The sequence below is a fragment of the Ambystoma mexicanum genome, chromosome 1q (assembly GCF_040938575.1).
Source record: "Ambystoma mexicanum isolate Mex_15411 chromosome 1q, UKY_AmexF1_1, whole genome shotgun sequence".
NCBI lineage: Eukaryota > Metazoa > Chordata > Amphibia > Caudata > Ambystomatidae > Ambystoma > Ambystoma mexicanum.
Genome location: NC_090922.1, coordinates 1166439764 through 1166583942, shown reverse-complemented (window position 1 = coordinate 1166583942; position 144179 = coordinate 1166439764).

Sequence of the window (144179 nt, the reverse complement as noted above, 5' to 3'; positions counted from 1 at the left end):
CACGTGTTTGGATGCCTACCTTCACCATACTGGGCCACTTCTCAAATAAAATGGTGGGTTCCTACACACATTATCATTTGGTTACATACAATTTCCAGAGGCAGTGAAAGTAAAAACAAGCATTGGCAGTGCCAGAAGGTTTGGCTTTTGTATAGATATGAGAAAGGTATTTGCCAGACATTGCCATACGGGTAGCGGTTTGTAAATGGTGCACGTACCTGCGCATGTGATAGCTGTGCCTGGCAAATGCCTAATACCTTTCAGCAATAGACCGAGGCTGCAGGTCCTCATGGCTGGAGCGAGAAAAACTATTTTTTCACCTCGGGGGTCGGGGGGGATGATCTACGTGCAGAGAGCTGTCAGAAGATGCCAATGCTGTGAGTGAAACCTGGAGGGAGACACAGTTAGAGGTTGAGGAATGTGCACAGGGCATCGTTAAATATCACCCTGGTTGTTCCATGTGTAAAAAAATTTAAATGAAGAGCATTTTTTTTTTTTTAAATTGAAATTAAACTAAAATGGATTTGTTCCAGTAGTGGCCCCATTGAAAGGCCCCAAGTTCTATTCTTCGGAAAATGGGATGTTGTTTTAAAATAAGAAACACAGCTTTTGAAGAACATTGGAGGGGTTAATTGGATTTTTGGGAGTCCTGATGATGGCCTGACGAGAATGAATGATGCTCCCTTTCACTATGCGGGAGAGACTGTAGGTAAGTGGGCCGAAACACAGATGTGTTGACAAGTTTAAAATGCACATTGTATATGGTGGCAATTAAGCAACCACTGTTTTGAAGTGGCGCGCATGAGCACCACACTAGGGTCAATGGAGCTAAAGCGTGGTCGCAGAAGGAAAACTGTACATTACCATTTGCTGCGAGACAGCATGTGTACAGTTTTTTTTTAGGTCTATTAACTGTGTGCTAAAGACCGCATTAGATACAATGGGTTAATTTAAAGAGCCCAGCAAAAGTGTGTAAACTGGGCGTGAGTACAGCATTGCCTCACCAACTAGCCCCACTCAATGAGTATCTGTTTTTATGAATGTGCTTTATTCATGTATTGTTAATTGTACTGAATCAAATCAAGTGAATTTATTTTGTATGAAGGTTGTAACAAAATACCAAACACATTTGAGTGTGTCGAGCTATGGAAGAAAAGGTGAGGTTGTATGAACATGTATGAATAAGGCAGGAGAGTTATTTCGTTTTCTGAGTGCTCCCACATAGGTGTTGTGTTTGTGTACTGTCAGTTTGTTGGCTTTGCTAATGGTTGTTTTTAAGAGGACATCAGTCAAGGACACTGCTTATAAATCAAGTGGCTAAAGGCAGACGTGGTTAAGACATTTTTATTACCAGGAGCGTGTTTACAGCACAAATTAAACCAATCACTTTCAGAAGACTTTTTAAAAAAAGAAAACAGCAGCTGCTTCAAGGGCAACGTTGGATTTCAAGGCTTGATAAAGTTAGCTTAAAGAGATGCCAGGACTGTGTGTTTTGGGCGAGAGGGGCAAAAAAGTGGGTAGAAATGGCCATAGGGATTAGCATGGCAATGGGCAGTCAATGGGTGGGTAAATAATCAAACAAAACCTATAAGCATTGTGCAGCTCCTCATATGTGATGTCTCCCTAGCTGGACTCATGCTGTACTGCAATGCTGTATAGGTGGCTCTAAAGCACCACCTTATAGCCAAAACGTACTAGATGAGGGCAGTCTGTCAGGATTCTCTTGAGCTATAAGCGTGCATGTTTGCCACGGGAAAAAGTTAATAATATTTGAATGCGTGGCCTGACATTAATTGGATGTACAATAGAGTGTTTAAAGTTATGAAAATCTTTGGAGTTTTTGAATGTTACACACACACGTGTCCCTTTTTGCATAAATATACAAAGGTGGCTCGAGCTATTCCGAATCATATTCAAAATATCCCTTATTTGAAGATGAACTAGGAAAAATGTCTGTTCAGCCTGAAATACTCTCCTTGAAGTCCAGGCAGCAAAGCTTTTTGCAGTAACTTAGGGAACCGCACTTCCGTTTCTCAGTGTGAGATAAGGAAGTGTTCTCATGTCTCTGTATCAGTGGGACCATCCAGGATGAAAGCCATAACTATCCTGCTCTCTAATAGTGGGTGGTCCAAATCAGATCAGTGGCTGGCCATGCCAGTGAGGTATCAGACCAATGAGAAAAGAGATGACAAATAGTTGACATAGCTATAGGCCTTCACCTGTAAAGCTAAACAAGTTTGCTAATCTTGAGCAACCTCAATCTTGCCCACAACCCCCCAGCCAGCCCCCTTACCTGCTGTCCATCTTTGGGACCAGACTGTGCCTCATCCTATATCACCATAGCTGGAGCTGTGTCTGCTCCAGATCAGAAGGCCTTGTTCACTGCCCAGGCTTAATAAGCAGTCCTTCATGGATTTCATCTTTGTATTTCTGACATTAAATCACCAATTCGGTAGCAAGGCCTGATGCCACAGGACACCCCTGCTCTTTCAGATAACACTGTGATGGTCCCCGGCTCTAGCAGAACTGAGTGCTTGGCTGCCATAGTTAAGATGGGCAAGGCAATCTTTGATAGCTAACACTTAAATCAATGAGACACAAATGAAAGGACTGCCTCATGCAAAACCCAGCCCCTACCACTCGAACGCTCCAGGTCCTGATTGCAGTTTTTACGGATTTATGGCAGAACGTGCGCTTACAGTCAATACAGCAAAATCTGCTGTTCTGCAATGCCATCTTGCATCAAGGAAAATTAAGTTCCTATCTATGTTTAGTAAAACTAAAGTTACTCCCCGTGTCCATGATGAGGATTATCTTGACATACGATTTGCCACTAAATTGAATGGTGCCTCTCATATTTCTAAGCAGGTAAATCGCTTCAATCATGCTCTTGGAGGATTCGATGAATTTAGGAGATCCTTTAAAAAGCAACCCCTTAATACAATTGTACAAATGTGTAATTGTAAAGCTGTTACAGTTGCCAAGTATGGCTCCTCCCTATGGGGGAATGGGAATATCAAACCCCTCCAAGTAGTGGAAAATTCCTGTATAATGAGACCGCTTGGGCTACCTCGATCGGCATCTAACTTTGGGGCACGCTTTGAAGTGGGCATGGACTTTTTATGATATACCTTGATTGTTCAGCCAGTCTTCCACCGGCTCCGGTTGTGGTGTAATCCGAAAGCGTACTTATCACAAGCAATTCTATGTGCAGTAATGGCCAAAGACGGATCTAAGGTGATTCCCTGGTCAAAATCTACTTGGGGAAAAATAAACACTGCCCATGTATATTGAACACCTGTTAACTTGAGAATGGCCGTATTAACCAAACTAAAAACAGAATTACAGTAATATTCTCGAGACCAGCGCAAATCATATGAAGCAAATAAAATCTTCAATCAAAACCGAATAATAACTTCTTCAGGGTCGATTGAAGAATACTTGCACTGGGTCAATAAGCTGGCAGGTAGTATGCCTATAACAAGAGCTCACTCTAGTCGCCTCCCTCTGAGAGCAATTATGACAATGCGGTCCTGTAGACCCACTGTTTCCCTTTTTGTCTGACCACTGAGGAGGAGTTACTCCACTTTATGTTCTTTTGCTCTGTTCATACTGATATACAGGACAGAACATTGAAGCCCATTGAAGCCCATTCTTAAATTGTCTAGGTTTACACAATGCCGCCCAACCGTGACTTATTTACTATGGGCAAACCCCATTAGTTGGATTGTTCACATTGTCTTATTTAAGACAAGCGCTGTATAGGAGGAAACGCCCAGATGCGTCCTAGTTCTGCTTTTTGCAACCTTGGTTACTGGTTAAATAGGTATTCCTAACTTATGAATCTTACTGTAATATCAACATTGCATTGTTCCTTGATATTCTTAGTTTCATCTGCACCTTCAGCAATGTAATTCTAATGGTATGGAAGACACATGTTATCTAGGAGTGTACGCTTAGGTGTGTTTTTAGTCTATGAAACATAGTCCATAGGCGCCCCTCTGTGAGGACGAACACGGCCAATTGACCTGTTCTTTGGGAAGGTACCCACTCGAGAGTCTGCAGCCACACTTTAGCTCACTGTACCTTTGACAGATGGGAAATAGCCATTTGTATATCAGTCTTTGCCCTGCTCACATGGGCAGTCCAGCACCGAAATGCTATTACAATTCCCTTCTGAACAAGAGTACCAACAGCAACCCCACACATGTGTTTCAGCATTGTTGGGCCTCATCAGTGAGGTGAAGCTGTGCCTCTCTGAGCACAGTGAGCAGGGAGTCCACGTCTGGATGACCCTAGGAAACTTAGGGTGACTAAACCTAAGTACCTTAAACAATCCAAAAGAGTCCGTAGGCGCCCCTCTGCAAGAATGAACACGGCCCATTGACCTGTTCGAATGAGAAGGCACCCATTTGACAGTCTGCAGCCACACTTTAGCTCACTGTATCTTTCACAGATGGGAAATATCCATTTGAATTTAAGTCCTCGTCCCACCCACATGGGCAGTCCAGCACCGAAATGCAATGGCAATTCCCTTCTGAACAGGAGTACCAACAGCAACCCCATACACGTGTTTCAGCCTTGTTGGGCCTCATCAGTGAGGTGGAGCTGTGCCTCTCTGAGCACAGTGAGCAAATGCAGCTGCATGTTGGGGCATGGAGGCAAAACTTGACTTCAACTAAGGAGCCAATAAGTCAGGTTACACTTGCATATAGTTACAAGTCAGATGACAGGGAGTAGGGATACGAGATACAATACTGAAATAGGAAAAGTGGTTAGGGGAAGAGGGATTGGTAGAATGAGAAAATAATTAAGTGAGAGAGAAAGACTAGGTAAAGAGAGTTTCTTCAGATGCGAGTTGCTTCCTTGTGAATGAACAGTGGTAATAAAATGTGGTGACCAGGAGTGAAATTACAGCGAAAAATCAAAAAGTGCACATGAATTTCAATAATAATCTGCTAGCGAACTTGCATTTACGCTAAAGCAAATGTAATTTGCACTAGTGCTAATACAGTTGCACATGAGCAAATACTGTCTGCACATGTGCAAAGTGCATTTGTGCGTTACCATATTTCAGTTAGTATATGGAAACAAGTGTACATGGTGAGCGTTGGGCAAAGTTGGGAGCTTTATACCTTAAACACAACCCCATTGAAAAAAGCTCTGTAAATTAGGCCCATGTGTTTTCAAATTAAACTTCAACAAGGAGTAGTATCGTAAAATATACCAGAAATACAAATTGGGATTTAACAGGGATTTAAATATATTGTTGGATGCAAACATTTGTATCATTTAAATATATATCCATTAGGTATATGTAAAAGGATCAAACAATTGTTTGAGCCTTCATAGTTGTATTTACTATAAAGTACGAAGAAGGCCAGCTGTATGCCGCGAAATATCTGGGAAAAACCTGAAATGTACTGTTATCGCCCATCCAGACACGTTGTAGAAAATACCCCCATGAGTGTTTGCAAAATGCACAGCCTCCCAAAATATTAGGAGTTTTCTGCTTGAAGAAAGCAAACCTCGATCCTATGGGGCTGGGATTAAGAGGCACAGTGTGTTTTCAGAAATTACGATTGCATACTGAAAGCTGCTTTTTTAAAGAAATGTGCCTTTTGTTTGGATTTGAATTAAGTCTTTAAATTATTGTAATTGATACTGCATGTTTGCATTTAGAGCTTTACTTGTACTTATTAATGTGTCTTTATGCATAGTGTTACATTTCTGATTAATTTTAAAAGCTACTGTGGAACTCCATGTCTAGTTATGTATAGTACTAGCTGTTTTACTATGCTTAGAAATCACAACGTCGTGCTCACTGCGCTGCATGCTTTGTGAATTTATCTTGAAATCCTTCTATTACCTTGTCAAAACATGAATTTCTTTTCTTAAATTTTGTTACAGTGGAGCAACATTTCTATCTGCAAAAAATGCCTTTATTCTGTAAAAACTGCTTGTCACTTTATGAAATGTGTGTTATCTTTACATTAGTGAACATATTAATTACTGGTTGATAACATTGCTAATATTTAACAAAAAGTGGTTGCAATAAAATCCCTCGTGTCCATCCAGAAAGAAATGACCAGAATACATTTTTAATGACATTTATGTAAAATAGTTGGTATACTCTTTGACTTAAACATTTTCACATCATACAATCATATTGCACATTTTGAACGTCTATAAACTCCCAAGATGCAGCACAAGATATGCATGTTGCATATATTTTTTAAATTGAAGCTCAACCATGAATAACATTCATTCAGCTAACGTTGTTGCAACTAATTTGTAAAGGTGTTTTTGTAATTGAAGTGGTTTCATAGTGTTACTGCACCAAATGCAACTTATTAAAATATGGTCAAAAAATTGCACATTCCACACCAATGGGTGCGAACATGACTCAGAGGGCTGGCATAAACCCTTATTTTTTTCAGTGTATCTTGCTGTTCCAGGATCTCCGGATCCTGACAGGATCCATGCCTCTGGTAACAGAAAGTAGGCATTTTTGGCTAGAAGGCCATATTCTAATCTACTTGGGCATTTCGTCACCACCCTGGGATGAAAACATGCCAATGAGGGCTGCTTTCTAGTCTTTTTACACTCGTTGTGGTGCATTTTCCATGCCAGATCTACTGGTCCAACATGGCCGATAATTCAAAATCAAAAGCTATCCTATACTGTGTGTAGAGTATCTGAAAATATCTGCAGATCCACAGCCAATCAAATGCAATTATTTTTTCTTTAGCCAATTCAATTGAAGGTTTTCCATTGAAAACGCAGAATGAACTTCCAAAATATACTTATGTCAAAATGTTTCACATTTTTTTTTTTTTTTTAACAAATCGCTGAATGGAATTTCCAAGCCAAAGCACTTGAGTTTGCCACAACGCAGCTCTTCCAGCAAGTTTATTTCTGCAGATGACAGCAAAGATTACTTATGGAAATTTGAATTGAAAATGCATCTATCAGGACCCGCAGTACAGTCGGTCTCCCCTTCCAGAACTTCACCACACTGTCAAAAACGTAGCTCTGTTGAATGGGGCCAAATCATCACAAAAATTGCATCTTTCTATGGTGGCACCGACTTTACACAAACTAGAGTTGCGATTTTGACTCTGAAATATATGCAATTGAATATTACTCAAAGTATGTCCTGGAAATATCCAGAAGGCTCAGTTTATGTTAAATATTTTCTTGATAACATGGCACAATTCACTTTCTAGGTGGTACAAAGCAAGAGGGGAAGGAAGGTCTTTACTATCCGATACCTACAGTAAACAGGGTCTTATGATGGTTATTATTTTTCTCTTTTTTTCCCCATGCTCTCACCTTATTCATCCACTTCTGAAACTACAACTGAATGGTATGTTCCTAACTTTGTTACAATAATGTATGACACTGATATGCTGCTTTATACACATTTGAACTGTTTTCTCTATTTTGTGAACTTGTATGTATTACATTTAGACTGGCCCTGACGAAGGAAATCTATTTCCGAAATGCAATGGCAATTTTGGTCTGATTGATAAATCAATTGTGGCAAATTCTTCCTCACTAAGAGAATATTAGTGACTTCTCATTCTTGAGACTATTATTTTTGATAAAATTGTTTTGAAAAAACAACCAAACCTCAATGTTTTTGTCGTTTTTCAACCAAAGACATCTCTTTTTTACTTCAAAATTGAACTCTTAGCAATCTTAACTAACCATATACCCAGACTGGGTTCTATAGAGAGCGGCTGTGTGACCTAGTATTCCACTTGGTCTCCTGCTTCACATGTATTTTGAGTTTGGGTGTCTCCAAATTCGTCGCAGCCAGCTCCTTTTTGAATATTTGGATATAAATTGTTTGAATAAGTTTTCTTTGTGTTTAGAATTTCGAACACTTGAGACACGTGGATTTACTATCAAGTGGTGCCCACTCACTTCCCTTCTTACTCTCTTGCCTGATGCCTACAGCCTCTCTGCCCAAGATACACCCGGCCTGGGGTGGGGGGGTGTAGCCCTGATCTTCCCTGAGTGGATTCCTGCCTCTATCATCCCCACTCAGAATACCTCCTCCTTTGAATGCCTTGTCTGCAGGCTCTCTCTCCTAGCCACTCTCTGACTTTTGCTACTCTGTACCGGACCCCTGATTAAATCACCTCTTTTCTCTCTGAGTGGACAGACCTCTCCTCCTCCCTCCTGGCCTCAACCACTCAACTCCTCCTCCTTGGTGACCTCAACATCCACCTTGATTCTCCCTGTTTTGTATCTGCGCTCTTTAGTGACCTCTGTGATTCTTTCTCCCTCTCTATCCTCCCCTCTGGCCTGACTCACTCTGCTGGTCACACACTTGATGTCTTGATCTCCTCTGGCCTCCCCCTCTCTACTCCTCTCACCACTCCCCTCTCCTGGAGTGATCACCGCTCCTCTCCTCTCATCTTTCCATCTCCTCCCCTCAAGCCAAGCCTACCCCAAGACTTCCACCCACCTTTTCGGACATCCAACCCATGACGCGTGTTTCAGTTGAGGCTTTCGCCAGCACCTACCCCCCCTGACCCCGGGCTGACTCACATTCTGACACAGCGCTGTGCCTGCTCGACTCCTCTATTTCTGCCACTCTTGATGCTGTTGCCCCTGTCATGAGGATCCGCTTGAAGTCCAAAGCCAAGTGTAATTCTTGGTAGGACTCTGAGCTAGCTCCACTTAATGTTTGTGTAGGGTGGCTGAGAGGAAATGGAGGGCTTCATGTTCATCCTCTGACACACTGCCCTGCCGCCTGCTCCAAAGGCATTACTGACTCTCTGTCCGGAGCAAGAAGAGAGTCCACAATCAGGCCTGTGTCTCTGCGGCATCTAACAACTCAGCTGAACTCTTCAAAATCTGTAAGGAGCTGGCCAATCCTGCTGCAATATACACCCCTCCTCTTGCCTCCCAGGCTCTTTGCAATGCCCTTGCCTCTCACTTTATCTCTAAAACCCAGGTCATCTTTTCCACCATCTCCCCTGCTTCCCCTCCTCACCCCCCTCGTTCTCTGCCTGCTAACCCTCCTTCAGCAACCTCCTACCCTCTTTCTCCTCCTTTCCTCTTTTTCTCCCCTGATGAGGACACTAGACAAGTGTGATCTATGAAAGCCTCATCAAAACAGGTCCACCCCTCTCCTCTAAAACCATTAAGGACCACATTGATACCCTCACTCTGGCCCTTGCCGATTTCTGGAACCTCTCCTTTTCCTCTGGATCTTTCCCCTCCCCTCTGAAGCATTTCCTTGTGCATCATCTCCTTAAGAAACCCACAGCTGGTCCCTCTTGTCCGGCTAACTATCACTCAATTTCCATTACTCCCTTTTTGGGTAAACTCCTGGAAAAGCTGTACATCTCTCAGCTTAACCTACATTCCAATTCTGTTGGTCCTCTCCATGATCACCAATCTGGCTTCAGAATAGCCAGAAGCACAGAACCTGCTCTCCTGAACATCCTTGAGGGTCTGCTCTCCAACCTTGACTCTAACACTCCCTCTGTCCTCATCCTACTTGATCTCTCCTCTGCTTTCGACACAGTCAATCATACCACCCTGCTCAACCATCTTCGTGACAACCTGGGCATCACTGATTAGGCTCTTGCCTGTCTGACGTCTTTCCTCTCTGGCCGAACCTCCCAGGTACAACTTGGGTCCTTCCTATCTTCTATCTCCCTTTCTGCTTGTGATGTTCCCCAGGGGTCTAACCTCTTGCCCTGGATTTTCAACCAATACCTGGCAACTCTCGCATACACCATTTCCATGTTCTACTCTAATTTCCAGTGCTATTCTGATGACACCCAGCGCATTTTCAGGCTTCCTTCAGCCACCTCATCTCCTTCCCTCATTTCTGATTGCCTAATTGCCATTCAAAGTGGGTGTGCCGACAATGATGTCTGTCCAAATGCCAACAAGACTGAGATCCTCCTCATTGGTACCCCTTCACCAGCCTTTCCCCCCACCCTCTGGCAGGCCTCCCTTGGGGTAATCTTTGACTCCACACTGTCCTTCTCCGCACACATCTCTGACATCTCTAAAAAATCAAACTTCTTGCTGCAACTCCTCAGAGGTACTCTGCCTTTCCGCTCCTTCCCTCAGAAGCTTATTGTCTCCCAAGCTCTGGTTCTCTCCAGGTTGAACTATTGTAACATCCTCTTTCTAAATCTACCTGCCTCCACTCTCCGCCCTTTACAACTAATCCAGAACAGGACTGCAAGACTTGTCCTTGGCATCAAGCCCTGGGATCGTATCTCTCCAGCTCTGAAATCCCTTTGTTGGCTCCCATGGGGATGTAAGGATTACATTTAAAACCCTCTGCTTTGCCCACAAGGCTTTCTGGGGCTTGGGTCCAAAATACCTTCAACTATCCCTCCGTAAATACCTCCCTTCTTGAGCCCTTCGCTCCTCTTCTTCCTACTCCCTCAGGTTCTGTTCTTTTTCAAAGAAACAAGCTGGGGGTAGAGCTCTGTTTTCGGCTGGGGCATTCCTCTGGAACAGCCTCCCTGCCACCCTGAAACTTGAGGAGAACCACCTCCGGTTCTGGAAGCACCTCAAGACCTTCCTCTTCGCTTCTGCCTTTGCCCTTCTTCTCCCTGATGATTTGTTTTCTCTCTCTGCACCGTGCACCTGGCCACCCTCTGTCCTTCGGGCCCAGGTACCTGCTCACCCTGCCACCCACCTGGACTGCCTCCTGGCCACCTCTTGCACTGGGTTCTGTACCCATACAGTCCCACACCCATGTCTCTTCTGCACTTATCAGTTACACCCTATCTGCTTAAGCTAGCACTTACCACTGACTAGCCGCACTACCACCTTTATTTATTTATGTATCTATTTTATGTACTTATTTATTCTGTACTCTCCTCTGTTCCGCACTTTCCACCTCTCCCCCCTTCCATGCACTTTCCCCCTATTCCCTTTCCCATGCACTTGAACGTTCTCAATGTCACCGGGCCCAGTAAGATCGTTGTTTTTGTTCTCCCTTGTTCCCCTCCCTTTGCCTGGTCGCGCTCCGAAACACTTGTGTTCGAGCGCGATATAAATAAAATATCATATCATATCATATCATTGGTCTCCCACTCCATCCTGGAATGTTCATGAAATCTGGGCGAGTGTGGGTGAGACAACCTTTGGGCTAGACAACCTTGGAGGGTTGAACACCTATTAGATCATGTCTCATAGGGGTGCACTTCCAATTACATGATGCTTGTGGGGTCACAAGGACATTTAGTGCTGCCTGGGGCTACTGGTGATTATTTTCACAGGCTCCATTGTGTGATTCACAAGTGCTTTGCTCCCCAGTTAATACAATTGCTGGTGATGGGCTCCAGTCACGTGAACCTTGAAGCAAAGGACAGTGGGATAAAAGGGGCTACAGGTACAGAAGGAGTAGAAGATATTTGTCATAAATGACTAGGCCCATAGGAAAGGTCCTAAGTAGAAAAATACAAAATTATAAAGAGACAACAGTACTGAAGGGGTATAACATAGGGATAAGGGGACATTTTCCATGCAGTGTTTACCATGTTGTTCCAATGAACTATGCACTTTACAATTCAGCCATATTTTTTATAAAATTCTGCACTTTGCACTTTACGATTCGGCTGGAATTTTTATACAGTTCTGCACTTTGCACTTTTTTTGTGACATAAACGGGTAGTTTGTTAGACACAACATGAGCCTACTCAAATCCTGCCATTGTACAGACATAGCAACAGCATTCTTCTTTTCACTTTTTAAGTCATCTGCCATTGTTACATTATTGTATTTTGCATGATATTATGTGGCTGACTTGACACAAGATACGATTTACGTACTTAATTGTCAATTAAGTGAGTCACTGAGTATTATATTGTCTGTGCTGAGCTGTGTTTTGCACTATATTATTAGTGTTATTTCATTATAGTAAGAGGTGGTCATCTAAACAAGTCTGTATGGGAATGGATTTGCACCGGCTGATATATTTTTTCGGTGGTGTTCATGATGTTTTATTGATGTACTATGCACTTTATCTAATGGCTGTTGTTGCACAAAAAAATGTGCACTATGCACTTTATTGGTGCAAATACATGTTCCGTATATCAGACTCCACATGAGCCAATTCGTATCCTTCTGACTAACGCATTTTGCAATTGCACTTTATTGTTCATTTCATGTGCTACAGGTCATTGTTATGTTTGAGCATTTTGCAATGTACAGTGTGGTTATTATGGCACAGAAAATGCACTTTGCACTTTATTATGTAACATATACATTGCCTGCTACATTTCCTCTGTGTCTTATTGTGCTTAACACTGTATTAACAGTGTATCGTTATAGTTTTGTTTACATGCCTGGCTATTCAGGCATGTCATACTAATCGGATGCACATACACATTTCAAGATGTCCGACATACTGCCGCCAAAACTTGTGAACCAACTCAAAGTGGCACCTAGCATGCAAGGACCATAAAGATGTTACACAATATTGAAGTCCTATCTCTGCGTTGTTTTCCTCGTAGGTGATCAAGCGGTTTGTTAACTGTGAAACGTGTCCTTGCGTGACCTGTCCACATTATACCTTAATAAACAATTTTGTTGTGGAAAGCTATGGTCGTGGCAGACTGTTCCTTGCAGATCGAGGGATTTCGCTGCGTTCCGCTGCTCTGGGGAGTGCAATCCTAAGTGTACACCGGTACACGGTTTTTCTACATTCAAGCACGCCGAGGTGAAAGGCGTTGAAGTCTGCACCCGCAGATGTTGTGAGGCACTGGGAGTCTTTCCTTTTCATCATAGGGAGTTCTGCTCGGAACTCCTGATGACCTGTCATATTTTCAGTTGAAGAGCGTCAGGGACTGTGCTGGTTGCCGGACGAACCGCGAGCAGGCATTTCCTAACCTCGGAGGGTGAAGGGACATGCCGGCACCATGGTAAGCTTGGCTCACGCAGCCTGTGTATTTACTGTTACTCCTCACGGTCACCCGTTACAACATAAACGCACACACAGGTACTGGGAGAAGAGTGTTTTTTCAGAGCGGACATTGGTCCAAGTTGAACATTTACCACGATTCATCTTGAACATTATTATTATGACACAAGTGGACAGGGAAAATGCATGCAGAGAACAAGCTTGAACACGTTTTAGTGAAACTCACTGGGCAAGTAAGAATACCAGTAAGAATGCAACTCATGAGGATGCTACACCCAACAATGAAGTTAAGTAAAGAGAGATAAGTAAATGGTGGGAGGAACACTCGCTGCAACATTATATAGAAGTGGGCAGAATTCCGAGGGGCCTGGGCATTTTTATTTTCCTTTGAAGATCAAGACCCAGCCATGCTACAGATTGGGGTGATTCCAAAAATACCTGCTCAGTCACATTTTTGAATATTCTAATAAGGTATGCCAGTACGGACAGGCATAAAATCTTACAAATGATCCAGGAATTAAAGGATCAATTGTCCTCTATCACCCCCAGTGAAGGAGGCAAACAAATTCGACCAAGCATGGAGAAGGGTTTGAAATCATTTGAAGATGATATAAAACTTATTTTATTTATTTACATTTGTAAAGCGCACAACTGGCCTCGGGCATAGTGGCGCTGTTGACATGGCTTACTTGGTTACACAAGTGCTTGCGAGAAAAATTGTGTTACAGAAGTGCTAGCAGAGATATACAGTTTGCCTGACCCCTTATGGAGGGGTGGCTAAGCACACAATGCAGAAGTCTAAATATGTGGCACAGGCATGATGCGCAGCCCCATGTAAAGGGTGGCATCAACAAACAATGCAGAGCGTCAAAGTATGTGACATAGACATGATGCGCAGTCCCATCTTGAAAGGGCGGCATCAGCATACAATGCAAACAGTCAAGCTATGTGGCATAGGCATGATGCGATGCACAGCCCCGTCTTGAAGGGCGGCATCAGCATCCAATGCATGAGGTCAAGATGTGTGGCACAGACATGATGCGCAGCCCAGTCTTGAAAGACGGCATTAGCATGCAAATCAGAAAGTCAAAATATGTTGCACAGACATGATGCACAGCCCCATCTTGAATGGAGGCATCAACGTACAATGCAGAAAGTGAAAATATGTGGCACAGACATGATGTGCAGCCCCATCTTAATGGGTGACATCAGTATATAATGCACAGTCAAAATATGTGGCACAGACATGATGCGCATCCCCATCTTAAAGGGTGGCATCAGCATACAATGCAGAGTCAAAATATGTGGCACAGACATGATACGCAGCCGCATCTTACAGGGTGGCATCAGCATTCAATGCAGAGTCAATATATATGTCATAGACATGATGCGCAGCCCCATCTTAAAGGGTGGCATCAGCATACAATGCAGGAGTTCAAAATATGTGGCACAGACATGATGCGCAGCCTCATCTAGAAGGGCGGCATCAACATCAGGTATCTAAGGTTCAGTTTTAATTATATTATAGCGGGTGAGGGGGTCGATGGGGGGAAGGGGATTCATTCATTCACAGGCGACCAGCGGGGTGGGGGGATCACTGACACACAGGTGACTGCGGGATGGGGGATTCACTCACACACAGGCGACCAGCGGGATGGGGTGGGTGGGTTCACTACACACCGGCGACCAGCGGGATAGGGGGGTTCGCATACACACCGGCTTCACTCACACAAAGGCGACCAGCGGGATGCGGAAGGGGTTAACTCACCCACAGGCGACAAGCGGGATGGGGGATCACTCACACACAGATGACCAGCGGGAAGGGGGTTTTACTCACACACGGGCACTAGTTTCCAGGGCGTGTGGTGTTGAGTGGTGGATAGGGGTAGACAGGGCCTTAGGTTTGGGCCTTTGGTGGGAGGGCGGCCAAGCCTGCCGGCTTTCCCCCAGGCTGCTATCACTAGATGCACAGCCAATCAGGGCAAGCAGCAGGAGCTGAGGCCAAAGCTCAGAGGAGCACATTCTGCGGGCGGCCATGATGGAATGGCCATGTAACATAAGCAATTACATTTCAAAGACAGCTGATTCTGGTGATGCACAGAAAAATACATTATTGTGATTGGCAGCAAAGCGATGTGGCACAAAGTAAAGTGGAAGTCCAAGATGCAGATATTTTCAGACTCATGCACGAGCGCAAAAAAGTTAGTGATAAGCCTCCGGGTTTACCTTGCTTCATGATGTTACTGAAGCAGTGTCACATCTCCCGATGGAAGTGGGAGAGGGGCAGGGTCTCCTACATCCTGCAGCTTCATGGTAACTTAGAAAACAAACAATGCAAGTTTATACGAGATAAGGAAATTATGAGAAGTGACTTGTATATACCGTTGCACGTTGTTTTGACATTCTGCGACAGAAACTCCTGTGCAATCTTGCAATTCTTGTTAATACAGCTCAGACTGCTGCATCTTGTTCTGAAATTGAAACAACCAGTTGCAAACATAACAGCAATCATGTATATTGAATTTTTCGGAGGAAATTAGACTTTTGGCCATCGATGGAAGGAACAACAACAAAAAACAAAAGGAAGACGTCGACAGAGAGGTAAAGGAAAACAAGGTGGGAACAATGGTTCAAGTACCTCAGACACAGAGTCGGAGAGGTCAACACGCTCTGGAAAGAAAACAGTGATAAATTAAATAAGGAAATACAAGAAATGTCAGTAGTTAATCTTTCCTCCCATACTTTTACCCCCAAACAAATTAAAGTATTGAAATTAGATCTTAATTTCTGTCCAACAGCCCGGTACCAGAATTGACTTTGACAACTTCATGAGCAATGTACGGCTCAAAACGTTTTTTTCTATAAATCTGCCAACACCACAGTGCAGAGTGTCCCTGACTGGTCACACAGAAGTGGTGATTGAAGATATGAATATTCTATCAGATCTGGTGCATTTGGAGTCTGGCCGATTGACTCAAGAAGACACTTCTGAAATTGAGTGGAACACTTTCAATATACATACTGATTGGCCTAAGAAAAGTGAGCTCAAATTAAAATCAGGATTCAATCCCACTTTCCAACTTGGCAGCCATATGGAATCATTCCAGGACCTTCTAATATATGAATTGAAAAAAGCAAGGAAGAAGAAGTATTGGACTAAGCAGAATTTGTCCACACATGAAAGAGAAACGTTAATGGAACTCAAAATTCTCTCTGATTGTAAAATCAAACCTTCCGCCAAGGGCACTAACATTGTTATACAAAATCGACATGACTACATCTTAGAGGACAAGAGACAGCTTACAGATACAGAGTGCTAACGTAAACTTGAGGGAGATCCTTCAGACAATATGAACTGCAAACCTACAGATTTTCTCAAGGAATGGAAGAGTCAGGGTATCCTGGATGAAGAAGAATGTAGATTTTTACAACCCAAATTTCCCATCATGCCAACCATCTACGTCTTGCCGAAGTTACACAAGAGTATGAAGAAACCTCCGGCAGACCTATTGTTACCCTTAGTGGAGCCCTTCTTGAAAATATCTCTAAATATGCAGATGAAACGTTATTTTCTTTTGTAACCTGGTTGCCTTCATATTTAAGAGATGCCAAGGATTTCCTTAATAAAATCAATGGCATATCCAGGGACGTCATTTTACCAAAATGCCAGGGGTAGCGGAAGTGACATCACAGTACGTTATGTCATTTGACCCCACCCCATAGTGACATCATGGGATGTGAAGGCACACACACCTTTAATGAGTCTAGCAATTATTGTATAGAATTCCAGAAAGACAAATTATTTACTATTCCTATTCTTTCTTATTTAGGGTCAATGTTACATTTGAGGAACCCCCTGATTTTTTAAGAGGCCTGGAGAAGAAAGCCTGTCACTCCAGAAACAGAGAGCCACAGCCCAGGAACTTCCGTTTGTAAAAAAAAAAAGAAAAAAAACAACCTCTTTTCTTTCTTTTTTGGGGTAGCAAAGAAGACCACAGTGGTAGCAAGGGAGACCACAGGAGTCGCAATTGTGACCCCTTGGCACCCCCAAATGACATCCCTGGACTTTCCATGGAACTCCTCATTTTTGTTGGCCACGTTAGATGTTGTATCTTTATTCACCTCCATAAAACATTCAGATAGTTTGCGAACGTGGGAATTATTCCTCAATATTAGATCAGTGAATTTCCTGAAACATGGCAAAATAAAATATTTCTAAGCAGTCAGAAGCAATCAAGATGCGCATTTGTTGAGGCCTGAAACTCCCACTTGGACAATACCATAAGCCATAAAGACTGGAAGATTCTATGGGTGGGATATACACAAATCCTTGGGCTGAATATCTAATAGAGAACGCCACTATAAGACAATGCATAATTGGTATAGAACACCTGCAAACCTACACCACATTGATGGGAATCAATCTAAGATGTGCGGGTGAGGGTGGCCAAAAGGGGGACGATATTCACACATGGTATTCATGCACCATGACAAAAGTGTTTTGGAAAGAAATCCTTGCTTCCTCTACAAATATTCTTGACTACCCAAATGAAAGTGCCACACAATATGCCATTTGTGGTCTAAGAGACTCATTCCTGATGTGTATATCTAAGTATAATAGGTTCTTATTACAACAATTACTATTAACTGCTAAGCTTTTGATCGCCTATGGAGAAGAGGGCGCCAACCAACAATTTGCTAACTGTCTTTCCAGGCTTTTATGTGTAAGTGACTTCAATTCAGCACTCCAACTAAGTCAATGCCTAGTCTGGAATGCCCAATGGAAGCCCTAATTTATATATTTTTATGACAAGTTCATAAATCTGGATGCTGCGCCCTTATATAACGCCCCTCTCTTTGAATCCTCCCCTGACCTCACTGAGCCAAGAAGTAGGTTTGTTTTGCAAATTAAAAGATTTATTTGAAAAATTAAACAATATATACATATATATATCACACTTTGATGAATAAATGAATATTTGATAGCACTCTTATGAATATGACAGTGATCAACAATGGGTAATATTACACTAGCACACTTCTTTAATTACTTAGGAGTTGGTATAGAAAGGATAAGGTAGCAGAGAATACTTTATATGATTTCAAGGAAAAGAAATGATGGGAAAGAATGCAGCACAGAAATAAACTGATATGGTTTCAACAATAGATAAGATGATCACTTTTTACTTTATGACAACTCACTGCCCCCCTATGCAATATGAAGAGATGAAATGAGGGCACACAGGTTTTCAGGAATACAATCAAAAGCAGTTCAGTTCCCCCCTAGAAAGCTTAGAGCAACCAGTATGCTTTTAATTTCCTATAGGAGAATCAGGGTAGGTGACAGATAATTTGAATCAGCTCAGGTCAACACTAGCAATGATTCAGGAATGATTATCAGGGTGAAGACGACTTTCAGCAGTACAAAGAAAGAAGCAGCTATTTTTACAAGTGGTGAAATTGAGCCAGTTTGCAATTCGTGGCACTTTTTCTGAGTGCATCGATTGCGATTACGGAAAAACTATCAGTTAGGTTCCTTGGAAAGCTTAGGTTCTTAGCTTTAATATGAAAGTTAAATCTCGCTTCTAGGACATACGGTTCAAAGGATACAGACATTTTTGTGGAGGTAGATTTTCAGAATGAAGTCAAGATTCAGAATGACAAATTACACTTTCACAGCTTTGGAATCACAGAATGGACACACGATTTCTTATGCAGTTCTGGCTATTTGGAAATGGTTTGAATTAGATTATTTTAAACTAAGAGATTGGTTCTGCACAGTTCTGGCTGGATACTCACACTATAAATTTGAAATAGGCCGTCAAGATCTGGTCAACAGGTTTTAGACTGCACTTCTGGCGGGTGGTTCTGAAGTCCCAGCTATCTGGTCAGCTCTGCTCTGCTGGTCTGGATCTCTGGTTCTGGCAAAAGTTCTTGGCACTGCACAGCGGTCTGGTCTGGTCTTCTATCGGCGCTACACAGCGGTCTGGTCTGGGTCTGATGGGTTCTGGATACAGCTCTGCTTTCTGGGTCTGGTTCTGGCACAGAGTTCTAGCCAGAAGCAAAACAGCTCGCCCGGCTGTTGAGAATCAGGTTGCAAATGAATTTTGAGGCCAGCTGAAAAGGATTCAGTTTGTGGTTCAGGCCCCTCTACTTTAAGTTCTGGAGTCTGGATTCTAAGTTCTGGTCTCTGGATATTGCCTGGATTTGAAGTCGTCCATCAAAGTGCTTTGCAAGAAATCAGTTTGAAGTGGAAAGTGAATGTCCCTATCCGGGTCTCAGTGGCTCATTTTATGTCTTTTGCAAAATGGGTGGGAAGGCTAACTTTCTATGCCCAACCCTCTGAGGATCCTGATAGGTTAGATGATTTTCTGTCGCCTGACTGGAGAACTGAGCTGTGAGTCAGAGTGATGCTACCATTTTACAATCTATTGAAGAAACGCCCCTTTGCTTTTACTTAGAAAATGAATTTTTCATAACCAACAGGTTTCCCAGATACACACGTGGTTCATAATACATGTACACATCACAGATGAATTTAAGACAGTTCTCTTTTCAAGCCCCATGTTCCTGCAAGCTTGGGTTCAGAAACGACAACAGTTTGCGCTTTTAGTGGGTTTTGCCAAGGTAGGTTCGGCATCAAATTTTACACAGACCTGCACCCCCTCCCTGAGCATATTACTATAAGTTATCATGTTTCTAGCATAAACCCAGTGTCTACAATATGAATAAATCGCGGGGTTTGGTCTCAGAACATCACACAGAGTTGAGCTTAGTCTCAAATTGTGGGCACATTTTTCATATTAAGAATCTCCAAATTGTACATTTTTGTCAGCATGATACAATATTTTATAAGCAATTTAATAAAACATACATTTTCCTTCCCTGCAGCACACCCATTTGGTTGTCCCCGCCCCCGGGAACTTGGTGAGTCAGAGAGATCAGACGTCTTCCTGCCAGAGCAACTGTTTACAATTACACCTCAAATCAGCATACCCTATTCAGTTGAAAGAAGCTATTGTCTCTTTTCTTCCAGGCTGCAGGGAAATTCTCCTCCCCTCCTAATTTACATGTCAAGGCGATATCCTGTGCTTTTGGTGGTAAGAGCAGGTGTGAAGGCTTCCCATGGACAGAGGCCTCTTGAACATTTAATTAAATCAGACTGCCTTCTGGTATGGGGCCAGAGAAGAGTAGGTGTTAAGAATTCTCATTGACCAGCAAGCCTTTGAAGTCTCAGCTAACTTAAGATGCTGTTTAGCTTCTGAAATACAGGTCTCTGTCAGAGTTTAGCTCACCAGCGCCGGTCAGTGGCAAACACCGGTACTGCACCCATTTTTGGCAGCTGTCTTGAATTAATACATTTCAAAAAGCGGATTTTACTTGATAGCATATGATCCTTGCTAACATTGTATTGATGTGGATTCTGCAGTAGAGTAATGTAGGACACCCAACCAGAAGTTGGATTTTTTGTTTGGTGGTTTCGTGCCCATGATTTTAGCAATTTTTGACATCAATTAAGACAGATTTTGAACAGCACCATATTCCTTTGCACTGGTTTTGCTCTGTGTGCAGCCAAAGGATAGGGTCTGGCAATGGTCTCTTGTATTAACTATCTTGCAAAGTTTGAAATAGGCATTTTGAGCTTGCATTCAGAGAAACAATGGTGATTTCAAAGCACTTTTTGAGCTAACAGGCACTGCTGTTTTTCCTTTGGCACCACGTTTCACTCATGGCGCTTCGGGCCCATCACGCTTGCACTGGTGGGTGGCAGGTCAGGCGACCATTTTCGTGTGCGCAAAACTGCACGGTTTTCCTGGATTCTGGCGCAAATGTGGGCTTTTCGGCCATCTTGGATTTTCTAAGCCCACAGCACCAAATGTTGCAGCATAATAACTCGAACATGGGTCAATACACCTGACATATGCACGCTGGCCTTAGGCTTACTTTCACTGTGTACTCATATATATACCTAGATACACACCAGCCGTTGCCAGCTGGTAGCCCTATGCTGCACTCTTGATGGGACAGTATATATACCTTCCACAACATCTGTAGACCACTGCTGGTATATCTCATGGATATTGATAAGGAAAAGATGTGTTGTAAAAGGCTGAGTGCGTTGAAGCTTTTTCATTGAGACTATGCTGCAAATTCATACCTAAGGATGCACTACATCATTTTTTTACCCAATAAACAGATACATTTGACACTTAGGGCCCATTTCATGGAAAAGAGCGTATGAATCCCACAAGTGCCACGCACTGAGATCGACAAGGTGTGAGCCTATATGCAGAAAAATGTGTGTCCTGCGTATTCATGGAATTGTCTGTGCAAAGATACTGTATACGGAAGTCGCAGCTGGAACACCCCCAACACACCCCCACGCAAAGCAAAAACAGCCATAACAGCTACCTTTGCATGCACCCCTGTGTGCGAGTACACACACCCTTCAAACAGTGCGTTGGGTCCCCTGCAAGCAGGTCTGCATCTCTGAAACCCTCCAATGGGTCCCCTGTAACTGTAACCGGCACCCTGAAGACATGCATACAGTTTCATGCAAAGAATGTATTTTCCCAGGTCAAACTGTGTGCAAACCCCCGTAAACAGTCCCTGCACCATGCTGCACTGAGTACGTGCACCCCCAAGTACGATCAGAACCCCGTCTGTGTGCACGCACCCCTAAATCTGACATGCAAACTCACCTCCACAGTTGCGATTCCTACATGCAAGTCTGTATGCCTGCTTTCGGGTGGCAGAGATTTTGAGGGAACTGTGTAAGCATTTCACAGGCTAGAGGTTGCACAGTCACATCCGTGAAAATGCTTTGTCATACACGTTTGTGGGCGCGCTATGGACTGCCTGTGGTCCGTCCCTCGTAACGCTCACTTTCTCACTTGTTCATTCCCATTTTGTATGTCCCACCCCCTATTCTGGCCCTATGGAGGCCAGGCCCACCCTCTGCGTGGTGTCTCACGCAAGGCGCTCAGCCACTCAGAGAGCCATGCCGAGCCTGCGAGAACTCCATGCAAGTACCGGAAAAGTCCCATGCAGTCGGCTCCATGGTTTATTTTTCACTTGTTTTGTTAATTTTACGATTGACGAAGATGGCAGGAAACTCTACTTTTAGCTATATGTGGTAAATGGATCCAAAATGGTGCAGAAACCTGATATTCAATGATGGAGCATGCAACGTTTCGAAAGACCACAGAGATGTTCTATCACTAACTCAAAGTTTAATACTGGTATTCTTACATTAAAGCTGGAATTAAGTAAGGGCTTCACTCTCTGTCAAAGTTAAATATATAACTAAATTATTGAACCATGTTGGAAATTCTACTTTGTTTTACTGATCTTCATATTGCATGATTTCTATTGTTAGTTGATATTACAGGTCAATAAAAATATATACAATAAAAAAGGCAAGAGAGGTTACCTACATGGTTAAAATATTGTAACTCATTGGGGTTCTAATAGGATGACCCAAATCAGTAGGTTCAATCCATTCCCCTGGCATGATGAATTGTCTTCTTTGTTATTTTTTAGTTTCATATCAGGAAGAGGGAAACAAGTCACAATAACCCTTACCTACTCCAAGTAGAAAAGGTGAACAAAATTAACTTCAAATCAATAAGGGGATTGTTCCATCTTTTATTACTAGCTTAATGTCATACTCCATTTTGTAACAATGACAAAGATATAGGAATCAGTGTGCGTGTGCGAAGTGAATTTTAAAGGATATCAGATGAAGTTTAGGATCACAACATGGTTGAGGCTTTTTCCACACCTGTAGGCTTGTATCAGTTCAGGAGCATGCCCTTTAGGTTAGATAAAATGCACCTGCCACCTTTCAGAGTCTTGTGGACTAAGCCCTAACTGGTTTGGAGGACGTGCATGCGGTCATATTGATATGAAAGCATCAACAGGAGATGGGAGCATATCAGCCAACCCCATCAACTGTTGCAGGCCCTTCAGAGAGCACATTTTACAGTTAAAGTGGTTAAATGCCAATTGAGGTAAATCTCTGTGATTTGCATTGGGCATGCACTTAGTAGGATGACATGCAGCCTCCCCAGAGCCAACCATTACCCAGATCCAAATGTAAGCTTTTAAAGGGCTCACTAGACATTACTGGAACTTTCTGGCTGACAATAGAATCAGTGCAGACCCTTTCAATGCATACTTTGAATAAACGTCCTAATAGGGTTGTATCAGGCTTATCAATAGCAAAATGATTCTATTATGTCTTACCCCAGTGCTAGAAGCACTGGAACACAGACAGCCTTTAATTGTTCAAAATTATGCTTTTGATCTAAGAGTGGCACATTTCTGGAAAAACATGGGCCACTGTCATAAAAGAATGCTTCTAATTTTGTACCACTCTTAGATGACAACAAAAACTATAGCTGTGCAGGCATTGGTTATAGTGGACATCAAGGTATTCGCAGTAAAGCAGATTAGGCAATTTAGAGCCTAACTAATATGGACCTACCTTTAAGATTCAGACTGGAGGGCTTCATGTTCATCCTCTGACACACTGCCCTGCCGCCTGCTCCAAAGGCATTACTGACTCTCTGTCCGGAGCAAGAAGAGAGTCCACAATCAGGCCTGTGTCTCTGCGGCATCTAACAACTCAGCTGAACTCTTCAAAATCTGTAAGGAGCTGGCCAATCCTGCTGCAATATACACCCCTCCTCTTGCCTCCCAGGCTCTTTGCAATGCCCTTGCCTCTCACTTTATCTCTAAAACCCAGGTCATCTTTTCCACCATCTCCCCTGCTTCCCCTACTCACCCCCCTCGTTCTCTGCCTGCTAACCCTCCTTCAGCAACCTCCTACCCTCTTTCTCCTCCTTTCCTCTTTTTCTCCCCTGATGAGGACACTAGACAAGTGTGATCTATGAAAGCCTCATCAAAACAGGTCCACCCCTCTCCTCTAAAACCATTAAGGACCACATTGATACCCTCACTCTGGCCCTTGCCGATTTCTGGAACCTCTCCTTTTCCTCTGGATCTTTCCCCTCCCCTCTGAAGCATTTCCTTGTGCATCATCTCCTTAAGAAACCCACAGCTGGTCCCTCTTGTCCGGCTAACTATCACTCAATTTCCATTACTCCCTTTTTGGGTAAACTCCTGGAAAAGCTGTACATCTCTCAGCTTAACCTACATTCCAATTCTGTTGGTCCTCTCCATGATCACCAATCTGGCTTCAGAATAGCCAGAAGCACAGAACCTGCTCTCCTGAACATCCTTGAGGGTCTGCTCTCCAACCTTGACTCTAACACTCCCTCTGTCCTCATCCTACTTGATCTCTCCTCTGCTTTCGACACAGTCAATCATACCACCCTGCCAACCATCTTCGTGACAACCTGGGCATCACTGATTAGGCTCTTGCCTGTCTGACGTCTTTCCTCTCTGGCCGAACCTCCCAGGTACAACTTGGGTCCTTCCTATCTTCTATCTCCCTTTCTGCTTGTGATGTTCCCCAGGGGTCTAACCTCTTGCCCTGGATTTTCAACCAATACCTGGCAACTCTCGCATACACCATTTCCATGTTCTACTCTAATTTCCAGTGCTATTCTGATGACACCCAGCGCATTTTCAGGCTTCCTTCAGCCACCTCATCTCCTTCCCTCATTTCTGATTGCCTAATTGCCATTCAAAGTGGGTGTGCCGACAATGATGTCTGTCCAAATGCCAACAAGACTGAGATCCTCCTCATTGGTACCCCTTCACCAGCCTTTCCCCCCACCCTCTGGCAGGCCTCCCTTGGGGTAATCTTTGACTCCACACTGTCCTTCTCCGCACACATCTCTGACATCTCTAAAAAATCAAACTTCTTGCTGCAACTCCTCAGAGGTACTCTGCCTTTCCTCTCCTTCCCTCAGAAGCTTATTGTCTCCCAAGCTCTGGTTCTCTCCAGGTTGAACTATTGTAACATCCTCTTTCTAAATCTACCTGCCTCCACTCTCCGCCCTTTACAACTAATCCAGAACAGGACTGCAAGACTTGTCCTTGGCATCAAGCCCTGGGATCGTATCTCTCCAGCTCTGAAATCCCTTTGTTGGCTCCCATGGGGATGTAAGGATTACATTTAAAACCCTCTGCTTTGCCCACAAGGCTTTCTGGGGCTTGGGTCCAAAATACCTTCAACTATCCCTCCGTAAATACCTCCCTTCTTGAGCCCTTCGCTCCTCTTCTTCCTACTCCCTCAGGTTCTGTTCTTTTTCAAAGAAACAAGCTGGGGGTAGAGCTCTGTTTTCGGCTGGGGCATCCCTCTGGAACAGCCTCCCTGCCACCCTGAAACTTGAGGAGAACCACCTCCGGTTCTGGAAGCACCTCAAGACCTTCCTCTTCGCTTCTGCCTTTGCCCTTCTTCTCCCTGATGATTTGTTTTCTCTCTCGGCACCGTGCACCTGGCCACCCTCTGTCCTTCGGGCCCAGGTACCTGCTCACCCTGCCACCCACCTGGACTGCCTCCTGGCCACCTCTTGCACTGGGTTCTGTACCCATACAGTCCCACACCCATGTCTCTTCTGCACTTATCAGTTACACCCTATCTGCTTAAGCTAGCACTTACCACTGACTAGCCGCACTACCACCTTTATTTATTTATGTATCTATTTTATGTACTTATTTATTCTGTACTCTCCTCTGTTCCGCACTTTCCACCTCTCCCCCCTTCCATGCACTTTCCCCCTATTCCCTTTCCCATGCACTTGAACGTTCTCAATGTCACCGGGCCCAGTAAGATCGTTGTTTTTGTTCTCCCTTGTTCCCCTCCCTTTGCCTGGTCGCGCTCCGAAACACTTGTGTTCGAGCGCGATATAAATAAAATATCATATCATATCATATCATTGGTCTCCCACTCCATCCTGGAATGTTCATGAAATCTGGGCGAGTGTGGGTGAGACAACCTTTGGGCTAGACAACCTTGGAGGGTTGAACACCTATTAGATCATGTCTCATAGGGGTGCACTTCCAATTACATGATGCTTGTGGGGTCACAAGGACATTTAGTGCTGCCTGGGGCTACTGGTGATTATTTTCACAGGCTCCATTGTGTGATTCACAAGTGCTTTGCTCCCCAGTTAATACAATTGCTGGTGATGGGCTCCAGTCACGTGAACCTTGAAGCAAAGGACAGTGGGATAAAAGGGGCTACAGGTACAGAAGGAGTAGAAGATATTTGTCATAAATGACTAGGCCCATAGGAAAGGTCCTAAGTAGAAAAATACAAAATTATAAAGAGACAACAGTACTGAAGGGGTATAACATAGGGATAAGGGGACATTTTCCATGCAGTGTTTACCATGTTGTTCCAATGAACTATGCACTTTACAATTCAGCCATATTTTTTATAAAATTCTGCACTTTGCACTTTACGATTCGGCTGGAATTTTTATACAGTTCTGCACTTTGCACTTTTTTTGTGACATAAACGGGTAGTTTGTTAGACACAACATGAGCCTACTCAAATCCTGCCATTGTACAGACATAGCAACAGCATTCTTCTTTTCACTTTTTAAGTCATCTGCCATTGTTACATTATTGTATTTTGCATGATATTATGTGGCTGACTTGACACAAGATACGATTTACGTACTTAATTGTCAATTAAGTGAGTCACTGAGTATTATATTGTCTGTGCTGAGCTGTGTTTTGCACTATATTATTAGTGTTATTTCATTATAGTAAGAGGTGGTCATCTAAACAAGTCTGTATGGGAATGGATTTGCACCGGCTGATATATTTTTTCGATGGTGTTCATGATGTTTTATTGATGTACTATGCACTTTATCTAATGGCTGTTGTTGCACAAAAAAATGTGCACTATGCACTTTATTGGTGCAAATACATGTTCCGTATATCAGACTCCACATGAGCCAATTCGTATCCTTCTGACTAACGCATTTTGCAATTGCACTTTATTGTTCATTTCATGTGCTACAGGTCATTGTTATGTTTGAGCATTTTGCAATGTACAGTGTGGTTATTATGGCACAGAAAATGCACTTTGCACTTTATTATGTAACATATACATTGCCTGCTACATTTCCTCTGTGTCTTATTGTGCTTAACACTGTATTAACAGTGTATCGTTATAGTTTTGTTTACATGCCTGGCTATTCAGGCATGTCATACTAATCGGATGCACATACACATTTCAAGATGTCCGACATACTGCCGCCAAAACTTGTGAACCAACTCAAAGTGGCACCTAGCATGCAAGGACCATAAAGATGTTACACAATATTGAAGTCCTATCTCTGCGTTGTTTTCCTCGTAGGTGATCAAGCGGTTTGTTAACTGTGAAACGTGTCCTTGCGTGACCTGTCCACATTATACCTTAATAAACAATTTTGTTGTGGAAAGCTATGGTCGTGGCAGACTGTTCCTTGCAGATCGAGGGATTTCGCTGCGTTCCGCTGCTCTGGGGAGTGCAATCCTAAGTGTACACCGGTACACGGTTTTTCTACATTCAAGCACGCCGAGGTGAAAGGCGTTGAAGTCTGCACCCGCAGATGTTGTGAGGCACTGGGAGTCTTTCCTTTTCATCATAGGGAGTTCTGCTCGGAACTCCTGATGACCTGTCATATTTTCAGTTGAAGAGCGTCAGGGACTGTGCTGGTTGCCGGACGAACCGCGAGCAGGCATTTCCTAACCTCGGAGGGTGAAGGGACATGCCGGCACCATGGTAAGCTTGGCTCACGCAGCCTGTGTATTTACTGTTACTCCTCACGGTCACCCGTTACAACATAAACGCACACACAGGTACTGGGAGAAGAGTGTTTTTTCAGAGCGGACATTGGTCCAAGTTGAACATTTACCACGATTCATCTTGAACATTATTATTATGACACAAGTGGACAGGGAAAATGCATGCAGAGAACAAGCTTGAACACGTTTTAGTGAAACTCACTGGGCAAGTAAGAATACCAGTAAGAATGCAACTCATGAGGATGCTACACCCAACAATGAAGTTAAGTAAAGAGAGATAAGTAAATGGTGGGAGGAACACTCGCTGCAACATTATATAGAAGTGGGCAGAATTCCGAGGGGCCTGGGCATTTTTATTTTCCTTTGAAGATCAAGACCCAGCCATGCTACAGATTGGGGTGATTCCAAAAATACCTGCTCAGTCACATTTTTGAATATTCTAATAAGGTATGCCAGTACGGACAGGCATAAAATCTTACAAATGATCCAGGAATTAAAGGATCAATTGTCCTCTATCACCCCCATTGAAGGAGGCAAACAAATTCGACCAAGCATGGAGAAGGGTTTGAAATCATTTGAAGATGATATAAAACTTATTTTATTTATTTACATTTGTAAAGCGCACAACTGGCCTCGGGCATAGTGGCGCTGTTGACATGGCTTACTTGGTTACACAAGTGCTTGCGAGAAAAATTTTGTTACAGAAGTGCTAGCAGAGATATACAGTTTGCCTGACCCCTTATGGAGGGGTGGCTAAGCACACAATGCAGAAGTCTAAATATGTGGCACAGGCATGATGCGCAGCCCCATGTAAAGGGTGGCATCAACAAACAATGCAGAGCGTCAAAGTATGTGACATAGACATGATGCGCAGTCCCATCTTGAAAGGGCGGCATCAGCATACAATGCAAACAGTCAAGCTATGTGGCATAGGCATGATGCGATGCACAGCCCCGTCTTGAAGGGCGGCATCAGCATCCAATGCATGAGGTCAAGATGTGTGGCACAGACATGATGCGCAGCCCAGTCTTGAAAGACGGCATTAGCATGCAAATCAGAAAGTCAAAATATGTTGCACAGACATGATGCACAGCCCCATCTTGAATGGAGGCATCAACGTACAATGCAGAAAGTGAAAATATGTGGCACAGACATGATGTGCAGCCCCATCTTAATGGGTGACATCAGTATATAATGCACAGTCAAAATATGTGGCACAGACATGATGCGCATCCCCATCTTAAAGGGTGGCATCAGCATACAATGCAGAGTCAAAATATGTGGCACAGACATGATACGCAGCCGCATCTTACAGGGTGGCATCAGCATTCAATGCAGAGTCAATATATATGTCATAGACATGATGCGCAGCCCCATCTTAAAGGGTGGCATCAGCATACAATGCAGGAGTTCAAAATATGTGGCACAGACATGATGCGCAGCCTCATCTAGAAGGGCGGCATCAACATCAGGTATCTAAGGTTCAGTTTTAATTATATTATAGCGGGTGAGGGGGTCGATGGGGGGAAGGGGATTCATTCATTCACAGGCGACCAGCGGGGTGGGGGGATCACTGACACACAGGTGACTGCGGGATGGGGGATTCACTCACACACAGGCGACCAGCGGGATGGGGTGGGTGGGTTCACTACACACCGGCGACCAGCGGGATAGGGGGGTTCGCATACACACCGGCTTCACTCACACACAGGCGACCAGCGGGATGCGGAAGGGGTTAACTCACCCACAGGCGACAAGCGGGATGGGGGATCACTCACACACAGATGACCAGCGGGAAGGGGGTTTTACTCACACACGGGCACTAGTTTCCAGGGCGTGTGGTGTTGAGTGGTGGATAGGGGTAGACAGGGCCTTAGGTTTGGGCCTTTGGTGGGAGGGCGGCCAAGCCTGCCGGCTTTCCCCCAGGCTGCTATCACTAGATGCACAGCCAATCAGGGCAAGCAGCAGGAGCTGAGGCCAAAGCTCAGAGGAGCACATTCTGCGGGCGGCCATGATGGAATGGCCATGTAACACAAGCAATTACATTTCAAAGACAGCTGATTCTGGTGATGCACAGAAAAATACATTATTGTGATTGGCAGCAAAGCGATGTGGCACAAAGTAAAGTGGAAGTCCAAGATGCAGATATTTTCAGACTCATGCACGAGCGCAAAAAAGTTAGTGATAAGCCTCCGGGTTTACCTTGCTTCATGATGTTACTGAAGCAGTGTCACATCTCCCGATGGAAGTGGGAGAGGGGCAGGGTCTCCTACATCCTGCAGCTTCATGGTAACTTAGAAAACAAACAATGCAAGTTTATACGAGATAAGGAAATTATGAGAAGTGACTTGTATATACCGTTGCACGTTGTTTTGACATTCTGCGACAGAAACTCCTGTGCAATCTTGCAATTCTTGTTAATACAGCTCAGACTGCTGCATCTTGTTCTGAAATTGAAACAACCAGTTGCAAACATAACAGCAATCATGTATATTGAATTTTTCGGAGGAAATTAGACTTTTGGCCATCGATGGAAGGAACAACAACAAAAAACAAAAGGAAGACGTCGACAGAGAGGTAAAGGAAAACAAGGTGGGAACAATGGTTCAAGTACCTCAGACACAGAGTCGGAGAGGTCAACACGCTCTGGAAAGAAAACAGTGATAAATTAAATAAGGAAATACAAGAAATGTCAGTAGTTAATCTTTCCTCCCATACTTTTACCCCCAAACAAATTAAAGTATTGAAATTAGATCTTAATTTCTGTCCAACAGCCCGGTACCAGAATTGACTTTGACAACTTCATGAGCAATGTACGGCTCAAAACGTTTTTTTCTATAAATCTGCCAACACCACAGTGCAGAGTGTCCCTGACTGGTCACACAGAAGTGGTGATTGAAGATATGAATATTCTATCAGATCTGGTGCATTTGGAGTCTGGCCGATTGACTCAAGAAGACACTTCTGAAATTGAGTGGAACACTTTCAATATACATACTGATTGGCCTAAGAAAAGTGAGCTCAAATTAAAATCAGGATTCAATCCCACTTTCCAACTTGGCAGCCATATGGAATCATTCCAGGACCTTCTAATATATGAATTGAAAAAAGCAAGGAAGAAGAAGTATTGGACTAAGCAGAATTTGTCCACACATGAAAGAGAAACGTTAATGGAACTCAAAATTCTCTCTGATTGTAAAATCAAACCTTCCGACAAGGGCACTAACATTGTTATACAAAATCGACATGACTACATCTTAGAGGACAAGAGACAGCTTACAGATACAGAGTGCTAACGTAAACTTGAGGGAGATCCTTCAGACAATATGAACTGCAAACCTACAGATTTTCTCAAGGAATGGAAGAGTCAGGGTATCCTGGATGAAGAAGAATGTAGATTTTTACAACCCAAATTTCCCATCATGCCAACCATCTACGTCTTGCCGAAGTTACACAAGAGTATGAAGAAACCTCCGGCAGACCTATTGTTACCCTTAGTGGAGCCCTTCTTGAAAATATCTCTAAATATGCAGATGAAACGTTATTTTCTTTTGTAACCTGGTTGCCTTCATATTTAAGAGATGCCAAGGATTTCCATAATAAAATCAATGGCATATCCAGGGACGTCATTTTACCAAAATGCCAGGGGTAGCGGAAGTGACATCACAGTACGTTATGTCATTTGACCCCACCCCATAGTGACATCATGGGATGTGAAGGCACACACACCTTTAATGAGTCTAGCAATTATTGTATAGAATTCCAGAAAGACAAATTATTTACTATTCCTATTCTTTCTTATTTAGGGTCAATGTTACATTTGAGGAACCCCCTGATTTTTTAAGAGGCCTGGAGAAGAAAGCCTGTCACTCCAGAAACAGAGAGCCACAGCCCAGGAACTTCCGTTTGTAAAAAAAAAAAGAAAAAAAACAACCTCTTTTCTTTCTTTTTTGGGGTAGCAAAGAAGACCACAGTGGTAGCAAGGGAGACCACAGGAGTCGCAATTGTGACCCCTTGGCACCCCCAAATGACATCCCTGGACTTTCCATGGAACTCCTCATTTTTGTTGGCCACGTTAGATGTTGTATCTTTATTCACCTCCATAAAACATTCAGATAGTTTGCGAACGTGGGAATTATTCCTCAATATTAGATCAGTGAATTTCCTGAAACATGGCAAAATAAAATATTTCTAAGCAGTCAGAAGCAATCAAGATGCGCATTTGTTGAGGCCTGAAACTCCCACTTGGACAATACCATAAGCCATAAAGACTGGAAGATTCTATGGGTGGGATATACACAAATCCTTGGGCTGAATATCTAATAGAGAACGCCACTATAAGACAATGCATAATTGGTATAGAACACCTGCAAACCTACACCACATTGATGGGAATCAATCTAAGATGTGCGGGTGAGGGTGGCCAAAAGGGGGACGATATTCACACATGGTATTCATGCACCATGACAAAAGTGTTTTGGAAAGAAATCCTTGCTTCCTCTACAAATATTCTTGACTACCCAAATGAAAGTGCCACACAATATGCCATTTGTGGTCTAAGAGACTCATTCCTGATGTGTATATCTAAGTATAATAGGTTCTTATTACAACAATTACTATTAACTGCTAAGCTTTTGATCGCCTATGGAGAAGAGGGCGCCAACCAACAATTTGCTAACTGTCTTTCCAGGCTTTTATGTGTAAGTGACTTCAATTCAGCACTCCAACTAAGTCAATGCCTAGTCTGGGATGCCCAATGGAAGCCCTAATTTATATATTTTTATGACAAGTTCATAAATCTGGATGCTGCGCCCTTATATAACGCCCCTCTCTTTGAATCCTCCCCTGACCTCACTGAGCCAAGAAGTAGGTTTGTTTTGCAAATTAAAAGATTTATTTGAAAAATTAAACAATATATACATATATATATCACACTTTGATGAATAAATGAATATTTGATAGCACTCTTATGAATATGACAGTGATCAACAATGGGTAATATTACACTAGCACACTTCTTTAATTACTTAGGAGTTGGTATAGAAAGGATAAGGTAGCAGAGAATACTTTATATGATTTCAAGGAAAAGAAATGATGGGAAAGAATGCAGCACAGAAATAAACTGATATGGTTTCAACAATAGATAAGATGATCACTTTTTACTTTATGACAACTCACTGCCCCCCTATGCAATATGAAGAGATGAAATGAGGGCACACAGGTTTTCAGGAATACAATCAAAAGCAGTTCAGTTCCCCCCTAGAAAGCTTAGAGCAACCAGTATGCTTTTAATTTCCTATAGGAGAATCAGGGTAGGTGACAGATAATTTGAATCAGCTCAGGTCAACACTAGCAATGATTCAGGAATGATTATCAGGGTGAAGACGACTTTCAGCAGTACAAAGAAAGAAGCAGCTATTTTTACAAGTGGTGAAATTGAGCCAGTTTGCAATTCGTGGCACTTTTTCTGAGTGCATCGATTGCGATTACGGAAAAACTATCAGTTAGGTTCCTTGGAAAGCTTAGGTTCTTAGCTTTAATATGAAAGTTAAATCTCACTTCTAGGACATACGGTTCAAAGGATACAGACATTTTTGTGGAGGTAGATTTTCAGAATGAAGTCAAGATTCAGAATGACAAATTACACTTTCACAGCTTTGGAATCACAGAATGGACACACGATTTCTTATGCAGTTCTGGCTATTTGGAAATGGTTTGAATTAGATTATTTTAAACTAAGAGATTGGTTCTGCACAGTTCTGGCTGGATACTCACACTATAAATTTGAAATAGGCCGTCAAGATCTGGTCAACAGGTTTTAGACTGCACTTCTGGCGGGTGGTTCTGAAGTCCCAGCTATCTGGTCAGCTCTGCTCTGCTGGTCTGGATCTCTGGTTCTGGCAAAAGTTCTTGGCACTGCACAGCGGTCTGGTCTGGTCTTCTATCGGCGCTACACAGCGGTCTGGTCTGGGTCTGATGGGTTCTGGATACAGCTCTGCTTTCTGGGTCTGGTTCTGGCACAGAGTTCTAGCCAGAAGCAAAACAGCTCGCCCGGCTGTTGAGAATCAGGTTGCAAATGAATTTTGAGGCCAGCTGAAAAGGATTCAGTTTGTGGTTCAGGCCCCTCTACTTTAAGTTCTGGAGTCTGGATTCTAAGTTCTGGTCTCTGGATATTGCCTGGATTTGAAGTCGTCCATCAAAGTGCTTCGCAAGAAATCAGTTTGAAGTGGAAAGTGAATGTCCCTATCCGGGTCTCAGTGGCTCATTTTATGTCTTTTGCAAAATGGGTGGGAAGGCTAACTTTCTATGCCCAACCCTCTGAGGATCCTGATAGGTTAGATGATTTTCTGTCGCCTGACTGGAGAACTGAGCTGTGAGTCAGAGTGATGCTACCATTTTACAATCTATTGAAGAAACGCCCCTTTGCTTTTACTTAGAAAATGATTTTTTCATAACCAACAGGTTTCCCAGATACACACGTGGTTCATAATACATGTACACATCACAGATGAATTTAAGACAGTTCTCTTTTCAAGCCCCATGTTCCTGCAAGCTTGGGTTCAGAAACGACAACAGTTTGCGCTTTTAGTGGGTTTTGCCAAGGTAGGTTCGGCATCAAATTTTACACAGACCTGCACCCCCTCCCTGAGCATATTACTATAAGTTATCATGTTTCTAGCATAAACCCAGTGTCTACAATATGAATAAATCGCGGGGTTTGGTCTCAGAACATCACACAGAGTTGAGCTTAGTCTCAAATTGTGGGCACATTTTTCATATTAAGAATCTCCAAATTGTACATTTTTGTCAGCATGATACAATATTTTATAAGCAATTTAATAAAACATACATTTTCCTTCCCTGCAGCACACCCATTTGGTTGTCCCCGCCCCCGGGAACTTGGTGAGTCAGAGAGATCAGACGTCTTCCTGCCAGAGCAACTGTTTACAATTACACCTCAAATCAGCATACCCTATTCAGTTGAAAGAAGCTATTGTCTCTTTTCTTCCAGGCTGCAGGGAAATTCTCCTCCCCTCCTAATTTACATGTCAAGGCGATATCCTGTGCTTTTGGTGGTAAGAGCAGGTGTGAAGGCTTCCCATGGACAGAGGCCTCTTGAACATTTAATTAAATCAGACTGCCTTCTGGTATGGGGCCAGAGAAGAGTAGGTGTTAAGAATTCTCATTGACCAGCAAGCCTTTGAAGTCTCAGCTAACTTAAGATGCTGTTTAGCTTCTGAAATACAGGTCTCTGTCAGAGTTTAGCTCACCAGCGCCGGTCAGTGGCAAACACCGGTACTGCACCCATTTTTGGCAGCTGTCTTGAATTAATACATTTCAAAAAGCGGATTTTACTTGATAGCATATGATCCTTGCTAACATTGTATTGATGTGGATTCTGCAGTAGAGTAATGTAGGACACCCAACCAGAAGTTGGATTTTTTGTTTGGTGGTTTCGTGCCCATGATTTTAGCAATTTTTGACATCAATTAAAACAGATTTTGAACAGCACCATATTCCTTTGCACTGGTTTTGCTCTGTGTGCAGCCAAAGGATAGGGTCTGGCAATGGTCTCTTGTATTAACTATCTTGCAAAGTTTGAAATAGGCATTTTGAGCTTGCATTCAGAGAAACAATGGTGATTTCAAAGCACTTTTTGAGCTAACAGGCACTGCTGTTTTTCCTTTGGCACCACGTTTCACTCATGGCGCTTCGGGCCCATCACGCTTGCACTGGTGGGTGGCAGGTCAGGCGACCATTTTCGTGTGCGCAAAACTGCACGGTTTTCCTGGATTCTGGCGCAAATGTGGGCTTTTCGGCCATCTTGGATTTTCTAAGCCCACAGCACCAAATGTTGCAGCATAATAACTCGAACATGGGTCAATACACCTGACATATGCACGCTGGCCTTAGGCTTACTTTCACTGTGTACTCATATATATACCTAGATACACACCAGCCGTTGCCAGCTGGTAGCCCTATGCTGCACTCTTGATGGGACAGTATATATACCTTCCACAACATCTGTAGACCACTGCTGGTATATCTCATGGATATTGATAAGGAAAAGATGTGTTGTAAAAGGCTGAGTGCGTTGAAGCTTCATTGAGACTATGCTGCAAATTCATACCTAAGGATGCACTACATCATTTTTTTACCCAATAAACAGATACATTTGACACTTAGGGCCCATTTCATGGAAAAGAGCGTATGAATCCCACAAGTGCCACGCACTGAGATCGACAAGGTGTGAGCCTATATGCAGAAAAATGTGTGTCCTGCGTATTCATGGAATTGTCTGTGCAAAGATACTGTATACGGAAGTCGCAGCTGGAACACCCCCAACACACCCCCATGCAAAGCAAAAACAGCCATAACAGCTACCTTTGCATGCACCCCTGTGTGCGAGTACACACACCCTTCAAACAGTGCGTTGGGTCCCCTGCAAGCAGGTCTGCATCTCTGAAACCCTCCAATGGGTCCCCTGTAACTGTAACCGGCACCCTGAAGACATGCATACAGTTTCATGCAAAGAATGTATTTTCCCAGGTCAAACTGTGTGCAAACCCCCGTAAACAGTCCCTGCACCATGCTGCACTGAGTACGTGCACCCCCAAGTACGATCAGAACCCCGTCTGTGTGCATGCACCCCTAAATCTGACATGCAAACTCACCTCCACAGTTGCGATTCCTACATGCAAGTCTGTATGCCTGCTTTCGGGTGGCAGAGATTTTGAGGGAACTGTGTAAGCATTTCACAGGCTAGAGGTTGCACAGTCACATCCGTGAAAATGCTTTGTCATGCACGTTTGTGGGCGCGCTATGGACTGCCTGTGGTCCGTCCCTCGTAACGCTCACTTTCTCACTTGTTCATTCCCATTTTGTATGTCCCACCCCCTATTCTGGCCCTATGGAGGCCAGGCCCACCCTCTGCGTGGTGTCTCACGCAAGGCGCTCAGCCACTCAGAGAGCCATGCCGAGCCTGCGAGAACTCCATGCAAGTACCGGAAAAGTCCCATGCAGTCGGCTCCATGGTTTATTTTTCACTTGTTTTGTTAATTTTACGATTGACGAAGATGGCAGGAAACTCTACTTTTAGCTATATGTGGTAAATGGATCCAAAATGGTGCAGAAACCTGATATTCAATGATGGAGCATGCAACGTTTCGAAAGACCACAGAGATGTTCTATCACTAACTCAAAGTTTAATACTGGTATTCTTACATTAAAGCTGGAATTAAGTAAGGGCTTCACTCTCTGTCAAAGTTAAATATATAACTAAATTATTGAACCATGTTGGAAATTCTACTTTGTTTTACTGATCTTCATATTGCATGATTTCTATTGTTAGTTGATATTACAGGTCAATAAAAATATATACAATAAAAAAGGCAAGAGAGGTTACCTACATGGTTAAAATATTGTAACTCATTGGGGTTCTAATAGGATGACCCAAATCAGTAGGTTCAATCCATTCCCCTGGCATGATGAATTGTCTTCTTTGTTATTTTTTAGTTTCATATCAGGAAGAGGGAAACAAGTCACAATAACCCTTACCTACTCCAAGTAGAAAAGGTGAACAAAATTAACTTCAAATCAATAAGGGGATTGTTCCATCTTTTATTACTAGCTTAATGTCATACTCCATTTTGTAACAATGACAAAGATATAGGAATCAGTGTGCGTGTGCGAAGTGAATTTTAAAGGATATCAGATGAAGTTTAGGATCACAACATGGTTGAGGCTTTTTCCACACCTGTAGGCTTGTATCAGTTCAGGAGCATGCCCTTTAGGTTAGATAAAATGCACCTGCCACCTTTCAGAGTCTTGTGGACTAAGCCCTAACTGGTTTGGAGGACGTGCATGCCGTCATATTGATATGAAAGCATCAACAGGAGATGGGAGCATATCAGCCAACCCCATCAACTGTTGCAGGCCCTTCAGAGAGCACATTTTACAGTTAAAGTGGTTAAATGCCAATTGAGGTAAATCTCTGTGATTTGCATTGGGCATGCACTTAGTAGGATGACATGCAGCCTCCCCAGAGCCAACCATTACCCAGATCCAAATGTAAGCTTTTAAAGGGCTCACTAGACATTACTGGAACTTTCTGGCTGACAATAGAATCAGTGCAGACCCTTTCAATGCATACTTTGAATAAACGTCCTAATAGGGTTGTATCAGGCTTATCAATAGCAAAATGATTCTATTATGTCTTACCCCAGTGCTAGAAGCACTGGAACACAGACAGCCTTTAATTGTTCAAAATTATGCTTTTGATCTAAGAGTGGCACATTTCTGGAAAAACATGGGCCACTGTCATAAAAGAATGCTTTTAATTTTGTACCACTCTTAGATGACAACAAAAACTATAGCTGTGCAGGCATTGGTTATAGTGGACATCAAGGTATTCGCAGTAAAGCAGATTAGGCAATTTAGAGCCTAACTAATATGGACCTACCTTTAAGATTCAGACTGATCTTGAGCCTTCAACTTGCTTTATGTCCACATGGAGGGAGCATCCTGAGTTGTTCAGTTGCTCCATCAACTGGAAGGGTTGATTTCACAAAAGAAGGCAATGCAGAAACTAGTGACTAGACTGTGAATTGGCTTTCTAAAGTAATTGGCTAGTTAGAACCTAGAGGTCGTTTTGCTGTGGATTACTCGTGATGATTCCGTTCTGAGAAAGGCATATTTTAAGATGGAATGTTCCACCCTGCACTGTACATGAGACCCTTAGTAATTGTAATTGTCCATTAACTTCATTCACCTGTCTTGTTTCTGATGAAGCGCATCTTCAGGGATGCAAATACAGAGTGTGGCCCATTGACACCAAAAGGCTTTCAATGTTAGGGAATCCCAACGTGCCCCGTGCCTTGTGTGAGTCTCTTCATAAAGCTGGCTGTGTTGGCTCCACTTTTTGGTGGCAGAATTTGGTTGATTCTGCAGTACACCAACTCTGATTGATTTAAGTTGGGTCCAGCATGCTGAACCTCAGGTTTATCCCTAACAGAAACCCCAGTGTGAATTAAATATATAGTGCAATAGCTGGGCATTGTTCATATTGAAGAATTAATGAGATAATGATGATTGCATATTTGGTCACGACTGCCTGCCTTGTAGAGCGAGGGCTACAACTGACAAAGCAAGATGTTACCTGTTTGTGAATAACGTCTGGTTTTCAGCTGGAAGAAAGAAATACTAGGAGGAAGCCTGAGCATGATATGTGTGGCAACCTACCAGTGTGTGTGTGTGATAGCCAGAAATGTGAATGAATGCAACCATATGATTGGGAGCTGAGATACCCACTGAGCCCCAATTTCCTATTTAACCAACGTGTCTTCATCTTTACATAGTTAAACATAAGAATGAGTCCTGAAGAGTCTGAAAAACATCAAACTGAAGATGAAACATGAGAAGGCTCTACCAGCACCTCCACTCTTTCAAGAACTATTCGGATGGTGACGCTCTGCAGACACCAGACTTTACATTGTTACATTGTCACACCTTTACCCTGCAGTTAAGCTATCAACATTATCCTGCGTCTGGGAAAATGATGCTACCCAGAACGTGCAGGAACAGGTAGAATGACCAGACTCTGAGAATACAGAAATCAAGGCCTGCATTTTCTAACCAAGACAGAGAACTAAGATTGCAGACAATTACAGCCTGAAACCACGTGTCCCAGGATGCCTTGTGTAACGGTGTAAGTCTACGTTCCCCATTGATGCATTTGGGAGATGCACTGACAAAGCCTTGGGTATGCAGTTACAAAGTGTAGCCTATGGCAAAGACAGAACTTGCAACAGGACTGGTTTCCTAACCCCCCCTGCAACACAAAGTATGTGGTGTGTTCTAACATTGCTGTGATGTCTGCTTGCACTGTATCTGTCAGTCAAGCTGAAGGAAGCATGCAGGAAATAGTTCTAAGGAATATTGTTCATGTTTTAGAATGTGGCTTCAAGGAATATATGGGAGGATTAACTGGTATGTAGCTCACATTGTGACTTCATTACAAAAAGAATCACTTTAACATGCATGGTTATGTTAGTGTCAATGTGTACACCTTTTCTCTATTGATTTGGTTGGCTAATAAAAGCACTCTTTTTGAGGCCACACCACATGTACATCTGGAGCCTCTCCAATGCTGGGCAGATTAGCCTGACAATGATTGACTGCTGACAATGAGAGTCTATCCTTGGATGAGAAACCCTATCCTTCTGACAGTGGTGACATGTTTTTTTTTAATCCCTGTTTAGGGTTTGTTCTTTCAGGAATTTCTTTATAAGAAACATTGGCGTTCCTGTTCTGAATGTGGGATACATTTCCTGTTGTATTTTATAGACAGTGCCTTAATTGTAAAGCACTCAAACGTTCCTGTTAGATTGGTTTGACTTTCACTTCTGACATATATGTGGATACATTGATTCTCTGTGTTATGGTCGAAGGCGAGCAGGTTGATTTTGTTTACTGCATTGTTTCATGTTTTTACAACATATAGGTAGATGAGGGGTTGGTATCACTCTTATATAAGGTGGGGAGTAAGAGGAGGTGTGGAACTACCAGCAGAATACCAGGGAACTCATAATGAGCCCCATATGCCACTGTCCTTTGTATGTGGATGACAGGCATGTTATCTGAAGTCTCCTTAGCCATTGGTGCAGTCGCAGCTGGGGAATGTTTTAATTAGAGGGGCGTACATATTCCCCAAAATCTGTAAGAGTCACCAATATAATGGAGAGAAGCTGTACGGGTTGGTGACTGCGTTTGTCAATGTGTAAATTAATGTGTGCATCTGCATGAGTTAGTGTTCTGGTGGGTGCTGGGTGAATCAGTAATTCACCTGGCACCCATCCGAACACCAAACTCATGCAGATACACGCATTCATATACACATTCACACAAACAGTCACAAGAAGCTATATAGGATCATGACTGCTTGTGTGAATATGTATATGGATGCATGCATCTCTGTGGGTAAGTGTTCCGGTGAGTCCCCTGTGAATGGAACATTCACACAGCACCCGCCAGAATACTTACTTGCGCATACATTCACATTCATATTCACACAAGCAGTCACAAACCCATAATGCTTCTTTCAGTCATTCACACAGCAACCACCAGAACACTTCACTCAAGCAGATAAACTGTCACTCACACATCAAACTATTGAGATAGGACTGAAGGCATCCCCTCGCCTGGCACAGTGTCTATTGGTAGTTGCACCAGGCCATGCAGAAGCATTAAGTTAAAAAGCCCTCTCTCCTGTAAAGCGTTGCAGGAATGCAGCTGGCTGTTGGAGTGAGAGCTCTGTGGGCTTTTGGTGACAGCCCAATCCAGCCAGCCAGTGCACTATGTGACAATGGTCCACAGTTTGTGACTAAGGAGGTAGAAAGGTATATTGGACAATGTTGTATGAAACACAGGAGGACAGCGCAGTAACTCCCCAAAGTAATGGAATGGTGGAAAGTGTTAATCGCTGCCTGATGGATGTGGTGCAAATGGCGAGTCCAAGTGATGTGGACAAGAAGGAGGCGATCCATGAAAGAGTGAGTTGATTGCACCAATCTCCACACAAGGTCATGGGAATCTGGGATTGTTGGTTGCTGGGAGATGAGGCTGAGGCTTGCCATGCAAGAGCTTTTTTTGACGTATACAGTGTGGAACCTTCAGAGATGGTCAAGGTGCATGTGAGCCATCACTCAAATATGTGTACGAAGACGAGGTGTGTGTTTTTGTCATTGCTTGAGCTCATATAGCTCCCTCATTCCAAGTCCTTCCTAGAACGGTGTCAAAGGCAGAGTCCCAACCTTATAGGGTATTCTATGTCCACAAAATAACAAAAGGCTCTGCTCCCATATACAAATAAAAGTTTCCTTCCTCTTTGAGGTGCCTGATCACCACCAAACCACGGTGGTTGAACCACTGCAGCTGGTTTCAATCTCAGCTCCTGTGCTAGTGGGCTCAATCCAACCAAAACACATCCTCCAGTATAATGCAATTTCCTACACTCCAGACCTCTTGTTGCCCACACCCCTGAGCAGAATGCATTAGCCCACCCATTAGACAAAACCTGCATTAGTGTCACGTAAAGTAGGGCTGCAAGGGCTCCCCATATACAGGAACTGCCCCGTTCAGCCTCAGGTTCCTCTGTACCTGCACCCCCTATCCCACAATACATAAAGCTTCTTTTATCATAAGGATTTTTTACTGTCAATAACTTATTTTGGAAGTCCCACGTCTCAGTGCTTGTATCTTACTTTCACCAATAGAGCACACGTGCACACACAATATCTTCTTCTATGGATTTTATCCTAATTGATTTGAAAAAGAACCCGCATTGACAATGCCAACAGTTTGTGCTTTTGAGTCGGCAAAGTCATTTGTGGTTTGAGTACCTGGGCATCTAACAGCAGTGCTTGGCAAATGCCAAAGGCCTACGTACTGAGCACGAACCTGGTTACATTACAACTTTTTGATTACACCTATAGAGCATTGGCAACCGTGACATCTATTTCTCAGATGTGTACCTACAATCTGTGGGAGCTGGTGTAGGCTGGTGTAGGCCTGTTTTGGCAGCATTCTGGGATGTGCAGTGGCAGAATGGGACAGAACTTCAACTGAGCAAGCAGTGATTAAAGGACCTAATGACCCTGGGTGCCAGACTGGTGAGGCTCCATCAGGCTGAGTGGAATTTATAATTAAGGTTGCTTTTTGTATACATGTAGAATCTCTGGCCGTGAATTATTTAATTCCATGATCTGCAGCGGTTCGTTTAATGGGCTCTTCAAAGGCCATTTCACTGGGCGCGCTGCGGCGTGCAGCCTTCCCTCAGGGTAACCTATAGCTACAGATTCATCTGCAGAGACTGCGACAGTCCGCCTGTGCGAGGATTCAGGGCCCAACCTTGCACGCTCACTAGACAATTGCTGTTATTATCACACAAGGATAAGCGGCCTTAAAGTATTGACCTCAGAAGGATGAAAGACGGCGTCTGTCTGGCTGCCTGGATTCCGAATATGCGACCAAAGGTTTATCAATCTTACCCATTGGGTTTCGCACAGCACCTACCATGCACTCGGGGCACCAAAGCACTGCACAATTTTAACAATTCAAGTGGGCAGCATTTTGTGCCATCGTTTTTTGTTCTTCTGTGCCATTCCAAAATGGTTGCAGACTGCAGCCATATGCAAATCCAGCTTGGACCTATCCCAGAGCAGTGCATGCCACGTCAAATCAGCATGCAAATACATGTTACCCTACGCTTGCTGTCCTCTACCATTGTCTTTGCTGCTGTGTAACACTGACATGTTCTGCAGTTAATGGGATGGTGTGTTGGTGTGGAACTCAGGAGGCTCATTTTCAATGTGCCTACCTGGAAACCCAGACTCAGAGCCCCGTAGTTACCAGAAGCACCAGAAGGCAAAGTGATGCAGAATGGAAAGTTAAGGCTTCCTTTAACATCCCCAATATGTTGGTCCTCACAACTGTTCATTGCATTGCATTTCTGTTTAAAAAGGGCCTTGCAAAGCCAGCAGTGTTGGCAGTTTTATAGGCAATTTTGCTATGCACTGACATCATATGGACAGACATTCACACCATTTTCCAGCTGTTGCAGTCTTATGACCTTGTAGCACCGTTATGGCAATCCCTTGCAAATGCCCATCCCATGCTTACACACACGTCAAAACTGTTGGCCTTGCTGCCAATGCTTGTCCACAAGCTGGGAGGGGGAGTCGGGATCTCAAGGGTTGGGGAGGGCTCCTAAGACTTGAAGTGAAGGTGCGGCAGTAAAGGGATTTGACTAAAAAACCAGGTTTGGCCAAACATCTGGTGCCTGATTTGGGCCAAATCTAAAAGCTCTGCAAATAGTTTTTACACATAGGCGGCCAGGTAGCTCGGCAAGTCAAGTGTGTGCTGTTGTTAGATGAACCCCCACGGATCTTTCTACTTCAGAAACCGATGCCTGTGAAAAAAGAAGGAACTCTTTAATGTTCCCATTCCCTGGGTCACGGCTTGACCCCATCCAAACTACCACCTCAAAGACAGTGGGTGTCGGCTGCCCACTCCAGACTAAATCCATTACTTTTACTTTTGGACTCTTCGGTCACCAGCAAGTCACAGCACATTATCTAGATGTGTGCTTTTGTCCCTGGGAGGCACCAGGCATTACCTATATTTTTGTTTGTGTCACAGGGATGTACACCATAACAACAGAGACAAAATCAATAATTGCTCCCATCGCCAAGCAGAGCTGCATGAGATAGAAGACCAGTGTGGTGTGTGGTCTATTAGCTCAGAAACCACTATGTAACATTTGTCAATGCAGTGTTTTAATACTGCCATGGGCACCGAGTTACGATGAACTGTTACTTTCACCCAGGATGCGTATTTGCACTCTCACACCCTCTACCCCCACACTGCTGATCAGTTTGACTTGCGGGCAGGACATGAGAGAGTGCGTAAAGTTTGGACCTTGCCTTAAAACGTTACCTTGCAGGAAAGCCTACAAACCCAGCCCTCCCATGGCAACCGATTTATCTGTCACCTCATGCAGTGGGTAATAAAATATCAGTGGCAATAAACTCACCTGGTATCTAGACCTCCTCGCCTGCCCCGCTACTCATCCGGAAGCTTGCACCACTTCATCCAGCTGCTGGACGCCAAGGACTTCTTCATCAGGAAGGCCTGGGGCATCATAGTTACACAGCACCGAGCTCTGTACTCCTTTGAGAAAGAGGGGGCACTGCACGCACCACCACTGGGAACGTCGAGTTGAACACAGGTCCTTGATTTAATTATAGCCGTGATGTATATTAGCCTGCCTTAGCCAGGTGAGTAACTTATTTGGGGTAGGGGCAATGACGAGAAAAAGCTCTGATTGAGAACAGTGCCAGCCAGGGCCAGCGACACCCATGCCTTTCTGCACTCTCTTCCCTGGTGGTATACCCACGCCCGTTACCTGATGTCCCCCACTCATGACATCACACTACATCAGACACACACACTACTACTCACTTACCTTAGATTGAGTCAAGTCTCTCTCTAGTCTCCCTCAAAAATCAAACGTGGTTGCGGAGGCTGACCCAGCCTACTCAGTCTCAATCAGCATGCATTGCTGCCTGGCTGCTCCACTTCACGCTGGACAAACGCAGGCTGGCTGCGCAGCAGCACACTGCACAGGAACACGTGTAGTTTGTTCCTCGGCCTGGGCATGTTCCAAATGCGCAGGCACACAGAAGTACTTTTAGCCTGCAGTCTGCAGAACTTGTACTTTTGCACGCAGACAGCTGCAGCCTGCAGAAGTTTTTTTTACATGCTTTTTGCAACTGCAGACAGTGGCAGAGATGCAGTGCACTGTGCACAACACTTACATATTCTGGGTGGGGATAAATCCATTATAGCACCCCCACTTAAAATTGTGGGGGGATGTGTTACCCCTGTCCTCCCATGTCCTACACTCACGGTTGCCCTTCACCCTCCTCCTGCATGTTCTTGCATGAGCAGGCTCAACATTCTGAACCAACCCCCTGCCAGAGACAGACTTGTAGAGGGAGAATGAAGAAGCCTTTCCAGCTCCCCCAATCAATCCTGAATGCATGACATCACCTATGGTCTCCCTTATGCCTTTCACAGAGCTTTACATGAGTGATGGCATGGGTGTTTTCTAATCCGCCCTTCACCCATGTAAAATGCTCTGTGGGTCACAACGGACACCACCAAAATTTGATTTGCAAATTTCTTTTTTTTTTAGATAATTTGCAAATGCTAATACTAAATTTGCATCATGATGGAGCAAGTTAAAATCACTCTCTCCATAATGCTAACACATTTTTATTTTTTGTCTTCGTGTCTTTAGGGGACGCATAGGGTCCCAAAAATGAAAGTGCATACAGAATATACGGCATACATTACCAGATGGGTTTGTAACATATATCATAGCATATGTGGGTGTTGCTGAATTCAAAAGAAAACACAATCTAAGTAAGTCTATCATCACCAAAAGGCATGAAATGGTTACTACCTCCAATGTATTTGTAGGGTCAGCCACTACAAGTAATCAAGCACACGTGTGCTGTATACACTGACCCCCGCCTCATTCCACAAAATATGCCTTGAACTTCAACTCCACAGGGGCATAGCTTGGTGTACGAGTGGGGCACAAGTGACAGTCACAGTTGCGATGTGAAAACATATTTTAATTAATTGTAGACATATGAAGAGCAAAACCTCCTAAAGGTGGAGTTTTTCATCTTTAAAGTTTGTTTGGAAGTCAGCTCTGGCGTTTTCAGGTTGAAGCTTCTGGAATGTGCTCTGCAGCATTTCAGTGGCGCGTGTCTCGCTTTAGTAGACAGTAAATAAGCCGTATTGATTGGAGGGAAGTCATCTCCAGGGACTTCCTTTCAGATACACTTCTAAAGATCCCCTGGAAGAATCATGCAATCTTCAAAGAGCCTGCCAAATTATGAACTCTTTTTATTGGACTTTCTTGCATTGTGATAAAAAAAATGCAGCTAAATCTCAAAAAAGTTAAACAGCAAAAACGTTTACTTGGCACTGGGGTCATTATTAGTTTTAATTGCTATGTCAACTAATTCAGCAACATTTGGCATAAAGTAATTATTACATTATATGATTACATCAGCACGCGAATTTAAAATAGGCAATGGGAAATTAGAAACTAACAGTACACCTGTAACAATACAATGTTTAGCCACACTTCCGTAACTCATTATTATGGACGAAATCACACGATCCTTGCAATTAGCACATAGCAAAAAAAAGGGCATGTTTGAATGCAGCGTGGCTTGATCACTGTGCATTTTCTGTGCCTACGAGTTTGCTCAGCAACGTGAACTCTGCGGCAATAGGCGCACACACACAGTGGGCCTCATTATAAGTATGGCGGTACAGTAACTACGCCACCGGTAGTGCTACCAGCGCCGTTGCTACCGTACCGCCATACTACGAGTTGTACTTGCGGGTCTTGCTCTGCCGCAAGATGGGACCTGGCTGGCAATGCGGCACCCGCGAGCACAACTCGTGGATGCACCGGCACCATCATGAACGGTGCCGGTGCATCCGAGCTTCCCATTCCCATTCAGCCCTTTGGGGCCAAATATTGACGGGGAGTCTCTTATTACTGGTAATTGCGAATGGACAATTACCGGGTCTGCCAAACTCGGCATGACCCGGTAATTGCCCATTCGCGGGTGCTGGACCTGGGTACGAGTTTGGGGGTAGCCTTGCCGGTTTTACCGGCAAGGCTACGAAACCAGCAAAGCTACCTCCAACCTCGTAATGAGGCCCAGTGTGCATGACACCACTGAAAACAGCTGGGGCAGTCATGCAGAATCTTTACACCAGTGCAAGTGCAGTTAGCGCTAAGGCGAATATAGTCCCACTTCAGAAATTGCTTCATTATATCAGCTACTGACAAATGGGGGTTTGTTTGTTTATTTGGTATGGTGCGCAAAACCCAGAGGTAACGTGGCGCAACAGAGGGCATGGAGATAAGGTTACATAAAAACTTAGTTGCAGGATAGGCACAACAATGTACATATTTACATACAGTAATTACAATTCCGAGAGGTCAGTTGAATGGATAAAGATATATACAATTCAGACAGAACACTTAGAACGCTTCGGTCTGTGGGTATGATCAGTCGTGGGGATCATTGGAGCGTAACCAGGTTAGGAGATTGCGCCTGAAGCTGCGGTAGGATTGGTCAGCTCTAGTGTTGAGTGGGTGGGCGTTCCAATGTAGGGCTGCCATGACAGGGAAGCTACTGCCGCCTGTTTTCTTTTGTCTGAATGTGGGGACCTGGAGTTGGAAGGAGTTAATCGTTCTGATGGGGTGGGTGGAGGTCTTTTTTATGATTCTGGCAGTGAGGTAGGAGGGGGCTGCATTGTTTAAGCATTTGAAGGTAAGTGATGCTGTTTTGAGAGTAATACGGTCGCAGATTTTGAGCCATTTGTGTTCTCTTCTTATGTTGGATATGTGTTCTTTGGAAGGTAGGTTGAGGGCTGTTCTGAGAGCATTATTTTGAAGTGTTTGGAGTTTGTTGATTATGTATTTGTTGGCTCCTAAGAACATGACGTTACAATAATCAAGTTTGGAGAGTATTAGGGCGTTGGCTATGATGATGCAACTGGCTTGGGAGAGGAATGCTCTACAAGCTCTGATTAGCTTGCAGGTGTAAGCGGTGGAGGAAGCTAGTGAATTGACTTGTTTATTTAGTGATAAGGCTGAGTCTAGGTGAAAGCCTAGGGTTTTCACTGTTTTGGCGGTTGGAATGATGTTCCCGTCGATGTTGAACGCTTTGTAGCTAGGGCATAGTTTTTTAGGTTAGCGTTGGAGCCGAGGAGCAGGATTTCGGTTTTCTCATCGTTCAGGCAGAGGCCGTGTGTGGCCATCCATGCCTGAATGATGAGATATATTTTGTTTACCAAGGCCACGTCCGAGTCATAGTTGCCCGAAAGGGGTATGAGGATCTGGGTGTCGTCAGCATAGTTAGTGTATGAGACACCCAGTCTGTCCAACTTGTCGAATAGGGCTTGGTAAAGATGTTGTAGAGAGTGGGGGAGACACAGGATCCCTAGGGCACACCGCAAGTTATGCTGATGGGGTCTGCTGAGGCTATTGAGGAGAAGACTCTCATAGTGCGGTTGTCTAGGAATGATTGTATCCAGTTTATGGCCTCATTCGAGAAATGGGCTGCTGAGGCCAGGTGTTTGCACAAGACTGTGTGATCCACCAGGTCGAAGACTGCCGACAGGTCGAGGAGGAGTAACATGGTGGTTTTTCCTTTGTCATTGATTTTGTTGATCTGGGTTTTTAGGTCGATGAGAGCTGTCTCCGTGCCGTGTTGTGGTCTGAAGCCTGATTGGTGTGTGCCTAGGAGTTTGTGGGTTTCTAGGTATTGCTGGAATTGTAGGTAAGCTACTCTGTTTATTATCTTTAATAGGAACGGCACTGTGGTGATGGACCTGTAGTTGGTGGGAATAGCAGGGTCTAGAGTTTGCTTCTTGAGCAGAGGCAGGACCCAAGATTCTTTGAGATTGTTAGGAATGGTGTTAGAGGAGAAGGATGCGTTGATCAGTTTGGTTATAAAGGGGGCTAGGTCCCTGGCAGCGTACTTAATTATTTGGGGTGGGCAGTTGTCGCCTTTGCAATTTGATGGTTTAAGTGAGGCTGTGACCCTTTCAGTTTCTAGGATAGATATTTTGGTGAACCTGAACGGATTTTGGTTAGATGGATTGGATGTTTTAGCGTGGTGACTGGGTGAGGATGTGGTTGGGCTTAAGGAATCTTTTTTTGTTTGATTTTGGATTGGAGCGTTTTGATTTTGTTAGAGAGAGTGTTTTGTACACTGGTGCACCATTGCTTGTCCTTGGTTATATTGTCAGGCGGGGGTATGGGGGATTCTAGTTCCCTTAGTATAGAAAATAGCTCTCTTGTGTTGGAGTTGGAATTTCCTATTCTTTCGTTGAATATGTTCTTTTTGGTGAGAAGGATTTCTTTCTTGTACTTATTGGCGAAGAGTTTAAGTTGTAGTTTGTTCTCTTCTGTGGGAGTATTGCGCCATTGGGATTCTAATTTTCTTTTGCGCATTCTTAGTTCTTTCAGGTGGGGGGTGAACCAGTTGTTGAGGTGGGCTTGTTGTTTGCTTTTTTGTATTTTTAGTGGGGCAATGATGTCAAGTCCGTTTTTCATAGCATGGTTGTAGCTTTGTACAAGGCATTCTGGATTTAGATTGTCAGGGAGGGCATTATGTGTTTTTTTGCTCTGGTAGGTAGGGGTGGTGCCATGGCCTTTTCTTTATTGACTTCTTTATTAAGTGATAATGTGAAGTCAATGAGGTAGTGGTCTGTCCAGTGTTGAGGGGTGGTTTTGACAATGGTGGTATCGCAGTTCAAAGTGGCGATCCAGTCCAGGGTCCTACCTTTATTGTGGGTGGGGGTGAGTACCTTTTGGAGTAGGCCATGTTCGGCTAACATGGTGGCTATGGCTTGTGCTGACTTGTCGGCAGGGTCGTTCAGGCCAATATTTAGGTCGCCAAGTAAGAGTAGTTGAGAGGTGTCTTTTGTGTTGTTGGCTATGATGCTAGATAGGTCTGCTTCGAATGAGCCAATAGGGCCAGGGGGCCTATATATGAAGTGGATGGTTAAGGTGCGGCAATTGGAGATGGGTAGTTTTGCTGTGAGGAGTTTGCAGGATTTGAGGGGGGCTTGGTTGAGGAGTCTTAGCTCTAGGTTAGTCTTTGCTATGATGGCCAGACCACCCCCTCTGTTGTTGGGTCTATCCAGTCTGATTATTTGGTAATTTTCGGGGATGGCTATTGAGAGGGCTGGGCCTGCGGCTTCATGCAGCCATGTTTCTGTGATTGCTAGTAGGTCGAGGTTGTTAGTGGATAGGGTGTCTGATGTTTCGGTGGCGTGGGCTACTAAGGATCTGGCGTTGATCAGAGCTCCGGTGAGGGTGGTTGTGTTGGGTGAGTCCTGGTTGGTTATAGGGATGAGTTTGAGTTGGATGGAGTTGTTGCACGGCGTAGTTGAGTGAGGACATGCTTTGGGGTGCTGTAAGGTGGATTTGAAGGGTGGATTAAGATGTTTATTATGGTAGATAGGCTCATAAAGATGGGGTAGTCTTGCTCGGAGTCTGAGATTTCTTTCTGTGGGAGAGCAAGGTGCATTTTCTACTGTGGGCATGTTTTGTTGTTGGTTGGTTGTTGAGACCAGTACGCTGCCCTTATGTGTGCAAAAAGTTATTTACGAACATGCAGCCTCATTACGATTTAGGTGGTAAGTGGTAAAATTGGTGTTAAATGAGTTACCGCCAATTTTACCAATATGCCAAATTATGAGTTTTGGTTTTGAGTGGAGGATTTACCAGCAAACAATCTTCCCACTCAACACAAAAAAATGACTGCAGCGGTATCCACTGTGGTAAAAAGTGGTAAAAAGACCCATTGGACCCACGATAAATGGAATTACACCGCCACCACCACTTGTAATCAGGTGTAAATTCTGCCTGACCAAGTGGTGCTAACGGTAATTCCGCAGGCTATTTTATGGAGGATTTACCTCCAAAATTCTGCCTAACTCGTAATGAAGCACATGGAGTTGCAACTGCCAGCAAAATAGCATACAACCATAAAATGCTATAGACAAGTGAAAACAATGAAAGTAAATCCGTGTGCAGGCACTCCAAGCAGAAATAAATTATACATACGTTCAGGGTTGTTGCTAGGTCTGGAAAAGATCAGGGGCTAAGCTAATGTCGGGTCTGGCGGGATTCGGGGCTAGCTATAGCCTTTTGGCTGTAGTCCCTGAGCTTCTATCCGGGGCTGCAACCAAAAGACTTGGGGCTATTGCCCACAGCCCCCCCCTAGCAATGCCTCTGCATACGTAATTTTGGAGTTTGTTTATTACATTCATAAACTACTATCACATACTCCTTTTTACTCAATTACTCATGCGGTTGTTAGCTGGTGACATCCTATGTACCAATTATTACAATGGAGCATTTTGTACTTATAGTGTGTTGTTTGTAAGTTATGCTGCAGGTCTTTGCCATTTGTATTTCCAACAATTTAACCCTTTCCTGAGCTTTTTCAAGGCAGGTGGCATCCTAGTGTATTGGTCAAATATTCAAAGCTTAGATCAGCAAATATTTATATCAGCCAGTTATATTAAGTAACCCTTTGTACTAATACTAGTAGTACATATAAGGCAGTAAATCCACAGAGAGAGAAATGTAGATACATGAAGGTGGTCAAGAAGCAAAAATGATGATGACTAGGTCATGCAGATGACAATACATGCAAAAATAATAACAACAAATTGAGAACGATAAAAAGAGAGAAGAACAGATTTAGTTAATGTTCTTCTTAAATTCTTGGGTAGAGTTAACTTAATATTATGATAAATGTCATTCATCCCATTTGTTATTAATTAGCAATATACAATAAGGTTGACTGTACATGCGTCATCCTAGTTCAGTAACTAGTTTACATGAGTGGCCATGCAGATATGGTCAATTTGCCATTATAGATTAATACATAGTTCCCACATGTGTCCATGTCTGAAGTGTCATCATAAATTGTTACATATATCTCATTAGGCATGCTATGGTGATAATATATATGTGGATCTAGTTTCATTGTGTGAAAAGTAAATCATCAGTAAAGGTATCCACTTACTAGTTGCTCTGTTTGCCTTGTGCGCTATAATATCTGGAAATAGGCAAAGAGGGGGAAAAAAACTATAAGCGTAAATAGTAAAACATTACGGAATCAATTTCTAACATCATAGGCAAGTATCAAATAGCATTATGATAAATGTGGTAACACTTACTATAGGAGTGGGCTGGTCCCCATGCATTGCATGAAGTGACATATTGAGTGTTATGCTTAATGGGCTTGTAGCATTCCGTTAGTTAAAGGTGTGGTTGCACCTAATAGCTAATTCTCCTCACAAGTTAAATTAGAAATCAAGAAGTAGTTTGGGCTGGTGACCTTACTAGCGTCTATATGCCAGATCACAGTTAATGCATTCTCTATGAAAAATATATAAAAATAAAAATTAAATTGCTGTGTCTCAAGTCTAATCACCCTCATAGTAGCAGGTTGGTACTTTTATAATGTCTAATGTCATCTTACTTACTATTTCTGGAATTAATCAACAACAGTCCGGCAGGTGTGTCAAAAGCCATTTTAATTTTGCCGCGCTAATTATATGTGCCATGATGTCATCACGTTAGTCTGTATGACTTCATTGCGTTACTGATAATGTAAATAAACCGACATGGTTGACGCAATTCGCCTCAGTAATGGTTAGCCTCCTATTTACTGTACAAATTAAATGTTGCCTTAATCAAAATGTAAATACACTTATGTGTGCACCTTAAACATCCCCTTAAGTACTGCACATTGCAAACAAACATACTGTGACACTTAACGTCAAATAAATGTAGTAATGTTTTTTAATCCTGTATGGATTTTTTTTCCCAATGACCCAATGATTATGTAAACAGAAATATCAACTGTGCCCAACACACAGTAATGTTGTTTCAAATATAGTACTTAGAATGTACTTATTATGAGGGTCTAAAAAGTATATGAATATGTGAGATTGTATGCAATGAGACATTGTAAACTACCCTACCTAACATATTGTACTCTGTTTTATTCACAGAAAAAGAAGGAAAGATGTCTCCTTCATTACCATGTACAGCAAACTCAACCTGTACCCCCAATGGTACAGCAATCATAAGTGCACTTCAATTATATTGTGTCACCATGATACAAATACTGTCCACACACAATGTATAATTACTATACACATATTATTATAATGGTTGTATCCAATGGTGGGATTCCATTTCTGTAGACATATTATTATAATGGTTCAGTCATCAAAAATTCCACGCTGTCTGCCCAAGCCCTCTTTCAGTCACCAAATGATCCCAAATGTGTGTCTCAAGCTGCCCAGCCAAGACTCTGCCAATGGACTACTGCACGTACGCTCTTCTTCCACCTAAATAAAGAGCCCCATATCACCCTTACCAGCCCCTCTTTCCAACACTGATTGACCCAAATAAATGTTCCATACTTTTTCCTGCTGCGCCATCTGCAGTCAGTGTGGCTGTCTGCGGATCCAACATGTCGGGCATTTCGGAAAATATGATGCACCTCTTGCTTTTCACCATCCGATCAGTGGACGCGTCTGATATCCGCGGACATCACGTCACGCCCTAGACCAATCAAGGCCCTGTCTGCGGAGCAAACAGGGTAGTGAGTCTGCGGACCAAATGCAGATATCACATTACCTGCTTTTGGCACGTTTTAAAGAAAACTACTGGACAAATGTACACCAAATTTACAAAAGCTTGCATTCAGGACCCAGCCAGCGCTCCTGCTGCAAATTTGGTGAAAATCCATCCAGCGGTTTGGGCTGTAGATGCTGTAGATGTGAGCAACATTTTATTTCTGTTGCGTCTATGAAAAAAACAGAAATTTTGGGAGCTCCTACAACTTTGCCCCCCTTGACAAAACCTTACCAAACTTGCCAGACCATGGCCCTCAGGACTCCGGTGGAAAACCATGGTGCTATTAGCACCATGGTCGATGCCGGAGTCCACCATGGCAGAATGTGGAATTACCACCCCATTCCAAGGTTGGCGGGGCTGTAATTCCCCATGCCACCATGGCCCTTCCCCATTCCCATTCTTGCCCCATAGGGCATAATGGGAATGGGGAAGGCGGTAAGTATGGTACCGCAAATTGCGGTACCGTACTTACCGCAAGAGTCCCTTTGCGGGCCCCTACTCTAACGGCTGGTCTAGACCAGCCGTTAAGGTCGGGTCCCACAAAGGGACCTCGTAAACAGGCTTTAAGGGTTTAACGGCGCCGACACCGTTTACGGCGCCGTTAACCCCTTTACGCCAGGGTCCTAATGAGGGCCCATGTCTTAGTTGATCAAGCAAGTTTTTATAACTTTTTGAACCCCATCTGTGGATCTAAGTGTCCGCAGATGTTTGCGCCATCCGGACAGCCCCTCTAAAGGGACCCACACCGTACTGCTCTTCATTGTGTTTCTGACTGTCCAGGAGTGAGCACGTGCTGCTGATTGAAATATTTCCTATTTCTGTTTTGTGCGGCTTGAGAATGGCTACCATGGCTGCTGCAGCTGCCCCATCACCACCACCAACACTATCTGGAGGACCTGGAGAGGGGGACAGGCATGGTGATACAGAGGGGGATCAAGAGGAGTAAGAGGATGAGGAAGTGGAAATCCCTCTCAACGGCTCCCAACGTGAATCATGGGTCTGGAAGCTGGTTACCACAGGTGGGTGGGGTACCTAAGGCTCATGGGGACAAGATTAGATGCACTGAGTGCAAGGTTGTAGTCAGTCACAGAAAACCAGGTATGTACAGTTATGGGATGACCTCCATGTGGCGCCACCTCAGTTTGAATCACAAGGGAGCAGAGCGAAAGGTCATACCTTTTCAAAGGGGCGAGTAGTTTGACATCCACTATCACACCCTCAACATCCACTCCTGCCACCACAAGAGACACACCTTTTGGGCAGAGGATCCCTGTGGAAGTCTCGCAAGCCATACATGGCTCAGTCAACCCTTACCTTTCGAGGGTGACAGTGCTCTCTATGTACTGTGACACACCACTCTGTAGGGGGGATCAGTTTCGAAGTGCTTTCGAGGCTGCGGTCAGTGAGCATGAGAAACACTGTCAACTACCTAAATAAGGCCCACCCAACATCTTCCTCTGTCCTCCTGCCCCTTTGTCCCTGTGGTTGGAGCCCCTTCCCTATCCTCCCTTCCTTTCACTCCACTCCCTTGTGTCTCCTGTGAAAAAAGACAAAAGAAATATAAAACAAAAAAAGGTTTTTCAGAGCCACCTTTCAAAGTTAAAATAAAAAACTAAAAAGGCGCAGGCCTCTATGCAGCCTTCAAAGTCCATGAACAGAGCGGTAGTCTGCAGACATCTAAAAATATGTAGGTGTTTGAAGCATTTAAACCATTGCACTCTTTTGCATGAGAAAGTGGTGGCTCTGAAATGAGCCTTTTTTATATTTTTGTTTTTAAAAGTTTTTTTCAAGTTTGAAAGTAAACTAAGCAACATTCTACTAACTAAACCTTTTCTTTCAAACTCAGAACAGTAGGTATTATGTTTTTTCCGTGCTTCCAGGCATTTTATTTTCACCTACTGCAAAAATGCTTCCTATATTTACAAAAAGTGCTTCAAAGCATTTAGAATATTTTCCAAAAAAAGCTGATTACCAGCATCAGTCAGATGTACTCCATCTCTGTGGAAAATATTGGCAGTGTCAAATTAAATTTTTTCATTATGGAAAGATGTCCTCTTCACACCTACATAATGAAATACAAGATGTTCAGCCACTCCACACTGCTCTCCATACACCTGCAACCAATGGATCCACGAGTCCCCCAAAATCCACACACACTGCCTGCTGAAAGACACAGCCATAGCCATGGCCATCTGCACTCCTCTCAGCAAATAGACCTTCTACCACACTCTCTCTTTGCCTACCACACTCGGGAAACCTGATTGGCTAATCCTCTGGACTACACAGTCCCATTTCCATGCCTGGCATCCTCGAAAGACTCGAATGTGGCATTTTTCTTTTTCTTTTTTTTGGGTGGGGGGGATTTTCAGATTTTCTTTTCTACACCTACTAACATGCACTGTACATCAGTTTACAATAACTTTCTAAGTGCATTCTGAATATTAGCAAGAAGGCCTACAAAGTTGCAGATGGTGTTAGTGTTTGCTCAAAAGAGTCAGACTTTGATCTTAACACCAGGACAAATGAGTCAAAACGAAGTACTGTGACAGAACTGGACCGGGCTATAAAAATAATCTGTTGCCCGGTAACCTGTATTTTCTCGGAGACTCGGATCACGGTCAAGCAAATATTTTGGAAAGAGACACCACTCTGAAGGATGAATTGATAAGACAACAAATCAAAATAACATTTGGATGTGACACTCATGTGACTGCTAACCGACGGGTCGTGGAACAACCATACAATGCCCTTGGGCCCATAGATGATTGGTCATGGGTACATGAGGCCTTGGCAATCCAAACCTCAAACACGAAACACCAATAATGCCCTGCACTTCCTGAAATGAATGGCATTGTGGTTGGCTCATGGAACACCAGAGGGCATGTAAATCTATTTCAGAATAATTGGCTGTGTGATATTGACCTAATGTGTGTGCAGGAATACTGGCTCCTGGAATGTCCGGTATCAGATGAATTTGAAATTGCTTTTAACCCTGCCTATAGTAATGGAAAAAGAAGACCCATATCTGGCCTTGTAACATTAGTCAAGAAAAGCTCAGGCCTTAGAATCATTAATTCATGGAATCCATCACATCACCTCCAGATATCTCTGATTGGCTTGCCGAACCATGATACCAGGCATATCATAAATCTTTACTGGAACCACAAAATAACTGGAACGCTTTCATTCATTGACCAAATTTCAACATTGATAGACGAAAAATATGCAGAATCTAGCATGCCAAGGATTATCATTTGTGGAGACTTAAATACAAATTGTATCAATCCAACTCAAGTTAAGCCTAACGATACAGCCACTAAGTGGTGCCTTGAAATGGACATGAGAGACATGCATATGATGAATGGGAACATCAAAGGCGATACACCAGCTCAGCATACATGGAGTCGCTTGGAACTAAAATCGATGCTTGACTACTTCTTTGTGTCAGGAAAACTGCACAAATTAGCTGTTGACATGTGTTAGGCAGAATTATATGCAGTACCCTTTGGGAACACCCCACACAATTAAGACAAGTGACAGTACACATTCACCTTTGGTACAAGCCTGTACTACACAGTAAAAGTGGTAGCAATGGCTGAGCAGCCAGACTTATCTCAAGAGCAAGTGAGCAGTATCAATAGTTACACAAAGGACAGCAATTACTATGATTCCAACAAACACTGACGCAAGGTTTCTGAGTAAAAGAATATAGATTTATTTACACATCAGTTGTATAACATTTCACTAAAGTAAAGCAGTTTAAAAATCACACTCTTAATACACCACACCACTCCCAATAGGTTACAGACAAGTTAAGCTCACAAATGAAGTGGGAGCAAAATGTCACTCCAGAAATTTAAAAGGGAGGGAAAGACAAAGTTAGGCAGAAATTCAACAGCACCAACAGGTAAGTAAGCAGGGCAATCTAGAAAGAGGAACTACAGTGATGGAATCAAATCAAAAAGGCTTAGGGCCAAAGTCAATAGGGCAAAAGTCGTTTGCTCAAGATCACACAGCTCAGGGTAGTTTGCAGTTAAGTCTTTGCCAAGAGTTCCGGACGAAGTTGGTCTCCAGAAAAGTTAGTTTAAAGAGTAGAGGATGACAAGCCCTTGGATTGGAGAATGATTTCGACACTTTAAATGGAGAAGAAGCTGTAGCTGAGGCGGACATTCCTGGCAGTTCCTGCAGGCTCACGGTTCCTGAAGTGACTGTTGGACTGACATGAAGTAGGAAGACTGGAGGGTCCTGCACTGCCCAGGGAAGAAACCAGCAGCAGAGCAAAGCAACACATAAAAGGTGCGCTCCTTAAAACCCAAGCAGGGTCCGACCTTCCTGGCTATCCGGCCCACTGCAGCTTAGAGTGCTGCCATTACCTTGGATCAACTAACCACAAGGCAATATTAATCATGTCTGATATGGAAAGCTACAGTCAGGAGACCCCCCTTTGTTACACTGTGGATTATTTAAAAAATCTGTGTAGAGAAAGGAACCTCTTTGCCGAAGGCAAAAAGTCTGAATTGATTGAAAAGTTGTTGAAGAACCAAAGTCTGGGGAGTGGGTCTGAAATGCCTGACTCTCCAGCAAATGTGGTAAATAATGAAGATGATAATGTGTCTATTATTGATGAGTTAGAGGAAGTAAATGTGTCTCCTAATGTAGGCCTCACTGCTCCCTTGTCTGCTCAGTAACCTCAACCTTTGTCCACTGGGACCGCATCAGTTCCAACACTCAGTCCTGAATTCATTGCTCTAGAAAAGATGAGGATTAAATTGGAATTCAAATGTTTAAATGCTCAAACTGAACACACCAAGAACATAAGCTCAGAGAAATGGAGTTGAATCATGAACTAGAAATGACAAGGTTATCTCTTGAAAATGCTTCTCTCCAAGAGTCTTCTAGGTCTTCCAGCCCTAAGACACCCCATATGCCTAAAGAAATTGTGGGTATGTATGAGCTTAAACTTGATATTTTGGATTGGTTGGCAATGTTTGAATATAACCAATGGATTCAAGGTTTTACAGGGAATCAGTTGCTTCCCTGGCTTTTCTCTAGGCTACCCACTGTTGCATCTGATGTTGTGATGGAGTTGGCAGAGGTGGATAGGATGGATTATGAGTGTGTGAAGCTAGCTTTAATTGCTAGATTTGGAAAGACTCCTTCCCAGTACCTTAAGAGGTTTAGGACCCTCAAAAAGCATGATGGTACCCCTTGGGCTATCTGGGCATGTGAATGTTTGAAAAACTTAGATGGTTGGGTTGAGGGTTACAGAGTTAACACTTATGAAGCTATGAGAAATCTTGTTATGTTGGAGTCAATTTATGATGCCTGCTCTCCTGAGCTCAGACAGTGCTTGGCTGATTCTAAGGAGATAGATCCCAAGGAATTAACTAAGGCTGCTGACTTGTGGGTTGCCAACAGGGCTACTCACAGGGATTCTGGAGCAACTCAGAAGAAGGATGAGAGAAAACAGCCAAAGATAACAAGGAGAATTCTAATACCTCCAATCCAAAAGAGGGCCACAAACAGCAACATAAGGGTAAACCACAAGGGAAACTAAATCAGGCTAGCGTACCATCTGAAACCAAACCAGATGGAGGTCGGAACAAACCCCATTCATCAAGACATTTGGGAAATGTTATGTTTGTGGGTCAACTGACCATCTGAAAGGGGATCCCAGATGTAAGGGTAAACCTTCAGGGATCTACACTATCTCCTTAGCCTTCTCCCCAGAGGAAGAAGTACCTATGGGAAGTGGAAAATTTCACCTACTGGCTGATGAACCCATGAGAGTCTCAGCTAGTGTTCCTTTAGTGTCCCTGGACTTGTGGGAACAACAGAATTTAGATGTCTATAATTCCATCCCAGATAATACTAAAGAGTATTATAAAGATAGTGTTCTTGTGAATGGCAGGAGACTCCTGCCATCAGAGACACTGGAGCCAGCATAACTGTGGTGGATGAATCATTTTTCAAGTTGGAGGATGTTGCTAACACACCCAAACGTCTCACCAAGTTAGCTGGAGGCTCTGTGCAAATGCTTCCCCAGTTACCAACTCTCATTCAGTGTAATGATATGACTGTCAAACTACCTGTTAGTGTGCAGAGTGAAGTGCCTGGGAGAGTCCTGTTGGGTAATGACCTGAAAACTCTTGGATTTATATCAAGCACCCTCAGGCCTCCCAGTAAAAGGAGACATGAGCTTACTAGGCCTGCAAGAGAGAGGACGTTGAGAGGCTCTCCAGAGGAGTTGATAGAGGAAACTATCACTCCCACTCCGCAGGAGTTGCTCACTGCTATTCCTAGAAAGAAAGAGGCAAAGGGGAAACCCAAAACCTCAAAGAAAAAGTAAGACAGCACCCCTTTGCTACCAACTAGGATATCCCCAGGCGTGTCCAAGGTCACACCTGTGACTCCTCCACTTCCTGAGGCCTAGTGTGAGGTGCAACCTTGTGTTGTTGAGCCAGTTTCTGAAAAATCAGATCTGGAAGAAGACACTGTCTTTGTGGGAGATCTTGACCCTGTTGACCATTCTGAGCTGCAGTCTTTACTGGCAGAAGGTGGACCCAACAGGGCAGTCTTCAGCAGAGGACAAAGAGAGTGTCCCACTCTCGAGGGTCTTCGACAACATGTTAAATGACTCCAATCAAGCAATCCCACTAAGTCAGTGCCTGGTCTGGGATGCCCAAGGGAAGCCCTTATTTATATATTTTTATGTCCAGTTCATGTACTCTGGATGACAACCCTTATATAACACCCCTCTCTTAGAATCCCCCTGACCCCACTGAGCCAAGAAGTAAGTTTGTTTTGCAAATTTAAAAGGTTTATTTGAGAATTAAACAATATATATATATCGCACTTTTATAATAAATTAATATTGATATCACACTTGTGAATATGAGCAGTAATCAGCAATAGGTAATCCTGCAATAGCACAGTTCTGGTGACTTATGACTAGGAACAGGGGAATAAGGTATCAGAGAATGCTTTATGGTTTCAAGGAGATGCAAAGATGAATAAAAGGCAGTACAGAAATAAACTTGATATGATTTCAGCAAAAGATAATGTGATCACATTTTCTTTGACAATTCACTCCTCCCTATGCAATGTAAGGAGATGGAAGTAACACACACAATTCTCAGGAATACACACAAATGCAATACAAAGTTCCAGTTCCCCCCAGCGAGTTTAGAGGAAAACAGGTATGATTTTAAACACAGGAAAAATCCTTTTAAATGTGGTGGCAATGAAGTAAAAAATATACTCAAATTGCTTATAATTCCCTATAGGAGGTTCAGGGTGAGTGAGAGATACTTTAAATTAGTTCAGGATCACTTTAGGAATGCTCTATGAATGATTGTCAGGTTGCAAACGAATTTCAGCAAAGAAAAGCAAGGGCAAATATTTTTACACGTGGCTGAAATGAAGCAAAATGTCAAATCGCTGCAATTTAGTCGCGTGCGTCGAGCGCAATTACGAAGGCACTATAAATCGGTTTAGGGCTCGTTGGGAAGCTTTGAATCTTAGCTTTAAGATGAAAGTTAAATTACGTTCCTAGGACCAACGGTTCCAGAGATACGGACGATTTTGTGAAGGTAGATTCTCGAAATGAAATTTTAAAGTTTCAAAATGACAGATGACAGTTTTGCAGCTTTGAATCAAAAGAAGGGATACAATTTCTATGATGCAGTTCTCAATAGGTTAAAATAGCTTGAATTAGATTATTTTAAACTAAAAGATTGGTTTTGCACAGTTCTGGCTGAGTACTCACACTATTTTTTTTGGACAGGAATGCGACTTCGTCACGGATTGGGTCAGGATTGGCTGCGGTTCTCTCGCCACTGGGTACTGGTTCTCTGGTTCTGCTCACAGCGATCTGGTCTGGGTCTGGTCTCTCTGGATAATTATGCCTTCTGGGTCTGCTACTGATTCTGGTAAAAGTTCTTGTCTCTGGAGATTGATGGATTTGAAGTCTAAAGTCTCTGGATGTGAAGTCCTCTGTCAGCGTGCTCCACAAGGAAATGGAAATTGAAAGTCCCTACCTGGCTTCCAGTGGCTCTTTTTATGTGTTTTGAAAATGGGTGGGTCGGCTTATTCTGCATGCCCAACCCTCTCAAGATTTGATAGGTCAAAGGATTCTGTGTCAGAGTGATGTCAGCCATTTACCATCTATTGAAGAAACGCCCCTTTGCTTTTACCTTAGAAATAATTTTTCATAACTACACATATTTCCCAGATACACAGTTGTTTGACATTACATGTACATATTACAGATTACTTATGGTCCATGCTTGTTCAACTCTGATCTTCCTAAGAGCTTGCATTAAAAAATGACAACTTATTTTCGTTTTAGTTGATTTACCAATATCGGCCGTTTACCAAAGATGGCACACATGTACACCGGCTTTCTACCCATATTCCAGTAAGATTTTATTTTTCTAGCGTGAACCCCGTGTCTGCAATTTCCATAATTCATGGGGTTTTGCCTCAGAACATCGTACGGAATTGAGTTTAGACTCAAATTGTGGGTACAATATCCATTTTAAGGATCTCCAAATTGTACATTCCTGTCATCTGGTTACAATTAGTTATCAGTGTTTTTATAAAACATATATTTGCCTTCAATTCAATTCACTTCAGTGTTTGGGTCCGCCCCCAGAAACTTGGGAGTCAGGGATCACATGTCTCTTCTGCCAGGCAGAGCTCTGTTTACAGTCCACACCCAAATTAACATACCCCATTCAATTGCAAGAGTCTATTGTGTCGGCTGAGGTCAGCAGGAGGAAGTCCTCTCCCTCTCATTCACCAGGGCCACATGATATCCTGCCTTCTTGTGTGTAGTTCTGAGGTGAGAAGGTTTCCCAGCCTCTTGCAATGTTAATTGAATCAGCCTGTCTTCAGGGAACAGCAGGTGTTTAAAAATGTTTAATTAACCAAAACGGCTTTGATGTTTCCAGCTGTCTCAGGAGGCTGATTAGCTTCTGAAGTAGCAGTTCTCCTGTCAGAGTTTAGACCGCTAGCGCCGGCTTGTGGAAAATGCCGGTACTGCACCCATTTTTGGGATCTGTCTTGAATTAATGCATTTCAAAAAGGGGATTTTGCTTGATAGTATATAATCCTTGCTTAACATGGCATTGGTGTTTTTCCTTAGGCACCACATTTCACTCATGGCGCTTCTGACCCAGCAGGCTCGCACTGGTGGGTGGCAGGTCAGGCGACCATTTTGTTGTGCCCAAAACTGCGCAGTTCTCCTGGTTCTGGGATAGAATGATGGGCGGCGACAGCTCATCCCCACATCTACCCAGTCTACTGATTTAGTTTTGTTCTGGGATACAATGATGGGCGGCGACAGCTCATCCCCACATCTACCCAGTCTAATAATTCCACATGGGTCAAAACCCTTGACAAACAGGCTGCTAACCAACTTGATGGGTAAGAAGTTAGAAAGAATAGGTTAAGCTGGGAAGATGGCCTCTTCTACAGTGAACTGACTGAGTCTATCCCTGGGGACTGCAAACGAATTGTAGTGCCCCTTGCCAAAAGACTCCAATTCCTACAGTTTGCCCATGAGATACCTTTGGCTGGTCACTTGATTTTGAAAAAGACCAAGGAAAGGTTCTCCTTATACTTCTACTGACCTAATATGGGTTCAGAAATTGACAAATTCTGTAGGAGCTGTCACACTTGCCAAACCTCTGTCAAGAGTGGAGCCAAGAATGTGGCATCCATGGTGCCTCACCCAGTGGTGGGGGTTCCTTTTGAGAGAGTGGGCATCGACATGTTGGTCCCCTTGACCCTCCCACATCTTCAGGGAAAAGGTTTATCCTGGTTGTAGCAGACCATGCTACAACATACCCAGAAGCTATACTTATGACAACTGTTACGGCTCAGGCTGTGGCTAAGGCTCTACTTTTTTTTAACAGAGTAGGGTTTCCTAAGGAAGTGATATCTGAGAGGGGATCCAATTTGATGTCCCACTACATGCAAGCCATGTGGAAAAACGGTGGTGTCACTTACACGTTCTCTACAGCCTACCATCATCAGAAAAATGGACTGGTAGAGAGGTTTAATTATACTATGAAGAACCTGATAGGTGCTTTAGAGGAACCCCTTAAAAGAAAGTGGGACCTTCTACTGCCATGCCTTCTTTTTGCTTATAGGGAAGTCCCTCAGGAGGGAGTTGGTTACAGTCCCTGTGAACTTCTCTAGGGCCATCCAGTCAGAGGTCCATTGGCCCTAATTAAGGAGGGGTTGGAGAGTGCTCCTTCCCCCAAGCCTGTCAGAGTTATTGACTAGGTGATAGGTCTCCGCTGGAGAATTCACACATGATGGCAGAAGCTAGTGATAACTTAAAAGCAGGTCAGGCTCTGGTCAAACATTGGCATGACCAGAAGGCCAGGATGGTTGAGTTTACTCAAGACCAGCTTGTGTTAGCTATGGTGCCAACAAGGCAGAGAGCCTTGCAGGACAAATGGATAGGACCCTTCAAGTTTGTGGGCAAATTTGGAGAGGTGAACTATTTGGTGGACTTAGGCAGACCTAAGGAGGCTCCCAGAGTCTTTCACACCAACTGTTTGAAGGCATGTGTCTCAAGACCAGAAGTGGGACCTTTGCATCTAGCTTCAGCTCAAGAGGAATAGGAGAATGAACCTCTACCTCACCTCCTCAGAGGCCAGCCTTTGGATGAAAAAATAGGAGTCAATCTCTCTTTTCAACTGACTTCTGAACCTCAGGAGGAGTGCAAAGTTCTGTTAAATCAGTCTGCCTCCCTGTTTTCACTATCACCAGGCTTGACCCATTGGGGCCAGCATGATATTCTCACTGGTGACTGTTTACCTGTGAAAAGCAGGGGTTACAGAATGTCAGAACATGTGAGATCCCACATCAAAGGAGAGGTAAACAAGTTGCTTGATCTCGGGGTTACAGAGCCCTCAACAAGTCCATTGTCTAGTCCAGTTGTTCTAGTACCAAAGGCAGGGACTATGGAGCTCTAAATGCAGTCACTAATACTGATGCTAATCCTTTGCCAAGGACAGATGAACTGGTGGATAGACTTGGTTCAGCCAAGTACCTCAGTACATTTGATCTGACTTCAGGCTATGGGCAAATAGCTCTGACAGACCATGCCAAGGTTAAACCTGCATTCTCAATCCCAGCAGGCCTCTACCAGTTTAAGGTTATGCCTTTTGGACTAAAGAATGCACCTGCTACATTCCAAAGGATGGTCAATCAAGTTCTGAATGGGATGGAGGACATCTGCATGGCATACTTGGATGACATTGCAGTGTTCAGCCCTACATGGAAAGAACATATTGATCACTTAGGATATGTGTTGCAGGCTCTTGAGCAGGCCCATCTGACCATAAAGGCAAGTAAATGTCAAATTGGTCAGAGCAAAGTGGTCTACCTTGGTCATGAGATAGGAGGAGGTGAAATAAGGCCATTGGCTAGCAACGTACAAGCTGTAGAAAACTGGGCCACCCCTACTACTCAAACCCAAGTGAGAGCTTTCCTAGGTCTCACTGGGTACTACAGTAATTTCATAGATGGGACCATAGCTTCTCCCTTGAATGTGATCTCCTCTCCAAATTTCCCCAAAACGGTTAGATGGAATGAGGAGTGCACTCAAGCTTTTGAAAACCTGAAGAAAGCCCTTTGTCAAGCTCCAGTCCTAAGAGCTCCTGATTATCACCAACCCTTCATTGTGCAGACAGATGCGTCCAATACAGGTATAGGTTCAGTCCTTAGTCAACTGGATGAGAAAGGTAGGTAGCACCCCATTTGCTTCATCAGTAGGAAACTGAAGGAACCAGAAACAAGATGGGAAACCATAGAGCGTGGCTGCTTTGTCATTGTGTGGTCTCTGAAGAAGTTGAGACCATGCTTGTATGGATCTACTTTTGTGATTCAGACAGACCACCAACCCTTGAGATGGTTAATGCAAATGAAAGGGGAAAACCCAAAACTTCTGAGATGGTCAATCTGCCTGCAAGGGTTTGATTTCACCATTGAGCACAGAGCAGGATGCCGCCACCAAAATGCTGATGGTCTCTCTACGATGTTTTTAACCGACTAGAGGTAGAGATTCATCCAGGAGTGAATTAAATCCTCCTGTCCCTTAGTCTGGAGGGGGTGAGTGTTAGGGAGAATTCTCCAGAATGGCTAATTTCCCTTACCTACTGAGTCCCTCAGCAGCTTTGCTGGATTTCTGGGATTCATTTTTTTCACCTTTTTTCCTACTCTTACATGTGTTTTACATTTTTGTGTTCTTAGACTGTGGAGCCTCACCTACTCCACAGGCATCATCTTTATACTGTGTGTTACACAGCACATTCAGTACAGTGAAACAGGGTTGTCTTTTAGACTTCCCAACTCAGAATCCATTTTCTGGGACTGACTATTGTCTCCCAGAACATATAAAGTTGCCATTAACTTTATTAGCCTCTGTAAAACCACAGAATCACTACACCCTATCTTACATAGAGCACTGGAAAGGGTTAATACTTATCCCTTTTTGTCTGTTTCTCTTGGAGCGCTGTTTCACTCCCTTTTAATCAAGACTTGGCTGGTGGCAGCGGTAACTACCCTATTTTTCCTACTGCGGTTATCTTAAATAACCTTGGTATGGGTTTAGGCTATCTTGGTAGCCCCGAATTAAACCCGCTAGACAATATATGTTTATTTCAGTTCTTGCTGGGTTTATTCGCCATTTATTTTTGAAAATGTCTATCTCATTTTTTACTCTGCGCGGCAAACCAGGTTTGGTTCCTTTGTTCACCGTCTTTTCGCGGGCTTCTACGCAGAAGCGCTCCTTAGGCACCTGTATGTCTGGGGGGACAGGATGTGAGGGAGGGGGTTAGGGGTTTAGTACTCCCTGCACAGGATCTCCTTAGAGACCCATGTCACACTCTGAACTGATTGGCTGTGGTGACTTTCCCGGCGGGACAACCCCCATGCTGTGTGATTGACAGCCAGGCTGTGTGAATGGGTGAAAACTGCTTAAAAAGCAGGTGTCTGGGTCTGGAAAGGCAGAGTCGCCACTGGAATGAAAGAACCGATGAGGAGCTGACCGAAGAGGACCCCTACCACGACTGAACCGCCCGGTGAAGCCCCGCTGCAGGTCTGAATCCTCAAACTCCAACGACAGAGAAGATCCTCCAGGAATCTTCTTCCCCTGGGCTGGTGAGACCAACCAGTTCGCCCAAACTGCAAGCCAGGACTCCCTCCTCTGGTCGAATTTGCTGTACCGAGCTACAGTGGGCCGGATAGCCAGGAAGGTCAGACCCTGCTTGGGTTTTAAGGAGTGCACCTTTTATTTGTTGCTTTGCTCTGCTGCTGGTTTCTACCCTGGGCAGTGCAGGACTCTTCAGTCTTCCTACTTCATGTCAGTCCGACAGTCGCTTCAGGAAACGTCATTCACGTCCAATGTTACTACCTCTTCTTCCCAACAACTCTTCCTACATTGCAAAACAATGTCTTCTTGTACTACAATTACTTTGCCATTACCATACATACCCACTAATGTTCTTCTTTCCCAATTACAGTGAATAACAACCTCCTGAAAGACAACAACCTATCTCCTAGAAGAAAACAATCTGAAGAAAACTACTCTTCACATCCTACAAAGCAAGTGCACTAGTTTAGTAGTATTGTTTCTGTTACTCACACAGTACAGTGTAGCCTTGTACTAGTCTACAAAATTATTTCCAAACCAACAACATTTACTTCACTCTTACACATTGCACCCCAGCAGGTAAACTCTTTGTATTCTCATCTGAACACCAGTGTCACAACACCCACTATTATCGTGAAAATATTGTAATGTCCTTACTTATTCATGCACACTACACTCTCTTGTGCACTAACCCAAGCCCTTCACAGATCTACGCACTCAGCTACTCTTACAACCTTACCAACGAGAACTAACAGCCTGTTGCACAATCACAAAGCCCTCTATTTATGTCTGCCCTCACTCATTCAAAATGCACGCAAATTCATTCCACAACTTTCAAACCCACATTTTCCTTTTTCTCCAACAGACAGAACAGGATGTCTATAAGCAACTCCAGAGAAGACAACGAAAATTCTGAGCAGATCAAACTAAAAGCATGCAAAATACTCATCCAGCTCTAGCAGAATTTATAGCAAACGTTCAAACAAAACTGCTAATACAGTCAGTCAACAAAACTGAACCAGCCGGCAGTAAAAAAAAAAAGTATAAAGAAGAATAAAACTACTAATAGTGCTACCACGATATCTACCAATGTTAACATAGCCACAGTTAAGCATTCCCAAAAATGTATTTTACAAATAATGTTCCACCGTAGAGTACTTCAAAATCTTATCAAAACAGCAGAAAAGTCACGCTCAACCCTTAAAAATTAGCACAGAAGACTAATCCTGGAAGTTATCATTGACAGCGCAATGATTCTCAAAAGAGAATTGTTTATATTAATTTCAACCAGAATGAAACCACTAACAAAATGAATCAGTGAGCTACAAAAAGTACTTCTAAACATGTGCAATGTCAACATAGATACCTTTGTGAACTTCTGTACAGGTGAATGGATTCACACAAGCAGTACATAACCATATTTCAATGAAGAGGCATCTATACAAGAGCAGAAAAAACCCAATTGCATACATAGTAGTGGCTGAGGTTATGAAATGGTAGGAAACGCCATTATGGCACAAGAAATTCTCATTGATAAAATGTCCCCAACAAATTTACGTTCAACTCTTCATTCCACCGAACCAGTCCGTCGAGTCCACAAATGGCTCTGCACCTCAATGTCTAAAATACAGAAGCAACCCTTCAAATCTTTACACCGATTCCTAAATCACTATGTGAAAGTAAAGGACAAAATTAGAATAAAAACTTTGCAAACCATGGACTCATGTCCAGTGCGCAATTACAATTACACTGGACTGCAAGGACATTCATTAGCCTACATTTCAGGACCTGCTTGCAAAAGTACCTTCCACCACATCAAAATGTTAGCAACACACCATTCCACTATACAGAATCTTCTCCAGAGACTGTACTATGCGTAAAGTCCTGCTTTAGAACTGGAACATTTTAATAACATTCTCCTACATGGCACAGCCAAAGAACTCCTTCAATAAATATACCACATCCAAAGTTAATATTTTGGAAGTTAAGATCACTTAGAAAACTCAGAATTTTTAGAAAAGAGTAGCAAAAACCTTACAAATGCCAATCTTCTAATAAACATGTACAAGAAAGAAATAGAAAAAGTTTAAAAGCACTTTTGCTGAAATACCAAACCAAGTATGTGTGTGTTGTCGCAGAACTTTTTATAAAAAAAGGACCAAACCTGTAGATATAACTTACAAAATAGAAGACAATGAGGAATCCCAATGGTTCTAATTAGCTCTATATCTTGTAACAGAAAACAAATAGAAAATAACTAACCCCTCAATACTTTGCACATACTGCAATACAAAGCTTGATAATTACCAACTGCCTTCACAGGCTATCACTAATATATTGGACATATTCCCACTTCCAAAACCTCTTCAACAGATTCCATTGTAGGAGAGCTTTATAATCCAAACAGTAGACCCATTGCAAGCTATTATACGTCTTCAAACCAAAACAGACAAATTGCCTCCTTCTGTATTAGTTTATTTGCCATTAGATCTTAAAGAAAATGTTCAACGGCCAATAGATCAATCATTGAATATCCTAGTGAATGGTATACCAACGAAAGACAAAACAATTTGGCAACAACTAGTAGACTTAAACAAAATTAGAAAATCCCTACAGTATCTTAAAGAAAACAATGACTACAACAAAGAAAAAAAAACATTGAACAAAATTTAAGGGAACCCACCACAATAATTCAGGATTCCTCACCAACTGGCCAATTTGAACTTTTAGATACAGAATCCAATATTTTAGACCAGTATACAATGTATCCACTACACTCTAAAGACACCATGGACGAGGCACTAGAAACATATCAAATATGTCAAGCCAAAGGATCTCCCATCAGCATATGGGAAGAAAATGTAGAAGCACAAGCCTTTCCTCTACTCTTTCCTACAGGAAATAAGGAAGATCTGATGAAAGATCCACACAAATAACAGCATCAGAATACCACTCTTTACAAATGTATTTTGTAGACCCCAGATTCAGACAAAATGTTGAATGCATATTCCACCTCCTGTTAGAAAGTGAACTAACAACTCTATGTTACAGAGTTGCACATACATTGAACACAGGTTCCAATTTTTTAAACATGTCTACTACCCAACTACTTCAAAAGATATAAGACAAAGATAACGTTTTGCAGTAAAGTATCACAAATCTCTTGGCAAACATGCGTGCTACAAAAGAAAACTGGTTCTGACGTTTCGCTGATGTACGGTGTATGTTAAGGAACCTTGTCCCACCCACATGGTTTATCACTTTAAGTTGTGCAGAATATGCAAGGGAGGACTTGCATGACTTCCTACGCATAGCAAACAAAAACAAAGAAGGAATAGACATAAAAACACCAGGATAACTCTGCTTTCTTGACCCTGTAAATCTATCAAGATACTTTCACCACCGCTTTATTGCCATGCTATACTTCATCTGTAATAAAAATATCCCTCCCCACAGAGAAGTGGAACACTTCTTTTGGAGAAAAGAATACCAATCCAGAGGAGCCCCACACATCTGCATGCTTTTGTGGATAAAAGATGCTTCTAAATTTGGTCATGACAGTGATGCCACTGTTTTGCTTTTAGTCACAAATACATAACCTGTGACATCCCTTCAGAAACCACATATAGTGAGCTACATACACACATTTTATGCTTAAGTGTGGCAAATACTGCTGACGCAGATGTAAAAACAAAGGTAAATAGTATACCAAATGCTGCTTTGCTTTCTGTAGACCAGTTTCAGCAAAAGGACAAGTAAACAGTTTTGTGTCTTTTGTTAGACACAGTGTGAAAGGCAAATCACCTAAAAACACATACTGCATTAAAGAAACAAAGCTTCAATGTACACCAATGATTACAATGCAATCATTGCACTCTTGTGGAATGCAAACATAGATATACAATATATTGCAGACAATTCCACTGCAGTTGCAAGATATGTCACAGCCTACCTAACCAAAGCTGAGAAAACAGAGCTAAAAGAACTCTGGGATGACATATCATCTGACAAAACACTGTCAGCAAAACTGTACAGCTTTTGCATAGAAATACTCTCCCAAACAGAATGTGAATACTACAAGCTGCAGACCGTTTAACAGGCACAGCCTTATATGGCAAATCTGAACACATAGTGTGGCTAAGCTTTGGTCCAGCTGCATCCTAAAAGAGAGTGCTGGAATCGTACCAAGACATAGAAACAATAGCCAAAAAGTTAACCCAACAGCCAGGACATTTTAAAAAACAATGTAATTGACACATACTACACAAACAGAAGTACTGCTTTGGAAAACATGTGCCTATACCACATAGCCCAAAATGTCTCCTACAAGCATAATGTTAAGCCAGATGCAAAAAGTGGAAATTACATGGTCTCAACTTGTGAAGGGAGCCTCGTCAAATTGACCAAACCCAGCCTAATGAATCATATGAAGTTATCATTTGAAACTCCTCAACATAGAGAATGTTACTGCATGTCCATACTCCAACCTTTTAAACCATGGAGAAAAGAAGAAGATTTATTAGGCACCCATGACTCATTTGAAGCTGAATTCAATGCAAATGAAAGCAGTATAACAAATGTCAATTTCACGCAAGACAATGAATGCCAACAAGAGGAAGAAGTTCAAGCCTAACTAAATAAAGACACTCCTGAGGGTAGTCATCCTTCTGTTGCAGGAAGCCAAGAACCACTTGGATAGCCACTCATAGTAAACGAAGCAGAATTAGCCATGACTGAAGTAAAAAAACACCATATATCATTATGAGCAATCACATGAAAACTTGGCACTGCTGCAGTAGCAACTAAATGATGAGCGACTCAGCATTTTCCTAGAAGTGACGAAATAAATTGTCACTAAATAAATAAAGATGTCAGAGAGGAAGGACCCGAGTTAGACCTGGGAGGGTCGATTGGAGAGGAAAGAGGTCAGCCACGCCAGAGCCTGACCAGTGATACCCAGGTTATCACAGAGACAGTTGAGCAGGATGGAATGGTTGACACCGTTCCTAGCAGCAGTGGTCGTGGGATACCGCAGGAGGAGGAGGAGGATAGTCAGGCCCAGAATTTTTACACCCAGAACCAGCCTTTTTGGGATGCCTGATGACCAAGTGTATGGGAGGTACAGGTTTCCACCTCACATAATACTTGACCTGGTCAGTGAGTGGGAGGATGACCTCACATCACCCACCCTGTGCTCCCAAGCACTCAGCCCCCTGCAGAAGGTCCTCAATGTACTGCACTTCTTGGCCACTGGATCATTTCAACGGACAACTGCTATAGTGGGTGAAAGACAGGCTGTCGTCCAGGATTTTTGCGGGTGGCACACTTCCCCAAGGTGCTAGGTGCCATTGACTGCACACATGTGGCTCTACGTCCCCCCAGGGCATCAGAGCACATCTACAGAAACCGCTAGCACTGGCATTCCATCAACGTCCAGGTAGTATGTGATGCCAAGGGAATCATCACCTCAGTATATGCCAACTATCCAGGGTCCACCCATGACAGTTTTATTTACAGAATGTCAACCCTAAACCGGGACCTAGAAGCTGGACGGCATGGCGATACATGGCTGCTCGGTGAGTATAAATGCCACAGCACATGCATGCATGTCAGATACTGAGCAATGTCACAACCCCACTAATGATACCCATCACCACCTCCCCAAGGGACAGTGCCTACCCTCTGAGCACCCACATGATGATGCCAATTCGGAACCCCACCACGCCACCCGAGGTAAGATACAACACAGCCCATATTGCAACCCGGGGCATAGTGGAGCGCACATTCGGAGTGCTCAAGTCACGCTTTCGCTCCCTTGGACATTCTGGCGGGCAACTGTTATACGCTCTCCCAGTAGTATGCAGGATCATAGTGGCAGCATGTGTCCTGCACAACATTGCAACATGCCAGGGCCTGCCTGTGGACATGGTGGTGCCCCCACATCCCCAACCACAAGCACCCCCGCTGCGCATGGGAGGGGAAGGGCACGGGGTGAGGCAGCCCGTACACAGATGGTGGATAATTACTTCACCTAAAATCACACACCTGTGGAGTGCACACAGCCCTGGCACATGCCAGCTGACAATCAATGATGATGACATAAGGGACAGTCAACTGTCACAACCATACCAGCCTGAGATTGGTCACCTGGAAGTGTTACATTGTGTGCCCTACCTACACAAACACCACCAATGGTGTGTCATCAAAAGACACACTTGTATGCTGCAAAAATCATTACCCCCTTGCAAAATACAACATGACAACAGTGCCATGTCAGCCAACCCCTCCCAACACACCATGGCATGTCATGCTATGTGAGAGCAAACAAAGCAATCCCCAAAACATCACACAAGTGTCAAAGTACAGTTTCCTCAATGGAAACTGCCCACACACAATATGCTCCCAGTAATGTAGAACAACACACATGACCAAATACTTACCAACAATACAATGCAGCTACACAACCTCAAACATAGCATAAACATGACAGTACTAAGTTAAAGTAGTGGTAGTCTTACAACCTGATCATGCCAGCACATCGGCCAATTCCAACTGTACAGTGCTGCTGCCACGCAAAGGTCTAAGTGCACTGCTTACAACATGAACTCCATCTCCAAAGTAGACGGCCTTGTGAAGACATGAGGAATTAACCTGCAAATTAGACGAAAGACATGGATGCACAAGCACATAGCAATACACCATGCAATGTACCATTCAACAACAATATCCACTAGGAATGTATACACAGTATTGACTACAGACTGCCCACACAGCTCATGGGAGTCCTACATCACAGAGTAAGTCAATGTCACTTGAGCACACCCTTTGCAAGCCCATGGAAACGGGAAGCAGGAGGGGTGTGTGTCTCACAAACCCAAGCATCTAACCCAAACTCAGGACAAGCCTGCATGTGCCGAGCCGGAATACAGTGGATGCCCACTGGAGCCACACAAGGCAACACACTGCAAAAAAAAATAATCAAAAATCAAAAATCAAAAATGGCCATGTGGGGGCCAGGGGGGAAGGCCACCCAGGAAGTCTGAGGACAGGGTGTGCACCAACACCCACCTGTGTGGATGTTGGGGAAAAAAAACACCTCCATGGGCTCATGGCCTGCACGGCTATGCCAATTTGGGAGAACTGCTGCTGTCGCTATCATCACCCTCTGCTGCTGCCACAGGAGGTGGTGCTGCCACAGGAGGTGGTGGTGCAATGGGAGGCAGCCCACGCAAAGCCCTGGTATGGTCCTCCATGGCAGCAAGCATACGGGTGTGGAAGGTCTCGTTTTGGAGGATTATAGTGCAGAGATCCCCATGCAGCACCTGACGTGATGCACGGATCTCCTCCCGAGTTGCCTGCATCTCAGCTGAGAGCGAACATGTGAGCCGCTCCAGCTGCTGTTCTGTCCTCAAGTTAGTGGAAGCCTCAAGGTCAACAAGAGTCTCCCTGAGGTGATGTAGTTCTACCCTCAGGGCTTCCCTGTGGCCCTGGGACTCTATTGATATCGATTGGCGTAGAGTCTCCAGTGCCGCCCGTCTGTCCCTGTTGGACGCCAACATGTCCTCCCTGTGTGATTGGCAAATGGAGTCTGTTGCCTGCTGTAGTAGCTCCATCTGCCTGTCAGGGGGGACAATGGAAGTGGCCACCCTCTCCATTGCTTGAGCCATCATCTCAACTGATGCTGCCTGTTGGGTTGCCATACCGTAAATGGATTGTTCCCATGTGGTATTGCCTGGTGGCGTACGGCCACCGCGTCGGCGGGCACCACGCCTGTTTGGGGCAAGGCGATCTGTGCCTTGCTGTGCCGGCACTGCCTGAGGCTGCAGGACTGCATTCCCCCTCTGATCTGCTGGCCCAGGAACAGGATCAGATGTTGTGGAGTGTGACCCTGCATCCATAACCGCCAAAGGCGGACTTACCAACACTGACATCCCCATAGAGGGTTCTACCCCAGGTACAGGTGGGTTGGACAGAACAGAATCCCTGCCAAAACACTTACCTGCAACGGCACATAGGTCTCATCATCCGAATCAGCACCTGAAAAGAGGTCTGGAGAGGTGCACCCAGAGGCACCCCTCGATAGAATGTTCTGCAGCAAGATTGGGTTCTCACCCACCACCACACCATGTCCCCCACTGGTGCCCGGTCGTGCCTGAGATTCCTCCTGGGTCTGCCCCATCTCCTCAACCTCAACAGCATCAAGTGCGTCATCGCCTGCAAAAACATGAAAAACAAAAAATGGAAACAGGCATTAGCACCATAGCACACAAATAGGCCTGACAAGCTACATAACCAGTACATGATTTACAAATTTACACATGTCCCACATGACTATAACCCTCCCATGCATCCACTGTCACTGAGTTTGAAGGGGATTCAAAAGGCAGACACTGATGACACCTACATGGAAGAGCAACACATTTGCTGCATGCTGGGTAGCACTGCCATCACACATTGGCCTGTGAGTGGCATGTCCAATACACATACATGACATATGCCATCACACAGATGGCATGTACCATAGCCATGCTACATTCCACAAGTACATCCATATGTCAGTGAATGAATACTGTCAGCCATCCATGTGAGATGGACATGATGAGATGAAAAATTGTACATAGTGTCACAAAATAGGCATGTCCCACACACTGCAACACATTCAATGTACAAAAATACAATGGTTTGTCACTTCAAAATGACAGGAAACAACTATCATGTTCCACATTCAAACAGGCCCCAAAAGTTCCTGTGATCAGGCCAATTCTCAATTAGCCTGAATGGTCAAATCATTCATCTAACATGGTAACACATGTGGTCCAATGTGGGGTTCATCAATGACAGAAGCATGTCACAAATGTGACAATAGGGCTGAGGAATGCGTAGCCAAAGTGGGAGAATTGAAACAATCAGCCTGAACGAACACTGAAAAATACAAACAATGTTGTCGCAAGATGCCACTTCTAGAGCAACTGCCGTAATGTTGAGCCAAATTACTAATGTGGGCAGAAGGGATACTGTCACACCCAAATCCAAGGCCGCTGATTGTTTTGGATGAAGCACATGGGTGACCCATACCACTCAGGCACACACACCCTCACCTGGCACTCAATCAGAACCTGTCACCCAAACAACATACACATGCATTACACACACATGCATGGGCACTCACCGGACAATGCTTCATAATCAGGTAGTCCTCCCACACCTTGGATCTGTTCAGTGAGTTTGTTGTCCTCTTGTGGAGACCCACCGCCAGTCACCAGAGTAGCGGCATGATTTGAGGCCAGCTTCTTCTTTGCTCTGCGTTTCAGGTCATTCCACCGCTTGTAGCAATCATCAGCTGAGCGCCTCACAAATCCAAGGGCACTTATGCGGTCGGCGATGGTCTGCCAGTGTGCCTTACGTTGACCAGGTGTGGTCTTGCACCCTGCAGTCACCAACATTTCGTGGCTATGTGCCGAAACATAGTGCACAAGTGCATCAAGTTCCGGATCATTGAAGCAAGGCTTCCTTGAGGTACTGGAGTGTGTAGCCGTGTCTGGGGTCTCAGCCTGTCGTGCCAGAGCACCCTTCCTCCTCTTCTTTAAAGGTGGAAGGGAGCCAGAGTGGCTTACGCAGCTCTGGTCAAGAGGGGCAGAATCACCGGTGGACTGGGTAGTAGGAGTGTGGGAATGCACAATGACCATAGTTCTTGATGCAGGCATTGGTTGCTGGGTAATGTTGGCAGGGGGAATGTCAGTTTGATGGACTGGGACTGATACTGTCCTGGCTGGGAGAGTCAGAGCTGGGGCGGATGGAGCTGCAGCTACCCCTGCAGCCTCCCCACCCTGCATACTTGGGGCAGCAGATGACATAGCTGCCCCAGATGCACGTGGATTGGTGACAGCTTGCACCACCACACGTGGCCTAGACTTGCTGACCTGGAAGTCAGCCAGGGAGTCATCCTGTGCCAGGTCAGGTGCCACAATGGGCTGGTCCTACAGGGGCTGAGCTTGGATGGTGTCAGCCACGTCTCCCTCAACCAATGGGGGGGGCATGGGTGTCCCTGATTGTTCCTCCACACATGGGGGCATAGGGGCACCCTGCAAATCCCGGTCATGCCCCCTACCGCACCCACCACGCGCACCTTTTGAGGGTCGGCCACCTTTGCCTCCCTTACCGCTTGGTCGCCTCCCAGCCATGGCACTGACGTTGTGCGTATGGGAGTTGCAGTAAACTATTGTCCTGGGCAATTGGGGGTCAAAGGGGTAGGATACCAGATGGCATTCGTACCCTAGTGCTCTAACAAGGCTGTCTGTGACCCCTGGGGGAAGATGACGAGTCACGCAACGCACAGGCAGCCCAAAATCAAAAATAAACGTGCACGCAACCCCTCGTAGACCACGTGCATGAAAAAATGAACTCGCACTACGCTGTGGCACCCAGAAACACAAAAATAAGCATACACGTAATACACGCAGCCTACAATGACCTCTGAAGGGGAACGCGACACACGGGGCAAGCACAGTTGCTAAGTACGTGTGGAACTCACCGTCTGCCTGGAAAAAGAATGTGAAAAATATGCGCGTGTGCACGTTGGCAACACCCCCGCCAAAAGAAGAATTGTACGCTGTCTGAGGAGACAGGACAAAACGAGAAGTGAAGAGGCCCAACAAATAATCGGAAAAGAGCTGTCAGAGGTAACAGGGAGTACGAACTAGAAACGCTGTGAAGTAATCGCGTGTGAACCGACAAGAAGTACAGACACTCCCACTCCACGAAAAGCATGTACAAGGAAATGGTGTCCTACACGCAGCTTTTAAACCAGCCCACACGTACACGTCAGATACGCGTGTACACAGGCGCTTTCATCTAATTACACGTGATGACACTCGGACGTGCAGTTTTTCCACGTGTGCTCTGTCATCACGTGCTATGAGGGAAACGCCTGCGCGTGTAATGTAACTTACGCGCCTACACGCTAAGGGCCTTTGGTCCAATGGAATCGCATGCGTACGCCTTACCCTTTCCTCAAATTACACGCTGACGTGCAATTTTTTCACGCGCCAAATCACTCCGTATCAAGCTGGCCAAGCGAAAGCACACAGAAGACCACGCTCCTGCCCTGAAGGCCATTTTCCTGCCCCCCAGAGTCCTGAGCACGCTCCCACTTGCCATCTGCTGCTGCCTGCCCGCCTGCTGCCCACATACCCTGCTATTTGGTGCCTGCACATCAGCCATCTGCAGGGGTCCAGTTGCTGTGTCCACCCCTGCTGGAACTGAAGACTCCTGACTGGGTTTACCATCACTCCACAGCCCAGCCCCAGGACCCAGTTGCCCACCCACGCCGGCCTCTGGGGTTGGCATGTCGGGCACACCACCATTCGAGACCACTGGCAACCCCCAGCCAGAGAGGCAGAGGGCCACCAGCTTCGATGCCACTGAAGTTAGTGTCCTGGTGGAGCAAGTCCTGGGGCAGTATGATGCCCTCTTCGGAAGTTCACGTGCCGACAAGGAAGGACGTACCAGGATCTGGACGTAAATCGTGACTGCCATCAACGCGGAGGGGGTGGCAGTCCGAAAATTCCAACATGTCAAGAAGAGCTGGGAGGACTTCAGGTCCAGGACCCTCAACAAGGCCCGGCGCCTCTTGAAGGCAGAGGATGCAAAGGGGCGCCGAGACCACCTGTCGGAATATCAAATGAGGGTCCTGGAACACATATCCCCAGCACTCCACGTCCAGGTCCTTGAGAGGCAGACCGGTCTGGAGTCGAGCGGTAAGTGTACATGCATACTGATTGTAAACTGTGCGTGTGGTGGTGTGCCAGTAGTGTGCAGGTTGCACATGTGGTTTTGTAGGGCCATGTATGGATGTGTATGTACAGGGCCGTGAGGCTAACACATGCGAGTTCTCTCATGTGTGAGACACATGGATGGTGCATGTGTGTATAAGCTTGCATGCCAAATGCAGATGTGTGAGCACACATGCTTGAATGACTGTGTATGTAAGTTGGCATGGTTGTGGTGTCACACATGGATGTCGGTTCCAGCTGCATGTATCTGCACCGTGTACATGTGCATGTGTGTGTATTTCACAAGGGTGCAACAGTGATGCAACATGGATGCTTGGGACACTGATATGTAGAAGACTGATTGACAGATGTGACATGGATGCTGATCTCATCACTGCGACAGTTGGTGGAGGTATACACATGCATGTAAGTGTGGTGGGGTGTGTGCATGGCTAGTGCACTCCCTGTGTTTCATGTGATGTCTGGCTCACCTTTGGCTGCTCATGCTGTTGTATGTGTATGGATGGTGCTGGCTGTTGCCATATGGCTGTGGAATTGCTCAGGTGTGTGAGTTGACATGCCATGTGTGTTGGGGATTGTGATGCCATGTCTGAAGACACTGCCACTCATGTGCAACTGGCATGTGTGTATCAGTCCATTGTACAGTGTCCTGATGCCTGTCTCCTATCTCTCCCTGTCTGCAGCGTCAACTGATGAAGAGGGCGGAGAGGGTGCTGTGGAGCACAGCGGCGGGGATCACACCACCAGCCAGAGACGCAAGGCCCGGCTCCCCTCCCAGGTTGTGATCTCATCAGGGAGTGAGGAGTCCCGTGCCGCGTCCCAGGCCGCAGCTGCCGAGGGTAGGTCCAAGAGTCGGAGGTCAGAGTTGGACTCCTCGGCAGCAGAAGGGGCAGCTGAGACCCCACAGGGTCCAACGAAGGAAGATGGCACGGAGTCATCCAGGTTGGTGGGGGGTTTGGTGGAGGAGAAGGCCGTGCAAGGGACAGAGACGGGGTCTGGAGGTGGGAATTCCACTGTTGCCAGTGGTGAAGTGCAGGGGCAGGGACAGGAGGCAGCACAGGCCGCCGCGGAGGTGCCTGTGTGTAATCATGTCCCCGATCCTGTGACTGCATCATCCCGCACCAGCAGGGATGCCTACGTCCAGACCCGTTTTCAGGGAGGGGATCCGCTCACAACAACTGGCCTTCCTCTTCCTGACGTGGCTATCCGGGACCAGGTTGAGCCTATCCTGGGTGGGGTGGCGTTGTGTCAACGGGACATGGAAGGTGACCTGCAGTCTTTTCATGGGGAGACTGCACGTCATCTCGAATGGCTCGTTGACCACGTCAGCCTACTGGGACAGGTCACCCAGGCCGGATTCCTCTGTTTGCTGAACCTTGCTTCGACCCCCTCCTCACCTGAACCCCCTATGCGCCAGTCGTCCTCCGTGCCATATTCCCACCCATGTATCACCTGGGGACCCTGTGGAGCTGCCTCTGACCGTGCTGCAGGCTGGTGGAGGACACATCCCTGCTACAGTCGGGAGTCAGACGTCCAGCAGGGGTGGCCACCTCAACAACTGCACCCCAGCTGCAGGAGGATGTGCAGGCAGCAGGAGCCAGGGCACGGGCACAGGCACAGCAGCAGAAATAAGGTGGGAGCCATGATGGCCCGGGGCCTTCGACATCGGAGGGGCAGGCATCGGCCAGAGGGCAGAAGGACCCAGGACGGGAAGTGTCTTCCGTGTGGCAGCGGTTAGGCCATGCTATAGATGCAGAGCGGCAGCGGGCGGAAGAGGCACGGCTCATGATGGTCAGGGCGGAGAACTCCATGCAAAGGGCTCTGAGGTGGGCCGAGTGCCTCGAGGCAATTCGCAGGGACCTGGAGGTCCGGATGTCATCGCCCCTGCGAACCCTTGGGGCCTTAGAAGAGGACCGCCTCCCGGACATCGAGCAGGAGTTCGATGATGCCCTGGCCCGCTGCCATTGTATATAGTTAATTAGTGTTAGGTTTCCTTTTGGTTTTCATTTAATTTGGGGCGCTTGGACAATGCCCCACCTTTTTGTATATAGTTCTTCATTAGGTAGGGTTTTTGTAGGTTTCCGTTCAATGGTTGGGCTTATGGACCCTGGATTTGTACTTTGTATATAGTTCTACACTGGATTTCATTTCATTTGAGTTTCTTTTTTACCATGGATCAATGGATGTGTCTTATTTTTACACTTTGGATTTGGTTGGACGGACAGACTCTTTGGACCCATTTGCTTTTGGATTGATTTGGATTCTGCTTTCACACATTTTTTTTTGAATATTTTGGACATGCAGCTTTTTCTTCATTATTTCCATTATTGTGTGTTTTTTTTAATTCATTTGGTTAATTATTGAATACACATTTATTATATACTTTTCTGATGTGGTCTTATCTCTTTTGTTTTGTGCATGTCACAATGTTGATCTTTTCACAGTCATCTGTCACCATTGCGTGGGTCTGAGGGACATTGATTCATTGCCATGCTGGTTATGTATTTTCTATCATGACTTGGGGAATTCAATGTGGGGTGTTTGGACGGGGGTGGGATTTGGGTGGCCATGAGGGGCATGGGTCTGGAGTGTGATGACTTGTCGGGGGGGACATGTGTGGGGGCCTGCTGGCAGGTGCCCCTGACTGCTGGGGGGTGGGAGTGCAGGGGGACATGTGTGGGGGCCTGCTGGCAGGTGCCCCTGACTGCTGGGGGGTGGGAGTGCAGGGGGACATGTGTGGGGGCCTGCTGGTAGGTGCCCCTGACTGCTGGGGGGTGGGGTGCAGGGGGACATGTGTGGGGGCCTGCTGGCAGGTACCCCTGACTGCTGCGGGGTTGGGGTGCAGGGGGACATGTGAGGGGGCCTGTTGGCAGGTGCCCCTAACTGCTGGGGGGTGGGGGTGTTGGGGACATGTGTGGGGGCCTGCTGACAGGTACCCTGCACTGCTGGGGGGTGGGGGTGCTGGGGGACATGTGTGGGGGCCTGCTGGCAGGTTCCCCTAACTGCTGGGGGTGGGGGTGCTGGGGGACATAAGTAGGGGCCTGCTGGCAGGTCCCCCTCACTGCTGGGGGGTGGGGGTGCTGGGGGACATGTCTGGGGGCCTGCTGGCAGGTGCCCTGCACTGCTGGGGGGTGGGGGTGCTGGGGGACATGTGTGGGGGCCTGCTGGCAGGTGCCCTGCACTGCTGGGGGGTGGGGGTGCTGGGGGACATGTGATGGGGCATGCTGGCAGGTGCCCCTAACTGCTGGGGGGTGGGGGTGCTGGGGGACATGAGTGGGGGCCTGCTGGCAGGTGCCCCTCACTGCTGGGGGGTAGGGGTGCTGGGAGACATGAGTGGTGATCATATTGCAACGTGATATGTGGCTTGGCTGGGGGGCATGCCCATGGTGGATGGGCTGCCTGCGGGACATGACCAGGGGTGCAGGGTGGTCCCCTGTGGTGTGGGCTGCCTGCAGGGGCCATGGGGGCATAGAGGGGACACCTGGGAGGACCCACACTGCCAATTCATGAGTAGGACTCCCCGCGCGCCCCCGAAATACGCGTTCACCGCTCTGACAGCAAAATCTTGTGTGAAACTTCATGCGCAGCCCAGTAATACACGCACCCTACTCCAATCGCGTGTGAAACTTCCCATGCACCCCTGAAATACACGTACCCAGCCCAATCGCGTGTGAAACTTCCCACACACCCCTGAAATACATGTACCCAGGCCAATCGCGTGTGACACTTCCCGCGCACCCCTGAAATACATGTACCCAGCCCAATCGCGTGTGAAACTTCACGCGCACCCCCAAATACATGTACCCAGGCCAATCGCATGTGAAACTTCACGCACACCCCTGAAATACACATACCCAGCCCAATCACGTGTGAAACTTCCCGCGCACCCCTGAAATACACGTACCCAGCCCAATCGCATGTGAAACTTCCCACGCACCCCCGTAATACACGTACCACACTCGCACAGACCCTTTCGCGTGTGAAACTTCCCGCGCACCTCTGAAATACACGTACCCAGGCCAATCGCATGTGAAACTTCCCGCGCACCCCAGTAATACATATACCCAGCCGAATCGCTTGTGAACTTCCCGCGCATCCCTGTAATACACGTACCCCACTCGCACAGGCCCTTTCGCGTGTGAAACTTCACGCGCACCCCAGTAATACACGTTCCCCGCTTGGCGTTTGCTGTTTGGCAGCCCTGTAAACTGGTCCAGGGTTAGCGCAGCCCTTTGCACTGAATTGGGAATTTTGATGGCTTTTCCTTGCGCGAGAGCGTTCTTGGGGGCGTAACTGGCGCTGCTGCAGGGTCGCTGCGCCACTCTGCGCCACGGCTGGTTTTGGAGGCTAAAATCCATGAATACGCTGTGCGCGGAAATTGATTTTAGAGCACGCGGCTGGTGCAGACATTCGCACGCGCACACTGTGCGCCAGCTGCGTGCGCCACTTTTGTGCGAAATTCTATGAATTACCCTGTAAGTGTGCACCTTAAACATTCCTTTAAGTACTGCACACTTCAAAAAAACATAATGTGACACGTAATGTGCAATAAATGTACTAGGGTTTTTTTAAATCCTACATGGATTTTGTTTCCCAATGACCCAATGATTATGCAAACAAAAAACAACGCACAGTCATTTTGTATGAAGCATAGTACTTGGAATATACTAATTATAAGGGTCTAAAATGTACATGAATATGTGAGATTGTATGCAATGCGGCATTGTGAACTATCCTACCTAACATATTATGCTATGGGGTTTTTTCACAGAGAAAGAAGCAAAGATTTCTCCTGTATTACCATGTCCAACAAATTCAACCTGTACCCCCATTGGTACTTCAATCATAAGCACCATTTGCACTTCAATGGTAGTCACCATGTTACAAAAACTATACACTGCCCACACACTATGTATAATTACTATACACACATTATTATAATGGTTGTTTCCAATGGCCGAATTCCATTTCTGTACACATATTATTACAATGGTTGTGGCCAGTAGCCAGATTCTTTGGCACATGACTGTATTATGCAATGGTGGTTGTGGACAGTGCCTAGATTCTTGGGTGCATGATGTACGGCCTATGGCCTACGTCCATGCATGCAAGAATCTATGCACTGCCCACAACCACCACAGCATAATACGGCCATGCGCCCAAGAATCGGGCCACAACCACCACACCACAACCTTCACTTAACTTCCCAATTCAAATGCCATCTGCAGACATCAAAATAGACCACCAACCGTATTTTTCACCAGTGCCAATATCGCCATATCATCTAGATTCCACTCCCCTACTCTAACCAGCCCTCTTGTAGTCACCAAATAACCCTAAACATGTTTCTCCGACTTCCCACTGAACACTTACTATTACAATGGCTGTGGCCAGATTCTTGGTTGCATGGCTGTATTATGCTGTGGTGGCTGTGTCAGTGTCTAGATTCTCAGGTGAATGGCATATTTTTTACCTATGCAAGCATCCTCATATCATCTACAGTCCACTCCCCTACCCTAATAAAGGTTGCCTGCCGTCACCAAATAAGCGGCCTGCCCAAGACTCTGTCCGTGGACCACTGCAGTGTCTGCGGACTGTAGTGCCCCATACGCTCTTCTTCCACCTAAACAAATAGCCCCATATCATCTTTCCTTCACTCCCCTACCCTTTGCAGCCCCTTTTTCCAACACTAAATGACCCAAAATATGATTCCCAGCCCTGCTCTCCACTGCGCTGTCTGCGGACAGCTGCAGATATCCACAGATAGAACATGGCGGGCATTTTGGAAAAATATGATGCACCTCACGCTTTTTACTAACCAATCATCGGGCGTGCCGGGTGTCTGCAGACATCACGCTGCCCTCGGACCAATTGGAAGTTGGTCCACGGAGCGAACAGGGAAGTGAGTCCGCGGACCGAACCCAGATATCACTATTTATTTTAACCTACTTTTCACCCATTTGAAAGAAAACTACTGGACGGATTTACACCAAATTTCCAAAAGCACGCTTTTGGGACCAAGCTGCCGCTCCTGCCATGAATTTGGTGAAAATCCATCCAGGGGTTTGGGCTGTAGGCGTGAGCAAATTTTTTGATCTATTGCGTCTATGGAGAAAAAAAATGTGCAACCCCCCCTATAACTTTGCCTCCCCTTAACGAAACCTCACCAAACTTGCCAAGTCAATTCAGACCATGCCATATACTTTTTATGCAAAGCTTGGTAAGGATTCGTCCGGGGGGAGCAAAGTTATAAGCCACCCAAGAAGTGTTCCTCCTATGAGCTGAGCAACTTAACTATAACTACAGATCGCTACCGTAGGCCCTCTAATATATACAACAGGGCCGCTATATTACAGGGCCTACAGTAGCGGCCTTGTAGTTACAGTTACGTGGCTCAACCCACAGGAAGAGCACTTGTAGGGCGGTTTATAACTTCGCCCTCTTTGGACAAATCCTCATGAAACTTTGCAAACCAAGTATATGGCCCTGTAAGATCGATCCTGCAGAGTTTGGGGATGTTTCATCAAGGGTGGGCAAAGATATAGGGGGGGTCCCAAAATGTGTGGTTTTTCCCATAGACACAATGGAAAAAAAGATTTGCTCACGTCTACAGCCCAAACCGCTAGACGGATTTCCACCAAATCTGTGGCAGGAGTGACGGTTTGGGCTCAAAAGTGTGCTTTTGTAAAGTTGCTGTAAATCCGTCCAGTAGTTTTTAAAAGAAAAAACAAACAATAAGTAGGGCAAAATAAATTAGTTATATCTGGGTTTAGTCTGCGAGCTGACTTCCCAGTTGGGTCCGCAGACGGGCCCCAATTGGCCCAGCGGCGGGCGTGATGTTCGCAGACATGGGACACACTGGCTGATTTGATGGTGAAGAGCGTGAGGTACTTGAAATTTTGGGAGAACGCCCACAGTGTTGGATAGAGCCATTGTGGCCGCGAACATTGCAATAAAAACATAAAAAACAAAACATTTCACTTGGAAAATTGATGAAACAATCTCTAGGGAGGTGATGGGTGATGAGGGTGGGATTGGATATGGCCTTAAAAAGCCCAAAAGCGGGGGTGTGTTTCCCCCAATGGCCGCAAACAGTCAGAGGCAATACTGTGATGTTCGCGAACATCTTTGATGTTCGCGAGCAACTATGCTTATTTGAGCATTACAGGGTTGGTGAAGAGCAGTTTCTGGATGGCTTATAACATTGGCGCCACTCAATGAAACGGCATGACATTTTTGGGAAATTATTCTAGACCTGAGTCTGAATGTTTTTGCAAATTGTGATGCTGTTTTGTCAAGAGGGAACACAATTAGGGGGTGATCCCAACATATTTGGTGCCATTTGAAAAATGTGCACAAATAGATGGTCAACCTAGATATGCATGATTTTGCAAAGTTTGGAGGGATTTTCTAAAGAGAGGGCAAGATTAGCGGGGCGTCTCAACATTGTTGGATGGCTTATACCTTGAAAACACCTGGAAAACCCATTTAAGGTCATTTGGTGGTGGAAAGGCAGCCTTGGGGAGTGGAGAAAAGATGATATGGGGCTTTTTTTGTAGGTTGAAAAAGGCCGGGCAGGTGCTGTACCTGCCTGTGGGGTAGTTTGCAGACAGCGTTCTGGACAGACAGCTTGGGAAAGACATTTCAGGTTATTTGATGGCTGAAAGAGGGCATAGAAATGGTAGGGACGTGGAATGAAGGTAACATAGAGCTGTTTTTAAAGGTGAAAAAAGGGTGTGGAAATGCCGCCAGGCCTGCGGTCAATTTTGGTGTCCTTGGACATAATGTCAATTGCAGGCGGGTGGAGATGAGTTTCCTTAGTTGACTGTGCATGATATGTACTCATTATGCAGTTAATTGTGTTGCGGCCAGTGGCTAGATTCTGGGGGGCATGACCCAGAATATGTGAACTGGGCACAGTGACGACAGTAGTAGTATGTGTATTGTAATTATGGGTCATGTAGTAGGACTAAGGTCAGAATGAACATAGTAGCAATATGTGTAAAGTAATTGTACATAAAATGTAATGGGAGTAAAACGTGTTTGCAATTATGAGGTATTATGAAATTGAGTCATTGGGGAAAAAATAACATACTAGTTAAAAAAAACGAAATACAAATGTTGTAATAGTTGCAGGTAGACAGTTGTGAGACCCTTCTGTAAGTGCACTATACATGCAAACAAATCAGTGTATTGTTACATATCGGTGTGCAATAACACATGCATTGGTCTATGGCACTTTCCTTACCGTTTCATACACCCCTGTCTAATATCAATGGCAGTTGGCACCTATGATTGTGTGCCCACAAGGGGGCAGGGTAGATGGAGACACTGAAGGTGTGGTACACCATGTGCACCAGAAAGGTGTCTTATGCACTGTGACTATTCTGTAAATGGACACAACAGTGCTGTTGTCTTCAGACTCTCCTTTGAAGACCTTGTTCCTGCAATGAAAATATGTATGTGTCCATTGAATGTTGTCCCAGGCTATTTCCTTTGCCCTATTCTTAGCATCCTCCTCTTACTTTTACCTAGAAGCTGAACATGTGTAGAGCAATGGTACTTTGTAGGCTGTACTATTGCAAAAGCTTCTTCTTTAATTTACCCACTTTATTGCGGCCCACTCCAGGTAATTTGAATTAAGGCTTCTAGACTTATCATTGGCCTAAAGAGCAGGGACTGTATATTTGATCCTTGGTCATAAACCTTTCTTTGGCACCTGTAGTGCACCTAGTGTCCACATTGCTATCTAACTTTAAGTGTTATACGGATCACAAGCTTCAAGCTGTGTGCCACATCCTCGACTTCTTATTGCAGACTGTGTGTATGCGAATTAGGAATGGTGGGCATCCAACAATGTGTGCCTTAATGCCAGTAAGGGTGAGATAATTATTGTTAGACCCCTGCTACTGTTTTCCCTATTGACTCCAGCTGTTATATTTGGGTCATGTACCTACGCCTTCCCGTGAGAAAAAAGACCTTGGTGGTCTCTTTCACTCCACCCTGTCCATATGTCCTCACATTATGGACGTCTTGAAGAAGGTATACTTAGGTGCTTCTGTAGGTAGAGAGTGGGGGCAGGGTTGATTTCTCTACTTGGGTGGTGAATTCCTCTAGACAAGATTCCATGCCTGTCTGAAAGTAGAGCAGGAACACCTCAGGGTCTGCAAGTAATTGAAGACTTTCCTTTGTGCTTCTGCTTTCTCTCGTATCTCTCCCGCTGAAGTTTTCATTCTGGTGGTCTCTTTCACTCCACCCTGTCCAAATGTCCTCACATTATGGACATCTTGAAGAAGGTATACTACCAGGTTCAGCCACTAAGAGGTAGTGAAGCTTTTGTCATTTTGCCCCAGAACCTTACTGTCGCAAGAGCTATAGTTTTGTCGAGGCTGGACTATTGTAACAGCCTCTTTGTAAATCTCAGTGCCTTTACTCTTCGAGCTCTGCAACTTATCCAAACTGCACTCAAAGACTTGTGCTTGGCCTTAACTGAAGGGATGCTATATCTCCAGTCCTGAAACCTTTATACTGGCAGCAATTGGTAGCCGCAAAGATGAATTTCAAGATCATCTGTGTTGTCCACAAGGCTTTTCGGGGCTAGGGACCACACTACTTGCATGTTTATCTTCTTATGCATTTTTGTTGTTCAGCTGTACTCCTGCACCTCCAACTCTTTGAGCGTTAGGTGCTTATGTAGGTAGAGAGTGAGCACCCGGCACCCCAAAGAATATCTTCCAGGACAGCGGCATGGGTTGCAGAACTTGGGCTGCGCGGTGAAACTTGCACGTTTGACTCACCTGCGGGTAGACCCAACGCAGATCAACAAGGGATCGAAATATTGTTACTTGTTTGCAACCATCTGAAGTGGTATCCTAAAGCTAAGGGTGAACAGATTCCCATTTAAGGGCCGGACTGGTGAAAACCTAAAGGCCCCTGGCGCAGGCAGCTGTTAAAGGGATTCCGGAAGATAAATAGTAAAATTGCCCCACCACACCTCAACTGCCCAGCACGTGAAATGTTTGCCTGAAACCCATGACGCCTGCAGGATAATATTCTAATACCACCTGGATAACCTTTGGCAGTGCACTGGGCTAAAAAAACTTGTAGCTTACTACTGGGTGGTTTAGATAGACTGGATGCCTCCCAAATCAGCCAAATTGAAGGCCAATCGAATGGCACTTGATAGTTATGCCAGAACCCCTCAGCAGGCACCTGCAGGGGTAATGGCATCATTGCAGGCATAGGAAGGAGATGTGTGGAGATGCACAATCAAGTGATGCAGGCTATAGCAGACTTAAAAGCCACATTAGGAAAACAAATAGAAGAAGTCAAGATAGATGTCGGACTATTGTGCCAGGACGTCAGGAACCTAGCTGAACGCACCACAAGTTTGGAAAGTCAAATGAAAGAGAACACTGCAGAGCTCCAGGAAACGCACACCAATGTTCAGATCCTGCAACAGAAGGTTAGCTTATTGGAAAATAGGGTGGAAGACACAGAAGGTAGGGCCCGCAGAAACAATGCCTGCATTGTCATCCAGCCAAAGGGGGAAAAAAGGCACATACCCCACGACATATGTGGAAAACATGTTTCTATAGGAAATCGGGACCGGAAATCTTACACAAGGCTTCACAATCGAAAGAGCACACAGGGCACTCACCAGACGGTCGCCTGCAGGTCCCCACTCAGACCAATAATTGCAAAGGTCCTGAACTATAAGGATAGAGAAAAAATCCTATCCTACTCCAGACAGGGGGGTAGACTGTGGAAAGCTTCAGCAGACCTGGTGGACTACCCCGACTACACCTTCCAGGTACAGAAGAACCAAGCACAATTCTCAGCGGCTAAAGCAAGGCTCAAGACAGCTGGCCTGAAAAATATGCTGATCTACCCAGCAAGCCTAAAGGTCCTATACAAAAAATGGGCCCTATTCTTTGACCTTCCAGAGTAAGCAGAGGTGTGGATGGGCAGAGATGACGAAGTAGACGATCAAGCTAAGCACAAATGAATCATGGTATAGATGGAGAACAAAGTATAACCAAGGTGCTCCTTACGATTATACTCATATTACTTAATCAGGACCAGGTCACCAGAAGGGAACCCCAGGACAAGCAGATCCTTACTAGGTGTACAGCGCAGAGTGGTCCTCATTGCTTTTCCCTATACCCCATGGCGGGACTCACCACATGTTTGGATCATCATTTTCATGAGAGGAGACCAGTCTCATTGCTGTTGCCACCATGCCCTCTGGGTTTTGTTTTCTGGGGCACTTGTTTTTGCACCCACCCGCTGTGCACAAGCCTCAACAATACTGAAGGCGGATGCGAGAAGTGGACACACCCAAGCATGGGTAGCGATGCTGGGTGATTGTTTTTAGGTTGGGGAGTTGGGGAAGTTAACTGGGGTTATGGTTTGCCTGCACTAGTGACTGTGCAGAACTATGGTACTGTAACTTTGGATGGATCGCCGACCTGGGAGGGGGGGAGCCACCTAACAAACCAGAGGCTAGTGTCATAAATGTACTTACCCGGAATGTCAGGGCATAAACAATTATGTAAAGAGAAACAGAGTTTACTCATATCTGAGAAGACATAAAATAGATATTTCTTTGTTGCAAGAGACACACTTAATGGCGGAAAAGCAAACACTGTTGGCGAGTAAATGGAGGGGTCAGGTGATTGGCTCCCCGTACTCTGCCTATGCCCAAGGGGTCCTGATTTGGATATCGCCGATGGTACCGTTTAATGTCACCCATATTAAAACTGACAATGAGGGCAGGTTGGTGTTGGTACAGGGACTTCTAGTGCAAGTGGACACATACTTTGTCAACACTTATGCTCCCAATCATGATACTACCACGTTCTTCCACACCCTATACCCAAGGCTTAGCCCCTATAGAAACAGTAACATCGAAGGGAGGATAGCTCATGGCCAACGTGCTCGCCTTGGAAGCAAGGCGACACGTATCAACACAGGTTCGATCCCCGGGTCCGCACTTAGAAAACTCTGGGTATCAAGCACGTTATAAATAACCCATCATATCATCTCATATCATATGGGGGGTGACTTTAATTGCACACTGAATCCATTACTGGACAGATCAGACACCAGATGCCATAAACCAGCCCCACCTACTAGGTCTTTGCAGATGCTCCTGTCTTCATTTGATTTGATGGATATCTGGAGGGCACTCCATCCAGACTCCAGACATGTCTCACACTTCTCAGTATCACATGCAGTACACACTAGGATAGATTACTTTTTTGTTGGCCATGAATTGGATCATCACATCACACTTGCAGAGTACAAAGGAAGGTTCCTATCAGATCACGCCCCGCTCTGTCTAAAATGGCAGTATGTGCCCCCTAGAGCTCCAATACCTACGTGGAGGCTTAGGAGTGAATCCTTGCACAATATCCCCTTCCAAGACCACATCAAAGATACCATCACTGACTATGTTACACATAACACAGGCAGTGTACCCACTTTCTGGGAGGCTTTCAGAGTGGTTATCAGGGGAGCCACCATAGCCAAGTCTAGCAGTATTCAGGCAACAATTAGAAGAGAATTATCCTCAGCGGAGGAATAATTACGGAAATTATAGCAGACCCAAGTGGGTCAAACTGGCAGTGATGCAATGGTAGAGGAGCTGAGAAAGACATGTGTAGGATGTTGGGAGCGGTTGGGCAAACATAATTATTCCAAGAATATTGAGAGGCAGCATAAAGAGGGGGATAAGGGAGGCAGGTTGCTGGCATGGCTATATAGAAAAGAAGAAAGGTGTGACCCTATCCACTCAATACATATGCAGCAGGGGGACATGTACCATACCCAAGTGGGAATCAGTGCGGCCTTCTAGGAATTTTATCAGTCCCTCTATCAGGAGGGGCCACAAACATTGCAGGCTCATATAGAGGAAGTGCTAGAAGAGATAAAGCTCCCTAACCTAAGCCAAGAGGCATTTGACAGCTTGGAAGCACCCATTACGCTAGAAGAAATACAATGTACGTTCAGAGCTCTGCCGACAGGTAAGACTTCAGGTTCGGATGGCCTGCCTAGCGAGTTTTACAAAGAATATGCGACGCAGCTGTCCCCTCATTTACTTACCGCCTTCACTGACTCTTATAATGCTGGTACCGTCCCTCACAGATCGAGGGAATCAATTATTATACCCCTCCTCAAACCCCACAAATCACCAATGGAGTGTAGTTCTTATAGGCCTCTGTCAATGCTTAACCAGGACAATAAGATATTGACTGCTACGTTAGCAAACAAGTTGAAGAAGGTGATCCACACTCTGGTACATTCTGATTAAACGGGATATGTGCCAGGTATAAGCATGGCTTGGAATCTGTGGTGGCTGCACCACGTGATAGATAGCACCACGTCCTGAGAGACCCCTTGTACCATAGCCACGCTTGATGCTGTAAAGGCGTTTGATTCCGTGCAATGGTACTGGCTTTATGCAACACTGCACAAGTTCGGCTTCAGGCAGGCATTCATAAAATAGATATGACTGGTTTATACTCGACCAGTCGCATGAGTTAAGACAGGTAGACACATCTCAGAAGAATGGGAGCTAGAGTAAGGTACCAGACAGGGTTGCCCGCTGTCCCCATTGCTTTACATCTTTGCCATGGAACTAATTGTGCAGTACTCACAGAATACATTGCGACCGGCATAGTCATTGATGGTCTAAGTCATCTGATATTGATGTACGCTGATGATACGTTGCTATATATTCAGAACCCAGAAGACAACTAAGTGCTGTTTATGGAAGCCCTGGCGCTATTTCAGAAGTTATCTGGAATTACAATCAGTATAGATAAATCAGCCTTGTTTCCGATAGCGAGACTATTCAAGAAAAGGCAAAATAGGCTGCCAGTCCTTGCATTACAGTGGAGGGGGTCTACTTTTAGATACTGAGGGGCCAACGTATACCATGACCCGGGGTCAGAACACATTAACAACATGCTGAACGCTGTGGGAGGCCTCAGGAACTCCATGAGGTTCTGGACTAAGTTACCCCTCTCGTTAATGCCTAGGTTACTGCATTACTTTATAAATGTCCCATTCTACATACCCAAACCCTTCTTTAAGTTACTAGACAGCATATGTAGGGGATTTTTGTGGCAAAACAGCAGGAGTAGGATAGCGTTGTCTTCTCTATGTAGACCTTATGAGGAAGGAGGAATCAGGGTCCCACACTTTGAGTAATATTACATTGCTGGGCAACTACAATTTGTTATGGACTGGTTGGCAGATGACCCTACTCTGGACACGCAAATGCTTCAACCCACTGAGTCACACTTTTATCTGAAGGAATTGCTATGCCATAAGACACCCCAAGACGGCCAAAGCTTGCACCTGTTGTCTTTGGGGGTGTGACTATGGGACAGGGTGCTGCCAGTGATAGAGCTCTCTGATCCAATCTCAGTACAGACCCCCCTGATCTCGGTAGTATGTTCCACCACTCAGGTGAGATTGGACAATCACTCACATTGGGAAACATATGGGGTTGCTACAATAGGAGATCTACTACACAATACCTACTTTATTCCCTTTCAAGAGTTTGTTGAACACACAGGCATGCATAGAGGCCAATATTAGTCACACTGCACTATCAAGAGGGAGATCATACGTAGATGGCCTGCATATGGTGGAATAATGGAAAGGCACTCTATTGTAGACACCCTGTATGACATCTCGGATGGGGGACACACACCATATCTAGGATATACAACTTCCTGCTGACTAGTGGGCCCCCCACTGCCTTGGAGGTAAGATGCAAGTGGGATGCAGACCTGGGTGCCCCTTTTACACATTGGACAGAGGTACTGGGATACCATAAGAGAGTGTCACAGAATTCTAGATTGAAAAGGATACAGCTGTTAGTAACCCATAGGTTCCCAAGCGCTACAGCGCAAAAATGCCCTAGGTGCAAAGCCACAGATGACGGGATGTTACATATGTTTTGGGCATGCCCCATGGTTGGAGAATACTGGCAAGAGGTGGTGGTCAAAATGACATGGGGAGGACTCGAGTTGGACATACTCTCCCCTGGGGCTTCACAGCACAAACACATAAGGTACATGCATAACATTAAAGCTTTGGTATTTATACTGGCCAAACGCAGAATTGCTATGGCATGGAAATCCCCCAAGGTTCCTGATGTTGAAGACTGGTGGCGGGATCTGAAAAAGTGGGCGCTGGCCAAAACAGCAGCTTGGAAAGGGGCAGTTGCTTGAGTCTGTTAGATGTCAGTGAAGATATCACGGCATGGGATGCCCTTATACAGACTCTGTTTGCACCGGTAGCCACTGAAACTGGTGAGGTCGATACGGCACTGTAGCTGTCAGAGGTAATTCAAGCCAAGAAAGACGATGAACATCGGCAGTGAGCTGTTGCTTTAGGCAACACGAGGGGTGGGATTTGGGAAGGGGTGGGATGGACAGTTGCGGGAAGAGTTCACGTTGAGTTATACCAGGACAATGGTTGGAATTGTGTATGGTTGTAAATGTGGAACGTTTATCTCATGTATAAGTGAAAACCAATAAAACCTGTTTAAAAAAAATGGACTATATCTGCAGCACATGGTGCCATGCCTATTTGCACTTACTTATAACTGGGTCCCCCAGAGTCACTTACTGGAGGTTCATTATTGCACTCTCCCCTTGAATCCCTCGGCAACGACTGCTCTTCTTTTCTGTTGCACTTGTATGATATGAATGACAAAAGGCTTAGTAAGATCATTTATTCTGTTTCCTTTTGGTGGTGTCTTGCTTGTCAAGTTTCAACTGGAAACACCTGTGTGGAGGTGCATTACAAATGACTTATTATATTAAATCATTGTTATTTTGTTCCGTAGCCCCACCACTGTTTTTGGTCTTGTTCCGACATGTACATTTTTTGGGATGTTTTAGAGGCTTGACAAATAACGTAGAAATAAATGAATAAAGTAAATGAAGTTTGGACACACTGGAAAGTTGATACTATGCTAAGTGGCTGCAGATTGCAATAGACGAAGAGTGTATGTGGCACAGTGTTAACCAACATAGAAGAAATGGACAAAGGAATTTGTATTGGCAATGTGTATTATGAACATGCAACTTTGCATAACTGCTGGACCCATATGCAGGCGACCTTACTTTTGTTGTGTTGGGGTGTTGGCGCTTGTCTGGTCGACCCCCTCCCTCACCATGAATTATTACACCGCAACATTTGGTCAAGTGTTGGCAATAAAAGGCTGTAGGTCTTTATTGTTACAGATATGGCTATGGAAATGAACAATATTTGCATATCAGTAATCATATATTACTTTTGGGCACCGGGTCCTGAGGTTACCCCCTCAGACCCGTGCCGCCTTCTTTGTCCCAAGACTTGTGGTCACCCTACAGTGTCCTGGTTTTCTTTTCATTGTTCTTCTCCCTTTTTCTAGGGTGGGAGGGTTTGCAGAAAAGAAAAAGAGATAGATGCTGAATACACAGCAAACTCTCTAGCTGTTTGGGTCCCCGTGCAGGGTCCACAAACAGCTTTTGTATTTCTGAGCTGACAGCTGCTCCTTATATAGGAACCAGAGCTGCCCCTGGGTCTTTGTAGTGTATCTGTGAGGGCTGTGGATCCAGCCCCCAGGGTGGCTTGCAGCCGACTGTCTGAGCCCCTCAGGAGCTCATCTTTGTTGTTACCCTGTCTGGCTGACCTTGCTTCCCTTGGGTGCTTAGCACCCATTTGTTATTGTGGAAGGGTGAGGTGTTTGTTCACACCTCACCCTTCCTGCACTTGGCAAAACGGAGACTGCGTGTCTCCTTGTTGTTTGGGGAAGAGAGGAGCTGTGCCAGGGGGAGGGGATGGTGCTGCCCCTCTCTTGGGCCTGCTGTCATGGGGCAGCAGTTACCCGGCCTCGCTTGGGGCTGCCTGGCAGCGTTGCCCACATTTACATCGTACTGTACAGGGCAATGAGGGGTGCGTGCATGAATGCAGAAATTGATATAATTGCTGGAATAGATATAAACAGAAGCTAGTAAGCCTGTACTCCACTGTTTGTGTTTTTACACTTTTACATGATGACTGCCTTTGTATTTTTGTCAGTGTTATTCTTTGATAATAATAATAATTGTTTCAGCAATTGTGCTGGACAACGTGCACAGCCTTGGTGGATGTTTTAAAGATTAAATTGAAGATCCTTGTATTATCGACAAGGCTGTCCGGCCGTTGGAAACACACAACCTTTTCCTGTCAAACTACTTGCCTTCACGATATATTCGATGTTGCCGACACAACTATGTGCTTTTTATAGCTCAGAGCAGCGGACACATTACTATTGACATACAGGGAAATGCGTGCCTGTGTGCACCACAGATAAGGTTCTTTTTGAAAGAAAATATAAATGTCTTGTAAACAGACATGTTGAAACCAGTAAAGCAGAAGTACATATTGTGATATATGATTCACTTGAAATATTTGGTTGTTTTTGTACTACACTGTTTGACAGTAATAGTGTTAATTGTTGTGGCATGTGTTTGCAGAAACAAAACTGACTCGGCCAATGCTGTGAATGCTACATGAAGGGTGGCATTGTAATTTGTTCTTGAAAAGAGCGGACTAAGAATTTGTGGGAATAAATGTGTTGACAATCCACAAATAAATTATAAGATTCACTGTATTAAAAGTAGACATCAGAAAGTAAAGTTTCTATTTCAGAAAACTGTGTTGTGTGGCAGTTGGTCCTCTACAACATCGGAAAAATGGATTGACAAAACACAATTTAAGCAACATTTTAAGTGAAAGCTATAGAAGTGTGGAAAGTGTACTTTCTGCCGTATGATGAATGCTGTGACGTATGAAAGTTAAGTTTGGCGCAAAGACTAGACGTCGTACATGTTGCATGAAACTTTAATTTATAGCCAAAATAAGAATATATTTATACATCATTGTAAAGTGCATACTGAAAAATGTCTTTCTGTTATCCATTTATTTAGTTATATACTCCCAGTCTGTGCATGTCATGGGTTGACGGCTTCTGCAACAGTGTTTGGACAATAATAATCAACAACAGACATGCTATAGGTATTATATGGGATGATCGCCAAACAACAATTTGTCCTTTTGCGGTTGCAGTGACAAGAAGCAACATGGTCGCATATAGGTTCTAGAACAGTGCAGATGTGAAAGTGTTAATTTATTTGAATTTTAAAGCAATCATTTCTCAATGCGTAATGGAGCGCTCTGTGCACAGACTGTTTGTTGCTTACGGAAAATACAATTTTGTTGGAGAACGCAAAGACTTGCAATGATGGATCGATGATTGGATTTGCCAGTACAAGATATCAGTTCACAGTTTCAATGAAAATGTGAACGCTGAGACGTTTGGTAGGTATGAACTGTGTTTGCAAAAAGTAAACTAAGTTTTCGTGGACTTACCTGAATGTTTTCATTATTTCTTACTGTCTCCACTATTGCTGTTTTCTTAAAAATAAAATGTTTCTATCATTTCTGTGAAAAAAGAGTAACATTTTGAGTTTGCTGTGGATGTTTATGTTGAATTTCCTTGTTCTGTGTAATGTAACATTATGACGTATGCCGTTGCTGATCACCGTGTATGTTGGTCTACATTGCCCAATGATGTCATTGAAATAGGGGGATTTTATTTTGAATGTATACTGCTGTTAGTGTTATGGGCAAGCTAATGTAATCAGTGCCAGAAGGGCTTTTGAAGTTATGGTGAAAGAATCTTAGTTCGTCCAAATACTTTATTGAGAAATGTATAGTAGTCTAAAATATTATTTTTTGTGCTTTGTTTTAACTGTGAAAGGTGGTTCCTAATGGAATCGTGTTTTGTTGTTTTTTCATTTATTTCAATTTTTTGCAGGAGAGTTTAGAACGTAAGCTGGGGAGGGAAATGAGGGACCAAGCACTAATATGGAGAGGCAGGTGGACAGGGGAAGATGTTGCACTTGTGTTGCATCTAAGGTAGAGGGCAGCGTTACTCATGCTCCTTGATTACAGCCGTAAAAGCACTTTGAAATTGCTCCCCCCTGCAGAGTGGTGTGTTGCAGCATATACAGAGGACTGTTGTCTTCAAAAGATATGGGTCAACAGCCTCTTTTATTGCTTGCAAGTTAGCTGGTGGGAATTTGTGTCCTACATCAGTAGGCTCTCTGTTTACAGTACTGCTCGAGGCAGAAGAGTTGGTGGAAGACAGCCTACCAGCCTACCATTTGGTAAGAAAGGAAGAGCCTTTTTGAGAGCATTTTGAGAGCATTGCAGTGGTTGAATTGGGTGTGGTGGCGCATAGAGGTGGTCCTGTGGGAGTAATGTCCAGGTAGTATGCGAATGTTAGACTCAGTGCATTTTTCTTTGATAGCTTTAGCCTTTGGTGCATTATCAACAGTGGTAAAGAAAGGCCACACCCATGATTCTCTCTTGGTTCTAGAAGTAGGTACTTCCTCTACCTCATCTTCTTAGTCCTCTTTATTGTCTTTGGAAGTAGTGTGCTTTTATTGTTGTATAGGTCCTCCACCTGGTGGTGGTATTATTGCATTGTATTTGTGTATTTATATGTGATTTGGGGTACACTGAGTTTAGTATTTTAGCACATTTGAGGCACTGTTTTGATGTTATGAAGGAACACCATATTTCCCTTCATCGGTTAGGTGTACTCCAACATGTTTATAGAAATTGGCCATGTAGAACTGTATGTTGTTGTTTGAAATCCATAATTGGTTGTGGTGAATTCTGAAACTACTTTATTAACATTGCTCTGCGATTTATTAATTTTACCATCACATCTAGTGCCCCTTCTCCATTTTTGCCTCTGAGTCACTTTGTTAAAGATAAATACAGTGGGCCTCATTACACGGTAGGCGGTATGGGATTACTGGCACCGGTAAGGGCACCGGTGCCGGTAATCCCTTACCACCCTACTATGAGGTCCCTTAGCGGGTCCCTTCCTTAACGCCTGGTTTTACCAGGCGTTATGGAAGGGACCCGCTAAGGGACTTCAGAGCTAATAACGGTACCGCAAATTGCGGTACCGTTATTAGCTCCTTCCCCATTCCCATTGAGCCCTAAGGGGGTTCAAATGGGAATGGGGAATGGTTCCCGGAATGGGGACTTACCGTGTCCTCCAGGGTCGGAATGACCCGGTAAGTCCCTATTCCGGGAACACAGGCCCGGAATGCGGAAAGGGGGTAGCCATGGTGCTAATAGCGCATGGCTACCGCCTACCGTGTAATGAGGCCCAGTGTGAGGAAAAGGTTCCATTAGTTTTCCCCAGTATTGTTTCATCATTAAAGTAAGGGACACACCTCGTACATTCCAGAAATAATTGACAAATAATTGCCCCCACAATGAATTATTATGATGTCTGGGTGCCCTGTACTTTTCAGACTGAACAATTTTTGAAAAACCTGGAACCAACGCATTCCCTGCAATGCAAACCATTTACTAGTTTAATCTCTCAAACCAAGGTCCATGTTAATATTTAGTTTCTCACAAAAGCCAGTAACCAAAACAGCCAACTGTCTCCGAAGCCACACAATTTTCAAACCAGCCATGATATCTGCACCCTTTTTTTACTCTGTTTCTAGGCAAATGATTCCTAGTTTGAATTTCTAGTAATGTCCATTAATAGGGTATGTATGATGTGTGTGTTTTGGTGTTTGTAATTGGTTGATGTTACTGTATTTGTCTGTGATAGGTTACACTCAAAATGTGTCAGCCATTTTTGCATTTTTGTTAGTAAATATAGTCCTCGTTTTGTGATTTTGATTTTGGAAAGTGTAAAAGCTAACAAAGCATGTAGTTTTGTTATTCTGATTGTAGAACTCTCTATGCACTATACTCTCATTGTTTGTGTCCAACCTATGTTTTACCTGTTTTTGAACTTTATCCACCCTACCTAACCCCCATCTTGTATATCTGTATACTTTATCATCATCCACTTTAAATAGCATTCAAATATTGTATAGACACCTTTTAAGGGCCATTGTATCAGTACTGTCTCTTTTGTCATTTACATTCCATGCTCAGATTTAAAAAAAATTCTAATAGCCGTGGCTATGCAAAAAGAGGGTGATTGGTGTATTGAGTATCACGCCCAGCAACAACAATGACTGGGGTATTTAACCATGGCTATCCAGCACCAATACAGTGTGCATCGTTGCTACCCGTGGGTAAGCGTGGCAGCCTGTGCAGCTGTGGCTATATTTTGGCAAATGGCATGTTGTGTGTGAGGACATGTGGTAGCCACAGCTGTCCAACATTTTGGGTGGCGTGGCATCATTGGGGATTGGGAGAGACCAAGGGAGAGGAGAAGGACCATGGGGAATGGGGGTGGAGGGGTTGGTGGGGGGTTTTGTCACACATGTTTTGATTTTGTGGATATGCATTTTGTATTCATAGCATTTTTCGTAAAGCCACGGCTAACAGCAAACGACCATGTTGGGCTTCTCTATAACCACCTCCATAAAAAAGCATTGCGTAGGTGCATCAACGCTTTTTCTCATTTTATTAATTGTACCCGAAGGCGTGGTTATATTTAGAGCCGTGTCTATAGACCATACATTTTCTGTACACTAATCATATTGTTATGTGGATGATAGAGCACAGAATGTTATTTGTGTGTATTATTTTATCTGCTTAGGTGTTCTCTTATTTCATTTGAAGTTTTGAAGGGCAGCTTGGCTTGATTTTGGGGTTGCAAAAAAATGTATGTGCAGCCGTGGATAGAAAGCAAGATCTGTAGCTGTGTCAAATAGCTGCCACTATGAAAGATACTTGGCGTGGAAAAAATTGATTTCTGTGATTTTCATTGTTTGTTATTGGTTGTTGTTACTTTTTTATTTGTGTGTCTGTGAAAATGTGTCATCCATTTTAGTAGTTTTATTTGTATGTAGACCTCTTTTTTTGGTATTTATTTTGGAAAGTATAAAAGATACAATGTTCTGCAGTGTCATTATTTTTATGGCAGAACTCTCACTACGCACATCGCAGGAGTGTGGCTGATGTGAAAGTAAGTGTTAATAAATATTTACATATTTTAAGGTTTATTAGCAGTATTGTGTCTGTTAGTTATATTAACCACTGCTGTCAGATGGTGTTCATTATCATTTTTTTCATCTGCAGTGACTGTGTGTCAAGTATTTTTTAATGTCTTTTTTAACTTTCACTAACATGGACCTACAAAATTAGATTTGTGAATCAACAGCATTTACATGCAGGCATTTAGTTTTTTCATTAATGGTAGTGAGGTTGAAGGTTAATTTGATTGCATTTGATGTCATTGTAATGAAATTTCAGCTATGCAGTACTCAGCTGTTTCAGGTTGTCTGTGAGGTACTACAATCGATGTTGTTTTGGAAGTTCATTTTTGTATTTTTAAATTTTGTTGTAACTGCAACATTGTCATTATCTCAGTGGACTTGCACCAGATGTTCTATAGTTAAAAATGTGAAAGGTCAACCTATATTCAAAACATATTGGTACTGCTGGAGATGGAAGCAGCACATCCATAGACAGTTCATGAAAAACCTTCTTTGTGAACCTCTACAGCATTTCCGAAGATTCTTCAAATGGTGTGCTCCAGTGTTGCAGGTGTTTCAAGTTTCTGGCTGTTGGTGGCAGCACTTTTAATGTGTGGAGTTTGATTCTGCAGACCCACCACCCACACCTATATTATTTTTTTATGGAGGTAAAGCTAAAGCCACTCACAGCAGCTCAGTTTCCAAGTTTAATTATCCCACCCTATATTCGCTTGCTGTCCAAATTTACTTACCCTACCTCGTCCATTTTATTGCAACTACTTGGTATAATTTCCCCTGTTTATTTTTACTCAGTTTATATTTTATTGTTCTATTCCTTGTTCCCAAAGTTTACTTATGCCACCGTATTCTCTCTTTTTCTCCAACTTATCCTTCCCCATCTTCTGTCCTGCAATCACCCAGCATACCGTTCTTTGTTCATTGCCACCCAGATTATATCCCAGTTTATACATCCCTGTTTGTTTATTGCAGTGGTAGTTTTTACATTTATTTATATTATTGTATTTTTTTAAAATCCAAGTTGGATTTTTTTTCCCAATGACCCGATGATTAGTATATGCAAAGAGAACAACAGTGTTATATGCACAAATGCTCTATGTTATATAGTGAATGTGATGCACTGCTTACAAGATATGAGGGTCATAAAATGTGTGTATTAAATTGTGTTTCTTAAAGTGTGAGTGTTCTCTAACTAATTTTGTTTTTTTTGTTTACAGATAGAGGGATTTTTTTTTAAACATAGATGAACAACCACAGCTCCAATATTGTCCAAAGGGGTGTTGAATTTTAGAGCTACGGTTAACCGCAGCATTGACCGGAGGGAAGGCTTGTAGGTGCAGGTTCGTTGGATCATACCCACGGCTATAGGTCTCAATGCACAAAAAAGTATGCTGTTTCTACCCGAAAGAGTCTTTTGTAAGGATGATATTTTATGTATATATGTACACAAATCTAGGAGACTTACCTGCAAATGTTTCATATTGTAACTGTGGCTAGGAAAAATTCAATTAACTCTAGCCGCGGTTATGACTGATGAGTTATTTTAGAAAATGTTTTTGGAAGTTATTTTATTGTATTTGTGTATTCATTTGTGATGGATGTTATTCTACTGTATTTGTATATTTATATGTGATAAGTAATCATTAAAAGGGCTGTTTGGGAGTACACTGAGGGTAGTATTAAGTACATTTGGCATGCTCTCTTTATTATCATGTACTTTAACTACCATTGTATCATTACTGTCTCTTTTATCATTCATATTCCATATTCAGTTTCTAAAAAAAACACAATCCTGTAGCTGTAGCTTCACACAATGGGGTGTCATTCATGATCACGTCTAGGCGTAGCAACAACTGGGGGCATTTGTCCATGGCTATCCTAAAACCACCCCGTGAGCTGTGTTTTCACCCGCAGGTATACCATGCAGCTCCGAGATGGAAACAGCCACTGGATCATCATGTGTTGTGTATTGAGTGTAGTATTTCTAAACAGTTATTGTAACATTTGTAATACTTTTTATTCATTAATAATACATATGATTGTACATAGGTAATGCATATGCAAACAAAGTTTGTTGAAATCAGGTTTAGTTTGAGGGGTGGTTGTGGGTTTTCTATTTCTTTTAGTGTGAACACATGATACAGCGTCTTCTTTAGCCCAATTATCTGGATTCTTACTGTCCATGATTTGTCTTAAATTTTCAATGCCCCTTTTCATTGATTGTAGTCCTTTTTAACATTATTTAATAGTTGTTTCCATTCTGTTAATGAATCCATGATTAGGTTTGTGGGTAGTCTTTGTGGTGCTTCTTGGTTAATTCTTTATGATACTTGAATTACTTCTTCATCTGTTTCAACACATTTGAATTTTGTTTAAACAATTGAAGATATAGTACACTTTAAACCTATTTGTATTGGTTGTATAGACTTTTATAGTAGTTAGATAACCTATATCTATTTGGTGACTGATATATGTTCCTTAAAATATTATTGTTAGTCTCATTTTACATAAATATAAAGAATAGACTCACAAAATCCTTGATACTGCATATTTTCTTCCGGTTCCTTTTCTTGAGCATTTTCTTTTTTTATTTCTTCCTCTGTAGGATAATTGCCCTGCAGCCATTCCATGTAGTTTTCCATTTTAGTGGAGTTTCTTGTATTTACTTTCTGATTGTTTGTGTGGTGGGTGGCTGCCAATAGGATGCCAAGTACCTTAGATGCTGTTCAACTGTTGAACCTGTCAGAGAACTTTTTTGAGTGATGTGTATATGTTTAGTTTAGTTTAGTTAATGTGTTAATAAAACTGTAGATTATATTGTTTCATTATATTGAGAGTTTTTCTACATAGTACATTTGTACTGCTTTAGAGCCAGGTGTAGTTTTAGGAGATTGCACTATTTGTGTGGTATAATTATTGTTTCATCTGATATTTGAAACATGGAGCCAATTTCAGAAGGAGAGAAATTTCATTTTTCAGAAGATCGTTGAGAATTTGAGAATTTTTCAAATGGGGTTCATAGTGATGTTGAGGACATAGGTGATGTGTTTTCAAAGCATTGACTTACAAAGTTTTTTTTGGTTCTATAATATTATTTTAGACAGAGTGTTTGAAATAGGAGGTTTATGCTGCAAATGTGGAGAGATATTTTTGACTGATAGCACAGGTTTTTTTCTCTTATGGAAAAGAACATGAATTAATCATGCAAAGAAAGAGCGCAGAGAATTGTTCGAAATGTTTTAAATTGTAATAGAAGTGAAGATTATTGCTCTGATTGAAAACATATTTTTGGGTTATCTCTAAAAGAACCAAAAGGCTATTTTAAGAGCCACCCAGAGAACTTTTTAAGTACATTGAAAAAGGAAAATTCCCTTGATGCCTTTTTTAAATAGCCGCAGTTATGACAGCAGCCAATGAAAAGTTGCACCATGTCAGTGGGGTTATAGCTGCAGGTACCACTGAGCCAATGGGATGTTGTGTATTTTGTGCAGTTGCAGCCACGGTTGTAACTATCGCCTTAATCGTAGGTAAAACGGTATCAATTATTGTGCCTTGATCATGATATTTCATGTATTTTACGGTACACAATTCTGCATGTGTTTTTGATTCTATGTCCTCATGTATACCTTTGTGTTGTTTAAATTTCCACACCTTGTCAAGATGTCTTTTGGAATCTTGGAAAATGTTTCGGGTAGCCGCGGTTACTGGCGGTTGACCAGACCCGCAGCTACATATGCTCCAATTGGGTGTCATACTTTGCGGCAGGCTTGAGTAGCTTCGGGTATGAACCGCTGATTGCATCCATGGTTATAATTGTTTGCTTTTTGGTGCAGTGATCATATTATTTTATGAATGTTTTTGCACAGATTGTTACTTGTCTTTCTGTTTGGATTTTCTAACCTCATAACATGTGTGATATAAATTTGAATCCTTTACAATGTGTGCTTTTACAGTGCATTTCACAAATGTACGTATAGCGCAGCTATGGGAAGGTCCTCTCATTGTAACCAAGGTTATAGCCAAGGGTATGTAATTAGAGAGATTTTTAAAAAATGTTTTATTTAATTGTATTTCTACATGTTCTATAAAGTATTCTTAAGAAGGATCTTTTTTTTTTACTGTTATAGGTTATAATAAAAATGTGTTGGACATTTTACTTGTTTTCTTTGTACAGTCTTCTTTTTGTGCTATTGGATTCTGAAAGTTATGAAAGTGACATTTTTGTGAACTTTTGACATTCTGATTCCAGAACTCAGTTCTGTGTTTGGCTATTGTAAAATCTGTTGATTATTTGGAGCAGCTGAAGCTGAGTGATTTTGTGTTTTTCTATATTTAATGCATAATATGAATTGTTGTTTGTATAAGATAAATTAAGTATGTTTAGGTTTCCGATTTAGTCAAAATTATGAGTACTATTTGAAGAGTTGGGTTTTCCATATTTTACTTCACATGGTTATCTGAGAGAACAATGTATTTCCAATTAAAGGTTGTTTCTCACTGACTTTGGAAGATGTGAAACAAATGGTGTTGCATAAGAACCCCTAGTATCAACCAAGCAGCATATCTCTACCCTTGACAAATATTTCAGCTGTGTTTGTGCTTTGTAGTTGGATATCAAGGTGTTTCCTGTGACCATATATTTGTGACTTTCTACTGTGTTAGAGATGTTAGAGATGTGGAAGTGTTTGAATGTGGCTTTACATTCGAGAAGTCTTATGAGGCAGTGAACCGATTGAATGCTAACTTGGTTATGGTTTTTGCCAATGTTCTTTTGCTTATTTGTGGAGATTTCTGTATCTTGCCAGTTTACAGGGAAAGTTCATTTCATCTGGTAAGATTGCAGTGAACATGAGAAGTGGTTTGGGAATTGTACTCTGAAGTGATTGCTAGCGTATGGCACGTATTATTAAAAGCTCTAGGTAAAATACACCAGGTAAATGGTTAATGAAAAACTATGAAGCAAAGTGAAGAAGGTGAATTCATAGTGGCTAAGTGGGTAAGGCCTCATAGTTTACATTTCAGCTTTTCTGCTGTAATCCATCAAATGTGTTTGCCTATTTTTATAAAGGTCTGACCATGCAAACCCCATGGTTTACACATATATTTCTCATAATATATACATGCTTTATCATGAATTGTTTGGGTAAGAAAGAAATGGTTACTGTGCAGCATAAGTTTAGCTCACTTTTCATTTGGGCTTATCAATGTACTGTGTCAACTACAGCTATATCACAACCTGACAAACGCAGTGCTCACCTAGTGAAACTCCACTTTTCTCATTTTATTTACTCTATATACGCTGCTCAATACCAGCCCACGTTACTCAAGCAGAGGTCTACATGGGGCATTTTCTATAATGCAGTATTTCCAATCTCATCTGATTGCTGCATTTTGTAGCTCAGCTATGTACAGTTTCTTCACTAACAATATATGTAAAAATGAGTCTAACTTTTCGGTCACAAATTTGAAAGTAGATTCCATCACTATATTTTTTGTAGAACAGTATGGGTACTATAATGTTCTGAACCAATGCATGCACGAGTCTAGTCTGTGTGGCAGACAAAACAAAATGTTGGTAGTAATTTAGAAAGAATAATTAGCAATTATATTGGTAGCTTCACAATTTGCTTGGAAATGGTGTGCTTTGAAGGGCAGGAACCTATTTGGGTTTCATGCTATGTAATCACACATGTTGTTATACAATACACATACATAGGCAGATGTACAATGAATATGGGTGAATAGTAATTTCTATCACTATACAAGCACCACACCTCTACCCTTCACACACATTACAGCTGTGGCTTTGAAGTTGGATATCAAGCTCTTCACTATGACCCCATATTAATAAATCCTTTTGTGTCAGATTGGTGGACGATTTTAAGGATGTAGCTTTAAATATGACAAGCCATATGATGGATTGCAGCAGATAAATGCAGATAAATGCTAACTTGGTTTTGATATGGGAAAATGTTCTTTTTCTTATTTGTGGTAATTCATGGTGTTAGGCAGAATTACATGCAGTACCCTTTGGGAACACTACACACAATTAAGACTACAGGTGTAAGCACAATCTCACCTTTGGTATAAGTATCTACTACACAGATTTGTGGTAGCAGGGCTGAGCAGCCAGGCGTATCTCAAGAGGGATGTGAGCAGTACAAGGTGTTAAACAAAGGACTTGCAATCACAGTGGTTCAAACAAAAAATTACTCAAGGTTTCTTGGTAAAACAATATTAATTTATTTGCACAGTTAGAAAACATTCCGCTAGTTATAAGTTGCACAGTTAGTTGAAAATCATTCCCCTCGTAATAATCAGCTCAATGTCACACTATAATACACTACAGTACCAAACCATTACGTTTCTAAACAAGTTAGGCTCCCCTGAAGTGGGAGCAAAATGGCACTTCAGTAACTTTCAAAAGGGGTAAAAAGACAAAGGTTATAAGAATCAAACACAATAACTTTCAGGGCAAATAGTTTCAGTTCACTACAAGTGGCAGATCAATTCAATAGGCCTGGGCCAAAGTCAATAGATCAGTGTCTTGGATAGGATAGCACAGTTCTGGTAGTAAACGGTTAAGTCTTTGCCAATGTTTTTGGAAGCAGTTTTCACGAAAAAGAGTTATATGTCGGATTAAGAGTGAATGAGACTCCACAGTTGGGAAAGTTTCACAAACTTTCACTGCGGCAAAGAGGATTTCCCTACCGCATTTGCACAGTACCTTTTGAAAAAAGTAAAGCTATAGCTGAGGCAGTTGTTCCTGGCAGTTCCTGCAGATCTCGCTGTTCCTGGGCCGAGTGCCAAACTGGTATCCTTCTCACTGGCTATCCGGTTTTCAACAGCACCCTGAAGAAAATTCGACCAGTATGGAGATGGTTTCCAGGTGGCTTGCGAGTTGGTTGTTCCCACCAGCACATGGGAAGAAGTCGTCCTTGAAGGGGCTTCTCTGTCGAGGTAGTTTCAGGCAATTCGGACCTGCAGCAGGGCTTCACCGGGCAACACAACAATCGAGGAATTGCAGCAGTTGTTTTCCTTCACCTCATCTTCAGTTCTTTTGTTCCAGTGGTCGACTCTGCCTTCCAAGTCTAAGAGACCTGCTTTTAAAAAGTTTTTCCCATTCATTCCAGTCTAGATGTCACTCACCCAGCAGGGCGGCTGTCCTTGCTGGATAGTCAGCCAGCCAATCACGCCAGAGTGCATTCAGGTCTCCTAGGAGAATAAGAACAGGGAGTTTCGGGCACCTCCCTCACATCCGGCCCATCCCAGACACTCAGGAGCCAGAGGGGGGCTTCAGTACAGAAGCTCGCCAAAGGCAACCAAACAAAGTGACCAAACCTGTTTGGCACGCAGAGATAAACACTAGAAGGACCTTTCCAAAAAGAAATGGTGAAAAAAGTCGATCTGAACCTGTTTTTACAGAGGGGGCTCAGACGCCATCTTGAAAAACATGGCTCCGGTGGATTTCAGCTACCGGAGAGTTTAAACGGGTCGCGGTTGGGAAATCATGGTAATACCACTGCCACCAGCCATTCTGAGAGGAAAGGGTAGCTTTTGAGGGCTACATGAGTTTTCTAGGCATAGGAAACACTATGTATTCCCTTCAGCACTCTGCTGTAAGGCAGTGTATTCTGGGTCAAGCAATATAAAAAGACTAGCAAAGTCAATTTAACTTTACATTCATTGGGAGACAGTAGTCAGTCCCAGAGAAGGTATTTAAACTTTGGGAAGTCTAAAAGACATCCCTGTGCCACTGCACTGAGGGCGCTGTGTGACACACAAGAAAAAGATGATGCCTATGGAGTTGTCTAAAACTCCATATCCCAAATAACACAAAAGTAAAACACACATCAAAATACATGAAATAGTGGGAAAAAAGGCTCACACTCTTTCCAGGTAAAAATGTAAGTCCTAGAAATCCAGCAAAGTTGCTGGGGGTCTCAAAAGGTAGGGGAAATTAGCACATTTATGATAATTCTCCCTAACACTTGTCCCTCCCAGACTAAGAGACAGGAGAATTTAATCCACTCCTGGATGAATCTCCTCACTCCAGTCGGTGAAACATCCTGGAGAGACCATCAGCATTTTGGTGGTGACACCCTGACCTGTATTCAATGGTGAAATTGAACCCTTGCAGGCTGATTGACCATCTCAGTAGTTTAGGATTCTCCCCTTTCATTTGCATCAACCATCTCAAGGGTTGGTGGTCAGTCTAAATCACGAAAGTAGATCCGTACAAGTATGGTCCAAACTTCTTCAGTGACCATACAATAGCAAAACATTCTCTTTCAATGGTTGCCCACCTTGTTTCAGGTTCCTACAGCTTGCTTCTGATGAAGCAAATGGGGTGCTCCCTACCTTTCTCATCCAGCTGACTCAGAACTGCACCTGTACTTGTATTGGAAGCATCTGTTTGCACAATGAAGGTTTGGTTGTAGTCAGGAGCTCTTCAGACTGAAGCTTGAAAACTTGCTTTCTTAAGTCCTTCAAATGCTTGAGTGCACTCCTCATTCCACCTGACCTTTTTGGGAAATGTGGGTGAGGGGATCAGATTCATGGGAGAACCTATGGTCCCATATTTCGATATGAAGTTCCTATAGTAACCAGGCCTAGGAAATCTCTCACTTGGGTTTGAGTAGTGGGGTGGACCAGTTTTGTACAGCTTGTGGATTGCTAGGCAATGGCCTGATTTCACCTCCTCCTACCTCATGTCCAAGGTAGACCACTTTACTCTGATCAATTTGACACTTGCTTGCCTTTACGGTCAGATGGGCCTGCTCAAAAGCCTGCAAAATATATCTTAAGTGGTCAACATGTTCTTTCCAAGTAGGGCTGAACACTGCAATGTCATCCAAATATGCCATGCAGAAGTCCTGCATCCCATTCAGAACTTGATTAACCATCCTTTGGAATGTTGCAGGTGCATTATTTAGTCCAAAAGGCATTACCTTAAACTGGTAGAGGCCTGCTGGGTGGAAAATGCAGTTTTCTCCTTGGCATGTCTGTCAGTGCTATTTGCCAATAGCCTGAAGTGAGATCAAATGTACTGAGGTACTTGGCTGAACCAAGTTTGTCCACCAGTTCATCTGTCCTTGGTAAAGGATGGACATCAGTCTTTGTGACTCCATTAAGAGCACTATAGTCCACACAGAATCTCAACTCTTTGGATCCTGCCTTTGGCACTAGTACAACTGGACTAGACCATGGACTGGTAGATGGCTCTATTACCCCGAGATCAAGCATCTTGTTGACCTCCTCCTTTATGTGGGTTCTTACATGATCTGACATCCTGTAACCTCTGCTTTGAACAGGTTAACAGTTACCAGTGAGAATATCATGCTGACCCCACGGGGTCAAGCCGGGTGATAGTGAAAACAGGGAGGCAAACTGATTTAACAGAAACTTGCACTCCTCCTGCTGTTCCAGTGTCATATTAGAAGAGAGATTGACTCCGTCTATCTTTTCATCTAAAGGCTGTCCTCTGAGTAGGTTAGGTAGAGGTTCACTCTCCTCCTCCTATTGAGCTGAAGCAAGAAGCAAAGCTCCTAATTCTGGTCTTGAGACATAAGCTTTTAGACAGTTGGTGTGAAAGACTCTGGGAGCCTCCTTAGGATTGCCTAAGTCCACCAGATAGTTGACCTTTCCATGTTTGCCCACAACCTTGAAGGGTTCTATCCACTTGTCCTTTTAAGGCCCTCTGCCTTGTAGGTACCATAAATAAAACTTGCTGGTCTTCAGTAAACTAAACCATGCTGGCCTTCTGGTCATGCCAATGCTTCACCAGAGCCTGACCTGCTTTTAAGTTATCTGATGCTTCTGCCATCATGTGTGACATTCTCCTTTGGAGACCCATTACACAGTCAGTGACTCTCACTGGCTCAGGGGAAGGAGCACTCTGAAACTCCCCCTTAGGGCCAAGGCACCTCTAACTGGATGGCCATAGAGAAGCTCAAAGGGACTATATCCAACTCCCTCTCTATACTCAAATAGAAGGCATGTTAGTAGAAGGACCCACTTTCTTCTAAGGGGTTCTTCTAAAGCACTTATCATGCTCTACAGTGTACAGTTAAACCTCTCTACCAATCCATGTGTCTGTGGATAGTAGTCAGTTGAGAACTTGTAAGTCACTCCACAGTTTTCCCACATGGCCTGCATGTAGTGGGACATAAAATTGGATCCCCTGTCAGAGATGACTTCCTTAGGAAAACCTACCCTGGTAAAAATGCCAAGTCGCGCCTTAGCAACAGCCTGAGCTGTAACTAACAGTCCTCATAGGTATTGCTTCAGGATACCTGGTAGCACGGTCTACTGCAACCAGGATAAACTTGTTGCCTGAAGAGGTTGGAGGGTGTAAGGGACCAACAATGTTGATTCCTACCCTCTCTAAAGGGACTCCCACCACTGGGAGAGGCACCAAGGGTGCCACATTCTTGGCGCCACTCTTGCCAGATGTCTGACAAGTGTGACATCTCCTACAGAATCTATCTACATCAGAACCCAATTTAGACCAGTAGAAATACAGAGAAACCATTTCCTTAGTCTTCTTGAAGCCCAAGTGACCAGCCAAAGGAATCTCATGGGCTAACTGTAGGAACTGGTGTCTGCCCTCAAGGGGCACTACAAGTCGTCTGTAGTCCCCTAGGATAGACTCAGTTGGTTCACTGTAGAAGAGGCCATCTTCCACGTACATCCTATGCTTCCCTGGCTCTTGCCCTTCCAGCTGGAAAGCTGCCTGTTGGCGAAGACCTTCAAGATTAGGACACTCTCTTTGACCTCTGCTGAAGTCTGCCCTACCGCCCCTACAGAGCCTCTTAAGGTATTCTCCCTGGCCTTCCTTGTCTGCTCCTGTTTCCTTTTGCTTCGAGGCCTGGGGGTGCTTGATACAACTCCACGAGTCTTTGGACTGGATGAGAGCTGGTAAATGTGGAAGCATTTGGACAGGGCCTCCAGCAAGCTTAGTGAGGTATTTGAGTGCCCTAGCAACATCCTCAACATTGAAAATAGATTCATCCACTACAGTAATGCTGGCCCAGTGTCTCTGATGGTAGGGGTCTCCTGACCATTCACAAGTACACTGTCTTTGTAATACTTTTTCGTATTGTCTGGGATGGAATTATAGACATCTAGGTTCTGTTGTTCCCACAGACCCTGGGACACTAAATAAACACTGGCTGAGACTTCCATGGGTTCCTCAGTCAGTAGGTGAAAGTTTCACTTGCCATTTGAATGTCTTCCTCTGGGGAGAAGGCTAAGGAGACAGTGTGGATCCCTGAAGGTTTACCCTTACATCTGGGATCCTCTTTCACGTGTACAGGTGACCCACAAGCAAAACTTTTTCCAAATGTTTTGATGAATGGGGGTTTGGTCTGAGCTCCCTCTGATTTAGCACCAGAGGTTTCACTAGCCTGATTCGGTTTCCCAGGGGGCTTACCCTTCTTATGTGACTGTGCCCCTCTTTTGGATTGGAGGTATTGGAATTTTCTTTGTAATCTTTCTTGTGCTGCTTTCCCTCATCCTTCTTATGAGTAGCCCCAGAATCATTGTGAGTAGCCCTGTTGGCAACCCGCAAGTCAGCAGCCTTTGCTGTCTCAGCTCAGGAGAGCAGGCATCAAAAATACACTGTAACATTAACAGATTTCTCATACCTTCATAAGTGTTAACTCTGTAACCCTTAACCCAACCAACTAAGTTTTTCAAACATTCACATACCAAGGTAGCCCAAGGGGTACCATCATGTTTTTTGAGGGTTCTAAACCTCTTAAGATTCTATGAAGGAGTTTTCCCAAACATAGCTATCAAAGATAGTTTAATTTTCATACTCCATCTTGTCTATTTCCCCCACCTCCATTACAGCATAAGTTGCAACCTGGGGTAGCATAGACAAAAGCCAAGGAATCAGCTGATTACCCGTAATTTCCTGAATCCCATAGTTATACTCAAAAGAGCCAACCAATCCAAAATATCAAGCTTAACCTCATACATACTTACTGCATCTTTGGGCATGCAAGGCCTCTTAGGATGGAAGACCTAGAAGACTAGGGGAGAGAACCAATCTCAAGAGACAATTTCTTCATTTCAAGAGCATATTGCCATTCAATTTCCCTTAGTTTAAGTTATTGATGTTTCCTTTCAGTTTGGGCTTGGAGCATTTTGAATTCTAACTCAAGCCTCATCTTTTCAAGAGAGACAAACTCTGGACTCATTACTGGACCTGGTAGGATCCCTGTGGCTAAAGACTGAGGCCTAAGAGCAGGGAGAGGTGCAGCAGGGCCTACATCCTGAGACTCCTCTGCCTCTTCTAAATCATCAACAACATCTGAGTTGGACGCTGAAACATTATCATCCTCATAATCACTTTACACATTTTCTACAGAAGTAGGTATAGCAGACCTATTTCTTAAACTTTGACATTCCAACAATCTTCCTATCAATTCATTATTTTTGCCTTTAACAGTGAGATTCCTCATTTTACGCATTTGCTTTAGTTGATCAACTGTTAAAATGACTAGGGTCTCCTTGCTGTAGTTATCCATATCAGGCACGATAAAACAATTGCTTTTCTATTGGTGCTTATCCTTGTGAAGGTTATTTGAACAACAGTAAGAGAATCACTCTCAATGTAACAACTATACTTTATCCTCACCACTTGCCAACAGTGTTAGGCAGAATTGCATGCAGTACCCTTTGGGAACACTACACACAATTAAGACTACAGGTGTAAGCACAAGCTCCCCTTTGGTATACATCTGTACTCCACAGTTTTGTGGTAGCAGGGCTGAGCAGACAGGCTTATATCAAGAGGGATGTGAGCAGTACAAGGTGTTAAAAAAAGGACTTGTAATCACAGTGGTTCAAACAAACACTTACTCAAGGTTTCTTGGTAAAACAATATTAATTTATTTATACAGTTAGAAAACATTCCGCTAGTTATAAGCAGCTCAATGTCACACTATAATACACTACAGTACGAAACCCATACGTTTCTGAACAAGTAAGCCTCCACTGAAGTGGGAGCAAAATGGCACTTCAGTAACTTTCAAAAGGGGTAAAAAGACAACGGTTATAAGAATCAAACACAATTACTTTCATAGGGAGAGCAAATAGTTTCAGTTCACTACAAGAGGCAGTTCAATTCAATAGGCCTGGGCCGAAGTCAATAGATCAGTGTCTTGGATAGGATAGCACAGTTCTGGTAGTAAAGGGTGAAGTCTTTGCCAATGTTCTTGGAAGTAGTTTGCACGAAAAAGAGTTATATGTCAGATTAGGAGTGAACGAGACTCCAAAGTTTCACAAACTTTCACTGCGGCAAAGAGGATTTCTCTACCGCATTTGCACAGTACATTTTAAATAAAGTAAAGCTATAGCTGAGGCAGTTGTTCCTGGCAGTTCCTGCAGATCTCGCTGTTCCTGGGCCGAGTGCCTTAAAGTCCAAACTGGTATCCTTCTCACTGGCTATCCTGTTTTCAACAGCACCCTAAAGAAAATTCGACCAGTATGGAGATGGTTTCCAGGTGGCTTGCGAGTTGGTTGTTCCCACCAGCTCATGGGGAAGAAGTCGTCCTTAAAGGGGCTTCTCTGTCGAGGGAGTTTCAGGCAATTCGGACCTGCAGCAGAGCTTCACCGGACAAACGCTCCAGGAGTTGCAACATTTGTCTTCCTTCAGCTCGTCTTTGGTTCTTTCATTCCAGTGGTCGACTCCGCCTTCCAAGTCCCAGAGACCTGCTATTAAACAGTTTTCTCCCATTCATTCAGCCTAGCTGTCACTCACCCAGCAGGGTGGCTGTCCTTGCCAGACAGTCAGCCAGCCAATCACGCCAGAGTGCATTCACGTCTCCTAGGAGACTAAGCACGGGGAGTTTCGGGCACCTCTCTCACATCCTGTCCACCCCAGACACTCAGGCGCCAGAGGGGGGCTTCAGTACAGAAGCCCACAAAAGGTGAATGAACAAAGGGACCTAACCTGGTTTGGCACGCACAGACAAACACTAGAAGGACCTTACCAAAAAGAAATGGTGAAAAAAGTCGATCGGATCCTATTTTTACAGAGGGGGCTCAGACGCCATCTTGAAGAACATGGCTCCGGTGGATTTTAGCTCCCGGAGCATTTAAATAGGTCACGGTCGGGGAAATCATGGTAATGCCACTGCCACCAGCCACTTTGAGAGGAAAGGGTAGCTTTTGAGGGCTATGTGAGTTTTCTAGGCATAGGGAACACTAGGTATTTCCACCAGCACTCTGCTGTAAGGCAGTGTGTGCTGGGTCTAGCAATTTAAAAAGACAAGCAAAGTCAATTTAACTTTACATTCACTGGGAGATAGTAGTCAGTCCCAGAGAAGGTATTTAAACCTTGGGAAGTCTAAACGACATCCATGTGCCACTGCACTGAAGGTGCTGTGTGACACACAGGAAAAAGATTATGTCTATGGAGTTGTCTAAAACGCCATATCCTGAGAACACAAAAGTAAAACACACATCAAAATACATGAACAAGTGGGAAAAAAGGCTCACACTCTTTCCAGGTAAAAATTAAGTCCTAGAAATCCAGCAAAGTTGCTGGGGGTCTCAAAAGTTAAGGGAAATTAGCACATTTATTAGAATTCTCCCTAACACATGGATTTTGCCATGTTACAGGGAAATGTAATTTCAATTGGCAAGTCTATTTAGAAGTGGTTTGGGAATTGCACTCTGAAGTGTGCTAGGTATTATTGAAGAACTGTTCACCAAATTGGGGCAAGGGCATTATTGATGAGGTTTGCTAGGGTAGCTTTCTGAGGCTGCCTAGGGCAATTGGCCATTCCAACCCTACTGAGAGTGGGGATGGGCCGTGGAGGGAGGACATACATGGTGATACGTTTTGTTGAGTAGCAGTAGTAGTGATTAGTTTGTAGGGTAAATGCAGGCTAGAGGGTCAGACCATTGGCCCTATGATGCATAAACAGGTACAAACATGTGAGGTGCTTGTCTTTGCACGTCCTTTGATGAGGATGCCTAATGAGGACTGATTACATGGGTGGTGGGAGGAGCAAGTGTGTGGCAGGGCGCAGTCAATGTCTATTCAATGTTGGGTGCCTAGAACTGATCTACAGTCGTTAAGTAGATGTTTGTAAGGTGTGCAAACTGAAGCTGGGTGGAGCAACTGAGTGGCAGTGCATTACCTTCCAGCTCTCCTCTATCATCAACTTCCTCATGAATAGAGGACACACCAGAGATTAATGAATGGCAGGTTGCTGCATCAAACCAAAGATATATAATAGATTATCTTGTGCAAAACAAAAGTGGTGATGGCTGGAAGGTTTGGAGTTAATCCTAACATCTGGCATTGCTTTGGGCAACCATCCAGACCATTGTTTTTCGTCTGCCAAACCATTACAAAAGGGAAAAGACCATATGTAAATCAGGATTGGTCCCGCCCCTAAAGGGGCAATCCAGTCCGAACTGCTTCATCATATATTTTCTGCACGAGACCACAAGCATCCCCTAACATGTTTTAGCCATGTTGGGCCTCATCAGTGAGGCGTAGCTTGGGTCTCTAGGTCCAGCAGGCACGGGACCCACGTCCAGGCATACCAGTCCCACTCAGGGTGACTATCGCAAAACAAAAGAGGTGATGGCTGGAAGGTTTGGAGGGTTATCCTAACCTCTGGCATTGCTCTGGACAACCCTCCAGACCATTGTTCTTTGCTTGCCAAGCCGTTACAAAAGGGGAAACACCATATACAAATCAGGCATGATCCCACCCCTAAAGAGGCAATCCAGCCCGAACTGTTTTGTCACATCCATTCTGCACGAGACCACAAGCATCCCCAAACATGTTTCAGCCTTGTTGGGCCTCATCAGTGAGGAGTAGCTTGGGTCTCTAGGCCCAACAGACAGGGGACCCACATCTGGGCATACCTGTCCCACTCGGGGTGACCATCGCAAAACAAAAGAGGTGATGGCTGGAAGGTTTAGAATGAATCCTAACGTCTGCCATTGTTCTGGGCAGCCATCCAGACCATCGTTCTTTGCCTTCCAAGCCATTACAAAACGATGGTCTGGAGGGTTGCCCAGAGCAATGCTAGAGGTAAAGATTTATTCCAATCCTTCTAGCCATCACCTTTTTGTTTTGCTACAGATTATCTTGCAACACCTTTATGCATGTGAATTAACATGTTATGATAATTTATGCCATGTTTATTGTGCTCGGGACTAAGATGCCCACTTTACATCTTCAGTTCATAGTGATGAATGAATGTAGAGGGAGAAGACCATGTGCCCTTCCTTTAAATGTCTGGTAAAGGAATGCCTTTTTCGCAATAGGCTGATATACCTCTCATAGATTAGCCTTATATGATTGGAGAAAATGTGTGAAGGATTGCAAGTAGTGTAAATAAGATGAGCAAAGTAGAATTTGAATGGATGGTAACTAAGTTTCTCAGTTTGTGATGCATTTGTGGTTGGTACAGTACATTTCCAAAATTCTATGCCTGAATAAAAACTGAGCTAATTGTATAGATCGTAGTTACCATTTGTTTCACAGCCTTAGAATTCATGATAAGGGTGCAGATATGAAGTGAAAGATATGCACCAACTATGGGATTTGCCATTTCATACCTACAGAAAAAGAAGCAAAGACGTTTGATATGGGAAATGTATTTTTCTCACATATAACCAAAGTATAACATGTACTACTACTGCTTGAATCCTCTTCTGAAAATACTGAAATAAAATATGGAAACCCCTACTTTCCAAATAATACCTATAAACAGTAGGAAATTACAAACCTAAATATACTGAACACATTTAATATAAACATCAATGTATATTATATGTTGAAATTATAAAAGAACACAATCACTGACCTTCACCATCCCATATTTTTTTACAGCTTTTTTCTAAGATGCCATCAAGCAAGCATCAACAATGTGCCAGAATGAAGAATCTTGTGCAGGGAAGTAAAGTTTTACAATAAAATATTTTAAATAGTAGTGTCAAATCTGTTGATACAACTACTGTAGATAATACTATGCCTTTTATTGATAATACTTTTGAAAATCTGCAATTTCAAATAAGAGATGTGCCAACTGAACAAATTCATTGAACCCAGAATGTTTTAGTGAAAGTAATACAATGAAAAATGTGTAACATCTGTTAGTAGCTAGTAAAAAAACAAAGATTTTTAGAAGAAAAGATAGCAAATGTGCTATCAATTTGAAAGAGAGCAATGAAGATGTATATAGACCACTCTCAGATTTTTACACAACCAAAATCTAGATATGTTGTAAAGTGATTTTTGCAAAAGGAAAAGTAGAAGTAATTATTTGAAAAGCTTTTCATATGAAAAGAAAATTGTTCCTTTTCTTGTTGAATAAACTTAAGAAATCACTTAAGGTGACTACACCATTCCATAGAAATATAGAAACAGTTCATGTACTTACATGTGACAACTTTTGTGACGTGTTTGCTGGAGAGTGGAAACACACTTCTCAGACAGAAAGATGTTTTAATGAGGAGAGTTACATTCAAGAAAAGAATGTTCTCCTTCCTATTGTTGAGAGTGCATGTAGATATGAAGTCCAAAATGGTGTGATTTCTAAAAAAGAAGAAACCCTAAGTTCTGATAATACTGAAATGGAAGGTTTAGGTCAGTGTAGAGTAAAACCTAAAAAGCAACGTGAGGTATGGACATGCAATCTTTTGTGATATGTTATGATATGATATGGCCTTTATAACACGTCTATACACAAGTGTTTCAAGGCGCGACGAGGCAAGGAAGGGGGAACAAAGGGAAGACAGACACCAATCTTACTAGGCCAGGTGACATTGATATTGAGCAGGTGCAGGGGAGAGGGTTACGGAAAAGTGCAAGGGGAAAGGTGACATGGTAGTGCAGTACATGGAATCAAACAATAAAGAAGTGCGGCCAGCTTGTGGCAAGTGCAAGGGTAAGTTCAGACAGCAGGTGTCCAAAGTGCAGGTAGGGGGACTGTATGGATACAGATAAAGACCCAAGTGCAAAGGTTGCCAGGGGGCAGTGCAGTTGTGCAACTGGTGGAGAGGGGACCTGGGCCCGGGATAAGAGGGAAGCCAGGTGACCAGTGCAGTTTCAGTTTCAGCCAGGAATTGAGCAGGGGAGAGGAAGAGTGAAGGCAGAAGCAAAGAGGAAAGTCTTGAGGTGCTTCTGGAACCAGAGATGGCTCTACTCATGTTTCAGAGAGTCAGGGAGGCTGTTCCGGAGAGAGGGCCCAGCCGAAGAAAGAGATCTACCACCAACTTGTTACTTCGAGAAGTAACTGACCCTGAGGGAGTTGGAGGCGGAGGAGCGAAGAGCTTGAGTAGGAAGATAATTACGAAGGGAGAATAGGAGGTATTGAGACCCCAGGCCCCCGAAGGCCTTGTGGACAATGCATATGGTCTTGAATTTAATCGTCGCAGCCACTTGGAGCCAGTGCAGAGATTTCAATGCTAGAGAGATATGTAAGTCTTGCAGTCCTGTTCTGGATGAGTTTCAGAGGGCAGAGAGTAGAAGCAGGCAGATTTAGAAAGAAGCTGTTGGAGTAGTCCAGCCTAGAGAGAACCAGAGCACTGGAGAAAGTGAGCTTCTGGGGGAAGGAGAGGAAGGGAAGAATACCTCTGAAAAGGTGCAGGTGGTAGTGTGACTTCTTAGAGACATCAGAGATGTGAGGAGAAAAAGAGAGTGTGGATTTGAAGATGAGACCCAAGTTGTTTTTACAGACACACTGCGTGCACACACAGTATAAAATGCAGTTGGTATATGTTTATTTCCCAAGAAGGTAGCCTGGCACGTGTTTCGAGCTCTTGCAATTCTACTGACGCTACAGGTTAATGTACATGCAGAATAGGCCAGTACATAGAATTACAGAGTAATGTATTATACATGGAAACAACCCAAGCAACAAAGCAAAAAGAGAGTGGCAAGTTCACCATACAATTGCACATCAGGCACATGAGATCAAACGCAATCATATTAAACACAAAGAAGTAATCAAGGACATGAGAAAATAATTTGATTACCAAATAGAGTATGCCAGTGCATGTAGGAAAAGAAGAAACAGAAAATTATTCAGAAAATGGCAATTAAAATGGCACACAGAAGAAAGAATGAGGAGAAAAAAAAACAAGAATGACATAAATGTTAGCATGTTTCATCTAGGTTGGCCATCTAGTTAGTTGATGTATTTCCAAAAGGTTCAAATAATTTACCTGAGTAGTGGAACATCTTTAATAATATCACTAAAAGACAGGAAAATTGTGGGGAAGAAATAGCATGTGAAAACTAATGGCTCGGTTGAGGGCATGGTAATTTGAGAAACCAAGAAACAATTGAACTTACCAATAGATGTTGTAAGCAACAAAGAATAGAAGAATCTTGGGCTCCACTGTAAAAATAGTCCTAACATACACCATGTTAATGGTGAATTGAATAATTACACAAAGATAACAAAATTGAAAAGGCACAAGCCTTCATACCTTAATATGCAGTTGCAAGGACAATTGAAAGCGTAATCGCGTGAAACTGTAAATACGGCGGTGAGTGGAGGTACACACGGAACAGGTTGCAGACGGTGGGGGGAGAAAGCAGACAGGACAGCATGAGTAGTAATTGAGCGAAGGTGCACGTCTGGGCACAAAGTGGATGTGTGCGAAGCCCCTCCGGCAGGTTAGGGGTCTACGTGAAGTAGCTGGTTTTACCAGCGTCTCGGCTGTAACAGTGAACAGGAGCCAGGCGTTCATGGCTCCTGCAGAGTAATTAAGCACATAGTCCGACTGCTGATAGACGGCGCTGGTGGCGAGACAAGGACGCCATCTTGAGTGAGGACTGGTTACTGAGCAGTAAAGCAGTGGCGATACAAGGTCAGAGGCCCAAGTGTAGGAGTCAGCTAAAACACACTGAATGTGGCGAACGCTAATAGTTCCGTATGCTGAATAAATAGAGTTACAATTTGTAAAATTGAATTACGAAAGAGGACGGAAATAAGGGAAGAACCTTAGGAGAACCTTAGGAGAATAAAGAATTAGATGGTCATCATCATCTAATTCCTTATTCTCCTAAGGTTCTGTATCATGTATATAAACCTGTTCATTCCACTCCTGCTTCTAGTTGCTTATCTTCCCTAATTTCCGTCCTCTTTCGTCTTTGTTGCCACCCACGCCGTCTATCAGCAGTCGGACTATGTGATTAATTACTCTGCAGGAGCCGCGAACGCCTGGCTCCTGTTCACTGTTACAGCCGAGACCCTGGTAAAACTAGCTACTTCGCATAGACCCCTAACCTGATGGAGGGGCTTCGCACACATCGACTTTGTGTCCAGACGCGCACCTTCGCTCAATTAATAATCATGCTGTCCTGTCTGCTTTCTCCCCCCCTTCTGCAACCTGTTCCGTGTGTACCTCCACTCACCGCCATATTTACAGTGTCACGCGATTACGCTTTCAATTGTCCTTGCAACTGCATATTAAGGTATGAAGGCTTGTGCCTTTTCAATTTTGTTAACTTTATGTAATTATTCAATTCACAATTAACATGGTGTATGTTATGACTATTTTTACGGTGGAGCCCACGATTCTTCTATTCTTGGTTGCTTACCACATCTATTGGTAAGTTCACTTGTTTCTTGGTTTCTTAAATTACCATGCCCTCAACCGAGCCATTAGTTTTCACATGCTATTTCTTCCCCACAATTTTCCTGTCCTTTAGTGATATTATTAAAGATTTTCCACTACTCAGGTAAATTATTTTAACCTTTTGGAAATACATCAACTAACTGGATGGCCAACCTAGATGAAACATGCTAACATTTATGTTATTCTTGTGTTTTTTCTCCTCATTCTTTCTTCTGTGTGCCATTTTAATTGCCATTTTCTGAATAATTTTCTGTTTCTCCTTTTCCTACATGCACTGGCATACTCTATTTGGTAATCAAATTATTTTCTCATATCCTTGATTACTTCTTTGTGTTTAATATGATTGCTTTTGATCTCATATGCCTGATGTGCAATTGTATGGTGAACTTGCCACTCTCATTTTGCTTTGTTGCTTGGGTTGTTTCCATGTTTAATACATTACTCTGTAATTCTATGTACTGGCCTATTCTGCATGTACATTAACCTGTAGCCTCAGTAGAAGAGCAAGAGCTCGAAACACGTGTCAGGCTACCTTATTGGGAAATAAACATACACCAACTGCATTTTATACTGTGTGTGTGCGCAGTGTGTCTGCAAAAACAACTTGGTTCTGTCTTATTGGTGGCGGACTTGGCAAGTCCCCACACCCACACTCACCCGCAGCGCTCCTCACACCACTCTTATAATTCAGGTCCTTGCGCTGAGTCTCGCCGTCCTTGTTTGCCAAATTCACTTACTCATGGATTTGAAGATGACCCTGAGGCTCTTAACCTCAAAGTCGGGAGCACGAAGAGGGCCAAGGGATGCCGGCCAGAGAGTGACAGGAAAGGAGGGAACAGGTGTGCTGATGAGGAGAATCTCCGTTTTACTGTCATTAAGGTAGAGATCGTTGGCAGCACACTACTCCTGGATAACAGACATGATGTTGCTAAATTGATAGGCTTGGCACACAAATAATAGTGTTCAAAGACAGATCAAGATCCTACAAAGAATAGATGAAAGTGATGTTTGTGAAACACAGGACTTCTGGGTCACTCTCTAGCTTGTCTTGATAAAAGTAGATGTAAGAGTCAGCTGCCTCCAAACTCTGGTCCGGGTCAGTGGTCCCTGAATGGGGAAACTTTCGACTTTGGAGGGCCCGGTATTTCCCCATTCAGGGAACCCGGACTCAGACCATCCCCATTCCCATTGAGTCCCCATAGAGCTCCATGGAAATGGGGAGCATGCTAACAACGGGCCCATTAATGACATGCCCGTTGTTAGCATGCTGGTCCCCTTGCAGGACCTGCAAAGGACGTCTTGTCTGACCAGACATCCAGAGTGGGTCCTGCGAGGGAACCTTGTAATGAGGCTGTATGGGGTTAACGGTGCTGGCACCTTTACCGCCTCTGTTAACCCCTTACCGCCTCACTTGTAATGAGGCCCTTAGTAATGAAACATGAGCTGAATGCTATTCTAATGCAGCTTTGTGTATGTTCTTTAAAATTACACCTTTGACGAAAGAAAAAGATTCCACAGCAGACTAGCAGCTATGTGTGGAACTTTCATTTCTTAAATTATCTCTAGATAAAAAACCACACAATACACATTCAGCAATGTCAGTCCGAAATGTAGTAGCTGTTGCAAGTGGAAATCAACTATTTTTTCAAAATGCAAAGAATTATTGTCAATAATTTGTAATGACTGTATTTGATTTATTAGTGCAGGAAGCTGTTAGTGTAGATAGGTATGTAGGAATTATTTACGAGTGGAATCAGATGTGTACACTATGTAAGATTATACCACTCAGGATATTTCTGAAAGATTTGTATACGTTCCTATCCCTGATCAGAAAATTGTAAATTCTTTCTGATCTTCTAACTGAAGCATTCCATGACATGCAATGAAGTGGCTGTGTTTGTAATTTACAATCAACACTGCAAATTCTAGTTTTTAATAAGTATGTATTGATTATGTTTCACAGATACAGTATAGATGGTAGAAAAATTAACACATCAGCAATTATTTTTCATGAGGGGGCATTCACTGCAGACATTTCACAACATGGGTGCACCCAGAAGTAGATTGGCTTGTTTGTAATTACTCTATAGCCACACATCAAACTAGATTGACAAATGGTTTAAAGAATGTTTATTTAATGTTGCAAAAAAACAAAGTTTTAAAATATATGCTTTATATTCTGTGTGTATATAAACATGGAAAATACACGTTTGAAATGGAAGACTATGCTAATAAGTGTTTTGTGCAAAGTAGAAGATGGATTGTTACTAGGATGTATTTTAAAATGAGTTCTAAATACAAGCAGAGATAATATTCGTAAGATGATATCAATTAGAAGAGAAAACAGCATTCTGCAATCTTCTACTTCTGTGTAAAACAGTGCATATTTTAATATGTACAAGTGTTCCCTATAAATGCTGTGTTACATAATTGGTTCCATGTACATTAGTATGAGTGTTAGGTAGTGTAGAAGGTCATGACTGTTTCCATATGAAACAAGTAAACAATAGGATCTACATATAAAAACAAATAAAGATGCACACAATGTTTTTAAAAGTATTCCAACTCAATCAAAATGAAAACAGCTTACATAATGTGTTAGTTTGTTCAATGTTTAAAGATGTTCTCTTTGCATTGTCGACCTTTTCAGAAACATCATACCATGTATTGAGTAATTACACAGTGGTTGTTTTATTTTTTACAGTAGTTTATAAAACATTTGGCATTATCCTCTCAAGTGTAAAGGTGGCCAAAAAAAGGGTGCTAACCACATTTTTAATAAGGTATTGTAATGGCAATGTAGACATCATTTTTATATTTTAAAATGCAGTTCAATTTCATTAAAAAAAGTATTCCACATTGCACAAAACTATGTTTGCAAATGGAAGTTTAAATGATAATTCCCAGTTTAAAAAAAAATCCAATATGATGTGTACATTTTGAAATGACATTATTAATTTCTCATGTGTGTATTTGGGCAAACAAATGATGCACACACATTTTACAAAAGGTATGGAAATTACATTTGTTAGGTTCTTAGTATAGCTAAGCTATTTGGTTTTGGTTCTTAGTATAGCTTTTGCTAAGTGTTAATACATTTACACACACAAATGTTATGTATTGTCTACCTATTATTTGAAATATTGCAATGACTATACTTTAAAAAGATTTATACTCAAAGTAATGTTACAATGTTGGCATGCCTTCATATATTTAATTGTAAAACTGAAGACATAGTTAGGTTATATGTCTTGGTTTCCTGGTTAAGGTTACATACATTAATATGCACAGTTTTCATAATTTAATATTAAATAATATTTGTACAGTATTCTAACATATCTTCAATGTAGTAAAATGGCTTTATAGTTGCACAGACTGTTGACATTGTGGTCAATTCTATTTAAATTTGTTGATGCAAATTCAAGTTTGTAGTTACATAATTGGTTAGTGTAGTTGAGCTAATCATACAACATTTATTTTGTCTATACTACACTGTAGATACCCCTTCTCTATGAAAGTGTTATTCTTTTATTGTTATTTTTACTCAATCATTACCAATTTTATTTAACTTGTTATATAGAAATACTTGTAGAAAGTGTGATAGTAGATCATTTGTATAAATATAAATTGTTAAATACGTGAATAGAGGTTTTTTCTCTCCAACAATATGTTTTCTTTTCCTCTCTAGCATGATTAATGAATACAACCTTTTATTGGTTGTGTACTAGGAAATCAATCACTAATTACCATCAATTTCATCAATATGATATATACAATGTACATGTGTATACATATAGATTTATATATTTTTTGTATATTATTATTTCTAGCCATGGCTACAGCATCAGCCAATGAGACACAGGTTTATGCAGGCGTGGCTAAGGTGAGCAATGACAGGAGGGGTTCTGTCCGTGGCTACATGCCCACCTGAGGGGGTGGAACAGGGGTGGAAACACATAAGGATGAAACAAATAACAAAGGGTATTCAAATAAAAAGGAATATATGTGTGGGGGTATTTTCTTTCTTTTTTATTATTTATTTATTTTTTAAAAAGGGTGAAAAAAATATTGCCACTATGAAAAAAACTAAGGACAACAGTTAATCTGGTGAAGAGATATTAACTTCTCCGAATCCTTAGTTGTGGCACCTCCCACAGCTACCCATGTGTGGCATCGGTCACACAGGACTCTCATAACTGAGATATTGTGAGCCGGTGAAACAGTTGGTGTTAGGGAGAATTCTCAGGAATGGCTAATTTCCCTTACATGTTGAGTCCCTCAGCAGCTTTACTGGATTTCTAGGGGTTAATCTTTTTACCTGGTAAGAGTGTGAGTCTTTTTTTCCCCACTCTTACATGTGTTTTGCTGTGTGTTGTACATGTTTATGCTCATGGGCTATGGAGTCTCACCCACCCAATAGGCATCATCTTTTTACTGTGTGTCACACAGCACCTTCAGTACAGTGACGCAGGGTTGTTGTTTCAGAATTCTCACTTTAAACTCCATTTTCTGGGTCTTACTACTGTCCCCCAGAACATGTAAAGTTGCAATTGACTTTATTAGTCTTTTTAAAATTTACAGACCAAGTACAACCTATCTTCCAATCCTACTGGAGGGATTAATAGTTATCCCCTTTTGTCTGATTCTCATGGAACATTAGTATGTTCCTCTTTCTCTAAGATTTGGCTGGTGGCAGTGGTATCTACCATTGTTATTCTACCGCGAGCTATGAAAATAGCCTCGGTACCATTAGAGGCTATAGTGGTAGCCTCAAACTCTAACCCGCTGGACCCCTTTTATTTTTATTTGATTCCGGTCAGGTTTATTCGCCATTTATTTTTGTAAAGTTGTTTGGTTCCTTTGTGCACCGTTCTTTGGCAGGCTTCTGCACTGAAGCCCTCCTTAGGTGCCTGAGTGTCTGGGTGGACAGGATGTGAGGGAGGTGTTTGAGGCCCCCTGCACAGAGTCTCCTTGGAGACCCAAGTCACACTCTAGTTTGATTGCCTAGGTCACTGTCCTGCCAGGACAGCCACCCTGCTTTGTGATTGACAGCCAGGCTGTGTGAATGGGGGATTTGGTGCAAAAAAAGCCAGTCTCTGGGACTGGAAGGCAGAGTGACCTCTGGATCGGGAGAACCGAAGAGAAGCTGAAGTAAGACGACTGCTGCAACTACTAGACATCCCGGTGAAGCCCTGCTGCAGGTCCGAATTGCTCGAAACTTTGACGACAGAAAATATCTACAAGGAATCTTCTACCCTTGAGCATGGTGGGATCAACCATCTCACCAAATGCTGGCCTCCCTCTCCTGGTCGAATTCGCTGTGCAGCGCTGCAGTGAACCAGATAGCCAGGAGGAACAGAACCTGTTTGGGTTTTAAGGAGTGCACCTTTTATTCAATGTTTTGCTCCGCTGCTTGCTTCTTCCCTGGGCGGTGCAGGACCCTCCAGACGTCCTCCTTCTCTTCACCATGACTGAAGCTTCAGGAACTGTGAGCCTGCAGGAACTGCCAGGAACAACTGCCTCAGCTACATCATTCTTCTCCATTTAAGGTACTGTGCAAATCTGGTCATTTGTTCCGACCAACCGCGGTGAAAGTGCTTGAAATCTTTCGTCTCTCTGAAGGCTTGTACTTCTCTTCTCCTTTGAATAACTTTTCATCTGACCAACTTCGTTTTGAACTCTTTGCAAAGACCTAACCGCGAACTACTCTGAACTGTGTGATCCTCTGCAAAGACTCTGAACCATTAACAGTGGCCCAGGCCTATTGACTTGAATCCTAGTTGTAGTAGCCTTTTCTGAATTGCCCTGCCTATAACCTATAAATTGCTGGAGTGCCATATTGCTCACACTTCATTTTGAGCCTAACTTGTCCAGAATTGATTGGGGGTTGTTGTAGTATATTAAGATTGTGATGTTCTGCTGCTTTATGATATTGAACTGCTGCAAAAGTGGAGGATTCATTCAGTGTCAGTGATGTCCCACTGGTGTCAAGCAGATGCTGGATGTGGTGCTGATTTCCGTGTACGTAATGCGTGAGCCCCATGCATTTTTATTTTGTGGTGCTTGTACAATTTCCAATACGCATCATCCACATCATCCCGGTGGACTCACTTTGTGACGGAACATTAGAAGTATCACCAACTGTCTGCAGTGGTCTTCATTCCATTTGCTTTCTTCCTGGGTGGCGACGGATTAGGGACCCAATGAGATCATCATTGCTGCTGCTGCTATCAAGGTTGGACATGTTTGAATGTTCAACTGGGGAGGAAAATGTAAAACAACAAAAATGACAACACTAAAAAGACAACGGGCCTCATTACGAGCTTGCCGGTCCAGATACAATGGTACCAGTAAGCTTGCCTCTACCGTTGTATCCAGACCGGCAAATTATGAGTTGTGCTCATGGGTGCCTTTCATTCCGCCGGGTCAGACCTGCCAGCGAGCACAGCATTTTGGCTGCACAAGCAGCGTTGATAATGGTGCCTGTGCATTTGGATTCCCCATTCCCACTGAGCCCTATTGGGAAGAATTTATTCCGGTGGCCAGGAATGGGCAAGGCCATAATGACCTGGCAATTGCCCATTTCCGGGTGCCGGAAAAAATGCAACTCTGGCGGCAGCCATCGCTGTTTTACAGGCACGGCTACTGCTAGGGTTATAATGAGGCCCAATGCCACAAAATGAAAACTTTAAAAAAAAGAAAAAAGTTAAGAAAAAAATAAACAAACTGAATAAATGACAAGACAAGGGAAAAGAGGATTAGGTGAAAAGTGTTAAAAAGGAAAAATAATTAAAGGATTAAAATGCCAAAAGTTCTTGCAGTTACTTGGATAACCTTTCATTAACAAGCAGTGATAGCAATGATCAATATAAACGTATTATTTCTGTGTGGGGTGATTATTCACGGCTACACACTGCTGTGCGCCCTGATTGGACACTTGCGTATGCAAGGATGTCCTTGTATGGTGTGGCCGTAACTGCGTCAATACATCACAACATGTGATTGGAACGTTCATTGATGTGTTTTGGAATCACATATAGGCGCAGAGCCACAGTGCATGATATCATTGGCTGGGGCATCTGGTACGCGTAGCCGCGTTGAAGGAGCTCGACATCCTATTCGGTCATTTTGCATGCACAGATTTCATCAAAGGGCATGGGCGTTGCCACATCAAAACATAGCAACGTGTGATTAGTGTGTTTGTTAACGCGGATAGGAGTCACATGTATGCACAGAGCCGCAGCACATGATATGAATGGCTGGTACATCAGGCATGAAGATGCATAGCCAAGTTAAAGGAGTGCAATGTCGAATTAGTTAATTTCACAAATGCAGATTTCATCAAACGGCATCGGCGTAGCAGTATCAATACATTGCAACATGTGAGTAGACCGTTCGTTGACGTGGACAGGAGTCAAGTGTATGGGCGGAGCAGCAGCGCGTGATATGATTGGCTGGCGCATCAGGCACAAAGATGCGTAGCTGCGTTGAAGGAGCTCAAAGTCCTATTGGGTCATTTCACAGGCTTGGATTTTGTCAAACGGCATGGGCGTAGTTGCATCAATGCACTTCGGTGTGTCATTGGCTCGTTTGTCGATTCGGCTAGAAGGGTACCGCAGCTCATAATCTGATTGGCTGTTAAAAACAGTCATGTAGCTGCATAGCCATGTCAACGTTGCTTTCAAAGTGATTGTGGCTCCCATTGATGCAGCTACTGCCACGTGAAGGCGCGACTCCTCATTATAGCGATGAGATTGGTCAATAATTTAGCCGCAAACACGTCATTCCACTTGGGCGTACCCGCGCGTATGGAAAACTCATCCCAGTTGGCTATATTGTGTAACTGGGGTTATACCCTCTCTCAACCATCTTTTTCAAGTTTTCTGTCATTGCTTTTTGTCTCTTGGTGGGTGAACTTCATCGTGATCCTTCAGGAACTTTTAAAACTAGCACCTTGATGTATCCATTTTTATATCTTTCTACTCTGTATACCTTTGTACTTTGGCTTGTTCTTTACAGTTTGTTTTTATTTTTCCTCCACGGTCCTGCATTTTAAAATGACTATGACCAGCAGTGATGATGAGGTGGTGTGGGTGGCTTCAGCTTTACCACCACGGAAGAAGCAATGTGCACTAAAAAACATAGCTGACGGTTAGCAATATTTCCACGTAATGGACCAACACCGCAAAATGGAGATCGAGGATGTCATATGGAATTTCTGCAGTAAGGTTTTTTACGGAGGGGACCTTCAGCCAAGCTGTTGCAAAGCTTGGGGATATCCACGTTAATTCAACATCTTGTCTGCGTTCATTGGGATGAAGTGGATGAATCCTATAGGAAGGCTGTGAGACATAAGGTCAAAGCACATAGAGCAAGATCAGCACAGCAGTGTTTGTCATCTCTGCCGCAGACTTCCAATTTTATTAACAGCTATGTGTATGATTCCTAGTGTTTTTCCCTTACCAGTTCCTACCTCCTTTTTCTTTATCCCCAAAAATGGTCCTTTGCAGGACCAACTTTTCAGTTATAAATTGATCTTTTCAATACAGTGTGCGGTAAAAAAACGAAATATAGTATTTCATTACAGCCGCAGTTATCTACTGTGGAAACAGCGAGTAGAACTCTCCAGTCATTGCAGCATTTAGTCTTGCATACAGCTATAAAACCGTTTAAAATATATATATATATATATATATATATATATATATATATGTATATATATATATATATATATATATATATATATATATATTACAAGTGTGGCGGTCCAGAAACAAGGGTGCCGGTAAGCTCACCGGCACCTTTTTTCCAGACCACCACACTACGAGTCTGGCTGCCGGGGCCACAACACCTTCGTCACGGAAGCACTGGCACCATTAGCAACAGTGCCAGTGCTTTCCTCCCCATATTCCCATGGAGTCCTTTGCGATTCCATGGGAATCAGGACTTACAACATCCAGCGCCTGACTTCCTGTGCCATTGCGACCTGTTAATGTATTTATTTATTTATTTGTGTTGCTTATATAGCACGCCACGCCCAAGGGCATCTGGGCTTGCTTGCATGAAATGTTACAGTTTTTACACAGGTTGCACATGTTAACTTATTTTACTACTTTTTGCAATATTATACATTTTCACATTTTATATATATATGCAATTTTATATATTTTCACATGATATTATATACAGGTTTATTCAGTTATATGCAAGGATAGGTGGGGTTCATGCTTTGGGGCAGGCAGTATGGGCATCAGGTATGTGCTCCAGTAGCACATTTTATGTGTGAAGAGGTGGGTTTTGACCTGTTTACGGAAGATCCAAAGGACTCCTGGGCTCTAAGTTGGAAAGGCAGGGCGTTCCAGAGTTTTCTGGCCATTGTGGGGAAGTTACTACCCCATGCTTTTTGTAGCTTGAATTTGGGATGAAGAGCCAGTGTTTATAGCCTGCTCTTGTGGTTCTGATGGATTGAGGTTTGGAGATTTTGTCTGTCAGGTAAACCGGGGCTGCCCGATGAAGGCATTTGTGAGTAAGTGTGAGCATTTTAAACCAAATCCATTCTTGGATGGGTAACCCGTGAAGTTTCAGTCTAGTTTCTGAGATGTGTGCTGATGTAGGAATGTTCAGTGCTGCTCTGATGGCATTGTTTTGAAGGATCTGGAGTTTATGTATGTTTTAAGTCGAGGTGCCGTTGTATAGAGCATTGCAATAGTCCAATCGGTTTAGGATTAGGGCTCTGGCCAGCGTGATGCAGCTGTCGGGAGAGAGAAAGGTTCTGCAGGAGTTAAGTTTGCATGTGTAGGAGGCGGTGTTCACTTGTTTGGGTAAGGATTGAAATGCAGTGCTGAGTTTGGCAAGCCTACGTTGGGGGCCTATGAGGAGCAGCTCAGTCTTGTCATCATTGAGGCACAACCCGTGGTGTGCCATCCAAGCCTGTATGGTTGGATAAATGGCGTTGAGTGTGAGTGTATCAGCGGCATGGTCTCCTGTGATGGGTATGAGGACCTGGGTGTCATCTCCATAGTTGGTGTAGGTGACGCCCAAGCCATCAAGATGGTCAAACTGGGGCTTTGTAAATATGTTATACAAAGTGGGAGACAAGCATGAGCCTTGCAGTACTCCACAGGTGACAAAGGTGGGCGGTGATTCTGTCCTAGGTGATAAGACCCTCATAGTTCTGTCAGAGGGGAAGGACTTTATCCATTGGGTGGCGTTGGGTGAGAATTGTGAGGCTGTGTTTAGGTGGTTGCATAGAATACTATGGTCCACCAAATCGAAGGCAGCCGATAAGGTCGATTTGGAGGAGCAGGGCAAGATTCCCTTTATCTTTCATATCGTCCATTTGGACTTTTAAATCTAGAAGGACAGTCCCGTTTCTCAGGTGGAAGCCAGATTGCCTGAGTGCCAGAATGTTTTTTTCTTCAGGTATTTCTAAATTTGGAGGTAGGCAACTCTGTCTAACATTTTTAGTAGAAATGGGACGGTTGTGATGGGTCTGAAATTGTGGGGATGTTGGGATCGAGGGTTGACTGTGTCAGAGGGGTTTGTTAGTGTCTTCTTTTTAGCAGATATGTTATCCTGTATTTGCGAGATTTTGCCCAATAGAGCATTCTAAATGTACAGGCACCAGCTAGCATTCTACTGGTGGGATGAGGGTTTCTAACTCTCTAAGGATAGCGCTTTTGGTTTGGAGGACTAGAAGTTTATAATCTCTAGCAGTCTTGAGGAAGGCGGTTTTATTTAGTTCGGTGGGCAATTTCTTCCATTGGGCTTCTGCCTTTCTTAAGGTGTTTAGTGTGGGGGTGAACCATCCGTTGATATGCGCCGGTTGTTTGGCTTTGCGAAGTGCAACGGGGGGCTAGTTGGTTTATGCCAGTATTGTGTCATTGTATTGTTTGGCCATAATGGTAGGGTCTGGGTTGTACTTGCTTTGGGTTGCTATGAAGGGTTGCAGTAAAGGCAGTAGGTTGTCAGCGGTTATGTTTAGTTTATTTCTGGTTGGGGCTGCTGGCGCTAGTATAGGGTTTACGATCCTATTGGTCAGTGTCTCGATTTTAAAGGTTATAAAATGGTGATCTGACCAGGGACAAGGAGAGTTAGATGAGACGGTGGATTTGCAGTTAATGTCTGTGAGTCAATCGAGTATGCAGCTTTTCACATGAGTGGGATTGTGGATCGGGACGTGGCCTAGAGCTCAAGGTGCGAGGCTGTGTTTAGGCTGAGCTTCGGTGTGAATCCCCAATAGATCCTTACAACGGAGCCTTGTTCTGCCGTCAATTTACAACCCCACTGGCTGAGGTGCTGTCGGCAGGTCTCAGCTGCTGGTGTTCAATTGCTCCTGACGAACCTGCACTGGAAGTACTGTGGAAAGCTTGCGGCCTGTGCTGCGTATTATATGGAGTGAAAATGGCGGACGACACGCGCTCTTGCTGTGTGCTGTGACTGCACTGCAGGGGTTTGTGGTGCAGGGGCACTGTGGCCAGCTGAAGGAACATCCTCTCCCTCCTGATGAACCCCACCACACTCAAAGCCTTGGCTGCGGATGGCTCTGGCTGGTGCAACAGGGGAGGTGTTCTTGAGCGCAGTTTGGGGACCATTCTGGAGGATGCCCCGCCTGCAGGAAGGAGATCCGCAGAAATATTGCGGCCAACTGGGAGAGCTGCAACGCACGTGAAGCCCTGACTGCCCTGTACTGGATTCCTAGTCTGTGGCAGCTGCGACGGGAGGAGAGACTGACGTTGCCTCGCTCCGAGCATAATACACGGAGGATCAGACCCCACCAAGTGTACGGCCCAAGTCCCGACCTGCATCCCTGCGGGCGGGGCGATTGAATCCACGTGGCCCGATTTAACTGGTGACCGAGGTGCGTGGAGGAGGACGCGGTCTGGCTGCACTGGGGTGGGCGAAAGACTGTACTGTTTGCCCCCCCCCGCTGCACAGCATGAAGCCTTGGCCTCCTGCCTAGCATACGCCTATGCACCGCTCGACATTGATGGAAGCTGCTGAGGGCACGGAAAGCAGATGCCACTGCTCGCCTAACGCCAGGTAAGGTACCCCCTTGCCCTCCCCACATTACTCCCCTAAGCATTGTCACTGTTGGGACACTTGGGAAGATTGTGCCTGTTGGGGCACATTGCAGAAGTACGAAAATATGCTGGATTGAGCAGGCGTTTGGTGAAAGGAGACACAGGGGAGCATTGGTACTGTAGTGGTGAGCCTGAATTAAGAGCGACAACGGACCATGCCCAACTGGGGTGAGAGTGTGAGCCTGGTCCCCTCCGCAGGGTGGCAGTAGACTCTGCCTCTGCACGGTACGGTGTGCAGAGACAGCACCGGGGACTGTGGACCTCTGCTCCCTGAGGATTGGAGCACATCAAGTTGGGTGAAATACCATAGGGTAGGTGAGACCAGAGGCCAAGAGCCTTGCACGGCTGGGCTGACAAGCGAACAGTGTTCTGAAACATTGCTCCTGCAGGTCCCTATAACTTGAAGGAGGCGGGCTGTAGCTGGGCAGGGGGTCTGCTATACTGGATCACACAGCAGCATTGACCTACCCATTGAGGTGCTCCCAGGCGATCCCACCTGGTATGCGGCAGCCAAGTATAGAGCAGGGTGCCAGATTGCCACTCAGTGATTACGGTGTTGCGGTTAGCCTGTAAAAGTGTGGTGATGACCCCTCTACCTAGAAGTGTGCTGCAGCCTGGCGGGGGCGACTTTGTCCTGATTGCTTGAGGCGCTTGTGGTGTCATTCACGACGTTGGCTGGTGGTGCAGTGTCTTACAGCCCCACTAATGGAGATATGCCCAACAATAAGCCAAAGCAGAAAGGCACTATCATGGACTCCTTTGCAGGGCGTGGGACGATGCAGGGTCCTGTTGAGTTGCAAAGTGCAGCAGAACCAGTGGATGGTGAGATGTCCCTGGAGCAACGTGAGGATAAGGTTCTGGCGGTGATAGCCACGTTACGGACCTCGTTGGAACATAAGGTGTGTCAAAATCGACATTCAACTTTTGCAAAATGATGTAAGATCCCTAGCGGAGAGAATCACAACTGCAGAGTGCTAAGATGGATTTCTGCACTCTGTCCTGGAGGGGCAGAGGTTCAGAAGGCCAGCCTAGTTTCTTGGAACAGGGTAACCTCTGGACAAGCCAGACCAATCAGGGTAGCGATGGCGGCGGTCAAGACTAGGTCTCAAGAGGGGTGAGGGTGACTGCAAAATACAAATTACTCCAGACAGGTGTTATATTAAAAATATAGACACATGAATTACAAGGCCTTTGTAACATCGACCATAGTAAAGAATCACGATAAAACTCCAGTAAACCAAAACACATCACAAGCAACACAATATATATACAAGACAAAGGGGTCTAAAGAGTTAGAAGCACGAGATATGCAGACCACCTAGATGGGGAGGAAAACAGGCAGTGCAAGTAATCGTTAGACCCAGTTCGACATCAGATGCCACCTAACTAGAAGGAAGTCCGAGCCCTACGAAGAGTGGAGCCTTGTGCTCAAAAGTACCTGCACATGCGGGTGCCAACGGGCAAAGGGGAGTCTCTTCAGGGAAATCAGGCAGTTCAGAGAGGTGAACAAAACGATGATGAACAGTTCCCCGCTACTCAAGTGCAGCCTCTACTTGTGGGCAGAAGAAGGGCGCGAGTGTGGAAAAAGGGTTGCTGTTTATGACAGCGATGGAGAGCCACAGGCTCCTGCGGGAGGGCGACCGGTTAGGGTATTGACTACTCACCGGTCCCCGATGCAGGCAGACCCAGGCATCTCCGGTTCCGCTTCGGTACTGGCAGGTTCAGATGCGATCAGCAGGATGTCTCGACGCCGTGTAGATTCCGGGACAGCAGGAGTCAGGGTCGAGGGGTCCCAAATGCAGCGAACATGCACAGATTGTTACCTCAGCAGGGTAACTCGGCAACCGCGTGTATTCCGGTCCCAAAGCACACGTCTCACTTCAGACCTGAGAACGCCAAGTGTACGAAACGTGTGAGAGTGCCGAGGACACAGGATTAGCAGTAAGCCAGACAGCGGTGACAGAGCAAGGTTCCTGTGTAGGCTGGTCAGTCCACTGGATGGCCCAGGATCGCTTACGAAGGGTTACATACAGGATTTGCTGAAGATGCCGAGAATAGTTGTCCCCACTATTCTAAAGGGTCGAAGCGCCTTTGCAGACCTTCTCGTTCGATCAGAGGCCGAGTGGTCTCGCAGGACGACAGCAGTGCAGGGTGCCAAACCTTCAGCGGGTCACCAGCGATTCCTCGACTCAGCTTCTTAGTTGCAGGATACTTCGCTCCTAATCCTTTGTTTGTGAGAACTCAGGAGATTGACCTGGTAGTGGGGTTTTCAGACTCCTCTTATCCAGAGTTCCCTTCGCGCCAAAACGGAGAGGGCCCAATGGCTCACAAACACTCACACCATACGTGGACCTATCACGGACCATGGTGGTCCCAGACATTCAGGACACTCTAGACTCTCTGGCACCCAGGATTTGTATTGGGACCAGACATCCCAGTCCACATCCTGGAGGCACACACAAGGCAGGCAGAAGCCCGCAAAAGCGTTGTGTTTCGCGGGAAAGTGCATGACCAAATAAGGACTGCCCTGGGTCGGCTCAACCTGGGGGAAGGTGAAGGGGCAAGACGGTCAGCGGACAGGACAAAGAACCTCGTGGCATGGCCATTTTGGAGGCCAGGCCACCCATTAGGGCCAAACGTGGGAAGCACGGTGAACATGGCAAAAAGGGGTTCAAAACACAAAGAAACGATAGCTGTCACCAGTCCCATCCATGACACACTTGTACATTTCATGATAAGTCCAGCGAGAGTTTCTAGGGCCTTTGGAATGACTAGAGACCCAAAAGCGTGGTAATGTAAGTTACGGTGCACTCTTGTTTCATGTTGCTCAAAAGCTGCAACATGAGGAAAGGACTAAGGGAAACAAAGTCTCCCGGTACTGACGGTTTTAAGGGCATGTCAGTTTCTCCGTAAGAATGGAGAGAAAGCCCAGAGGAGTGCGGCGGAAGGCTGCGCTTCTCTGGCAAAGTCTAGATCAGGGTGTAAAACAACAGCAAAAAGTTTGGGGGTTGCCAGATGGAAGGAAAATTACCTACAATTATGAAATCTTTCCTAACACAGAAGAACAACTGAAGCAGACAACAGATGTTACCACTGACCTGACCACCAGATTAAAGACCCTCGAAACCCAAAACCGCTTTCTGGAGCAGAGAGCCGAGGAGGCGGAGGGACGCTCTTGCCGGAATAATGTTCGAGTCCTAGGCGTTCCCGGGGGAGGGGAGGGCAGAGACCCTACAATGTACATTGAAACCTTGTTCCAGCAGGAAATCAGTGCAGGCAAACTGATGCAAGGATTCTCAGTTGAGAGGGCATACTGGTCCCTCAAGAAGAAACCCCCATCGGGGTCACACCCTCGCCCGATCATAGCTAAGATTCAAAATTTTTGAGACTGAGAGGTGCTGCTACAGTTTTCTAGAGACGGAGGGGTTATCGAATGTGGAGGCTCGAGGGTCTCCATATATCCAGATTATACTCCCCAAGTACATCAACAGCGGAACCGATTTATTTCTGTTAAGGCCAGGCTCTGCAGGAAGGGCATCAGATATATGCTCACATATCCAGCGAGGCTTAAGGTGATACACGGTGGTAGGACAAGGTTCTTCGAGAGTCCCGAAGCAGTGACTATGTGGCTTGAGCATAATAACTTTGATACAGATGACGGCACAACATTGCAGGGGATAGCGCCCACAAAGTAGTGGGGCGCAGGATTGGATGCTGCTGGTCCCCTTTGCCAGCCCATGTGACCTGGACACTGGCGGGGGAAGCCGGTGACAGCCCCCTCCTTCTTCTTTGAGCTCCTGGACTAAGGCTCCGTAACTAAAGTAGCTAGTACACCGGAGCCGGTGATCCGGCCCATCTGAGAACTGAAGGATCCCACCCTAACCAGAATGGAAGGACAACAGGCATTCCCTGTCGCGACCCTTGGTGGGTGCCAGTTCACTTTGGCTGGCACTCACAGGCCCCAGCAGACCGCATTTTCTGGGCACAGTTGGTACCCCACGTTACCGGGGTTGTTAGTTTTGTATTGTATGTTTTTTTACCCAACCAAAACACAGTTCACAGGGGACTACACCTCACTCCGCTTAGAATGTAAGGAATTGTGGATGATTGTGTGGCCCGAGGATGGTTTTGCACGACCTGAGTTGTCACATATATTCATGGACACGCTGAGTACTGGGGCATTCTACTCTACACAATATGACACAGGTTAACATCATCACATGGAATGTGAGAGGCCTAGGCACATATATGAGGAGGAATAAGGTCAAGTCATATCTCCAGCAGAAGATTACGGTTGCATTGCTGCAGGAGACCCACCTAACAGCTAAAGAGCAAGAGTCGGTGGTGAAGTTACGGGCGGGAAGCGATATACGGGCCTCCTAGTCCAAATTTGCATGAGGGTCCTTACGTGGATTAGTGGGACGCTCCCATTTCAGTATCTTAGCTGTGACAGTGATGTTGAGGCCGGTATGTTATCATTAGAGGGTATGTTGAAGGGGTACAGGTGGTCATATTTAAGGGCTGACGTGGTGTTGGCTAAGGCCAGGGCATTTCTGTCCAATGGGCCACGGTAATGTAGGGTAAAATCACCTAATATGATGGTTTGTGATTTGGGTTTTGAGTTAGAGGATAGGATTTGAGTAACATCATTTTTGAATAAGAGTACATGCCCTCGTGGTCTGTAGATGAGATAGATGTTTAGAGTGGCGGTCACATTCAGAGACATTTTTACTGATGGTTGTTCCCCAGAGGTCATTGGGGTAGTGGGTGCCTCTCTCATGTTTAGGTAGGTTTTGGCTATGATGGCCACTCCAACACATTTGGCTATGGGTCTGTCCTTTCTGCAGAGAGAGTAGCTAATGTCCTGGTGGCACCGTCAGGCACCGCATTCAGTTACAGGGTTGGCGGCAACCCACTGGTGGCACCAGCAGGTTACTGCCAACCTGGTAATGGGGATCATTGCGTATAGTCTATGTACACAGTTATTTATGACACCTTTATAAATGTCTATTTATCAACAGTACATATAAATGTAAACACATTAAAAAGTTAAGGAAATATGCAAATAAAGTTTAAGAACATGTTTATTTTGGGGGAATGGTGTTGCACAATTTCTTTTTATTTTACTTTCTACACATAATACATCGTTTTCATTAGCTCAAGTGCCTGTATTATTAATGTCAATTATGTATGAAATAACTGAGCCCTTGAAATTTAGGAACAAGGAAACAGGGAAAAATCTTTAGCTGTGGGATGCGAAGGTGAGAACTTAATGCAACGAAACCCCTAAATTTCAGCTACAGCCACCTTAAATTCACGGCCCCTGTTGCGCAGCCTATGACCACAATGTTGACATCACAGATCACATCACTGATGACATCACTAATTAAATTGCTTAATTGGCATTAAGCATGTCCTTCAGCCATGGTCACTGTGCATGTTTCAAATATATCTGAACAAATAAATGGGTACTAGTTATGACCTTCTGTTATGGACAGTGGTGAGAACCTTCACCCATGTGCACTGAATATTTTAAAACACTAACAGGCTACCAACCACGGATTCTGACCTTTACCAGTGGATACAGCTTTCAATCATGTCCACTTTATATTATATACACTAGCCATGGACTTTAGCACAATATTGGCCAGTGGCCACAATCTTCTGCTGTGCCCACTATATATTTGTATATATAAATGGGCCACTAGCCATGGCCTTTGACCCTGAGCAGTTTGTACATCCTTCGGCAGCCCACTGTTTATTATCCACACTAACTAGCCACTAGCCATGGTCTTCAACATAATACTAGCCAGTGGCAATGGCCCTTGGCTGTACCGACTATATCCTAACATATTAATGGGCACTAGCTATGGCCTTTAGCCGTGGCCAATGACTGCAGCTTTCAACGCTGCCCACTGTATAATTTAAAACAGTGATAGGCTACTACCCATGGCTTTTAAGCACGTACTTAATGCAACGAAACCCCTAAATTTCAGCTACAGCCACCTTAAATTCACGGCCCCTGTTGCGCAGCCTATGACCACAATGTTGACATCACAGATCACATCACTGATGACATCACTAATTAAATTGCTTAATTGGCATTAAGCATGTCCTTCAGCCATGGTCACTGTGCATGTTTCAAATATATCTGAACAAATAAATGGGTACTAGTTATGACCTTCTGTTATGGACAGTGGTGAGAACCTTCACCCATGTGCACTGAATATTTTAAAACACTAACAGGCTACCAACCACGGATTCTGACCTTTACCAGTGGATACAGCTTTCAATCATGTCCACTTTATATTATATACACTAGCCATGGACTTTAGCACAATATTGGCCAGTGGCCACAATCTTCTGCTGTGCCCACTATATATTTGTATATATAAATGGGCCACTAGCCATGGCCTTTGACCCTGAGCAGTTTGTACATCCTTCGGCAGCCCACTGTTTATTATCCACACTAACTAGCCACTAGCCATGGTCTTCAACATAATACTAGCCAGTGGCAATGGCCCTTGGCTGTACCGACTATATCCTAACATATTAATGGGCACTAGCTATGGCCTTTAGCCGTGGCCAATGACTGCAGCTTTCAACGCTGCCCACTGTATAATTTAAAACAGTGATAGGCTACTACCCATGGCTTTTAAGCACGTACATTGGTATTTTTGAACACTAACCAACCACTAGCTATGACTTTTAGTGATCTACCCAATACCACTGACTATCTATCGGCCTTACCTCTGGTAGGTGATAAAATGTTTTGTGGATCTTGGGGAGGAAGACTATCATTGGTAGCGTTGGGGTCTCAAGGTGTAAGTAAGTTCTGTCCTCATCCACTAAGAGGCCTTTACTGTGCCATTTAGTGATGACTCCATTGTACTCATTCAGATTTTGTCTAAGTTTAATATAGCACCCTTGTGTCTCCAGATGTCTCAGTCCCACTGTGATATAATCATGTCTATCAAGGATGACAATGTTGCCACCTTTGTCTGCTTCTGTAATGATAATGGTCTCATTCTGAATTAGACAATCCAGAGCTCTATGCTCCTGTTTTGTACGGTTCATGCATGATAATGCCTGACCTCTGTGAGTCATTCTATCCATATGTTTATGTAAGTTAAAAAGGGCAGCTTTATGAAATGTGTCTATGTTGCTCTCTGGTGAAATAACAGGTTTACATTTCGAAGTAGCGAAGAGTCTGCTAATGTGTACGACACAATTCCTACATCCTCTATAATCTGCGCACCAGATACTGCATGTTCGTTGTCCAATGATCAGAGTCATTTAGTATACTCAATCTCCAGTACAGTGAAAGTGCTAGGCGTAATAGATTCGACCTGTTCGTCCTGGGATAAAACCTCATGATGAAAGTATTTTTTGAGTTTCAATTTACGTATGAATTTCAATACATCAATTTCTGTTTCTAAATAATCTATGTTAACCATTGGTGCAAATAAAAGGCCCTTATTAAGTATGTTACTTTCACGGTGCGCCAGGGGTCTGTGTTTTAGGTTCATAGCAAAGTTAATCTCAGGTGTGTGTTCCTCAGTCAGAATTGTTGTTTCCTCAGTCATGATTGGTGTCTTGTGTGGTCTGATCGTATCTATAATTTATTTCTGCTTGGAGGTATCATTGCTTGTGTAAATCAGGTCTATTTGCTCAATGCATTTTTTGTGCCAGGTCAGTGTTGGGAAGAAAACTCATAATAAATACATGGGCATGTCTCTTGTTTCAATTACATAGAGATTCATAGCATATATGAATCAAAATTATGTATTTTTGAAATTCTTGCCGTGTAGAATATTTTTCAAAATATGGTGTCTAAGATAAAAGACAATCAAGGTAAAGGATTGAGTGTCTAAATGGCTTTGCAAGGGATTAGCCGGATCTTTTCTGCAACAGAACACCACACAATACACCCTGACAGATTTGTCTTAGATTAATTACATGTATTATATTTTTGTAAATATGTTTTGAATATAAGATAAACAGCATTTAAAAATATTGCATTTTCTTTTGCTAGAACATGGACATCCTTATTGACCGTGGTATTTGACACAATCAGTCATGCAACACCAATAAAAAGAATGATTGAGTGTGGCATCCAGGAATATGCACCAAAGTGGCTTACCTCATTCCTAACAAACCAAACCAAAAGAACCTACCCACCACTTTTCACCTCAAAGAGCAAAAATATATCCAGCGGATGTCCCCCAGGAATCCAGCCTCTCTCCTCTCCTTTTCCACATCTACATGTGCGCACTGATGAAAATCATTCAAACCCACAGACTAACTGCCTACAAATATGCAGACGACACACTAATGATTGTGAAAAGAAACAGAACCCCAGAATAAAATAACTGCCACAACAACTGCCTCACAGACATCTTCAATCAGATGACAACAAACAACCTTAAACTTAACCCCACAAATGGCAAGGGAGCAAGCCCATCCCACCCCCCTAGGCGAGTTAAGGGGATGCAAACGCCATTGAAAGAACTATTATAGAACAGGGCGCGGAGGGGCGTCCTAAAAGTCCCCACACAATCATAATATTGCATGCAATCTAGATATTTAGACATAGGGCATGCATGTACGCGAACACCATTTTTGAAGATATTAGTAGCCATAGTCAAAGCATAGGCCTGGGTGGCCATGCAGTATTCAATGTATTAGACATGAGCAACGATCCTGAAGGGGAAACCTGCATAGGCACACGTGTTGATGAGAGAGGCCCACGCCACTGACTTCCACAAAAACCCTTCTTAGTTTTAAAGTTGTTGCCAATATGTTTGTTCTAAAAGGAATGTGCTTTTGCTAATTGCACTGTTTGTTTATGTCTTTCCCTTCCCCCTTTCTTCACCTCACCGCTGGGCTTAATACATACGATTGTATATGGAATCTTCCTGCTTTTCAAAGCTGTAACGCAAAAATGCTACCATATATTTTGTTGCAACTGCAAGTTACAGGTACTGGTTTGGCACTTGCAGTTGTCCAATAAATGTCCAATTACTCCATATATGCAATAGAACACATGCCTAACACATCCATTAAATTAAATTTACAGCGGAGCCCGTGAGAAATCGTTAATTAATCACTTACCATATTCTGGGTTAGTGGAAAGCCTACATTTTTCTTGCTTATATTGCAGCAATAGCATGCTTTTTTCGATGTTCCGTAAATGGCTTTACGCTAATTAAATTTGTTTGTTCACTTAATTACAGTTCTCAACTGAATTAAACTTCAGGTAACTGTTTTAAATTTATTGCTAGTTCCTACAACTTGTATGGCCCACTAAGAACCCCAAAGCTAACAAACCTTGTTTATCTTCCGCTTTCCTCTCCCAAATTGATCTGATGAATTCCGAACACACCATTGGTATGGAATTCTTTGTAATCATGGTATACGTTGATGTCTTTTTCATTTCTAAATTGCTTTTAATAATTTTTTGCTATGGCACCATGAATTGAAATGTACAATATCGTGCCATGAATGACCAAAATAATTGTGTTGTGGCCTTTCTCTTTGGTTGCCCTGTTACCTTGGGTTCACATATGTACATTCTTCAAATGCCTTGTACTACATTACTTTGCATGTACAAAAAACCTTGTAGCCTCAGTGGAAGGGCAAGTGCCCGAAACACGTGTCAGGCAACTTCAGCTTTCATTAAAAATCACGATACCATTTTGGTCTTAATTAGTGTTGTTGCGCAGTGTGCTTGCAAAACTTGATCTTTGTCTACTTACCTGGCGGCAGATTTGGCAAATCCCACCCCCTGCATCCACCTGCAGCATCCTTCACCACATCTAACTTAACAGGTCCTTGCGCTGAACCCCGTTTTTTCCCCTCTTGCCAACCCAGCTTCTTTACCTTTGGGACCCTGAGGCTCAGCTGCAGACCCCCCCTCTTGCTTTCACTTATATACAAGTATCACAGCAACAGCAGCAGAATATATTTTGACTAGAGAGGATGATATCAAAGCATTATTCGCTCCGAGGGCTCAACCCTGAATCACTTTAAAAGGTTGACATCTGAAAATGATGATCTCCGATCCAAATTTATCAAATTGGAATGCCTAGGCATCAGAGACATCAACAAATTTTGGGAAAAAACCACCGTTACCCACTATCTCAAAGAAAACAAAATTCCTAGGGGTCTTCGTATACTAATTTTGCCAGATTTCGAAGACCCGGCTGATAATGATTTAGCAACTGATTGGGAAGCGAACCTATCTGCCAGTTCGAACACAATGCTCAAACTTCTTATTGAGCATGCAAGCAGAGAACATAATCGCATAGTAATTCAAATTGATGCACTTAAAGATGAGATTGCACATTTCGATGCATCAAGTGCAACCATAGATAAAAACTACAAAACATTCTATACCCGACTTCGAAGACACCAAGATGAGGTCAAAATCCGTAAATCACGCAAATTTTCCCGTGATGATCGAGACTATCGGGATAACAGGGTGTACACATACCAAACTAAATATGATGAAGTCTCATGTTCACGTCCTTCCAGTCCAGCCGCCTCACCAGTTAGTTCTGAAATTGATAGTGATGATAAACTAGAAACAGACACAGACCCCTCAGAGGGGCATAGCCATACTGAGTTCAACCTCTCTGATGACTCTGAGGCTTCCAATGGCAACCGTGCCCATATTACTCAACCTCAACCCAATCCTTTTTTAGAACAGATTTGCCGTTACAAGAAAGGCAATCGTCAAGCCACACTGGCGGCCGTGAAAAAAGTCAGATTCCAAACACCATTAGTCACAAGTACCATAATCCCAGACCCAAGTCTCGGGGCACAAGGGGCGGCCAACCTCGTAAGCGTAAACGCCACGCCCCAATAATGCAGAGTAACTCGGTCACTGTACCAGCAAAATCTCAGGAATCAGACAAGATCGATCTGATCACCAATTTGAGTGACTATCCTCTCTATAAAGACGAACGTTTACTCCTGAACAAAGGACTCTTGTTCGCTCC